Source organism: Malania oleifera, chromosome 6 (genome assembly GCF_029873635.1).
Source record: "Malania oleifera isolate guangnan ecotype guangnan chromosome 6, ASM2987363v1, whole genome shotgun sequence".
Lineage (NCBI taxonomy): Eukaryota > Viridiplantae > Streptophyta > Magnoliopsida > Santalales > Ximeniaceae > Malania > Malania oleifera.
In genome coordinates, this window is record NC_080422.1 from 40,803,578 (window position 1) to 40,947,756 (window position 144,179).

At 36.0% G+C, this 144,179-nt stretch overlaps 1 protein-coding gene across 5 annotated transcripts; it reads right to left on the reverse strand.

The window, feature by feature from the left end:
• Positions 1 to 11,306: 11,306 nt before the first annotated feature.
• Positions 11,307 to 109,787, reverse strand: LOC131157640 (calcium-transporting ATPase 9, plasma membrane-type). Of its 5 annotated transcripts, none has more exons than XM_058111945.1 (34): positions 109,628 to 109,787; positions 109,024 to 109,203; positions 103,367 to 103,483; positions 103,224 to 103,263; positions 90,617 to 90,726; positions 90,238 to 90,369; positions 90,071 to 90,160; positions 77,363 to 77,432; positions 63,767 to 63,837; positions 63,589 to 63,672; positions 63,299 to 63,376; positions 63,147 to 63,218; positions 53,663 to 53,746; positions 53,495 to 53,577; positions 53,300 to 53,408; positions 53,142 to 53,197; positions 52,980 to 53,022; positions 52,769 to 52,852; positions 52,440 to 52,577; positions 34,183 to 34,248; positions 34,000 to 34,098; positions 29,527 to 29,637; positions 29,211 to 29,378; positions 28,118 to 28,177; positions 26,723 to 26,887; positions 26,442 to 26,558; positions 25,089 to 25,187; positions 17,928 to 18,065; positions 15,039 to 15,139; positions 12,671 to 12,716; positions 12,398 to 12,532; positions 12,139 to 12,246; positions 11,933 to 12,024; positions 11,307 to 11,668 (listed from the first exon to the last, which is right to left on the reverse strand). In XM_058111945.1, the coding sequence occupies exons 2-34, from the start codon at positions 109,192 to 109,194 to the stop codon at positions 11,545 to 11,547; spliced, it is 3,261 nt and encodes a 1,086-aa protein (XP_057967928.1). In that variant the 5' UTR covers positions 109,195 to 109,203; positions 109,628 to 109,787; the 3' UTR covers positions 11,307 to 11,544. The 5 variants fall into 5 exon arrangements, with proteins under 5 accessions (XP_057967928.1, XP_057967926.1, XP_057967929.1 ...); XM_058111943.1 differs by having other exon boundaries at positions 90,617 to 90,732; XM_058111946.1 differs by having other exon boundaries at positions 90,617 to 90,732; positions 109,024 to 109,183; positions 109,628 to 109,786.
• Positions 109,788 to 144,179: the final 34,392 nt, after the last annotated feature.

A 144,179-nucleotide genomic window follows, 5' to 3' on the forward strand; every position in this document is an offset into this window, starting at 1 on the left:
GCTGCAACTAATACTTATCAGGGTACTTGCCTTTCTCAGCAAGCCCTCAGGGGGAGAGTTTACTTCGCCATAAACATTTATGCATTTATATCACTTGAAAATACTCACACCTTTACAGTTAAAACATATACATTTGCTTCCTCAGCATAAACCAGTTCAATATATATTAACACCATTTACATAAATTAATAGATATGCATAAAAGACACTCCTTGGGACTAAACGCCATTTACTTCCCCCATGGCACGGGTTGTGCAGCCCGAAGGTTGGACTTATGCCCTGGGGGATCAACCCAGACACAGTCAAAGTAATCATCCTCAAGTACGTCTACAGGCATCCACAACTAAGTTGCAAGTCCGCTAGCCATACCACTTCCTGGTCCAGATTCCAGGGAAGGTACTCCACCCTACGCAGGCTAAATGGCAGAGACCACCCTACACTTCTCAGTACAGTGTGGGCGCACTCGATCTCAAAATAATTCCCCAACAACGGTATCGTGCTTACAATACAACTAGTCATCGGGGTTCTTAAATCATATCATGCAATTTAAGTAATAAAAATCGTATTATAAATCTCATTTCATATAGAACCTGCCATTTAGTAAAGCCCAGCCCCCAACCGTAAAGTAAAACTCGGCTCACAGCCGTTAAATAAAACCCAGCCCCCGGCTATTATATCGACTTCTAGTATTTTGCAAAGGCAGTTCTAGTATTTTCACAAATAATTTAGTATTTCACAACCATACCCAAAATTCTGTTACACAACAACTATACTGATTATTCACATGCCACACAATTTCAGTATTTAAACATAATCCATAAATAACCAACCAGTACCTCATAGTATATTTAGTTTATAAGCAAGCTTTCCAACGTACATTTTATTCAAAATATCGTATCATATATCCTATATTTGAAAAATTCATCTTTGAACGGTCAATTTTCGAAACAACCTTTAAAACCATAGTATACTTATATATAAAGCAATTTAATCAGTTCAAACTTATTTAAAACCTGACTTAACTTAATCCCCTTACCTGTTCCTAGAAAAGAAACCAATTCCGTTCGAAAACGGAAAACCCTAGCTTTTCGATCCCACCGCCGAAAATGAACCAGTAAGCCGAGACTAGAGAGGAGAGTGATCGGAGACCGAGCATGGGCTCTGAGTGAGCTTATGGGAGAGAGAGAGAGAGTCAGAGAGAGAGAGAGAGAGAGAGAGAGAAAGAGAGAGAGAGAGAGAGAGAGAGAGAGAGAGAGAATTTTATATTATATTTCAATATTCTTTGCTTAGCCCTTAAGTAACCAGGCTTACAGGAAAATCATCGAAGGTTTTCATTGCCCTCAGAAAACTAACGATGGTTTGGCAATTGACTCACCTAGTTAACTGAAAACCGGCAACAGTTTTTCTGAACTCACTGAAACTTTTGATGGTTTGGGTTCTGCCAAACCATTTCCCTTCTTTTTCCTTTGTTTCTCTTTGTTTCTCTCTTTTATACTTATTTCTTTTATTTTCTGTGTTTGGGTTTCTACAAACAAACTATCTATTTATACAGTATAATGAAAACCGAATTGTAGAAAAATCTACAACATGTTGAGCATAACAACTAAGTGTCTAAAAATTTGCATGAAGAAATGGTTATAATCCTAAAGAATAGCAACAGATAAAACTTATTCAGCTCCTAAAGAATAACAAAAAATAAAACTTATTCAGCTCCTAAAAAGTAGTAACAAATAAAACTAATTCATCTTCCTAAGTCATGCCAATAAACAAAAAGCTACTTTGCTTCAAAGCATAAGGTGTAAGATCTGATCAGTACCAAAATTCTTCATTTTAGGATGGAAGGTGACACTGTAATACCAATAGTGAACAACAATCCTCTTCCTTACCAAGGTAGGTCAAAATGTTTATTCGTCTTCCTAGTTTTTGACACAAAAAGGGGAATTTTCTACGCCCTTTACTTGTGCTTGCTTGTGTTGAAATACTTGGTCCATTTTGTCAACCTATTCTTAGTTCTTAGTTTTTATTTTTTCTTAGTTTCGATTTAAGGTGGTAATAGGGGTGCAAATTGAACTTCTTTTGTTTGTGTCATATTTTACTTTCTTTTTTGTAATAAATAGTTAAGCACCATCCTTCTCGTAGGCTTTACCTATGACAACAAGTATCTATGTAGACAAGAACATTTTCTTGAACATAATATGAGCTCATTATTTATGCTTAACTCCTCCATCAACATATTGAAACGTTGTTTCATCTCTCTTCTCATTCATTTTAAATATTTATTTGATTTTTTGATAAATTAACTTTAATTGCATATAAAAAACCCTAGATAGAGGAATTGAAGACAATTAGTGGATTAGGTGGTGATTAACTCAAATCAATATAGGAAAAGAAATTCCCAATAGAGTCTCTCCCAAGGAATGTTAGCTGCAAAGATGCAAGAATTTCCATAGCAAACAAGAACCTAGCTCTGTAGAGCCATGCACATATTGGTCAGTCTGCAATAACGCATTACAAAATCCTCATGACATGACATGATTCATTCCTTAGGAAAAGATAGAAATCAAAATGAAAAGAGGTCAAAGTCTACACCCCTTATCTATCAACTATTTTAAAGAACCTAGGCAAAAGATCACCTCTTATAATGGGGCAAATTGTGATGTATTTCTAATTGGACCAATTATGTTTTAAAAAAGAAAAGAAAGAGGGACAAGGAAAAGAAAACTAAAGCATAAAAGGAAAAGGAAAAAAGAAAAACAAAAGGAGACACAATAAGAACAAAAAAACCAAAAAGAAAAGCATAAAATAAAATAAAATAAAATAAACAATGAAGCTTGGAAGACAATCTTAAAACGAATGAGCAAAAAAAATAAATATAATGAAAGGTGATCCCTGAGGCATTTTTTACCCTAAATGTAACACTTTGAGCCTAAAACTCCCTTCTTTTCTTAACCCAAAATCTTGGCTTACATTACGGGTCCAAATAAATCTTAGATTAAGACATCCTTCTAATGTTTAGCTAGTTTCATTGGTTACTTTAACTATGCAAGGACTTAATCCCTCATTAGCTTGTCGAAAGGAAGGAAGTTCTATTCAACTTTACACCAACTTCAAGTGTTATTTTTCATCCACTTAGGGATTTGGAAACAATTTTAAGTCTTGTTTCTTTCATTTTTTACACCCATGACCTAACGTACTTTTTTCATCCTGCATCAATAAGTTTAAGTCCGCCTTTATATCATAGGCTTAGAGTGGGTGTTTATTGATATAGCTCAACTAAAAAAAGGCCAAACTAGGTCAATCTAATAAGTTTCAATAGGCCTCCAAACTTCAACAAAAAAAAAAATCAGAATCATTTGTATCTTCCAATTGTAACACTCTTAGGATTATCTAAAGTATCATACATCTACATGTATGACAAAAACTTGCAAAGGAGGTATACATGCAGAGCCAACCTTTGGTAAAAATCGAAAGAGGTGCCGAGTGGAGCATATGGGCACAAAAGAAAAGGAAAAAAATAAAATAAAACAAAGGAGAAGAAGAGAAAACAACCTAAAGTAGAGAAGAGAATGAAAAGAAGAAGAAGATGGAGAAGTGTAAGTATGACCTTCTTCAAGAATCATGCACCAGAATTGCATTAATTAAGGAGATGCCACAGTCCAAATTGGGGCAATTTCTTTTAAAAGGATTTAAAGGAATATCAAACTGTATTCCATCCACCAACTGTGATAACATGCCAAATTTTATTCAAGACATATATGCAAACTTCAACCCCCATATTAGGGCAAATTCCATCTGAGAAGGATTTACTATGTAATAACAAATCGAACCACTTAGGGAAGGTAGTTCATACTTACATGTTTAATATCTTCAATATCTAAGACTATGATCTTAAATTTAAAGCATTCCAATATCACAGTCACTATTATTTTGCAAATAATAAGTATCTACTTAAATCGTGGTTGAAATTGCTTTATAAGAATAAAGAGGAAATAAAAAATATTTTAAATAGTCAATAGAATTATTTTTCTTCTTAATTTTGAAATAGTGCTACACTTAATGAAAGGGGAATAAACACACACGCGGAAATTCCCAGAACACAAAACTTATGAGAAACAAGATAGAGATAAGCACACGCCAAAGAAAATAATCACACACACGCACAAGATAATATTTACTTGGTTCAGCAATTTTGCCTACGTCCACGGAGTTGTAGGGATTTTACTATTATCAGGGAAGTATATAGAGTGCAGCAGTTACAGAGTTTCTCTCACACTCAGAGTTTCTCTCACTCTCAACAAAGAAGAAACAACGTGCACACACCCTAAACACCAAAGCGAACACCTTTGGATTGTGCACACAAGAGCTCACGACACTCTCCACGCTGCTGCACACTTCTATGCTGCTATCTACACATATACTAACATTAGAAATATATATCTTAGTGTTTACAAGATCATAACTTTCAAAATAAAAAAGTTCTGCCTAAATCTCGCATAGAAGATTGTCACTGTAAGAACCCGACCCGAGAAATGTGGATTAAACAAATAAGAAAAGGGGAAGGAATTTAAAAAGGTGAAAATAGTAGGGCTGGTCGACGAGGCTCCTTCTCTCGTCGATGAAGTCTCTTCAGTGGCTCGTCGAAAAGATTCAAAGGATCGTCAACGAAAGGATACCAAGAGATTTCTGGAATTTTGAAATCTCAGGCTCGTCGACGAAGCCAACTCCTCCGTCGACGAACGCCCTTCTTCTACTCGTCGGCAAGCGCTCCACTTCATCGATGAGTCTGGCTGGGTCAACTAAGTTATAAATATCTTATTCATTGCTTCATGGTTAAGAAACTCAAAATCCTCACTCACTCTCTCTCTCTCTCTCTCTCTCTCTCTCTCTCTCTCTCTCTCTCTCTCTCTCTCTCTCTCTCTCTCTCTATCTCTAGAACTTGAAGGAGACTCTCTCTCTAGGATCTCGGGTCGTCTGTTACCCAAATCAACGAGCCGATGTTACTACGTGGATCAGGGGGGAAAACCTCTACGATTGTAGCAGATTGGATCTTCATTTTAAGGATTTACAACTTTTATCCCGAAATCGAGGTAAGGGTCTAAGTTCGTTTTTGGTTTAGTAGATCTGTAATAAATAGGATTGTGTTGAAGTATTGTTCTTTGGTTGTTAGGTTTTGGGAACTCGATTCGCTGTTTTGGAGCCGTATAGTTCGTGTTTCAGTGTTCGAGGAAAGGTAAAGGGATTTGTTTACATCAGTTATTTTAGAAAACTAAACTGTTAGAACTGTAGCTTATGTTTGTTTGCACGTTATGATTGCTTGTTTGCAAAGTTTCACTAGGTAAAAATGTTGGTTTTACGATTTTACGGTTTTGGTAAAAATTGAGATTTTGGCGTATGAACTCTAAATTTCTCAAAACTCCTTTATTTGCATTAAACTTAAAGTAGGAGATGCTTGAAATCCTTGGTTGTAGTCTAAATGATATTTTTGAACTATGTACTATGTATAGTATGTTTTTATCCAAATGAGTGTGGCATATGATATGAAATGGGATATACTGAAATGATAAATATGTATATGGAATATGGGAACCATATTTCTAAATTGTCATAAAAAAATACAGAAAAATAGGTGTCGGTTAGATACCGAGCTCTACATGTGAAAAGAGTTAAACCAAAAGTGTGTGTGTGCCGGTTTATACCACAGTATGAATGAATGAGTTTGTGACAATACTAGAACTGTACATATGATTTATGAATTAGAAATAGGTTAATATGTTTTATTGTAAATTGTATATATGATATTGGGACCGCAGCTTGTTACCAAGGGAAGCCTTAAAAAGCTTAAAGCACGATATCATTGCTATATTCAGGTACAATGCAACCACACACATGTGTTTTCAGTGTGGGTATCGAGATAGTTGACTAGCATGCAGGGCCACTAGTGAATTAATGGACCAGGTGGAGGAGGATCAGTCGGACTATAATATGTATAATGTCTGACAGTGCCTACATAAGGTAGGGCTCGATCAGTGCTTTATCTTCGCACAACCCTTGCCATGGGGTAATTTCTAGCATATTGATGATTGTTTCTAAGATGGATGGTGTTCTAAATACGCATATACATGATTTAAAAACTAAAATAGGAAAAGTCACAAGTTTGAGTACCGAGCAGAGGGATTGTACAGTATATGAGTCTGTACCCTACCCTAACCTCGGGAACTCTCGCTTGTTATGATGCTAAACTATCTATTGCCGAAATTATATCTATATATCTCCTATATTACGGGATTGAGAATGCTTTAAGTATATAACTGCTTTCTACTGGTTTAAACACACGTTGTCACACACTGATGTAATATCTTCCACCTTACTAAGAAGTGTCTCAGCCCAACATACAACCTTTATTTCAGGTCCTGTAGGGCATAAGTCTTAGTTGCTAGTGGGACTTGGAGCATAGTTTGTCAGTAGTTTACATAAGTTTTGTATATGTTCTTAATTTAGTTCAGAAGGTTTTTTTGGGAATGTAAAAATAGATTATGTTTTAAGTACGAATGAATGTATGTAAGGATACAGTTAGAACTTTGGTATGTCTATTAGATTCTGTATGAATGTTTATGTTTTCCACCGTGCATGAGAATATAGACCAATATGAAACACCCGTATGTCCCTTTCAGGGCGGGTTGTATATGTATGTTTATCATATATAGGTGTAGTAGCACTCTGGGGCCGTATAAATGCTGGGGCATTACAGTCGTCTTCAACCTAGTTGCACCCATGTTCCCCATGGTCGTGACCTGGTTGAGCCTTACAGGAAATCAGGAATCTTGAACTTCAGCATCCTTGACCTAGTTGCACCCATGTTCCCTATGGTCGCAACCAGGTTGAGCCTCACAGGAAATCAGGATCTCATGTAAAGTTCGTCCTACATGGATCTCATGTATAGTCCACCTTGTGTGGATCTCATGTATAGTCCACCTTGCGTGGATCTCATATCATATACTTTCTCTATAATAGTTCACATCACGTGAATCTCATGTCGTATCAACCAATACACATACAACACATTTTTTATCACATTTTAGTATTCCCAACATCTCATAAATGTACATATCATAATTCATCACATAATTTCCATTTTGACTCATACCACACAATTTAGCAATATATTTCAAACATGTTCGATAAAATAAGCCAACCATCATTTATCATTTATATACCAAAAATATACCCTTCATTTCTTATACAATTTCCATGAAGAATCATTTCATCAGTCCATTTTCACATATACATAACTAATAAAACAACCCTAGGCTCAGAAATCATAACTTAAACGGTTGGCATTTTAAACTGATGCGAAAACATATACACATATATAACATAATCCATTTATCCATTCAATTCATAAAACCTGGTCTAATATATATTCCCTCTTACCTGCTTTCTTGAACTACACCAACTGGAACCCCCAAAAGATGCATGTGACTCTCACGTGGACCCTGAATCAAAAACCTTAGTTTAATCAGATAAACCCCAAATAGTCTACTATTTCTACATTTTCTCAACCTATAAATTTTAAATAAACCTTTAGAACCTCAAAATTAAGAATCTTAACTCTTACCTCAACTTAAGAACGTTTCCCAAAAAGGCCAGTTTAGAAAACTGCTCCACTAGATGTGTGGAGAATCTTCCCTAGAACATCGTAGCGGTCTCCGATTGTCGATTCAGGCTGAATTCGGGTCGGAAAGTTAGAGAGAAGGCAGAGAGACATTTTAGAGAGAGAAATTCGAAGGAAAAATGTTTTTCCTTCACCAAGAAGCTTCCCCAAACCCTTTTATACACACTGCTACCATGTGGCCTTGTCAACAAGTAGATAGGATTCGTCGACAAGTCATGGAAGGAACTTCGTCGACAAGGAGATTCATTCGTCAACGAGTCTTAAAATATGAAATTTACTCATTTGGGATCTTCTTGTCGATGAGAAACTGAACTTCATCGACGATCTTTAGAGAACACTCATCAACAAGGACATAAAACTCGTCGACAAGGTCTCATGTTCCCTTCTTTCAAAAATTTTCCCTTTTCCTTTATTCCTTATTTATCTATTCCATTTATCATTTTCCTAACTATTTAACCATTAAAATTTTCCGGATCATTACATGTGTGTTTAAGTGTGCGTTTGAATGTGTGTTTAAACTGTGTGTGCAATGTGTGTTTGTGTGTTACTGTGTGTTAAAGCGTGTGTGTGTAGTGCATGTTTTTGTGTGTGTGCAGCGTGTGTTTTAACCATGGCCGTGTGTGAGAGAGTGGGAGGTGACGTCGGGTGGTGGCCGGAGATGGATGCTGCTGAGGAGCGTGGCCGTGAGTTGTTGTGTGAGAAAGTGGAAGCCGTGAAGGTGTGTTGTGAAGGTGCTGCGTCGTCTAGAGAAGGAAGGAGGTGGTGCGGCTGGGTTGCAGGGAAGAGGAGTATGAGGGAGTGGGGATGCAGATGGCTGGAGCTGGCGGTGCGTGTGTGAAGGGCTGCAAGAGTTGCACGACTGTGGTGGTGTCTGTGCGTCGTGAAGTTGAGGGTGGCCGGAGATGGTGAGGGTGTTCGGAGATGGTGGGCGAGGGTGATGGTTGTGTGCTGGCAGCCGTGTGTGCGGATGGGGAAGTTACTGTGGTGGCCGGAGATGGCTGCTGGTGAGGAGGGGAGTTACGGCTGTGAGTGAACGAGGGTGTGGGTGCGGGTACGGAGGCAGTGGCTGCGCTGGCATGACTTGGTGACCAGAGCTGCTGTGAATGGAGAGGGAAGAAGGTGAGGGAGTGGTGAGGTTGTGCGTGGAGCCGCCCAACTGCCAATTTTTTTTATTTTTTTTTTGTTCCTCGTGCAGGCATGCAAGTTTCCATTTTGTTGTATTTTTCAATTTTTTTTTCTATGATGCTGTATTTCCTTTTTTTATTTTTCTGCTATTAACAATAACAAAAATATATATTTTTTTGTTTAATTGGACCCTCGGACAAAATGGGGTGTCTACGTTGTATGTTTAGGGTTTGCATATAATCAATGATTTGTAACCTCAATGTAAGCTTTGACATTGTTCATTACTGCTCCGTGGACGTAGACAAATTGCTAAACCACATTAATCTTGTGTCTTTTGGTTGTATTCTTATTATTCTCATTAATGAGCGTTTGCTTCTTGAGTATATTTCATTATCGAGTGATTGCATTGATGTTTGTTGATTCATTCGTGTGTGATTGGGTGTGCTTCCGCTGCATATCTGAAACGAAAAACATCATCTTTTTGTCAACTTAAGAGAAGGCTCATGCCATTTTTTTTAAATCTCAAAAGAGATTTCTGTGTCTTCAAAAAATTTCGAGAGAAGTTATATCTCTCGCCCTAAAAGAAATTGGTCAATCTTTAATTAATAAGCATAAACTTATCGATATATAAAAATTATGAATGTGACATAGCACGAGCATAATTCTCATTTTTTAAAATTGTTTATCTTTTATATTAAAATTTTACAAAATGCAATAAAATATTTATTAAAATTTGATTTTAGACATTTCAGGATTAACTAATTTAAATTTCATTTCAAACTAATATGATAATTTTATTTTTATTTCATTAAAAAATATATTATACAATAATTTACACAACAAAAGTGAATTATAAATGTTGAGTTATTATGAAAAAATTGGTAGAACACCAAATAATCAGTTTCACTTGCTGTCACAACTATTAAAACAAACAAAATTGAAACCCACCATGAACTAATGATGCCTTATCACATGTTCTTTCACTACAATATAATCAAAATTAAAATGTAACAAATAGATCCAAACTTTTCATGATTTTGAAAACAAATATTAGGGCATGGTTTTCACTTGAAAAAAAAATATATTCATATTTTTCACTTTAAATCTTTGAATAGATACAAAATATTACCAATTTTTTTTTTCAAAAAAATGCGCAAAAAACACTTGAAAACAAGATAACTGTCTTCCAAATTTTTCATTCATGTTAAAAAAATTTACAACTAGGAAGAAAAGAAAAACTTTTTGATATCATTTAGTGTGAAAATAGTTTTTATTTTTTATTTTTAGTTTTCCAATAAACTACAAAATGGCATTTTTAAAAAATTCTTAAAATTTGTACTAACAACTAGAAAACAATTTTTTAAAAATGTTTCACTATTCACTTGTGGAAAATAGTTTTTCATTTCTTAACTAATTTTAAAAATGTCACTTTATTTCCCAAATTTCTAAATTTGAAAGCATCTTTTTACTCATGTCTAGCTTGTTTTCTTAAATAATTTTCGGAAAAAATAGAAAAAAAAAAAAAAGGTGTAATTTTGTATTTACTTGAAAATCTAAAAATGAAGAGTAAAAATTGTTTTCAATAACTAAATAGATCCGTTATTATCTACACTTTTAATATAAATCTTTAATATTTTAAAAAAAAGATCACATTTTTATTATTGTTTGAAAAATAAAAATAAAAATAAACAAATGTTCTCTCCAGTTAACTGGGTCATACTGTTTTTTTTTTCTTTCTAAATCGCAACATGCAAAAGGATCAATGCCTCTCAAATCGAAGGGTTAGTGCGAGCTTAGTCGGGCAAAAATATAGGACTCCTCGCGTAAAAATATTGGAAAAAATATTTTAAAACTTGGTCATTATTTATTTGAGGAAAAATAGATTTATTTTCTCTGAAATTTTCAACTAATTACAAAATGCTACTTTGTTTTTCAATTTTCTGTGATATTGGAAAACATCTTTTTATTGGTTTCTAGAATTTAGATTTTTTATATAATTTTTAGAAAATTAAAAAACAAGGCGTGTTTTGTATGTATTTGGAAATTTAGAAATGGAAAATAAAACCCATTTTTTGCAACTAAGCAATCCTTTTTAATATAAATTTAAAAAAACTAAAAAACAGAATTAAGCACACATTTTTTATAATTCTTCGAAGAATTATAAATAAATTACGACAAATACTTTATTTAACACATTTTCAAAAACTGAAAAATAAGCTCACATTTTTATAATTATATAAAAAACTTGAACTGAAATTTTAAAATATTTTGACAACTAAATGGAATTGACTGAGTTTAACGATGGGGTTATGCCCTCTTTGACAAGGAATTCTCCTAAACCAGGCTGCCTGGTCCCCAAGCATCCTTTCCCTGAGCATTGGCAGGCTCTTTTCTTCATCCTCATCATATATATATTTCAGTTCCATGGCTCATGTTCCTACTCTTCCAATTTATTGCCAGTTAAGAAAGAAAAATAACATAGGGGATTGGGATGCAATTAGAGCAGCCGTTGAGCAATCATATTTATTGTATACAATCCCATTTGCACTTTTAAGAATATTAATAGTAGACAGCATCAATGGCCAGGTATATTGGTTAGCTATGTATATATTTCTGCAGAATATAAGAACACAATTATAAGAGGCATACTGAAGGGTTAGTTGGAAGGCCTTCCATGTGCCAGCTGAATAAATTCTCAGCTTAAGCTTTCAATGACCAGCCTTCATTAGTTCAGGTATTTACCAGGCTCAGCTACAGGATGGCAGTAACAAATTGCGGAGAGCGCTGCAGCGCTGAAACGACTTGGTGAAAACCCCAGATAAGGGAGTCTCCGGAACTGGAATGAGTTTCCCAATAACAGCGAGGGGCCAGCTGAAAGAAGACAATGGCAGCCCACGACAACATTACTACATAAACTTGTGTAAGCTTTAAATTTTTAAGAACTTGCATACAAAAGCCTCCAGAATGAGATTCGTGTTCTCAAACTGTAGGCTCCCACACATTTTCAGATAACGGGATATAATCTAATACAGTGCATGTTGAAATGGCTTCAAGCACAAGTTCTCAAGAAAATCAACATGAAATACTCGAGAGACACCACACTCGAAGGATATCACCAATATGGTGACTACCAACCTGAAAAGACCAATAGCAAGTGAAGCTAGCCAGAGCTTCCAGCTCAATTTAACAGTTGATGTGAATTTCCCCAGGAACTCGATAATGATTATCTATTAACATAAGCAGACACCCTGGTTAATACCAAATAAATGAAACTAAAAATAGATAAATAAAGAAAAAAAATAAAATAAAAATTAAAAGTTTAGGCATGATAATTCTTTTACCTGAAGAACAAATGTCACTCCGACTATTCCCACAAACAGGTGGTTTCTAGTCACTCCGCTAAATATGTTGACTTCATCCGGCTTTCGACAGTTGAATTCATTGAATATCTATATATTTAAATAGTTAAATATTTTGCAACTGGCAGTTTGATAATAATATTAGAAAGAGTTTAAAAAAAAATCATTTAATCAAATCAATAGCACCATATGCTACACGATATCCAAGTTTTGCATATTCAAAATTGCAGTACACACTTACCTGGCAGAAGACAAAGGCATTGAATATCAAGGTATTCTTCACTTCACTAGCATGCCCTCTGCCATCACGCTTTAAATTAAGAATACTAGAGCCCCAGAAGTTAAGAACAAGGAGAACACAAACTTGATACAAAGCCTACAAACCAAAGGATAAGAAAAACATGAGTCGAGCATAAAATGTTGCCGATATATTTTCTTGAATAAGTTATATTACTCTGAATTTATATTAGCAAACATAAGTCTACCAACAAGAAAAGGTAATGAGAGAAAACACCTGTATGATCAAGTTCCTCCACATGATGTTTGTCACCAAAGGTTCCCTGAAGAATGAAAAGTTGAAAAGATTATAAACCCACCTTGTACATGCATACAAAAATGAAATTCTTATTTCACTATTTTTTTAAGAGAAGTTCAGCCATAGAAAAGAACCAAAGGATCCTTCTTATTATTGAATTCCCAATTGCAAACTTGAGGAGAACCATTTTTAATAATAATTTTATAAAAAAATTAAGTTAAAAGAGAATGACAAAGAAGAAGGCCAAAAAGGAATGAAAGAGGCCTGCAGCTCTAAGATCCCCCAATTTTTTCCTCAACCAGTTCATCCCTCTACCCAAAACACTTCATTTTTTTCCAAGGGTAAAAGGGAACAAAAAGTTTCAAGGAACTCAATTCAAATCACATAAATTCTTGCCCCAACTATTTGGATCAGTCTGCACTAGCAGGGCTGAATTTTCTGTCATGTTTTCTTTCCCACTACACCAAACCTGGTTTTCTAAGTGTTCCTCTTGCTCTTTGGAAGTTTGAACTTTATTCAGGTAAGGCCTCCAATCTAGTACATTCTTGGTCTTCATTCTATGTACAAAATCTAAAAATTTGCCATGGTCTTCTTATCTAGTAGGGAGACAGCTACTTCTTTCTTCTAGAATACCATAATTTTTTTATTTTTTAACAACCATTCATTTGTCTGGAATTTTCTTACAAGCTGCACAATATTTTTCAACCCTTGAAAACACAGCAATAACAAGGAGAAAAAGAGGAAAAATCTCTCAGCACTTGGTTTTAAGATACTAGTTGTGTTTCTTGTCTGGCATTACTGCTCAAATATAAAGCTTGTCCGTAAGTCAAAATCAATGTTTAAAAAAGCAAAGGCTGATGGCAAAGCATTTTAGCCCTTAAGAGATGAGACATAACCCTTAAGGCGATGAGATGCAAGCCTTTTGAGAATTTTATTTTTAGATAAAAATATGTAAATAAATTAAACAAATTTTTAAAAATTATAAATTAATTAATAAAGTACAGAATAAATGTTTAAAAATACAAATATTATTTTTAAACTATTTGTTGGCCTATCCAAAATAGTAACGTGAATCCATTAATGGCCCATTTGGTTTTCGGAATAACTATTCCGTGGGATAAGATGGAATAAAGTGAAAATTTTGGAAATTACCTTATTACTTTATTCAACATGTAATAAGAAAGGAATAGATATTCTCATAGTGAAATTTATGAATAGTTATTCATTATCTATTCCTTGTTATGGACTTGTAAAAAGTTTCACATTGTTATTTGATTTAAGGTATCAACATAATTTTTTGTATAATTAATTGTAACTAACTTATTATAACTAATTTATTCCTAAGAATAGACATTCCACAAACTGAACATAGAATAAGTAGATCATGCCAACAAATAGCTACAACAAAACAAAATTCAACCTATTTTCAAGATCTAAGATGCAACTCTCAATTATTTTGGAAAGGCAGAGGTTCAAGAGTTTTAGAAAAACAAAATGCATATTGCAACATTCCTTTCGCATATACATGTACTTAAAATTTTCTAGCCAAATCTAAAATCCAACTTGGGATTCACACACCCAAAATGCATAAGCTTCAACTAGAAAAAGCACAAAAGGCATGGCCCTTTTACGAATGCATAAGCCTCAGAATATAACACATTTGCCTTTTTGGGATTTGGAAATTTTAGACTGAGCCTTGCATTTTAGGCCTGCCTCGTCTCACCTCGATTGAGCCTCTTTTAAAATACGGCCAAAATCTACAGGATTGAATCTGGGAGAGCTGAGGTCTGCCTTTCCCTACTATATGGTACATTTTTTCCAGATAGAATTGACTCCAAATTTTAAAGAGAATTACTAGAAAGCAGCACTAAATGAAAATAGGGTTTGGGCAGGTCAATACTTCTAGGTGCCCTTACGGGAAAAGTTGTTTCCTTTGTACAAATTCCAAAAGCAAACGCTACAGCAGAAAATGGATTTACAATTTTGCAATTGCCAGCATCAAAAAACAAAAATTAGTTTTGTCCAATGTCTCAATTTCTCAATTCAAAATTAACTTAGATCCAAAAATAAAAATAAAAGATTCAGTTCCTTCCAAGAAATTTTGAAATCTAAATCGAAGAACAAAGAACATTACATAACAAGGATTAAAATTTACCAAAGTTTCAAGATGCTGAGATTATTTTCAAAGCCATTGTCAGCTTGTTAACTAAAATATGAATAACCCAGATGGTCAATAATTTATATTTTTCTGTACATCAACATTAGATATTAGATAAAAACTAGTCATGGTTAAATTATATGATTTATAAGCATACTATGACATATGACTCAGTCTAGATTTTCTAACCTTCTCCCAACTGGAGATCTTTGCATGAGATGGTCTGTTGGTGGTTCAGTTGCCAGTGCAAGTGCGCCAAGGGTATCCATGATAAGATTAACCCAGAGAAGCTGCAGCAAAAGCATGTTGTAAACAAACAAGAAGCAATTCAATCTTGACCTATTTTTAAGTGGTAGAATGCAGATCCTTATGATAGTTATTCAATCTGTTAAGGCTTGATATACAATGTTGGCCCACAACCTCTCATGACTTTGTATTGGAGTCATAGCTGCCATAAAATCCAGTTTTCAATTTTTGTTGCCACATTTGTCATTTGCTTCTTAAAAAATATATTTTTTCCCATTATGGCTCTTGTTCATTCTTTGTATAATTCTCCATGTTTGGGAGTAATACGGCTTGACGTCAACTGTTGAACCACAATATCAAAATCTTTTAGGTTAGATGGGGATTTAACAAAGTCACAAAAAAATAATAATTCAGGGAGCCAAGATAATAATATATCCCCCCCAAAAAAATTCTTGAATCATCTTTTCCTCTCGTTCTAATCATGTTGTGTCCATGGTTGCCCTTGGACTGCAAAATAAGGCATTAATGTCAAATTCTTGAAACCATAGACATCCATTGGCTGTATTTGGAATAATTTCAGCATCTGAAGTGGGATGTCCAATTTCGAAACAAGGATGCTCCTTTTGAGAATCATAATGATCCTGTAACCAAAAATGAAGAAAGAAAACTTCACACGCCAACATGGTGAAACGTGCACACACAGATTTTTGGACTTTTTCATATAGAGTTTGGATATTCCTCCAGCACACTTAATGTGAGAGAAATATCCCCCAAAAACGTTGACTGGTGACGCATACAAATCATGCCCACAACTTCAATTAGCATTATCAACAATCCAAAACACCAAAATGCCAATATATCTTCAGAGAAATGCAACGTGCAAACAACCAGTTAATGAAGGGTCCCATACTAATCCAATCATTTTAATTGGATAATCACAACTGCGCTGCATCAGACTTATACCACCACTGTAAGCAGCTGAAAGCCCAGAGGGAGAGGAAAATGAATCCCAGACGATGGCAGGAACTCAAGATGATTGAAATTTAAATATGCAGTTTTTTATTAAAAAGAGTAACCTTGCCAAAACTGGGTCAATTTACTGGAGGCAAACAGTCCTCTAAAAATTTGAGCCCTCCAAATATGACATTAAGTACTATGGGTTTTTAGAAGAGGCAAACATCATTGTGTTAATAACTTGTATCATTGTTTTAATAACTTAGTCTGAATATAAAATTATACAGAAGATTCAATTTCCTCCCTTTTCTGTTGAACAAAAAGACAAAATATACTGATATATCACGAAATTGAGTTCTAATTGAAGAATCCTGATTTTTTTTTGTATTAAAAGATAAAGGGAATCATGATGTCCCTAAAATTTTTTTCATCAACTTTACCAAATGATCCTTACATATGGGTCACAAGAAGAACCAACCCCCACCCCTACCCCTACCCCACTTTCATTAAAAAAAAAATGAAAACAAAAATTGAACAGAACCCACATAAAAATAATAAAAAATAAATAAAATTTTCTGAATGTGACACTCATACAAGTGTTCAAAAATTTCACAGTAGGTAAGTTTATTATTAAATACATATTTTTACACAGACATAAATATTTTACCAAATTCTATCTGAAGCTCAAATAAGAAATATCAGAGACTTACGGATGTCATATTTCTCCATTATGCACTGTATTGATTTCTTTAAGGGTGAAAGAAACTAGCATCCCCAGATTAACTAGAAAGATTGGGGCCTCCCCAAGGTTTGAAAAATTCTAAAAACCTCCCCTCGAGGTTTGGCAAAAAGATACGGACCTCCCTTGAGGTAAACAAAATCCATGGAGCATTCCCCCCCCCCCAAAAACTCTAATGTTTGACAAAAAGCCACAGATCTCAGCTGATATTTGGAAAAAAGACAAGTCAGGGCAGGGGGTATTTCCCAAAAATCAAATGTAAAGAGACATCATAGGAATTTTGAAACCTCAAGGGAGCTCCATGTATTTTTTTTTCAAAAGAGACGTCCATGAAATTTTTGAAATCTCAAGGGAGGTCTGCATTTTTTTGCCAAACCTCAAGGGAAGTCGTGTCTTTTGCCTTTTCTTTAATTATTTAGAAATTACCAATTAAAATAATTTTCATAAAAAAAAATATGCAAATCTTTTTTCTTTTCTAACTACACATTAGAAAACATTAATCTGTGATCAGACAGTTTGGAAGCACAAATTCAAGAATAGGAATTGGAAATTTATGGCCTGCAAAAAATGTGATATTAAATTGTATTTAATTTCTTCAATATCTACCTATATCTAAGTTCAAGGATTCAAATCCATGCTAAAAAATGCACTTGGTTAAAATTTCGAAACATCTAAATATAAGTATGAGATATGTTATCCCAAGACAAAAAGAATATAAGAATATTAGACGCATCGTGCATGCGTAAGTATATGTCATTGGCGTATCTGACATGTATCCGTGGGAGTAGCTTGCAAGCATTGGTATCACACATTGACTAACATATGCTGTCACCCTCTTGAAATATTTTTGTGCTTCATAAATTATTAGAAGTTTAAAAATTATCAGGTGGGTGAGTGGGGGCCGAAGGGAATCCATCAACATTGAGACTTCTTTTTCTTCTTGGCTTCTTTTGGTGTGGTGGTGGGAGAGAGATCAACCCCCCCCCCCCCTCCCCCCAAAAAAAAAAATATATATATAGTCCAGAACACTCAGATTCCAGTCCAAAATAAATATTCCAAACATATAACAGTGGAAGCAATTTTAAACCACTGAAAAATTTGAAAAGCAGAAACTCAAACTTAAAGAGAGAAGAATCAACCTGAACTGCGTTAAGAGGAACATCACCAGACGAAACTGCCGCCACAACATTAATCACAAGAGCTGCAACATTAACTGTAAGCTGGAACTGGATAAATTTCTGAATGTTTGCATATACAGAACGCCCCCAACGGACAACCTAAAGAGTCAAATAGAGTTTCATGACACTAAATCTGAACATAATCAGAAGAATTGCATCAAATAAGCAGCACTCCCAAATCTAAGAAGGTAGCATATTCCAGATTTAGCTACCACCCATTTTTTGAAATCACATTAATGGCCTCATATCATATCTACTCAGGGCCAGGCAGATGCATATGTAAAAAGCCATGCAACATGTCTGAGCACCAGAGTGCTATTCTTCACATTAAGGAAATAAACATTCATAACTAGAATTTCTCAAATAAAACAAACAAAAGTGAGAATTTCTATTTCTACAAGTATGGTATAGGGGTTCCTGTGTTGACACTAAAACCCCAACAAGCACACAATGCCCATGCATTGGTCACGGTTGTATAGAAAAGCTTAGACCTATGGCAATGCTTGATCATAGAGGAGTCCCAAGAAACTAATTCATTTTTTCTAAGCCACAATGGGCTTTCACTCCTTTCACTAAAAGACTTTAAGACTGAAATGCCAATTTTGCATATCATTATCACACTATCACTGCACTAAAATCCATAATCCATACACCTACTTCCACTCTTTCGTAAAACAAGAGGCACAAGTAGAATGCACAGAAGGTGATCTATGAGCCATTGGTGCAAAGCTGAGTGATGAAAATTTATTCAGGGGTTAAATGAAACAAGAAGATAAAATAGAAGTACAATTTTGTAATAGGGTCCAAATGAAAACAAAAAAAATTTAAAATGAAAAAATTAAATGCATTACACTTCAAAGTTCAAGAAATAATTCAAATTCAAATTATTTTCTTCAAATGCAATTCAATGGAGATTAGATTACAGAGAATTATTGCAGAAAAATCCAGAAACAATCTTTGCTGCAGGCTAACTGCATCAAATTACTCTAGATATTACCTAGGCAAATTTTATGTTACATAGAGCAGTAAAATGAAAGAGTTTCCAAACTACCTCCATTTTCCGAGTATTAATGGATAAACGGCATCAGAAAGGGCTAATGTTTAACCAAGTTCTTCCTAATGTAAGTCCTATTGTTGTTATTTTTATAACTATGACTACTTTTTGAGGGACTTAGGTCACTAAGGTGGCTTTTTGTTCACGGCATTTTTCAAGATTTTTGGGAATGTGATGCCTTCGGAATCTTATTCCACATTTGTTTGAGCATGGAAATTTGACGTGATAGGCATGCTAACATTCCAAGAAATGAAAGAATTCCCATGAAACATGGGTATCCTATTCCCACATCTCCACATGGGTAAGTTTCATGGGAGTCTCATTCCCATGGGAATTTTGCTTTTTGGACCAAATTGCCCTCATTTTGCCTTCTAGACAATATTGCCATATAATATAATATAGTCACACTATGACTCCATTATTACATTTAAAATAATAAATTAGTATAAATAAAAGTAAAAATTTTAAATTAGCATAAATATTAATTATTTTAATTAGAAAATATATAATAAAATGTAAATTAAGATATTAGTTATTGAGTTCTAATTAAAATGAAATTTTTAATTATAAAATATTTAAAATGTTAATTACAAATATTAATCAGAAAATTTTAATATTTTTTAATTAGAAAATAATTAAAATGTCTCCTAAAAGTGTTAATATTTACGTTAATTAACATTTTAATTGACTTTATAATTTAATAAACAAAAGTAATATTATTATTTTGGGCGAAAGACACCAAACTCCCCTGAGGTTTCAAAAAACCTAAGGACCTCCCCTGAGATCTCAAGAATTCCATGAACTTTCCCTGAGGTTTGTCAGAACGTCACTACCTTCCCCTTATATTTTGTAAAAAGACAACAGGTTTGAAAGGTTTAAGTGTCCCAAAAATTAAATGCTAGAGGAGGTCTATGGGAGTTTTGAAACCTCAAGGGACATCCTTGAGATTTTCGAAACCTCAAAGGACGTTGTGTTTTGCCCAATTATTCTTTTTATAAAAATTTAATATAATACTTAATATTTTATATTGCCCTCAATTATTTCAATTAATTGATTATTAAGTGTCAAATGTTTTAAATGCATAATTGTTGAAAATTTTAGGATATAGATATAATTACGTACGAATTCTAAGTAGGATTTTATGTTGAAAAATGTAATTGTTCTTTTATATATTTGTTACGTGCATGTCAAGGTATGATGGTCATCCTTTTAAAATACTTATTAGGATTCCTACGTTGAATCAATCATTGACATGGGAATCTTGTGTACATTCCTCACAATCTTATAATGTGAACCAAACAAAAATATTCCCCTGAGGCAAGCGTCATATTCCAAAAATATGAGATTTTTGGGAATGTCATTCCATGAGAATATAAGGATCTGCTTTGAGTCCTTATCTTTTTGCTTTAGTGATGGACCAATTGACTAAAAGTATTCAAAAGGAGGTTCCATGGTGTATGTTGTTTGCAGATGATATTGTATTAATTGACGAAACTAGGGACGGAGTAGAGGCTGAGTTAAAATTATGGAGAGAAGCTTTGGAATCTAGAGACCTTAGGATAAGTAGAAATAAAACAGAATATATGAAATGTAATTTTAGTAATGATAGGAGGAATATTGGAGACAAAGTTAAACTTGATGATGAAGAAATAAATAGCACTTGTAGATTCGATACCTTGGATCTATTATGCAAGCTGAAGGAGAAATTGAAGATGATGTAATGCATAGAGTTAAAGCAGGTTGGGTGAAATGGATAAGTATTTCAAGTGAGCTATGTGATCGTAGAATACCTTTAAAATTGAAAGAGAAGTTTTATAGGACAGCTATAAGACCAGCTATGCTATATGAATCGGAATGTTGGGCAACGAAGAAACATAATATCCAAAAAGCAAAAGTTACCGAGATGAGAATGCTTAAATGGATGAGTGGTATAACATTAAAAGATAAATTAAGGAATGAACATATTCGTGGTAAGTTAGGTGTAGCTCCTATAGAAGATAAGATAAGGAAGGGATGACTCAGATGGTATGGACACTTGCAACGTAGGCCTTATAGTACACTTATGAGAAAGAGTAACTTAGTTACTGTGGGGGGCAGTAGAAGGAGTAGGGGTAGCCCTAAAATAACTTGAGAGGAGATATTGAGTAAGAATTTAATATCCTTGAATATATCAAAAGAAATGGTCCATGATCGCATAAATTGGCGGAAAATGATTCATATAGCCGACCCCACTTAGTGGGACTAAGGCTTAGTTTTTTTTTTATTGTTGTTGTTGTAGAATCAAAACACTCCCTAAGGGCTTTTGCCCATTCCATTAGGTGAACAAACGAAAAATACCTCAAATGCCGCATCATAAAAATAAATAATAAATGATAAATAAAAGCTAAAAAATTGCCCACATTCTCATTTTTCTCCATCTTTTCCATTCCATTAGGTCTTTCACCTCTACCTTTTCTTGCTAAAATATTCTTGCAAAATTCAAACCATTGCCTTCTCTTTCTGATGGTGGCTGTAGATGGCGGGCAGCAGCAGTGATGCATGGCCAAGGAATTGTAGCAGTGATGCATCGCTATGGAGCTCTAAGTCTTTATTCTCTCAATGGAATGTAGCAGTGATGCATCGCACTATGGAGCTGTAATTCTTTATTCTTAATAAATTCATATATGTTGTAGCAGTGATGCATCACTATGGAGCTCTAATTCTGTTTTCTCTTGATGGAATCGTAGCAGTGATCATGGTCTTAAATTTCAACGAAATTGTCGAAATTTTGTCGAAATTTCCAATTTCCGTCACCCTTGAAATCGAAATGGCAGTCGATTTCCGTCTTGCATAATTTCAGTTGAAATCTCAACGAATCATCCGAAATTTATCGAAATCTCGGAAATTTAGCGAAACTTATCGAAATTTTAACTATACAATGAAATTTTTTCGGAATTCAAATGAGAGATTTAGGAATTAAGTGAAATTTATCTTTTTATTTATTTTATCAAAACAAAAGATTATTACAAGTGCTTTTGAAATTATATGAAAAAAAAAAAACTTACAGTAACATTTTATCTAACCTTTCATGTCTAAATTAATATTGTATAATAAATAATATTTAAATGATTTATGAATTTCATTTCTATTAATTGAATATCTTTAATGTACATTATCTCACAAATATGTTTGATACACATGCTACTTTACAACTTTTCCATCTCATACAAAATATAGATCTATTTAATTTGTTATATATCAGTCCTAAAACTTATATTATTATGTTTGTTAACCATTTCTAAAGTCTCACAAAGAATTTCATGTTTTACTACTAATTTCCATTATTTTTTCAAATCGAAATCGAAATTTTTGTCAAAATTTCCGTACTTTTGGAGCTTCAAAATTTCAGTCAAAATCAAAATTTAGGACCTTGGCAGTGATGCATTGCTATGGAGCTGTAAGTTTTTACTCTTAAAAAATCCATATTTTGTTAAGGAAGAAGAAGAAGCAGCAGCAGCAGCAGCAGCAGCAAAGGGAGTGGACACTGAGCTGTTTGTGAGGCCACCAAAAGGGGTGTGGATATTGTGGCAGCATGGTTTGTGACTTTGAGAAGAAGAGTGGATGAAAGGGAAAATAGCCCACTCCTTGTGCTGGTATCTGTGGGAAGACTGTCTAGTGCATGGGTTCAGTGTGCATGTAGTGTCGCAGCCATGGAGAATAAGAAGAGGAAGACGAGGGGGATGGGGGGTTTGATTGGTTCTGGAGTCCCCTGTGGGTATGGAAACAGGTGTGTGCAGGTGCAATTGCAATGCCAAGAAAAAAAGAAAGAAAGAAAATGAAACAAAGGGAGGAAGAAAAAAAAATGAAAATCTTTTAATGATGTGGAATTTTAAATGACCTGAAAAAATAGGCAAATATTGCAATCGTTCACATGGTGAGGCTAGAGAGAAATGCATTGATTGTAATAGTAATAAACTTTAGCTCATCAAATAGGGAAATAAAAAATTTAGTCACAAAAGTAGAAAATGGAAACCTTAGTGCCTCCTGGTGTACTTTACTCAATACATAAATGACTTTTCACTTGGTATTTTTTTTGGAAAAACCACCATTTGCTTGGTTAATGCATATGGAATGTATTCAGAGGCACGCCACACAAGGGGCTCACAAGTCATAGTATAAGGCATAGACCTCCAGGCACTTTCCTTAGCCTAGCCCAAAAGCTACCCAAGAAGACCTTTCCTTAGCCTAGCCCAAAAGCTACCCAAGAAGACCTTGTATAATCTTATATTTCCCTTCTATTTGGCCTCAAAGAAAAACTGCACATTGTTAGCCTTAGTGACTACATAATTATATTTAATGTGTTTTGATGATATTAACCTATTTGTAGTTTCAAGTGTAATCTATCTTTGCAGATCAAGTTAGTACAGGAACAAGTGACAAATACATGAAAATACTGGATCAAATGCAAAGATCGGACCGAGTGGACGCTCGAGCGGGAAAAATCAAAATGGACACTCACTCGGAAGAACTCAAGCACATCAAAAAAAGTCATAGTGTAACAAAGTCACAGTGTAATAGGGAGTGTTTGAGGTAGGAACTTTTGTAACTCTTGCAGTATTGTTTCATACATGTTTATTGAGCAAAAGTTGAGCAAATTGCATATGCATAATAGGATAGAAGAGTATAAAGGATATCACCAAATCATAAGTTCAGTACTTATGAGTTTTCAAAGTCAAAACAAGAGTTTTATAAAAATATCCTTTACTCAAATGTATTCTTATATGGGACAAGTTTTAAAATCATATTAGTGTTATAATCTTTTAAAAAACTTGGTCCTAGTTGGGTTTAAAACCTCAGTTATGCACCTCTCAAATTTCTTGAACACCCTTCAGTATTTGGAGCATAACTTTTGCAAGAAGACTCCAAAAAGGGCGATCTTGATATCTACAAAAAGCTGAAAAAAAATCTCACCACTTACGTGTTGAATATTTTCGCTGATTTGGGTAATCAGTCGACAGTTTGGGGCAAATAGTCGACGGTTTTGGGCAGAATGTGGCCCAGTTGAAACAGTTGACTGATTAGGGTAATTAGTCGACTAATTGGAGTAAACAGTCGACTAATTGGGTTAAACAATCCACGGTTTGTGTCGGGATTCAAGCCCCAATGGCTAGTTTTCAAAGTATAATATTATTTTACAAGTCCAACGACCATAAAACACCTAGTAACCCATTTTGCCTCTAAATACAAGTCCAAAGACTTGTTTAAACATTGATTTTAGTCATTAAACATTATTCCCAAGCACACTTCGTTTTAGTTCATTATCTTTGTGCTCAATATCTCTCTTGCTCTTTATTCTAGCTGTGAATCATTACTTGGAGAGATTTGTGTGAGGTTTGATTGTATTTATTATCAGCTCATTCAAGGAGCATTGTTGTTGTAAATCATTTTCATCCTTAAGTTGTAAACGGGTTCTTGGTGAACCAAAGTGTGAGGGTTCTTGGTGAACCGAATTGCAAGGATTCTTGGTGAAACTTGCGGCTCTTGGTGAGTGAAAGAGATTGGTTCCTGTGTGAAGGCTCTTGGTGAACTTTGCGACTCTTGGTGAGTGATAGGGATTTGTTCTCTTGTTGTGTAAAGGCTTCTCCGCCGGTGAAGGAGGTTGATAGTGGATTGGGAATCCTTGAGTGTGTCTCAAGGCGTAGACGTAGGCAAGGGGCTGAACCACGTTAATATCGTTTGTCAAGCTTCTCTTCCCTATACTCTTTAATTTACGTCTTGCGCATGATTTATGTTCTTTATATTGTGATATAATTGCTTGTATCTTGTCAAGAATTATTATTTTGTTGAGGAAAGCCTAAATGCGCAAAAGAGCCTATTCACCTCCCCCCACCTCTAGACTCGACTCTAGGGCCAACAATGCACATGATAGAAACAAGAAGACTACTTCGACAAGTGATGGAAGCCTAAAAAATAATCGTCTAAAAGTTGCAAGAGACAACAGTTTCCTCATCCTTAAAATAATAGAGTAGGACGTGACAAAATTAAAGGTTCACAATCTTCATATACTAAAAATATATGCTTACACTAACCTTTACAACTGACGCAAAATTATCATCCAAGATGATGATATCTGAGCTCTCTTTCGCAACTTCGGTTCCTTGAATGCCCATTGAAAGACCTATATCTGCCTAAAAGACAATAAGTAAAAATTAGATCAAATAGGCCAAGAGAACATGAGTGCTCTGCAGTTGATTAGTGTATTTGAGCTTGCAGAAGGTAGATAAAAAGGTCCAGGACGAATCAGCAATATAACAATCAAGTTTACAAAACACAAGATCCAGCCAAGTGTTTGGTCCTATTCAATGCAGAAGCCACTTTGCTAAACAGGCAGGATAATTTTCTGCCATGTTTAGATATGGGAAGCATGCAACAATATATATATTATAAATATTACCAAAGGCCAGGATAGCTACCCTTTGGCATCTAACTGTGTCCAAACATGTTCAGTAACTTCTGCATGCAGACATTTGCATTTGAATTCATGCATGAATAATTCAATCTCATTATGAAACCCATTAAATGATCAAAAGCCTTATCTATTATGCACTCTTATTGTTAGAACGAGTAGATAGAACCCTGATTTTATTATTGCATCAGTATGGATTCATGCAGTCACATCATAAGCATCAACTTCCAGGTGGATAACATCGCATTGCCTGACAAATGACAAGCCAATGAAACACCTAACATACAAGTGTTTCTCGACCAGTCACTTTGGTTACAATCCAAATCCAATTGCCCAAGATAGCAGACAGGGATAAAGAAGTCGCAGAGGCCTGGCCAAGCAGTGCAAGAGCCAAACCAACTATTGTTGGGCAAGCATATCTGTGAATGGCATGCGTCTTACAATACATGCACATAGCACATGTAAATCTAGATGCATCCTCCATGTGTTTGTGATAAAAAAACCATTGACCAAGAGAGAGTGGCAGGAGCAGAGCTTTTAAACAGCCATTTTCATTGAAACTTAAAAAAAAGTTCTTTCTACACTTTTCCCTAGTAAAGTTTTTGCATGTAAACCTGTGCATTGATTGCTTCACTGCATGATGTATCCCATTCACAAATAGAGGCCTCCACACAATTATTTAAGTATTTATAGCATACTGACTCCAAATGACAAATTTTTTATTGGTTTATTGCTTATAATGAAGCAAACACCTTTACGACTTTCAGTCGCGCATTTTTACACAGAAACACATGCACACGGCACTGTAACCATGTCTGGAGGTAAATTGTGGAGCCCAGGAACCCATATCCATGCAAACAAATAATAGATTGCAGGGAAGTGCTTTCCCAAACACTCAGATATCTATACCACATATAACATCCACGCATTCCTGTTTGATAATGCCAAAGTAGAAGAGGTAGATTTATTGTCAAACCTCATGCAAAGCAGGAGCATCATTAGTGCCATCTCCCGTTACAGCAACAACATCCCCTCCTTTGCGTAGTGTTTGCACTAGTAAAAGCTTGTCACTAGGAGAAGACCTACCCATCACCTATAAGTCATGATGCATTTAGTAACTATTATACCACTCCAACACATGCAGTATATTAACAATATAACATGAAACCATTATTAAGATCAAACAGACATGATCTTCATTGTAATCTGCAGTTTTCACATATCATTAGTACAAATTGCATGCTGTTCAAAACATACCAAAAGATTTTTGGCAACCCGCTCTCTTTCCGTCTCAGATAATGCACGAAACTCCCTTCCTTCAAGGATAATAGATTCAGTACCGTTTGCATCTGAATCAAGTATTCCACATTCCAAAGCAATTGCTTTCGCTGTTTGAAGATTGTCTCCAGTGACCATGCGTACCTACAGTTTCCACAATTTTATGGCACCCATTGGTCATTATTATCAAATAATTTGAATCGAGACTAAAAAACATACCCCAAAAAAATTAAACTATAAAATAAAAAATCAGAGAAGAATACATTATCACATTGACCATGCAACATGATCATTTGTATTCTTAGAATGGAAAACATAAAATAAAATACTTAAAAAGCCATCTCTATGGAGTCAATTGGTCGTCATAGATGTATATTATCTTAAAGTCAGCTCATTTCACAAAAAAAATATTCCCACTGTAAAACTGTGAGCAAAAGGAGCTGTCCAATAGACAAGCAAATTGATGACAGGCTCAATTTAGAACGTTTCTACAGAGCAACAAATCAGAATCAGCTTAATAACAAGTTACACAACTTAGAGATCAAACTAGAGGTAAAATCCCATCCTTTCTGAGGCTATGAGTCAGGAGTATAAAACCCAAAGCACGCATAAGCTACAGAAAAATTCGTTTGGTCAGACATCAGACATAGGCAGGAAAATGGGGACCTCCAACCCAATCAATGCATAAGCCACAAATACTATCAACTCTGTAATGCCCAAAAAAGGGAACCTTAAGCACTCAAATAAGACAAATTCTGTGACCAAGAAATATCCTCAGCTCCTCACTCAGAAAATCTTTTCCATTCTTGGGTTATGTATTAAAAGATAGAAACAAAATGCTGTTTTAAATTTTGTTATGTTATGTTATTTCCCAAAATATAAGTTCTGTTTTAGTCATCTCTGTTGGCAACCCTCTATTCAGAGTGAAAGTTGTGAAAAAAAAACAAGACCATAAACTTCACTGTGCATGTGGGAACAATATTGCATGTGTCATAAAGGAAGGAATGTAAACACCAAAAGCCATGAAATGCATACCAGAGATATTCCACCATTTGTTCTTGACAGAATAGAGGGAGAATGCAAAAAAGCACTACCTCCTGTTCAACATTACTATAAAGGAGTTTCCATGAAGTCCAGGCATATTGAGTCAAATCAGAAAGTTCCATTTGATGATTCAGGAAGATGACATCCAAAATTTTATTAAATTCAAAAAACAGTTAAGGCAAGAAAGAGTCTAATAATTGCTCCTGGAGGACTCTAAAACATCACTACTTTCTGAAGCTAATGTTTCACCTGACCTGTCCAGCAAGAAGTAAAGACAATATATACAGATAACAGGCATGAATAGCTGTTTGCCCAAAAAAAGAGGACTACCTTAACACCAGCTTCCTTGCAAAGTTCCACTGCGTCTTTGACACCATCACGGCAAGGATCCTGCACGTGAAAACAAGGACTAAAATAAGGTTGTTGTAACAAGATATAAATAAAATTGCCACACAGCATGTGGCTGACAATATAAAAGATTAGCTTAAGAGCATACTAGTCCTTCACAGCTTGGGAAAAAAATAGCACAAAAAAGGAGTAGCTAAAAGGCTAAACCTACATACTATATCATTGTTGATACAAGATCATGGCAGAGCTATCAAAACACAGAAATACAGGAGTAAGAATAATAATATCAGAAACACAGACAGACCAAACTGTCTAGCTACGCGAAGCTTCCCAAATGATGCAATAAAATAAAATGCACACAGCAACTTGGCAACTTATAATTTCAAAATAATAATAATTACAATGAGTACAGTACGCGAAATAAAGTTCCATTTAGTCAATTATCATAATTTCATAAAAATTAAAATCCATACAAAAATAAAAGCTGACAGCATTTTTTCTAGTAAGTATTACAGCAATGCTTGTTGCACCAAGTGTATTACATTACTCCCAGTATTGGAAAGGATAGTATGCCTATCATATAAAACTTTCTTAACGCCACTTAATAAGTACATCTTCAACACAGGAAAAAAATAAAATTAAATAAAATAGAACAATCACTAATGGTGGAGCAGCAGAAGGGAAATGGAAGGGATCAGGGTGTTTAGTTAAGGAGTAATTGCCCCTCACACTCTAGCCAGTCTTCCCCCAACATCTCTGCCCCCTAAGCTCCTTCTGGAATTCAAGAGAAACCTAGCTAGCCTAGGCTGCCTAGCATACACGTGCCAGAGCATTATGCTTATAGACAAAGAATGAAATCATGAAACGTTGAGCTGTATGTGGAACAAGTATGTGGACAAACTCTGATCTTAATTGTGCTTCTGATGTTTTCGAAATTAATTAATCCAGTACAATGTAGCTCAACTAAGCCCTAGCCCTGAGTTTAGATGCTAAAAATTGCAACTCATTCTCATTCTCAAGAAAGTAAGGGATTAAAAAGGTTCAAAACTAGTAACTCTTGGTTTATGATATCTACCTTTATACCAACAATTGCGAGCAAAACAAGGTCATCCTCAGGTAAAACCCACTGCGCTAGCTGCTCTTCATCAGTGGGAATTTTATCAATGTCACATTTCCGGTATGCAAAGGCTACACACCGCAAACTTCTTGCAGCCATATCATCAATGGCATCTTTAAAAAATACCTGCCAGAATAGTTCTAAAATATTATAATGAAAAGTAATTATAAGCTCAACTCTAGCAGTAAAACATGCCTTCCAAAATAGTTCTAAAATATTATAATCAAGAGTAATTATAAGCTCAGATCTAACTCTAAAATCTCATGATGTTGACCTTATCATCATCAAAGGCTTGCTGGCAACCATTTAAGTCAAGATATCCCGTACACGAGGCAAGAACCATTTCAGCTGCCCCTTTCAAATGGATATGAACTTGAGCATCACTCTGTTATAAACATACAATCAGAAGCACTTATAAGAATACCTTAAGAAAAGAAAAAAAAAACTATCAGATTTTTGGTGCCTCTGCCAATATAAAAAGCAGATAACAGAGACAAGTCCAGGAAAAATGGAAAAGCAGGAGAGAGCATGCTGCAGTTCAGAGTACCAAGTACAACAGTCCATCCCATCGTAAACATAAACTCAATCAAGAAGCTTCACAGACATTCAATGTTAGTGGCCTAGACTATGAACTCAACTTCAAGCTTCTACAGGCTTGCATAATAACGCCACTTCTAAGGTTAAAAATGTTTAAGGAGAAAATAAAGTTATGATGACACATCTATCACTAATAAATTAATAATTCATATATAAAATACTTCATCTTCACAACTCAACAGCATCTAATCTAAAATAAAAATGTGACGGATGATTTCAAATTAGAATACAACTTTTTCATTCCTTAAGAGAATATAAAAAATTCAAAAGCAAAATGCAAGAGAAAATAGAAGAAAAAACAATTGCATACCTACATCTAAAAGTCTGTATAAGTCCACTTAAACTCTATTGGACAATTGAAAAGAGCCCATTGTACTTCCATATTATTAAGATGCTAACAGGAAAAATTATTTTTATCTTGTCAATGAATATCACCATTTTAAGATCTCTTTGCATTTCATAACACTAGTTAATATAAGAATATTTTAAACTACACTCAGTCAACAAATTCCTATTCCATTTTCTGATTATTGTCATAGCTCTATGCCATGTATTACAATCATGACTCAGGTATTAAAAATTCAACAGGAATTCAAGTGAACCCGTGACACCCAAACTAAAATATGCTAAAAATCAACATGAAGCAATTTGCTACCATAATCTTATCCAGGCCAAAACATAGGAGTGCAGTACATCATCATATCCCACTTTGTAGCGAGTCCAGTAATAAACTCATCATACCATGGGATGGGACAGTTAGATTTGTGGCAGCTATCATGTGTGTGGTAAAAGAACACTATTTTCAGGTGAGTTTGGGATGGACAGTGAGTTCGTGGTGGACCATTCGAAGTTAATTAAGTGCACATATTTATGTGTCCTCATTGGTTGGGTTTCCTAATATGGAGTGGTCCAATTCTCATAAACCAGCCTCTATCTCTCCTCTCTTCATCTGACCATGCAAGTGCTCAAACTTCAAATAACAGCCATAAAAATGAATGGTTACAATTACTTGGATGGAGCAAAGGCCTTCAAATTGCTAATGGAGCAGGGAATAAATTGAAGCTTGCTGCTCTGGGGGTTCCCTAAAGTGAAAGTGCCTTGGATCCTTCTTTTAGCAAGTTACTGACTGTCGGTTGGGTATATGCGATTAAGTGCATTCCTGATGGTAGCGTCAAGAGGTTTAAGGCTCGAATGGCTACTAAGGCTGAGTTTGCATATGTTGATGAGAGATTTTCTCTATATAGAGGTGGGGGAGGAAGAAGGATCATTTAAAAAACTGGAACATGGTGAAGAAACCTAAATCTTAAGGAGATCTGGGGGTAGGCCATATGGAATCTAGTGTTTTATGAACATCTCTTTTGTGGGGAAGTGGTTGAGGTGCTTTCCTTTTAGGGTTTGAATCTCTTAAAGAGTAAATATGTGATCCATGGGCAAGGGCAAGATTTTAAAGTGTGTGCATATTGGGGGTTGGGGCACAGGGAGGAGGGGGGAGTATTGCTCATTCTCGTCCTTGGAAATGTTAAGTCAAATTTACCATACTCTCCTTTCTTTGATTCGGTACAGGGTGGGAGATGGTTCTAGTGTTCAAGTTGGGGAGGATGTAAGTCTAGAGGAAGGTCCTTTTGTGATGTTTTTCCTCATTTACACAATCTTTCCTATATTCATGGTGCTCCTGTTTTACATTTAGTCAAAATGCAATTAATCGCTAGTGAAAACTTTGCTTCTTTTTTTTTTCACTAAAGGGATGATAGGGAAGTGGATGACTCCAGTTCCTTCAGTTGAATTCTTGATTCTTATCAATTTCATATTTCTTGGGATAAGAGAATTTGGTGTTTTGATAGTTCTGACATTTTCTCTTGTAAATCCTTTTATTCTTACCTTGTTCATTCCCCAACTAATCATTTTTTCCTCTTGAATAATTTTATTTGGAAGGCCAAGCTCCCTTTTAAGGTTAATACTTGTTTTAGTGCATGATATTGAATAAGATAGATACTAATAACTATTTGCACAGGATGCCTAAGCCTAATAATGCTTTATCACCTGATCTTCGTGTGTTGTGCAAGCAGAATTATGAGAAATCTGCACATCTTTTCAGCATTGTTCTTTTACTTTGAGATTGTGGAATTATTTTTTTCATGTTGAGGAAGAATGTTGGATCAGTCCAAGCACTTCAGAACTGCTGTTTCTTATTATATTTAAAGCTTTTGGCAGATGGAAAGATGCTAGAATGTTATGGAGCTGAGCTTATCAGCCATGGTGTGGTGCATTTGGGTAGAGAGAAATTCCAGAATTTTTCGAGGTAAAACCTCTCAGGGTGTTTTCTTTGGGAGAGGGTGGTCTTTTATGCCTCTCTATGGGTGTCGGTACTTGGTAGCGACTGGCAATCTTTGTTACACCAATCATGTTATGAATTTTGATGTGGCCATTTGTACTTTCATTTTTTTCTTTGACGCATGGAATTCTGGTTCTCTGCTTTGTATATTATTTCTTCCAATAATAGAATGAACTTATCAACAAAAAAAAATCTGCAAGAACATATTCTGACTAGTTTAGTATTGTGCTATTTCAAACTAGGCGAACAATTGTTGATCACTCAATTTTTGCTTGTCATAGGGAAAGCAGTGTTCTGATCCTTTTTGTACATGTTGTCAACATTGTTATTACAATTTACAGGCAGTGACCATGATGGTATTTCAGAACTGGAGTTATTTGAGCCAATGTTTGCATGACAAGGATATTGGAATACCTCAGCAGTTTGGGTACTGAAATGGTCAGATCAAAGAGATGTCAACAACTAGCATGAAGAAACTGGATTTGTAGATTCTAAGCATGTAGACATTCCCATGACTTGTTTTGGAAAAGATGATGATCATTTGTTTTACAAGCCTAGGAAACAAATAAGGTTGACTGGAGAGCCCATTTATTTGACCGTAAACCAACTAAATGTTATGTTTGCAGCAGTAATCGTCAACCAATCCTTCCAAAATCCAAGACAAGAACATTTGGAAGCAGTGTTGCACATTTTAAACAACTCCAGGAAGCTCCTGATAAAGGATTGTTGTTTAAAATATTTTCCATGGATAGGTAGGATTGTCTGATGTAGACTGAGCCAATCATCCTGTGGACTGAATCAATGTCTGGAGATTCCACAACTGTTTGAAACAGTGTAGTCACTTGGAAGAGTAAGAAGCAAAATGTGGTGGCAAGATAAAGTGCTGAGGGCTGGGCCAGTGTACCATACAGTGCTATTGGTTCATATAGCATGAAAATTGTGTGGATAAGTCCCTTCTAGAATGATTGGAATTCTCCGGTGAAAAACCCATATGGATGTTCAAACATCAAGCAGCCACGCCTCTTGCATTAAATCCTGTTCTTCGTAAGCATATGCAGATGAAACACAGTACTCCGTTGCTTTGTTAGAAATTTACTGACAAGAAAATGGTTTTTAGTTATTACAGTGTATTTTAAGTTGAGAGATCAGAACATATCTTCATAGAAGCATTAGGAAAGGGACCTTCCTGTGATCTTTGTAACAAAATCTCAGTATTGTGATTACTGATATACAAGGGCAGAAGTACACCTAATTAAGGCAACTCCAATGATTCATTCCACTCATCTATCTTTCCCTCTCTTTCCATACAAACTCTTGCAAAAACCACACTACATTCTTTTTAATTAAGAAAATAACAATTCCATTACTGAGATCATGTGGACAAAGAAAGGCATGGAACATAATGAAGGAACAACTTAAAGCCTTTGATCCAAAGAATAAGGTTGCAAGAACAAAAAGTAAACCTACGGGACAAAATAAATGATGCAAAATCACGAAGATAAATCCAAATTAGGAGAATGACAATGCCCAGTCTACAACATAGCTATTGTGAAACCAACTGAATGTCTGAATCTTCAATGTCAAAAACGATAAAGTTCGAGGGTCAACAATTGCATCATCTAAGTTACCAAGAAATTATTCAAGACAAGCTAATTTATCACAAGTTGCAAATAATTCTTAAGAAAACCACGTGCATGAAAGGCAATGTGATCATAGAGAACTAGAGTAAAAGATTCCTCACTAGATTAAACATCCACTAAACAGTGTTTCTAGATTAGCAAATTCCATGAATTTATAAATTTGAATGGAATCAATTACCCCTTTCAATGCAACACCTCCTCGCTTCTTCTCAGAGTTGAAAGGAACCACATGAAAGACTTTAGTTCCTGATCGGACAAGATCAAATTTCAGCCCCAGCTGCCATAACATTAGAAAATTCAAATTAGTAGCAGATTAAAGATATTTATGTAACAAAATTAAGCACCAGAATGTGAATCATACACTGAGCCCCCATGAAAGGATGGCCTTTTCTGTGGGAGAACCGGAAACCTCTGGTTCCCCACCATCCTGCCAAAATACAAGAACCCAGCTGAGTCATCAACAAACAAAAAATCTGCTGTTGATTGAGAACAATGATAAAAAGCCCAAGGATTATATAAAAAGAACTAATGGAAAGTGGTTATGGCAGTTCCCTTGGAAAATTAATTCCCTTTGGCACAAAATGATTAAAAGATTTGGTTTGCGAAAGAATAGTCGGGATGCTAATATTGGTACCAGAGAGATAGCCAGTAAAGTCCTAGGAAATTCATTTTCACAGATTTCAACCTTGTTCTTCACTTCTATTAAGCATAAAGTGGGAGATGGCTCGCAAATTCAATTCCTGGATGTTGTCTGGGAAGGAGATGCTTCTTTTTTAATCACTTTCCCTTGTATTTATTGTCTCTCTTTTTTGCATAATGCACTCATTCCTTCTTTCAAGATTTCAAAGGGTTCCACGAATATTTATTTTCACTAGAATCTTATCGATTGTGAGGTTGTCGAGTTCTCTTTGTTGCTCAATTTGTTGGATGCTTTTTGACCTTCATCTAGGAGGTATACTTGGGTCTGAATCTCAATAATTCTTAAGTCTTTTCATGCAAATTTTTTCTCTCATTTGATTCGCTCTTCTATTACTTTTCCATTTGTTAATCATATTTGGATAGCTAAGTATCCTTCCAAGTTCAAGGTTTTATTTGGTTGGCACTCCTTAATAGAGTTAACACCAACAATATGCTGCATATATACAGGCTTGGTAAGGCTTTATTCCCAAACGTATGGGTTATGTGTTTTGATAGTGGCAAGACACATCCGCATATTGTCTTGCACCGCTCTGCAGCTTAGGGTTTGTGGGACAGGAGGTAAAAATTGGGTATCACTGAGTTCATTGGAGAATTTCCTGCTCATTTCTTTTAGAGGTTTCAGGATGGGCAAAAATGCTAGCATAGTGCGGTATTGTGCTCTTTATATTGTGCTTCCAGAAATATGGCTGGAAGGAATGCCTGCATTTTTAAATGCAATCTCTTCCTACACAACTGCTTTGGGATAGAATTGGATTTCCCATGTTATTATCGGCTTTCTCCTCTGACTTCTTCAAAAGGCTGTTCCTTTCAGATTTTAAGCTAGACTGGTTGGCCCAACTGACTTGACTTCGAATTTTTCGGTTTCATTTTTTATTTTTTATAGTTTTTATCCTTTAAAATACCTATTCTGTTTTTGTTTTTTTCCTATTCTCCTATATAAATTCCCTTTTTCCATTAGAGAGAGATTACACAGAAATGCACAGCCAGGTTGCTTTCTTAGAACTAATCATAGTGGATTAGTGCAATAATTATGCAACAAATAGAACAGCTGCACAGTACACACCATCCTGTCCATGAAATTTGACCAACAAAGAAGGTTATCAAAAGATTAATTCCAAGGGCAGTCAAAATATGCAAAATATGATGCCCATAATTATGTTTCATGAACCCCAGTAAAAGTCATGTGTTGCCTAGGGTTGCAACTGCAAACTGGCCAACACAAGCAGAGTACTGTGTGTCAAAGTTTGCCTTCATCAAATTCTTAACCATGCTTCAAACCTACACCGAGCTTAAAACAAGCTTGAATAAACTTGTTCAAGCTTGCTTATTCAGAATTAACGAAGTAAACCCAAGCTTGAGCTCGTTATTGAACTATTTATTTCATTTTACAAACAAGCATATATAAACAATTTTTAAAAAATAAAAAAAATAAATTATCAAATACCAAAAAAAAAAGTGAAAGATTTGAATTATCATATATATATATATATATATATATATATATTACGAGAAAAAAGGTATCGAACAAGATTATTTTAAGGATATTAGAATTTTTGCATTATTTCTAATTTTTTAAAACTTAATTTAATATGCTATATGCTATCACAATAGGTCCAGTCAACTGTATTGAAATAAATTTGCATCCCTAACTAAACCAAACAGATATCTCTATAAACAAGTCTAAACAAACATTCAAGCAAGCTAGAAATCATCTTATGCATGAGCTCATTCACGAGCTCAACCAAACCAAGCTTTCCTGTTTATTATATTTTGGTGGTATGGATGTGCTGCCATCCTTAGTTGAGTTTAACATAACATTAAGAGTTGTTCTGGTAATTTCACAGATTTGGGTCATGCAATGTAGAGGTTGATAGTTGCCTGCTCATCAGTGATATCAATAACTTTATTCTTCGTTTTGTATACTTTCAATCTCATTTGTTGATTAGAAAGATTTGGGTGTCGTTGAGTCCAAGTTAATAGGTGCTTGCTTATGAGTGTTACTAATAACATTATTCTTGATTTTGTTTACTTTCAGTCTCAGATGTTTATTAGTTTTTTTTTTTTTTTCTTTTACCCTTTTGAAGTTCAAATGCACTTTGTTGAGCAAGATTTCTATAGTTGAGTTGGAATATAATTTGGAATATAATTCAAAGTTCAAACACCAGCACTTACCATTATCTATACAAGACTACAAGTAATGTTGCAAACGTTATTACTCCCAGTAGATTAATAAAAATTGTATACAAACTTTTGCATTCTATATCATCACTTTTTAAAAAAAAAAAATTATTCCAATACTATTTTGCATGCTCTAAAGTGGAGCTTAGGCGCAACGGTAAGGTATCGGTATGTGACCTAGAGGTCACGGGCTCGAGGCGTGGAAACAATCTCTTGCAAAAATGCAAGGTAAGGCTGCGTACTATAGACCCATTGTGGTCCGCCCCTTCCCCGGACCCCGTATACGCAGGAGCTTTGTGCACCAGGCTACCCTTTTACTATTTTGCATGATCTCTAAGTTCTCGGCCCTTCAATAAATTTATTCCATTTCCCAATACTCTAATATTAGTACATAATCCCTGATCCTACTTTACCTAATCACTCTAGATTTAGAACCTCACCTTTTCTAGGTTCTCCTTAAAATTTCCCCTATGTTATGGCACATAAATCCACTTAAAACTAGCACGAGTAATTCCCATAATTTCCCCAATAACTACCAAAAACCCTTTCCTTTGATAAACTCTACCATAATGCTTGGATCAAGGATTTTGTTATAAAAAAGAAAAGAAACTAAATTAAGGAAATTAGTTTTCCATAACATTTTCTTTCTATCTCAAATATTATTATGAACTAATTTGTTCAAATGCAATTAAAAAAGTTACGAAAACCTAAATGTAAATAACATACAAGATAAATATTTCATTCAATGATTTACTATGTATTTTATTTTTCTTTCATATTCCCTCGGATAATCCACCAAGAAAAGTGGATTCATTTATACTCTTCTTTACCTTCCCTTGTATTTTCCAGGTTCCAAATAAAGCACGTGAATCGCGTTCTTATTGTTCCTGGTAGTGGACCTAAATGTGCTAGAGGGAGGAAGCTAATGGGGAAGAAGGTATTACTGTTTGTCCTTTAGGGAAAGAGAGACAATTGAGATCCCCAAGCCCTCTTGGAGGAGATGAGTATTAAATTGGTAAGCCCTTTAGGATAGATGGTTAGAGTGCCTATGTCACCAAATGGAGAAAATAAAATTTGGAAAGAGTCGAAAAATCTTCAATTAAATTTTTTTTTTTTTCGGGTGTCCAGGAAGGTGCTAAGATTGTTACAATATGTGGTTAATGAGTTGAAAGTTACAGGATTAGGAAATTTTAAGAAGAGGATTTAGTTTGGGAAATGGTGTCTAGATTCTCTCTCCTCATATTTTGTTCTTCCAAGAAACTAAGCTAGAATGTGTTGATGGAAGAATTGTTCGGGAGATTTGGCCATGCAGAGGAAAAGACTGAGCTACTCTTTCATCACAAGGAGCATCCAGGGGAATTTCAATGGTGTGGGACACACTCGAGGGGTAACAAGTCACACTATTGTAGATTGTATTGGAGGTTTCTTTTCTTTATCACTACTGCTTGAGGTTGGGGAGAGGACAGTGGTGTTTTTCTTCTGTTTATGGTCCTTCTAAACCATCAGTTCCAGTTTTGGGAGGAGTTGGGTGCAGTGTATAGATTGTGTTATCTTTGGTGGGTGTGGGGGAGACTTCAATATAGTTAGTTAGGTTTCTGGCAGGCAGAAAAGAAGGGATGGAAGATTTTCTTTGAGCATGCATTGTTTTAGCAAAATCTTTAGGAGTGTTGGATACAAGATATTCCTCTGCAGAATGCTACATTTACTTGGTCAGTTGCAGGGGGAAAGGGGGGGAGGGGGGGGGGGGTAGTAGCTAGTCAATAAGATAGATTCCTATTTAGCAAGCAGTGGGAGTACGAGCGACCTGATCTCATTCCAGAAATTCTAGCCAGAGCAGTTTCAGATCATTTCTCTATTTGGTTGGGAGTCTGGAAATCTTAATTTGGACCCTACTCCTTTTGGGTTTGAGAACATGTGGATGAAGCTCCATGACTTTCGCCCTATAGTTAAGGAAACTTGGAGTGGTTGTGCTGTAGTTGGTTGGGAGGGTTTTAGGTTTATTAAAAAGCTTAACCGGATTGAAGAGGAGTTAAAGAAGTGGTATTTAGAGCTGTTTGGGGATATAAGAGTTAAAAAGATAAGTATTTTTGAGTGAGTTGAGCATTTCAGACAAAAATGAGGCATAAGGGGGGCCTTAACTAGAGGTGTGAGTGAGTTCATCCACAATATGAGTTAAGAGTGCAGTACTGAAGGAGGTTGGGAATTGGAGGAAAAAAAATTAAGTTTAAGCGGGCAAGGGAGGGGGGATTGTAATTCAAAAGTCTTTTCATCTGGTGGCTAATGGGCAAATGAGATGTAATTATTTAAGAGAAATGGAGTTGACAAATGAGGAGGTAGTGAATGACATTCGGAAGATAGAAGAAGAGGCTACTGATTTTTTTTACAAATTCATATATGGAGAAGATTTAGATAGGCCAATGATTTGAGGGGTTGGATTGGAATCCTATTTCTAGGTCATATATATCTTGGTTAGAGAGGCCCGTTCAAAAGATAGCAGAAGAGGTTACTGATTTTTTTACAAATTCATATACAGAGGAGATTTAGATAGGCCAATGATTGAGAGGTTGGATTGGAATCCTATTTCTAGGTCATATATATCTTGGTTGGAGAGGCCCGTTCGGACGATAACAGAAAGTTACTGATTTTTTCACAAATTCATATATGGAGGAGATTTAGATAGGCCAATGATTGAGGGATTGGATTGGAATCCTATTTCTATGTCATATACATCTTGGTTGGAGAAGCCTTTCGAAGTGGAGATTTTGAGAAATGTTCAGCTTGTAAAAGCAAGGCCATCAATGAAAATACCAAAATACTCCCAACCCATAATGAGTAAACTTCTCCATACCGAGCAAGTCCACACTTCTCCCCACAACATGGCGGTGAACATTAACAATTAAACAACACATTTCCTTTAGTGCGGTGGTGTTTTGTTTGAAGAGGCACAAGGCTCCAAGGTAGATGGATTTAGCATTGCAATTTTTTCCAGGAGTATTTGGTTGTGGTGAGAGAGGATTTGACGAGGGTGTTTCATGAGTTTCATGGAGATTGAAAAGTGGGGATGAGTGATAATTCTACCTTTATCACCTTACTGCTTAAGAAAATTAGTTCAACTAAGGTTTCAGAGTTTCGGCCTATTAGTTTAGCATTTTGCATGTATAACGACATTGCTCGGGTTCCTGATAATAGGTTTACCTCAGTTCTTAGTGATACTATTTATCTTGCTTATATAAAATTTGTTGGCGTGAGGCAGATCATGGATGCTATTTCAATTGCAAATGAGGAAGTGAAGATGTTCATCATAGAAAGAAAGGAAGTGTGTTACTTTGAGAAGGCCTATGATAGGGCTAGTATGAAGTTTTTGGACAAGTTGCTTAGGAGGATGGGAGTAGTGAGGGTTATTACGTATGTGGGTCCAAGTAGCGGTGAGGCTGGTCCAGAAGTTCACCATGGGAGTTCTGAGGACAAGGGCTTAGGACAAGTTGCCTTGGAGCTCTCTTTGCCTCTCACACAAAAGCTCACCCTAGCTGCAGTAGGAGATAAGAAGAGGCGTGCAAATGTTCAGTCCAGATGGGAAGAAAGACCTTCAATCTAAGGTTGGATAAAATGGGTGAAGGCGTCTTTTTTTTGGTTCTTGAACACAATCCAACTAGCAATAGAAGGGTGATGTTGTCTTCAGTTGCTGCGGTGGTTTTCAAATTGGGGACTGTAGAGTTTTGAAGATTGGGGAGGCCATTTGAAGTATTCGTATTGGAAATGTGAGGTACTGAATGGTGATTCAAATTTCAAACAACAAAGCTGGGGAATTTTTTGAAGTTGGGGCATGGTTAGAAAGGAAAGGTGAATATGGTGATTGTTCCGGTTGGGTCTAAGGAGATGGGTGGGGACCTTTTGCAAGAGAATTTTGTGCATTGGCTAGGATTTGCTTCCTGGTGCTGATGACGCAGGCAAACAAAGTCAGCAAGGTAATAATAATTCATGGAGCCAGTTTCTGTAGGCAGAGAAGAATCAGTTTCATGCACATTGTGGTGGTGGGATGCAAGTGAGGAAACTTGGGATCCATCGACAGAAGCCAATAATCTTCTCGGAGCCTACTATTCCCACAGCCAAGGTGGCTTATGGTTTCAGTCGGGGCTGTGATGGTGACAGAGCTACAGTTTCACTCGGAGATGAGAGTGCAATGAAGGTTGGGTGCAGTGGACCTGGTTGATCAATGATTGTTCTGGACCTGGGCCAATTATGGAAAGGAAAGAAGGTTCATTTATATCTCAGATGGGCCAGTTAAACGAACAGGCCCAAACCCAGAACGATGCTGGCTCAGACCCTGCCACAACCTCAAGAAAGGAAGGGAGGCCCATTTATTTACCAGTTGGACCACTTCCATGAAAAGGCCTAAAGTCATAATGATGCTGTTAGAATCCAGGAGGCTTTTTGCAATACCCCATGGTTCTGACCAGTCTTTAAGTAAGGACCAGGGGGCTTTACATAAGGGGGTTCAAGCACTGTTGACACACAAGGTTTCAAATTGCAATGTTTCTGGTTAGAGAAACTGGTGCAAGAAGCAGTGCAGTTGACACAATGTTTCTAATGGTGGAAAGGCATCCTTTACAGGCAAAAGAGGAGGAAGGTCTCAGGCTGTGCAGGGGGAAAAGAGGGTATTACTGCCGATGGGACTACTGGGAGTTTTTCCCCGTTTTATTATTAAAAATAAATAAAATATTAAATAATATTCTTATTGGGAAAAAATTTCCCAAACTAATGCTCACGTAATCTCGCAGCTTGATGCTGCGAGATTTAAACTGATGGGCCACTGGGAAGGTGACGCGTGGCACGGATGAGAACAAATCTCGTAGCTTGGTGCTGCGAGATTTAAAGTGACCAACGAGTGGGAAGGTGAGCGTGGTAGGGGCTCAGCAAATCTCGCAACACCAAGCTGCGAGATTTAAAATTCCAACAGTTGGGAAGGCGACGCGTGGCAGAAATCTCGCAGCACCAAGCTGCGAGATTTGTCTATGAAATGGCGCAGCGTTGTGACACGTGGAGAATCTCGTAGGTCTATCCTGCAAGATTTGCTTCGTCTGCCCATTTCCCTCCCGAGCGCTCAAAACCGTTTGCAAAAAAGGGAGATTGCAGAGAGTCCAGAGAGGACGGGAGATTGCAGGTGACCGTTTGGCTGAGCTTGCAGGTGACCGTTCGGGGAGCAGGTGACCGTTCGAAGGCGAGGCTATTTAAGGGAGAAAATGGGGTAGGTATTTTTTATTTAGAAAAAACGTGAATCATTGAGCTTCATTGTTTTACTCACTGATTTGAATTTGTTGCATTGAGTTGGATTTGTTTCATAAGTTGGGTTTGGATTTTTTCGGATCATAGCTGCATCTGGACGAAGGTTAGTTTTTATTTAATTGCTTTTTTATATTTTTTATTTCATGTTCTACCTGTTAAATTAAGTTTCTAATTTGTTTTAATTTTGCAATATTAACTAAATAAGTTGCTGGGAGAGGCAGACTCAATTAATAAAATTACTGCAAGTGAATTTTAATGGCTTCATTATTGGTTGCAAAAGAAATTTTAAAAATTTCAACTTATTTTTTTAGTTGTATTAAAAAGGTGAAAAACTAAAGAGTTTTGTTTAGTTAAAATATTATTTCATTTTTTATTTTTTATTTTAAAATAATTTTAAAAAAACTTTTTAAAAATTTGTATAAGATAATATTTGGGATCATAAATCTAGACATGTGTGGACTGGAAAGAAATTTAATACAATTTTTATTATTTTATCAAAATTAATACAGACAAGTAACATTTGAATTAAAATTGTTTTCCATGTAAATTAGAAAAATGAAAAAAGTTATATTTTTCTGATTATTTCAAAAATTGAAAATAGAAAATAAAATTGTTTCTGCAGTCATATAGTTTTAAATCATTTTATTGTTTTAAGTTTTCTGCATACAAATGTTTTAAACTGAAAAATTAGTCGTCTTTTTTTTTGTAATTTTTTAACAAATACCTAAAATAAAAATAAAAATTATTTTTCACAACTAAGCAATTATTCAAAGTTTATTATGATTATCTAATTTTGATTGCTTTGATTGCTCCTTGATGGAATCGATCCAGAATTTAATCCACACCATTTAATTGAAGGCTCACTTTGTTTTTTTAGTTGTATCTAGGGGACATGTGAAATTACATAAACCTCACAAACTTAGATAGAACAATCGAGAACAACCTCCTTCCTAGTGACACAAAAAATTGTTGAAGCTTAATAAGGATACTGAATGAAGAGGTGGGTCTTTATTTATTTATTTATTTTTTATATTTAATAAAATTGATCTTTTTATATAGACATGGAGAGGGAACAAAATAAGGTTATGAAGTAAGACTCATTATGCTTCTAAACGCCATCTGTCATCCTTGTATTATCTAGATTATGTGTTAAACCTTCCCAAAAGTTATCATTAGCTTCATGATCACAATTCTCTATTTCCTCATTAGCTTCCTTGATTCAAATTTTTAAACTTTAAATTTAAATTTAAAAGAATTTAAATAAGTCATCATAAAAATATTCAATAGAGTATATTGTAAATAACTTGATTTATTCGCAAATATGATCAAATAAAATTTTCATCAAATAGTAGTATATATTTTATATACTAAGGTGATATTTAATTTGCACAATCATTCTAAATTTAACATGCACAATCAAATATGGTCCATCTCATTTAAAAAATTAAAGTCCAACTAATATATTCATTTAATTTACTTTGAAAAATAAATAAATGAGCCGCAGCATTTATTAGAAAATTTTGAGATTTTATAGTAGTAGGGTGAGAAAACAATTTAAGAAATAACCAAACCAAATTGCTTGGATATTCTATCTTATGACACACAATATTAAGTTACGTATGAAGATTGTTGGTACTTAGGTGATAAAGTGAAGGGGTGAAAATTAGTTATTTGGTTTACAATAACCAAAATAATTGTATGTTATGTGTCCAATAACGAAAATAATTGTATGTTATGTGTCCAAATAATTGTAAATCGAGTGACATATTGATCTAAATGCCTCCTGCATGGCTGATGCAGTGATGTGAATTGCATGCTGGTAGATATTATAGGTTCTCGCATACTCAAACTAGGTTATTACATTACTTACAAACGTTTCAAGGTCTTTGTAAAAAATGGGTAAATATTCAAATTACAGACGGCATGCTGCCGAAATTTCGGTAGGACTTTTCCCAGAAAAGTCATAAATGCATGCAAAAATAATTTTGAAGTGACGAGTGAAACATTTAGGGAAGATTGCATGCGCGTGAACATAGTGAAAATAATTCTTGATTACTATTGACTTAGCATATCACTTATACATACAATTGTTGTTTGGCGTAGGTCTTTTATCTTTCCCGATCAACGATCTAAATGGCAGGAAGTTCAAGCAGGTCTCCGGTGACGGTATTGTTGTACATAGGGGGTCACATTATAACCGGACAAACCGGTGTTAGTTATAGTATTCCGCCAGTTCGACCTATTTGAATTGGCCACATGTGCAAATTAACTAAATTGTATACAAAGATATACAAGTATTTGCATATTGATCCAAATCAATATGCATTACGGGTAACCGCAAGATACCCGATTCAAGGGCATCATGATATAGTCCTCTATGAGGCTGTTCCTGTAACTGATGATTACGGTCTGCGCATTGTGTTGGATGCATACTGCGTAGGGACGACATATTTGACTGTGCAATTATATGTCGAACACATTCCTTACATGGGTGTCACCGCGGATGGGCAGCCCGAAACGTCTATTGAGCATGTGATTGAAGCGGAGGAAAAAGATGCAGAGCCATACACGAGTACAGAGGTTGGTGGGATGCCTGTTGTGGATATGAACGAATGTCCGGGATTGTCGTTCGAGCCACACACGTACGCAGGACCTATTATTGACACAGATGATCATGGTGTTTGCGAAAAAGTTCCAAAAGAACAACCAGGATCGTTGTTCGCCATTGCGAACAACGCGTTAGATGAGGGGATGAACATCACGAATGATGTTCATTTACTAGATGACACATACAAGCAGGAAATTGGTGAAGGGACAAACGAGTTCCCCGATGATGTCGACCCACCCCCCCGTGAAACGAATGATGCCACGTATAACGCCGAGTTCATGGACGAACCTCCTATGTATGGTGTAATTGACGTAGACGCTACAAATTTGTCACGTGGTGAGGAGCTTCCTATACGGGTAACTCGTTGGAATGAATCGTCAGAACTGAGTAAAGGGATGCTATTCGGATCGAAAGATCAGTTGATAGCTGCTATGCGAATATACCATGCTAGAACGCACCATGACTTTCACGTCGTGCAATCGACCCCACTATTATGGGTTGCTAGGTGTAAGAACTCTGATTGTAGTTGGAGAGTGCGTGCGATGTATCATCAGTATTTTGGGCATTCGCAGCATCTATTCAGGATTTTCCCCACTGTCCTCCTGTTATATGTGTAGATGGGACACACTTGTACGATAAGTACAAGGAAAAAGTCCTTATTGCGACGTGCCCGGATGCAAATAGGCAAATATTTCCCCTTGCATTCGCTATTGTGCAAGAGGAAAGTTTGTACACATGGATTTGGTTTCTGTGTTGTCTTCGTTCCATTACCGACAGGGAGGACATTTGCCTTATATCAGATAGGCATCCACGGATCCTCGCTGCAGTGCATTGCAATCCCGATTGGCAACCACCACGTGCCCACCACCGATTCTACCTTCGACACATGGTCAGCATCTTTAGCACGAAAGTGCACAGTGTCAATCTTAAGCGAATGGCTGAGCGAGCGGGAAGGGAGCATCAGGTAAGAAAGTTTAACATATGGATGGAGAGGATATTCGATGAGGGTGGGGAACCCGCGAAGATGTTTTTTGATCAGATCCCTCCTCATATGTGGACTCAGTGCCACGACGGTGGCAGAAGGTATGGGAACATGACGACTAACCTTGTCGAATGTTTCAACGCCGTCCTAAAGGGCGCTCGTAGCCTCCCAATCACTGCCCTTATGCAACTGACATTTTATCGCGTTGCACATTACTTCAGCAACCGACGGGAGGCTGCTCGTAACACAATATCAGAAGGAAATGCATTTACTCCTCATATATTGCTAGCGATGGAAAGAAGGAAGTTGAAGGCGACCGGACATCGCGTGACGACGTTCAACCGATCTAGGGGTACTTTTAGCATCACGACTACGCAGTTGAGACCTCATAAAGGAAACAATGTGCAAACCCTGCGCATTCAGGATACGCACGAATGCTCGTGTGGGAAGTGGCAAGCGTTACACTTTTCATGCTCCCACCTTCTCGCTGCATGTGCGGAGACACGACTGAATACTATGCAGTACGTTGAGTCATGTTGGAGCACTGCCGAACACTATGCAACATATGCGGCGGCTTTTCATCCGATTATGCACGAGGCGTACTGGCCAACATCCTCGTTGCTGACTATACAGGCAAATCCAGCGCATGCTCGATATAAAGGTCGTCCTAGGAGCTCCCGTATACACAATGAGATGGACGCAAGGGAAGGTAGGAAGTGGAGCACGTGCAGTATATGTCATCAAGAAGGACATAATCGCATAAGGTGTCTAAGAAGGACGCAACCCAGGGATGCAGCTAGACCGTCGCGTTGATTTGGTAGGCAATTTGGGACACATTCAGACCCTTCTTCTTTTGTATATACTTATTCTAATGCGATGATGCATTTTACAGGATTGATCCAGGGCCGTCTGATCCGAGCATATTGACGATGGGCGATGATCATAGGGCCAGCCGAGCATGGGCTGATGGGCACGCCGACCCCTTGTTCTACCGAGGGGGCACGCAGTTTGCAGAGCATTGGTTGGAGGCAGACCCCCACATCGTCCGCCTGATATGCGATACGGGATTTTATGGCATTTATCGGATTGCTCCGCATGGATGATGATTAAGCAGTACCTCTTGACGGAGAAGACCCACATCCAGGACGACAGGACAAGACACCTGATGCTGCTAACCAGCAGGGAGAGGACAGACGCAAACTGCAACCACCACGACCCCAGAGACGACCTCGCTGCGGCACGGAGTAGTTTAGCATTATTTTCATTGCATTTGATTTGTATGTATATCATTGATTGTTTTGATTTCATTTGTATACTATTGATTTTTTTTTTTCTTTTGTATATATCATTGATTATTTTCATTTCACTTGTATAATATTTGATTATTTTAATTTCATTTGTATAGTCATGTGTCTTGTGCACACTTCATACTCTTGAAGTTTATTTATATCATTTTTCAAATTAAATTGAGATGAATAAAATAACTTTGTTCCAAAGAATTAAATACTGCCAAATATAAAAAATGACACATAACAGTTATATATATGTTGCAACATGCAAAGTGCGGAAGCCTTCACCCAAAATGACAATGGATAACAAATTTTTGTTATTTTAAGTTTGAATGGTATCGCAACATCTACAAGTGTCTGAGATTGCTAGAGGTCATAATAATCACTTTAATTTCATAGAATCAGTACCACCCTATTATTTTGCTAAGTGTATTTAAATCACTTAATTACTACTTGTTGATTGGTTTGTACACTAATTATAAATTCAATTTTAATTTATCTTGACAATATAAAACAAATAATAATGTGATCTTTTTATGAGTTTATGACAAATAATATATAAAAAATTATTTTCAAAATAATAGGGTGTGAGTTATGAAATTACTAACGATTATTTTTTTTGAAAATTTTTATAATGAACTCAACATTTCTAAATTTGATTAACTAATTTATTCTGGCATGAATTTTAACCTAGAAATTTTAATTTGAATACTGAACAAAAAATTGAATATTGAAGATATGATTGCCTAGTTAAATTCATTCCTGAAATTGAATAATCTTTTAGTGCAAAATTCATATCACTAAAATTTGTATGGTATTTGGTTAATGGATTTTACTCTTGGCGATATATTTATTATCGTGGGCAGTCAAAGCAAGATTACTTGTGTATTCAAAAAAAAATTAGAAAGATGCAATGAGAGTGAGATTATAGGTTGAATTTTTGAGCTACTAGAAGTTTTATGGGTTTATGAACAAAAGATTGGGAATGACAATAGTTTCTGAGCTTGTACATCAGCGAGAGGGAAAGAGTAAAATGCGAAGAAACTGCAACATGTCTGTTCTATCATGTACACAAAAATTATATTTGTTGTATTAAAAAAAAATTTTCAAAAAAAATAATCGTAAGTTCATTATAATGTGTTTAATTGTTAATTTTAAATATTACATCCAATAAACATTTTACAGCACTGTAATTACTAGGCATTTTTATAATTTATTGAGAAATTTTATTTTTCCAATTATATTTTTAAAAAATTTTGATATAATACAAATTATTTTGTCATACTTATATAATTAGTTGACCCAAAGCATCAAAGCAGTCAATTTGAAATTTTTGTTCGGTCCCTAATCCACTTATTTGACTTTAATAATTATATTAATCATATTTTTTTTTTACTAAATTAATGTCATTTTAAAATATTTAAATTTAAATTTGTAAATAAACAGAGCCTAAATCTCGCAGGATAGACCTACGAGATTCTCCACGTGGGGTGCATTTCAGAGACAAATCTTGCAGCTTGGTGCTGCGAGATTTCGCCACGCGTCACCTTCCTGCTGGCTGGTCGTTTTAAATCTCGTAGCACTAAGCTGAGAGATTTGCTCACCTCCGTGCCACGCGTCACCTTCCCAATAGCCCATCAGTTTAAATCTCGCAGCATCAAGCTATGAGATTACGTGAGCATTAGTTTGGGAAATTTTTTCCCAATCAAAGTATTATTTAATATTTTATTTCTTTTTAATAATAAAAGGGGAAAAAACTCGGACTACTGGGTCATCTAGATGTGATAAATCTTCTCCTGATGGAATGTCATGAGATCTCTCTGTAGAGGATGCGAATTGGTGAATAACCCAGGTGAAACAGGAGTTGCAGCCTGTTGCAGTCAGGATAAGGAGAAAATTGGCCATGGTTCGCTGGATCAATTTAGTTTGATTCGACGGGACCATTTTGGCTCATCTTGATGGGGCCAAGTCCTTTATACTTCCTGGGAATATCTCAAACCTTCCTTATTCAAATGGAAGTAGAATCCAGTGAAGCAGCATGGGTTCCAAGCTCTTAGTGGCAAGAGGGGCTCCCATGACAATGACATGGTCAAACAACAACAGTGGAGCCCCAGTAAAGATCTGTTAATGGCGATTGAGGCACGGATGATGATGAACAAAGATCGAAACTGTTTCCGTTGGCAAGAAAGGGGATCGTTGACTGGCATGGTTTACTTCCAGCAGGGGAGAAGCTTCAGTGAAGTTTCCAAACAAAGACACAGAAACTCATGTGCTTGATTTGATGCTGGCAGCAATAATTGACCTTTGTCAGTGAATGAAAAAGATAATTCAGCAAGGTTGTATGTGTTCCAGCAAGGGTTTGATTCAGCAAAAGGATCTCGAGCGAATCAGGTACTGGACTGCACAATTCAGACCTTCAAGAAATCAGATCAGATTTGTACTGTAGAAAAAAAACCAAAAATTTTGGGCGATTCCTGCTGTTGTCAAAGATGGACCGAATGGAGATGGCGGAGGCAGAGATGGAGGCAGAAGCGCAAGGTGATTTAAGTTAAAATCATGAATCCTACGAGTTTAAATGAAAACTTGCAGAAAACCTTGCCAAACATTGACAGCCATGGGGATTTGTGTTTAAATGGTGAACCCCATCAAAAACACTAACAACCATGTCAGATCAGAGCTTGATCTAATACCACTTGATGCAGGACCCCACAATAACTTAATTCTCAATTCCAATCTAAATAAAAACTAATCTATAGGAGCCTTTCACAGCCTTACAATGTTTGGAAGATAAGGAAACTAAACAAGAAACCTAATCAAGCCAAAATACTATCTTCCTAAACCTAATGTATAGGCTTAAAATGCTTGGAATAAGGGCACTAATTAAGAAACCTAATTAAGCCAAAGTAGCTTCCTAAATGATAATGCCCTAGAATCTTGATTCCTAATAATAATATCGTATCTTGAAAATATGACCCAAAAGAAATACCCAAATAAAAGAAACAAAAACACAACAAAAATTAGGAAGGTGGTTATATCTTCGGTAGTTGTGATGGTAGACATTGGTGTTTGAATTCCTCAAGGGATTATTCATGTTAATCTTCTTTTGTTCTCATCTCGTTAACTCTTATGTGTATTTTGCTCTATATTGGTGCATATGGGAGGCTAAAGTCCCTCCTAAGATAAGGGCATTTATTTGGCTGGTAGGCCATAATAGAGTAAAAACCGACAATATGCTGTAAAATAGGAGGCCTTCTAAAGCTTTGTCTCTAGATATATGTCGGATGTTCCTCGTTTGTTTCTACACAGTTCATTTTCTTGGGACTAGCGGAATGCATTATATGGAGTTCATGGTAAAGTGTGGGTAAGTCCGAAATCGATGGAGGGGCTAATCATTTTCAATTACAATTATCATCAAGTGGTGAAACTTCATTAACTAATAATATATGAGTTGTAATAAAATCATTGGAAAGTTCAAAAAGAATAATGACATCAAACAAGCACAAATTTAGAAGTACGTTAGCCAAAACTTCAGCCATTGTCACTTGATTCTGTCAAGCCGTAGGCCATAATAGAGTTAAAACCAACAATATGCTGTAAAATAGGAGGCCTTCTAAAGCTTTGTCTCTAGATATGTGTCTCATGTGCATGAGTAGCTCAAGAGGATGTTCCTTGTTTGTTTCTACACGGTTCATTTTCTTGGGACTAGTGGAATGCATTATTTGGAGTTCTTGGTGAAGTGTGGGTAAGTCCGTAGTCAATGGAGGAGCTAATCATTTTCAATTAAACTATCATCAAGTGGTGAAACTACATTAACTAATATAATATGAGTTGTAATAAAATCATTGGAAAGTTAAAAAAGAATAATGAGATCAAACAAGCACAAATTTAGAAGTACGTTAGCCAAAACTTCAGCCATTGTCACTTGATTCTGTCAAGCCATATTCGATTCAGTATCATATTTTTTAGATAATAAAAGAAATTTAAGATAGAAATAAAAGGATACAAAGTAAAAGAGGACAAGATATCCTCAGTACTAAAGAAAAAATTTACTAATAAAAAGTACAGAAAATAAAAAGCCAAGAAATTAAGACATATGTGGAACTAATTGATGGAACACTTTTAAGTTTTCCCATTCTCCCTCAACTATCTTTTTCTTACTCTTGCCATGATCTAATATGATTTCATGGCCTCCAAAAGCAGTCAAACTCAAACCCATCTTATCCAGAGTATCTACAGCTTCACTATCCAACAATAATATCATAAAACACCTTTTTTTTATAATAAAAGAAAGTATAACAGATAGGGAAAAAAGAAGGTACAATAAACTGGGACAAGGAGTCCACCAAAAAAAAAATCAAAAAATTAAAAATAAAAACAACAAAAAAAAAAAACGAAGATCACACCATGAAACTATACAAGAAAACCCATTTTCAAACCCTTTCCATCATAATTTACCAAACTCCTAAAACTTGCTAATTCTCTTTGATCCTTGAATTTACAACTTTTGCCACCATCCAAGCGAGCCTCATTTCCTCTAATATCACTCAACTTTAAATCCAGCTTATCCAAAAGATCTTGGGCTTCTAAATCCTCCTCGGGAATTTTTTCCACACGAGTAGGCAATATTCCATCCCTACGCTGTGAATTGTTGGCTAAACCATCATTTTCAAAAATAGACACTCCCCTGGTGATCTGATTCTAAACAGAAGGGGAGAAATCTTCAGTTGTAATGTGAATGGGTAAAAGACCACCTATGCCTCAGCTATGAAACCATAATTCCTTCACTATCATACTTGGCTCCGCCAGTGTCTACCCATATAGAAAGTTGTGCATTGCTCCATCCTTAGTTGTTAAGGACGCAATCTATAGCAACTTCGGAACAAATCATAGATTGTTGAGATTCAATATTATGTCCTGTTAGTGCCTTTAGGAGAAGGGTCTAGTTCTCACAGAAGGCAAGCCTTAATGTGAGTGCAAAAGCATTTCAATATTCTAAACTTTCAAAGCAACAATATGGATTTGAAGTCACATTGAAAAAACAACCTTAAACCAAATGACAAGGGTTTTTTTCCTTCTATCATTTTTTGAAAAGGAACATAACAAGATTTCCTTATTTGGGTTTTTATTTAATGGAAATGATGAACAATAATTGGACCATCAGATCTCATTTAAGCTGGGGGCACTTGAGTTAGTGTTCTTAAAATGTTACTCAGATCAGCCAACCACTATAAAAAGCAACACCTAAAAGATACATATCATAGAGAGATCGCAGTCAATCTTTAGGGTCCCATTTGTAGCACAATAAGGAAAAGACTAGAGATGTTTTATCATGTTTGAGTAGATATATGAATTTACATGCATACTGCCAATTCATCATCCTAAGATGCTGCTATACAAATGTCAAAGCGATTCCTAATAATGGTTTATAAATGGAATTTTGTATGTGCGTGTTGGAGGGGTGGGTGTGGGAACAAATTATTTCCTTCCCTTGCAGTTAAAAGGCCTAAGAAAGGGGCCTTGCCCCCATCACCCTAAGTCTTCCACTCAAGGAACATTGATATTGCGATACAGAAATTTACCTTAGGGGAAAAAACACTGCCTGCGGTGTTCTGTGCAATGCCCTCAAATAGCAGAGCAGAAACCAATGGGTGCGACTCTGTAGAAACATCTGATGGATCTACCTTTTTCCTACCAATATAAGCATCAACCACAGTCATCTGTAATAGGGAAAAGCTTCAAATCATTCAAAACCTAATATTTCAATTTAACCAACTGGTGCACAGAGCATAAACAACCCAAATTTGATAAATTCCCAAAAAAAATTGAAAAAATAATTATTTTTAATGCTAGGAAAATTTTAAACTTTAAAAAACAAGTAACATGCCAAAACAGAACCCAAACAGCCTACTTTATTCAAGGTCAATGTTCCAGTTTTATCACTGCAAATTGTTGTTGCAGAGCCCATTGTTTCACAGGCTGAGAGCCTCCGGACCTGAAAATCAAATGCTGTTAAACAACTTCAAATATTAACCTAGAAGTCTTGCAGAAAAATTTTAAATTAGGAGATGCACCAGAAATAAACCAACATATATCAAGGAGAAGGCAAAGAGGATACTTGCCAAGGCCTTATCGGTCATCATTTTTTTCATTGAGTATGCTAGGCTGTCCAAGATGTGCAAAAGAGTTTGAAGAAAACAGGAAAGAAACGAATAGCAATGTCAATGGGTTCCCCACAAGAAAGGAGTGAAAAAAGGAAAGAAATTCCAGTGCAACATTCTTACGTTAAGGTAACAGCCAATGGAAGCCCTTCGGGTACAGCAACAACCACAATGGTGACCTAGAAAATTTAGTCAAATATAAAAAATATAACATAATCACAAATTAGTCAAATACAAAAAATATAACATGATCACAAAAATCTCCAGAGCATTGAACTTACTGCAATAGTAACAATTTTAATGACCCCATCTACTGCATCACTAACAGTGGTCTGGCCCCGAATAAATTGGGGATTACCCTCTGGATTGTTTGTATTTCCAGTGAAATACCTGAGGAAGTACCAATTATATTTTAGCATCTGAGACTGTGTACATATTACATAAGAGAAATAATGCTTTAGGAATTTTTATTTTACCTGCCCAAAAGAACAGCCAGTACAGAAAGGGCTACTGCAAGCCCAACAATGCCAATAAAGGTTGCAACCCCATTCAAACGAACCTATCATAGCCCATTAGAAACCTTATGTCAAATTCCATAATTATTACTGATTGCTAATGAGTCAAGTGAGTCTTAGAAAACAGACCTGCAAAGGAGTTTCTTCACCAGTATCTTCTGAGATACTTGCCATCAGCAATCCCCATTCAGTATTGATCCCAACACTGGTTACCTAAATTTTTTTAAAAGAAAAGCATAAAAATAAGATATTGTATCATAGTAAAACCATAAGGGTTTGGCAGTATATTCATTGAAAAACAATACGAAGAATTGGATCATGAGATATAAATGGATAGAGAAGGCATATGAGGATAGCAAACATTTAAAAGAAAAATAAACAGGCTACAATTGCAGTTGAGAAATACGAAAGAGTATGAGAACGAAGCATATTATCATATAAAATAAAATAAAATAAATCACTCATCCAATAAAAAAACGATAAAAGAATTCATGAAATGGAAAATCAACATAGTAACAGCACACAATCCAATCTCAAAAATTATCTTTCCACAAACAAAGAGTTATGTAACGCCTTTCTTGCTATTGTGAAGTCCCCATGCCAAGTTTTGTAAAAGAAGAGACTGAAGCAAAACTAGAGTCAGAAAATTCCAATGGTTGGTCTACAGCCCCTATATGGTGACTACAGTCGCATCTAACGTGGTTATCAGTTTCTTGAATAGATACAACTCATACAAGTTAACGCAACTTATGAACTAGATTGTTCCTTCTTTTTGACAGGAAAAGAAAATTTCATTAATAAGAGAAGAATTTACAAGAGGGAGAATGATATATCTCTTGAAGAAAATATGGAATAAACCAGAAGAATCAACTAAAAACTACAAAAAGGGAAAAAATAAACAAGCCAGCACATTTCTCCAATCGCTTTTAAACTCGTGGAAACTATTCTCTCCGAAAAAACCAACAAACGATAGTGGTGCCAAATACTGAATTTTATGCCAGACCAGCTCCCAATTTAATTCTTCCCCAGAGAAAATCTGAGCATTACGCACCATCCATATGCCCCATAAAACTGCAAAAATACCCACCACCATAAGGCTGCCCAATCCTTTGTTCTACCAAAACCTGCGAAATAAATAGCTAATAAATCTTCCACCAATGCAGGACAAACTCAACTATCTCCCACAATACCAAAAATCTTATTCCTAATCATCCAATCAAAATCGTAGTGCAAAAGAAGATGAGAAGCTATCTCAGAGTTCTTGAAACAGAGCACACAAACGTCAGGAGAGAGAGCCTTCAAAGTCTGCTGATTTGCACCAAGTCATCAGTACTTATTTTATGAAACAGATTGCTGTTTCGGAATTCCCAAAGTCTTCACAAAATTTTAAACCTAGAATCAACTCTACACTTGTACATGGGTTACAAAACCTTCTACAATACTGTTAACTGTGGAACTACAGTAACTCACTACACCGCATGACAAGAGGGGGCAGCTGTACATTAAGGATGCTTACCGTAACTGCCCCTGCTGCACCCCCCTAAAAAAGAAAGAAAAGAAAACGAAAAAAAAAAACAGAAAACCCAGACAGATGCCCAGATTCAAGTCACCTGTGTGGGTTTTGCCTCCACTTCTCTTCCCCAGCAATAAACTACATCACCACACCCCCAGCCCCCCCACCCCCCCCCCCCCCCCCGAAAAAAAAGAAAAAAGGAAGAAGTCACACTGCCGCATTTATTCCCAAAATACTACTAGCAGGAAATATACTAGCTTTACTATAGAAACAAGTCAATATAGAGTTTCCCTCTCTGCTCTCTATTTTTCTCTGTACATCAATTTACTACAAGCACAAGTTTCAATGCACCATTCTTGGGAATCATTATAGTCTCCATCAATTGTTGAAGGTCTACTGTTCATTAGGTACGGTTCACAAGTACTGTTTGCAGGTGTTATCCACTGGATACCATTCACAGAGCTGTTCATGATATTGTTCAATGTTTCTATTCATGCTTACGCTTCACAGGAATTTCTGACCAAAATCCCTTAAAGGAGAAGAAAATATATGCTTCCATAATTCCTTATTGACTATGGAGTTGGGGCTTTCCCATGGGCAAATACATAGTTGTCCAGTTAAGATTCAAATCGTGAATCCGAATTCCACTTTTGAGAATCAAGAATTGAGAATCAAATTGAACCAAACAGTAAGATTTGATAGAAATATCCAAAATCAATTCTAAATGACGTGCATATATTGATATACAAACAACAAGCAAGATAGTAAAATGCATAATCATATTTCATGTGTATGCTTTCCCTAAACAAATGAAAAATACGACAATGAGTCAGGAAATACTTATAAAAAAATTGAACTTTATGTTGTTTAAGGGAAGGAATCAGGAGAAAAATAATAAAAAGTTGAACTTTTGGTGTTCATCAACAATTAAAAACATAAGAATATTTCATGCATATTCTTTCTCGGTTAAAAAGAAAAAAAAAAAAAAAACACTTAACCTAAAAAATGATAATATTGAACAAACTGCTAAAAAAAATCAACTTTTGAAACTTAACAACACAAAGGAACAAGAGTACTGCCATAGCCGGTTAGTGTTTTGCCACTTCTTCTCAATAGCAGAACACTATACTCCTTGAGTGAAGAATGATTTTGTGAAGACAACATAAGGCCTAAAATTATATTTTCTCCTTTTTTTTTTAGTACAAAAATGACATAGACAAGGAATGAAAGGTAATTGTGTAAAAATAAAAGCAATAAAAAAAGAAAGTAATGTTGTTTTAGGGGTTTCAAACTAGTTGGGCTTGTCAGGGTATGATAAGTGCAGAATCGTGTGAATCAATAGATTTGGATCAAATCATTAGATTCACAAGATTAATCGATAGATTTGGCACTGATTTAGTTGTTTTTAGATTCGATGGTAAGATTCAAATCGATTTGGTGTAGAAGTGATTTGAATCGTATGAATTGAATCGTGAATCGTAAGATTCTAACTATGGGAAAATACCTAATTATCATGCATTTCTTTTCCAAACCACAATTTTTCAAAGACATTTAAGATATGTGAGTAGAATTTTAACATTGCATTAGCCACAGGTAATCCATCAATTTGGTCCCTGACTCTGCTAACTTGCAACCTGCGCCTCAATCCTGCCCTTCAATTTTCCATGTATCTTCAATATTATCCTGACAGTCAAACAGAGAGATATTTAGTCCTAGCAAGATAGATAGCTATCTGGGGTATACCTGGAGTAACATTCTTCGCATAAAAATCAAATGTTTTGCTTGGTTACCCATGGATCAAACATTTGCAAGTTCCGTATCATAAGAAAGAAAATAATTATAAATTATGGAACAATTTCCATAACATTAGACTACTATCAGCTATGCAGCAGAAATACTAGAGGCTCATCTCCAGCACCACTGACTTTGCGAAGAAGCTGATGGAAGTTGAGGAAATTAAGGAGAAAGATGCTCATGATTACAGAATGAATAAATCTACAAAGAATGGTTAAGGATGACACATATCTCCATGACCTTCCAGTACATAAGCAGAGTATTCCTCACGAGTTCCTCACCCCATTGAAAGAAGACAACCTGAAGACTTTCTTATACTTTTTCATAAAGATCTTGGTGAGGCTGGCCAACATTAGCCGAAAATCATGCCTTCTCATCTGGGAACACTTTTAAACACAAGGATAAGTCTTTTCCACCAGGGGAGAATGATGAAAACATGAGAAGGCCCCACATAGGCAAGCCCAAGGAGTTTGGGATTATTGGCCCAATTTCAGATATTTGGACAGTTTTTATTCTGTCCGAATTTTTCTTACATAGTATTTTAATAGGCCAAAATTAGCAGATTATGTAGTTTAATTTTATTCAGGAAGCAGTTCCCCCCTCCTCCTCCCCCCCCCCCCCCCCCACCCAAAAAAAAAAATGATTTGTCCAAACATCTTTTGGGACCAATGATTCTTGATGTTGATATGCTTTCTCATGTTTGGTGTGCCTCTAAAAACTATTAGTTGAACCAGGAGAATTTTGGGCTTTTGTGGAGCCTAGTTGCGTTAAATTTGGATGATGACTCGACCTTTCTTTAATGAGAGATTTCTATCATAAGTCTTAGTCCATGGAGCAAAGGCTTGGACCCGCTTTGTAGCCCATTCGGAACCCTATACGCAGCATATAAAATGATTGTTTTTGGGGTGATTAGGGTATGCGGTCACACTTCGCGAGAGAGCAAGAGGGAGAGCATTGAACCACCGCACTCTCTGTATTTTCTTCCTGATAATAGTGAAATCCCTGCAACTCCGTGGACCTAGGCAAAATTGCCGAACCACATAAATACTTTCTTGTGCATGTGATTGATTTTTTCTTTGGCGTGTATTCTTTCTCTATTTTGTTTCTCACAGGTTTCAGGAATTTGTTCTTAATTCCCAACAGAGAATATAATTTGTTGTAACATTATCTTCCAACTTTCTTATGATCACAGCCTGTCCTGAAGTGTAGGCAGCGGAGGCGCTTGCTCCAATTAGAGACTTCAAAAATTTTACGATTATTGAAAAAAAAAAAAAAAATTAGCAGAAATTGTTGGGGAAAAAAAATCATCGGTGAACATATGCCTAATCACCAAAAAAAAAAAAAAAGGCAAGGACATATCTTGACATTAGCATCGATATCGCCTATTAGTATATGTTTTGGTGAAATTTGCTGCAATTTTACCTAGTGCCACTGCCACTACATCCACTAAAACATTGCTTTCTGTAATGAAGACTCTGAAGAACCACATATCTGCACAAGTAACCAGATGATAAAATCTACTAGTGGAATCTGCTACTATCGTGTCTTTTTGCTTCAATTCAATTAGTAGATGGCCACACTTGCTGCATAGCTCGCTTCATATAAGTCCGGATCTTCTATAACTTATACTCTAAAGATCTCCCACTGTTTAATCCACCAAATTCTAGTTTGTTTCATTCAATTTCAATTCAGCAAGATACATACTTCGTTCATGTCAAACCATAAAAAATAATTCTCCAAACAATGCGCCCAATCATATAATTCATCAGGAGGGCTGTATCCATTAACATCTGAAATTTCCAATTTAAGTCCGTCATTCGAATGCTCATTTCAGTTTTCACGCAATTAAGAAAATGTGAGGAACTCCAGTGGTTGTAGCACTTTCTCATTTTGTAAAACAGTCACTAGGTCTCCTGCCAAGGCTGCAACTTTACTTGCTAGTCTATACAAACTTCTAAAATTTTTGTAATGGTTTCAAATGCATTCTTAGTGTTCTGAACCCAACCAGATACTAATTCCACTTTTGCACACAGCTCAACATTAGTCGACAATCAATGTTGCTAGATCTTTTCTCCTGCAGCCCTTTTTTTCTTTTTCTTTTAGGAATATGAAGGGGTGCTAAAGGAAATGGGCTAGGCTAAGTGAGGCTTTGGATTGAGAAGGCTGGAGTTTTTTTTAGATGCTGGGCTTAGAATGTATATAAAGATAAAGCAGGATCCAGTGGTCTCCAGGGATGAGGGTGTTGAAACAAGTGGAGTTTTCTAGGAAGTGAGGAAAAACAAGAAAAAAAAAAAAAGGAAAGATTTTTTATTTTTTTTCAATAAAAATCAGCAAACATTTGAAGAGAAAAAATAGTGACAGGTTGAATCACACTCGAACCTGTAATGAGAAGAAAGGGATCAGAGTTGGTTGGACCGTGATGGAACTCCGGTAAAGAGTCTAAAGACTGCTACTGTAGTGAGGATTACATTCCAGCAGAACATCTGATTGAAAGTAAAGAAGACAACCGGAAAACCAGCAATAATGATGATCACAAGCAGGTCCTCAGCACATGTGACACATGCAGCATTTTCCAGCAACCTCCTACGACAATCTTAGGTGAGATCATAGATCAGAGGATTGAGAACTCAATGGCTATGAAAGTATCACGCAACAGCTCCAGGAAGATAAGATCAAAAACTGGAAGCAGAGGGAAGTGGCACATGGTGGTATGCCAGCAAAGCCAATGGCAATGCTGTTTAAGTTCTGGCTAGTCAATGATCTCATCATGATGGTGCTGGAAATTTTGTGTGATGGTGGCTTAAGATGATGAACGAAAAATGGCGTGCCTGCAACCATAGTTTCAGATAACTTTTGTTTTTGTACTTAACAAAATGATAAGGGCGGTGTGTGATGAAAATGGGTAGTGTTCGTCATAGATGAAGCTGAGGAAATGGAGCTATGTTGTGACGTGTGAATCTGGGCAATTTCCCAATGGAAGTCTTGTTTGAGGATCTCCAAGGGGGCAGATAGCACTGAAGCAATAGCGAGGGTGAGTTAAAAAAATGAATGGTCAAAGAGGAAGGAAACAAAAAATTCCTGTCACTTCCAATCCAATTTCAAAATAACAAACCCATGACAACATTGCAAATATTTGCAACCCACCAATATATTTATATGGAAACTAAAATTAAGAAAAATACAAATACTTTAGACAGAGACATTTAAAAATAAACACCCATATAAACATAAACCTACTTAAAAAATTAATTAAACCTAATGCACATTTAAATTTAGGACCCAAAATCCCTTAACCATATTCCAGGAATCGAACTCCAAATTGGTCCTATTGATCCATCAAATGACCAGCTTCCCATCTTACATCAGATATTAACTGCAGTTAAACACCATCTTCTTGTAATGGCTAAAAGGCTTTTAAGATAATCTAGCACATAATCATCCTCTGAAGCTTAACTTTGTAAATTTGTCTAGTTTGAAAGCATTAAACACAAAAATAATGGTGCTGATAGTCCCAACATAGTTCTGCCCAATCACCTTACAATTTCCAACAACCAATGATCCATGGCAATACGTTTGATAACCATACCCTTTAAGCCACGTAAAATTTAAATAAGCTTCATAAATTGCAAGGTTATTTGCTTTCTTTTTTGTGTTGAATGAACTTATGCTAAGCATATTGTAAATTCATTAAGTGGACGCGTGCACTCTTTAAGTTAATAGACATATAATTTTATTAAATCTATTAGTCATAGGAAGGTCTAGGATGAAATGGAACTAAGTGAGTGCACGTTAAAATATAAATAAAACATAGCACTTGGGGCAAAAATATAAAAAATTGAGCAGTGGACACTACTGAAGCCAGGAAGAGACACCTGGCAGCACTTAAGAGCCCCAGGGAGCAAGCAGCTGCTGTCTGTTTTGCTGCTTCCAGCTGAAGTAATGCCAGCAACAACATAGTATATTGTTACCATTTGCTGTAAACCCTAGTTCTAAGAGAAGAGAGGAAAGAGAAAATTCTGCAGAAAATCAATAAAAAATTCAGGAAAACTCAGGGAAAATAAGGAAAAATATAGAAACTTCAGAGGAGCATCAAAATAAATTGGAGAAGTTGACAACCAAAATAGATTTCCTTAATCTTTATTAATTCATCTAGGGATTTGGATAAAAATGGAATTTCCGAAGGAAAAAAATGTAGGAACATGGATGTAATCGAATCCTAATAGAGAAGGATTTGTAAGTTGTACATTTTTTAATTAGCATATATAGCAGCATATGTGTTCTCCTTGGTTCTCATAGCTGTAGATTATACTTTAAGTAGAGGGCAAATTTATTCGCTAAGAGTTATGAATATCGGTTGGTACAGAAGATTGTGTTTGTTTGTTATGGCACAATTTGTGCATGCATCTTTTGAATTCCTATTATGTAAAATAGCTCGATGTGCTGTACCACCATGTTGTCTGTTGTTGTTATATCATCAAATTTGAGCAAGCAGGGATTGCGTCTCCCTTGGATAAAAAGGCCCTAAACCTCCGGCATTTATTGGCATTCCCATTTATGCGCAATTGCTGGCCAAGCTGGCAATTGGCATTTGTTGAGATGGTACAGCTATGTTGAAATGATGCTGAAGTGAGTGCTATCTGGATAGCTTGTGAGGTAACTCTAGATAAATAGACTACTTAGAATAAGGAAAATGTTCATATCAATGGTGAATATGCGTGCATATTAAAATCACATCTTAAAATGATGAAGCCAAAAGATAGATTAAGGGTATCTAGAGCTTGTGGCTGTTAGGTAGCTGACAGCCAGCATAAAACTTTGTCAGATCTTATTATCATGAGCACCTGTGAGGAGGAGTGAGTTAGTTATTGTCTCTGCCATGAAAAGGGATAGGTGTAAGCCTAAAATAACTTGGAATGAGGTAGTGAGGTAGTGAGGAAGGATTTAATAGTTCTTAATCTAATAGAGGAAAACATTCTAGATCGGATGAATTGGCGAGAAAGGATTCATGTATCCGACCCCACCTAATGGGACATAAGGCTTGTTGTTGTTGTTGTTTATTGAGCTTGTGACTGCACACACTATTTCCCTAACAATTTCAGGATTAATTGAACTGAAGGACAGCACTTGCTTAGTTTTCCAAAAGACTGCTATCTCTAACACATGTACTACAGGCATTAAGAGACAAAGTATGTGTTTTGCAGGAGAACACTTTTGGCCCAAGTATGGGATCACTAGTTTGACTTTTGGAAGTATATAAAGTGATTAAACCCCGATGTAAAAGTAAATCATCTTTCGGTTGTATTATAAAATACATATATGTATGATGTATCTTGTGTTCTTAACAAATGCTCATTCTTTTCTGGATTATTAGTTGTACTTAAAATGATGATTTTTGCATAACTATTCAACTCTAGGCCTTGTGCCTCCCATCAGATTTCGGATGGAATCACGGCCCGTCATGTACCATAAATAGGAACGTGACAATCCACAATCGGCTTAAGCTGGCTGCAGCACTGAGACTCCTACGGACAAATAAACCACAGTAGCCAATCATACCACTGTAAATGACCTGAAAGCTTAGCGAAACCCTGATAAAGAAGAAAATTAAAAAAAAAAAAAACCCATTATAATAGCCTCAAATAGAGTCTTTCCACAAAAATCCTCATGTTTCTTCTTCCTCAAAACAAAACGTATGGTGCCAACTGCCATCACACTTAGATAAAGATCTTGGCATCAAGTCCTTTAAACCCAATAAAGTATATGATGAGGAGGGATGGATAGCCCCAGGATCATCCAACCAACCATAACTAAGCAAAAATGGAGACCACATTGTAGACATAAAAGGGATAAAGTAATACAACAAAGTGAGAAGTCTACAAGTTGACATCATCTATATGAATCCTTCAAAACCATTCTACTCCATCTAGGGCAACACATGAATACAGGGAAAGAGAAGAAAAATGTTTGTTCATATGAGGAGAGATTCTCCATAATAATCTATTCTCCTTCGCCAAACATGGAATACCTACAATGAGGATGTTTTTTCCAAGCTTGCCAGGTCATAAATGCTGCATTATGGAATAACCAGCATTCCAATTTTGACAATTAAATACATATAAGAAAAAAGCAAGGAAAACAATCACAAATTATATTCCATATTTCACAATTACATTTTAAGAAACAAATCAAATACAAAAATAAGAACATGTAATGCCATAAGCAATATATATAACATAATCAACCTTGATAATATAATGTGGGTGTTTGGGTGTGCGTGCAGGATGAGGGTGCTATGAAATATTTTACCAGCATAGTACCAACACCATCAGCAACTTTGCAGCCAGACATCAAAAAGGGTGCTTTCTGATCCTTGTGAACCTAAAGAAAGACACCATAAATTAAGGAAAAACATAGATAATCAAAAATAAAGAAAAACATAATAACCATCAGCAACTTACGTTCTTGCTTTCTCCAGTCATACTAGATTCATCAATGGCAAGAGAATGACCAGCAATTAATATTCCATCAGCAGGAACCTGTGTGAAAACATCAGAAATAGCAAGTCAACAGCAAATTAACTGCCCACTAAAGAAACTCAGTAGCTTGGTCCCTCTCTCTTGGGTTTTGACTCCAATTTTAAAGTGTACCCCAGTGGTCTTTTTTTGGATTCCACAAAATACAGGGATTATAAAATAGATATGCACATAAAAAAATGAAATCAAAACAAAGAATCAGCAACTATACTCACCTGATCGCCAATTTTGAGAGGTACAACATCACCGACAACGATATCATATATTGAAACCTTCTCTCTTCTACCACCTCTAATGACCTTCACAAATGATCAGAAATGCACATAAATTTGTCATCTTTAAAATCAAAGATAAATCGCAAAAGAAGTGTCCCCATGCTGCAAAACTGCACACCTCCAGATGTATGTTACGTTTTTCCTCGTTTAAATTTTGAAACTGGAGGGATTGCCGATAGTCACTAGTGGCTAGTTGTAAAAAGAAAAGAAACAAAAACAGAAATAAAAACAACAATTAGTGCAGTAAGAGTATTATTTCTTTATGAGATAAAACTAAAAACTAAAAACTAAAATGCATTGACCCAATCATCTAGCAAAGGCACAAGCAAGAGAATGCATCTGCTTTTGCAGAGATTGAAAGCAAAGAGTACATGTAGATTTGGAGAACAGGAAGCGCTTAGAACCAAAGGTAGAAGCATGCTATAAGCATCCAAAAATGTGTCAGTGCAAGTTGTAGCATTGACCCAGGCTAGAAAATTTTCTACCTCTGGTAACAATCCCATTAAAACCACTAAGGTGACATCTAGTTCACAGAACATTTATTCCTAGAAATAGGATAGAATAAGATGGAAATGCAGTAGAAATTGTATAAAGATATAATAATTTAGACAAAAGTCACTCATAGAAAAGTTTACAACATTGAATTTGATATGAATAGACATTACCACAGTGAAATTCGAGCAGAGCCATTCCTTTTTATTCCATGCTATCAATTAATAAATTTTTTTGCAGTGTCATTTGCTTTATGATCACAACATATTTTCTTTTGTAAGCTATCAAATCCTCATATGATGCCCATTCTAGTCCTAGGAATAGATATTCAGTTAATCAAATGTTATCCAATGGCCAATAAATATATGTATAGAACACAAATATAAAATTCCATTAGACAGGAATAATCATGATCTGGGAACTTTTAAAGACCCAATTAGAAGTTATATTCTATCCTTAAAAGCAATTTAGCAGCTAGAAGCCTAGAATGCCTTCTCAAGAGACTAAGTTCAAAGGCAGTGCAAATTTCATCACATAAAAGTCATGATTCTACCAAGAGAACCATGCAAGTTTAAATCTCTATGATAGAAAACATGGAGCAAGGAAGTGCACACTTTTTTCTTCCATTTTTTTTTTTGGAGTTATTTCATAAAAGAATTAAGAGGAAATAAAATACAACCATCAGAAGCAAAGATGTAAACAATCCACATACATATACCTGAAACCCAACCCATGAACAAAAGAAACAAGCACAATAGAAAACACCAAGCAGCCCAAGGCAATCGTAGGCCAAAAGCAAAAAATAAAAATGAAAGAAGGAAAACAGACAAACAAACAAACAAACTAGAAACAAGAAACAAAGTCAATGGTGCACCTATAGGACCGAAAGGCCCGGCTGAAGCAAAGAACTCTTGTCCCAGCATCATCAACCGCTTCTCTGGTGGAAACCAATCGCTTCCCAACCTCATGAACAATGGCATCATACATTCATAGTCTCTACCTATAAATGATCAATAGTCGCACCAAAATCTGCTTTGCAGAGAGTAACTTTGAGAGACCTCCATTTCAAGTTCCAAAATCTTTTACCAAACAAACAATAAAAACAGACTCTATCTTCACTTTTCTAATTTTGTTCACCAGACCAAACAGCATCAACTTTTTTCCGTAATCTGCTTTTAATGATCAAACAGGAAATAGAAGTAGCTCTGGACAACTTTAGAAAACCAGATCAAGTTGCTTTTGTTCACCTCAGAAAGTCTGCCTCCGATAGTCTCCCTGATGACGCACCACTGTTTTGCATCACTAGCAGCAGTTGAAACAGTCCGATCTTCAGCATCTTTATTTATTTATTTATTTATTTTTGGATTACAAAAGAATATGATTTCATCAAAGAAAGAACGTAGAAATAGAAGAACAGAAATCCTCCCAATCAAAATAGAAAGTAGAAAAAGCAAAGAACATCAACCAAACCAACAAAGATGGCCAATCCCAATGGATGCCAGAGAATAACACTCCTTTAAAGCAACCAGCACCAACACATCAAAGCAAAGCTAAGTAATGAATCTTATACCATAACAAAGGAATGTTCAACTTCTTCCCAGTAAATTACACACATTACGTTCGAAACATAAACCCCATAGCACTGCAAAAAATGCACATCTCCATAATGCTACAGCATACTTGCTTCTATCAAAGCCAGAAAAAGAGATGACCAACAAATTATCCACTGCATCATGCAAACCTAACTTCCTACTGATAGAAAAAAAAAAAGCCTATACCACGTCTTCCAAGAAAACTTAGTGCAAAAACAAATAAGAAACTGTTCCTGAACTGTCAGCATAAAAAGCAGACACCTGGAGAAAGTGTTTGCCAAGGTGTCCTACTCTGCAACATATTGTAGGTGTAACTATATCAAGCACAACCAACCAGATAAAAGCCTTAACTTTTGGGGAAACTTTGGCCTTCAAATTATTTTATGGAGAGGAAAGGAGAAAGCAGCACTGGTCAAAAGATTAAAAAGAGATTTGCAAGAATAACCCCCCGAAGAATCCAAAGACCAAGAACGACTATCTGCTCCAAAGGAGAGAACAATTATCCAACATCATCAAAAGAGAAGAAAGCTCCACCGCATCCCCATCGTTAAGAAATCTACGAAAGCGGAAATTTCAATAAGACAATAGGGCCATCTGAAACCAAAAAAGAAAAAATAACAGCATAATGCACTGAAATCAAGGAACAGAAATGTACAAGGCAGCATTACCATCTCTGATATCTTCCTAAAACGAATTCAATAACCCTCACCCAGGACATGAGGACTGAAAAGGGGGTGAATCTGAGAGATAGACATCCATGGACTTTTCAAAGATCATTTAGATCACAAAACAGTGTCCCAACCATTCACATGCAATCTGAACTTTCTTTGAATGAGTATGCCAAAAAAAAAAGGAATCCTCTAAGGCAAACTGCCATAGCAATTTAGCAGAGAGGGCAGTGTTTCTGGAACCAATTTTCTGAGACCCAAACAATCCCCCCCCCCCCCCTTTTTTTTCTTTTTCCCCATTTTAAACCTACACACCACTTCCCAATCAAATGATCTCTCTTCTCCTCAATCCCAAATCTCTCACATTTTTCTGCAGCTTACTAACTATACCCATTGGAATACTAAAGATAGACGAGCAATAAAAGGGATACCCCAAACGAATACAACATGACTTTCCACCTCTAAACTAATACACTTCTCCACCACTAGGTCCCAAAAGCCCACCGACCTATGATTGCAAACAAAGGGACCCCCTAAATAAGACAAAGGCCAACCCAAAATACTACAAACCACTAACTATGCCAACTCCCTCGATCTATTGGACTCAAATTAATAGTAGAAATACCACTCTTACCCATGTTAATTTTAAGCCAAGAGACTCGCTCAGAAATATGAAGGCTCAAAATATTCAAAAAAAAATAACAGGACATACCACTTCCCAATCAAATGATCTCTCTTCTTCCCAACCCCAAACCTCTCACAATTTTCTGCAGTTTATTAACTATACCCACTGGAATCCTAAAGATAGACAAGTAATACAATGCGGTACCCCCTAATTAAAGCACTACGCCTTTCCACCCATCTAAACTCTTAGATACCCTCTCCACCACATGATCCCAAAATCCCACCAACCTAGGATTGCACCCAAAGGGACCCTAGATAAGACAAGGGCCACATAAAATGCCACAACCACTAACAATACCAACTCCCTAAATCTACTAGTACTCAAATTAATAGTAGAAATACCACTCTTACCCAAGTTAATTTTAACCAAGAGGCTCAAAATATTAAAAAAAAAAAAAAGAGGGATTCTGATCAACTAAGAAGAACATAATATCGCCGGCACACTGAAGATACGAAACCACCCTTTTCTCCCTTCTACCAAACCTTTCATCAATCTCTTAACCACCACCCTATTGACCATTCTACTCAAAACATCAACCACTAACACAAACAAAAATGGGGAAAGCAGATCCCCTTGTCTTACATCCCTCACGCCAAACCAAGATTTAGGTTCACCATTAACTATAACAAAAATGAAAACATTGGGCATACAACCACTCATCCAAGAACGCCACTTCTCCCCAAACTCCTTTCTAACAAAAATCTTATCCAAGAAATTCCAACTAACCATATCATAAGATTTTTCAAAGTCCAATTTGAAAATAATCCCGTTCTCCCTTCTCCTCCAAACATTCTCCACTGCCTCATTAGCAACCAAAATAGTATCCATAATCTAGATACACTCCACAATCACACTTTGAGCCTTAGAAATAGCAATATCAAGAACAGCACTCAACTTATTAGCTAGCACTTTAACAATAATCTTATTTGCACTAGATACTAATAGGTCTATAATCAACAAACTAAATAGATCTACTCTTCTTAGGCGCCAAAGTGATGAAGGTAAAATTAATGTTGTTACTCAGAATCCCATTCCAATGAAATTCAATAAAAACCTGCTTAATCACATCCCAATAATATTGAAAAAAAAAAAAAAAAGAGATGGTAAACCCATCCTAACCCGAAGCATTATCCCTTTCCATCCCAAACATAGCAACCCTCACTTTCACCCCCTCAAAAGGTCTTTTCAACCAAGACATCTAATCCCCATAAATGGGGTTCCAATCTAACCCCTCATCATAGGCCTGCAAGTGTCCACCCGTTATAGACATTAGAGAAAAAATCAGTGATCAATAAAAGGAGGATCTGAAATAACCTCACCCCTACCCAAACCGAATTCCCTAATTAGGTTCTTCCTCATCTTTCATTAACCTGTGGAAAAATTTTGAATTACAATCACTCTCTTTAACCAATTTAAATTTAGTCTTCTGCCTCAAACTTCTAACTTCCTTTAACATCAAATCCCCCAGCTCATTCTTGAACAGAACCCAACTAACCTCGTCACTCTCTGAAAGATTATCATCTTCTTCTTTTCCATCTAGATAATCAAACAAACCAAAATGCTTGCCTTGCTAATCCTAATATCACCAAACACCTCCTATTTCACCTTTTCAAGGTCTTAAGACACCTGAGTTTCCTCATAAATTTGTGCATTTACCAACCCCTCTCAAAATCCTCACTCCAAGAATTCCAAATTAAAAACTGAAAAAAAATCATGATCAAGACATAATCACAAAAAGAAAAGGACTAGGAACCCAAGCAACCTTGCTAGACTCCGACAAGAAAATGATCAGAGGTCTAGGTAAAATAGTTTGACAGAGATTCGAAAACTCATCCTCTCACTTGATGTAAAACAAAAACCTACCTAACAGACTAGAAACAGCCCTTGCACCATTCACAACCCAAGAGAAAAGTGTGTTACCCAGAAGGTCCCCCAAGCCGCAATCTCTAATGAACGTTTCGAAATTCTGCATGCTCAAAGAAACCGATCAACCCCTTTTTCCACCCAAAAAACCTAACTACGTTGAAATCACCACCTACGATCCACCTAAGGGAACAAAAACAAAAAAACAGCATATAACTCATCCCAAGAAGAAGTCCAAGGAATGGGTCTAGAAGGCCAATACATATAATAGAGCCACCAATGACCCCTACCTTTCACATCTATCAATACCAAAAGGGAGAAAAATCCAACAAGATTGTCAACTCTAGAATGAAGCAAGTATCCCACACGATAAGAATGGCTCCATCAAACCCAAAGAGGAACAAACTCCCAATCCTTACACTGACCTTCCCAAATGCTCCTCCCACCCCCCATCAACACCCTCAAGCTCTGTTTCTTGAAGAAACAGTCTCAAGATATTGTCGAACCAATATTTCCCTAGTAAGACCCCTCTTCCTAAAATCCCCTAAACCCCTAACAGTTCAACTAATGATCTTCATATTTTAACTCTTTTAACCCCCAACCCAATAATTAATAGAAGAAGCTAAACTTTTTAGCTCTTTCTAGACCTTCTCCCCCCCCCCCCCCCCCTTCATAGGCTCTAGAACTCACCTACACATTCACCTCTTGCCCTAAAGGACTAACTTTAAATCTAGGTCCTAAAGGAGTTTTTGCAGATATCTAGTCTTCCCCAACCGACACCCCCCCCCCCCCAAGGGCCCCAGCTGCCTAAGACTAACCATAAAGCATCTCCCTCATTAGAATCCTCCCTTTCGCATGAAGTGTTAACTGTCGAATCAGATCAGATAGGAATGGGAAGAATACCTTGTTTGGGCTATGAAATTTCTGAATTCTCCCATGGAATTCCTATCACATTATCATTCATCCCCCCCCCCCCCACCCCCCAAAAAAGAAAAAATTAATAAATAATTAAAAAGCACAAATCGGATCACCCAAGGTCTCAATGGATTTTGCTTTAGGACGGGGAAAGTGGCCAAAAATCCTTTTACAGTCAAGTCTTTTACCTGGACATCCGTGCTCTTTGAATGGTCAAAACTAACCTAAGCATCCTCAGAGATCTTCTTAGACTGCATCCTTTAGCTTGCAGGCCAAAAGACATCTTCCACGATTGCATAGTCTTCAGAATCAATTTCAAAACCACAACTTGGATGATTAGAAGATTATCCTCCCCTTTGAAATCATGCTCTGCCATCAGAATCACACATACTACCCATATCATCTTCGGAACCAAAAGATGAGCTTCCTTCTGATCCAGAATCAGAGGAGAAAGCAATCTATGCTGGCTGGTTACCAGAAATGATGGTGCTGTAACCTATTTACCTTACTTTGCACAAAGAAAAAAGATTTATAGTCGCATGTTGACCATAACATAAGCAATCTCATGAGCAACAGCAAATTCATGGGATTCAGTGGCTAGAAAGATCATGAATTCTATGAAACAACACTGCTAACTTTGGCATTGTAACTTAAGCCAGAACCATAAATCACTGCTCCCTAGATATCTTCGATATGGTAAATAAGGTGCCAATAATTATGGGACAAGTCCATAACATTATCACTGCCAGTGATATGTTCACAAAAGGTGGCTGTCTGAATGCAAATCTTAAGAATCTTCCTCCAAGACCAGATACAGTTTCTGACTTCAAGAATGACAGATTTATTCCAACAAAAAAAATCAGATTTCATCCATCACATTCCTTTACTCTTCAGATCCTTTGTAGTTGAGTATTGGGTAATAATGAAAACTAAAATAACATTAATAATGAAGCGTGAACCAATGTACATCACAAAAGCAAGCCAATATAAAACATATGGGTTGAAGATCAGAAAAAAATTTGGGAAAAAATTTATCAAGTGAGAACAAGACTAACACTGAGACCCAGCAAATACCACTGGTGACCGGCGCTTTAGATGCTAAACTGTTCAAAAACATCTTTCAACATCAACACTGAGTATCTTCCACAATTTCAAGCACTCTACTTCCTTCGTCCCTCAAACATTTTCCAGAAGATTAACAACAAAATAACCACCTAAATTCATAACTACTACAGCAAAAAATGAAAATAAAATGAAATAATGAACTGGAGACAGATAAAGTCATGAATAACCAAGGGGCTGCTTGGTATCGTTGCTGTTTCTATTTTCTTCACAGTATAGTGAAGAAAAACACTACGACATCACATTTGTTTACATTCCAAATTTTTGCTCCTGACCTCAATCATCATTACTTCTCACAAAAACTAAAACCCATATTTCATGGCTTTTCGTTGTTTCGGAAACCTCTGCACAGCAGTTTAATATCTAGAATTCATTTTTGAGGAGCAATCGTTACATAAATTTACATTTATTAGATATTTATCAGATAAATACAACCATTCATTTTATACAAAATTTTTAAATTAAGATTAAAATAAAACGACAAATGAGAATTTAAATACTATTAAAATAAAAATACCCATTAAAATTCTAAAATTTTGAAAAAAATAATGAAAAAATCATTCAAAAATATTTTTATTATTTCTCAATTGTCATTTACAATAAGATTATTCTTGGGGAACTAAAAAGTGAGTTTTGAAATGTAATAATTAAATAAAATAACTATAATTAAATTTTATTTGTTATTATAACATTTAGACTTGTATTCTTTTGTTATTTTCATTTTTAAATCATATTTTTTAAATTGTTATTTGATTCAAGGGAAAAAAAATAAGCATTTTCTCAATTAGGTTTTCAATATGTTTTAATTTTTGGAACTATTAACAAAGAGGTTACTAGTTTTCAATTTCTAGTTTATGTTTCTTTCATTTTTGGCTTCATTTCCATAACTTTTTACAGTGATGACCTAACAAATCCCTAAAGCTTAAAGGAATAAAACTAGATTTTACTTATATCCTACCTCCTCATCATTTGAAGGTCAAGGCTCCTATGAATGTCGAATGGTCATGAATAAAAAAATAAATTAAAAGAAAGATCCCTATATAAGCATATGTACAAATAGGGGATATCACTTAAGTTAAAAACAACCTCCTTCCTAGGAAAAGGCCATAATCTAGGTTTAAAAACATGAAATTTATGTAATTTAACTCCAATGGTTAACAAGTGCCATTGTACAATTTTCCATAACTTCATTTCAATATAATTAAGCAGCATTCTAGGTTACATAAATTGAAATTTATGAAATTCAAGCCCAAAACTTAACAAGTACCTTTGTAAAACTTTCTATAATTTAATCTTGTGATAATATAGCAGCCACTCCAATTTTTTATAATAAAATAAATTACAATAAAAAACAAAGCATAATAAAAAGAATCGGCTACTTTTATTGAGTCTCATTCCATGAAAAAAGAACTCAAAAATGTGCAGCTTTTACTCATAAAAAGTTGAATCAACTAACAGTAGTCTTTACCAAATGAACTTGTAATTTTCTTTTTCATTCAAGTATATGGTGGCAGATGCAGCATGCATACCCCCAAAATGAAGGTGAGAATTTCGTGAAAATAAACATATGGGCCAGGACTCAGGAGAAATTTAAACAAAATAAATTCAGGTATAACTGAACATGCCTTCAGACTCTCTTTACCCCACTTTTATATCCTCACATTTATATTCTCCTTACATTTTATGGTACTTTCTTTCTTCTTTGAATCCAATAAGCAATAAAAACTCCCAAATCATGCTCACACCATCTACATTCAACGACCAATAATCAAACATAGAAGACTTAAATTGTAATTGAGAACAATAATCATGTTCATGCAACTTGATCCTCACCTGGTGCCTAACTCAACATTGCATGAATTTAAAAGCTAAATTTAACCGGCCAGCTTAGGCAAATTTGTGAGCTGCTGACAATTTTTTCCATGAAAGCCAAATAAAATATACAGCCCCTATCCAAATAAAAGAATTTGTATAAAAATATTGATGTAGAACAGTAACAGCAACAGAAACAGAGAGGGAGAATAAGGAGAGAAAGCAAAAGAAGGAGAAGAGAATGAAAAGAAAGAAAAAGAAGGGAAGGAAAGAAGAACAAGAAAAAGAAACAGCGGCAAGTGTGATGCAGAAATAGCAGCAATGGGTACTACCCAGAGAGAGATAAGCAGAGCAATGGAAGAAAAGGTGAAGAAGAAATGAGGAAGGAGAAGAGAGAGAGAGAGAGAGAGAGAGAGAGAGAGAGAGAGAGAAAGAGGGAGAAGTCCAAAATCTTAAATCAAATATGATAACTGTAACACAATACGCTCCAGAGTACTTATATACACCAAACATACAATTAAAGCAAATAATAACAAAATAATCCCAAAAGACTTAAAATACACAAAATAACTCTAAATTAATTGAACATATAAAATAACTAAATTTTCCAAACTAAAATAAAAAACCCAATTTCTAAAGCTAGCTGAAATATAAGCATCTAAAGTTCTCCATTGGTGGTCCTCCACAAAACACCCCTTGTTAGAGAAAAGTAAAACTCAACCTTGAGTTCAACAATGGTGCAGCAAGAGCGGGGAATATATATCCATTAGAAATTCAACTTGTAATTTCATATTGTGCATTTTTAACTGACATGCAGTGATGAAAATATCACCAATAAATTACAGATATTCGAGATTCCAAACCCCAATAAAGTCACAAGTGGAAAATTGACACACTTTGAGCGATGATTAAAGGCTTGAGGGCTACGCATCACAAACATATCACAAGATTCTAACAATTTCATTCTCTAAAATGCTCCTGCTTTGGGTTGAAGTCACAGTTTCAACATTGATTTTTGCTGGCTGCTCCTTGGCTCTTCTAAACCTTGAACACTTTGTTCCACTGCATTTATTTGCTCTTCTATGATGGCATCATGTGGCCTACCATCCACACAATCAATCTAGCTTTCATTTCAACATTGATAATCCATGACAACCATAAATTCAGGTTTACTTGAAACTTCCCCTTGTATGTAATCACATGTGTAGTCAATAACAACAATAATTTCTATTTCATCTTTAAAAGGCTGTTTTGAGATTGGAAACTCATGTTGTCCCAAATAAGAACTCTTTCATCGCCTGAGATGGAAGAAAATCCCATCATATAGTCAGGGAGAAATTTTAATGTTAACAAAATTTCCATTTTAAAACTAAAAAAAAAGTTTGAATTTTACCTAGTTGTCTTCAGTAGTATTGCATTCCATCGCACAACCACATAACCCACAAGTTTATAAGACGCAATTCTTGTCCTTATTTATGGTATCCGATTGCATTCAAAATAAAGATCAAGATAAAACAGACAAACGGTGAATTCTATCATGGAAAATTACCATTGAAACAAAGAATATCCTGAAGACAAGGCATGGAAACCCACTTGCCTAGTTCAAAATACTGGCTTCCCACTTCAAATTTCTTCAATTACTAAGCAGTATTTCTGAATGTCTCGCTGATACTCCAAAAAATTTCAGAATTAAACCTCACTTTAGGAGCTGACGGTGCTGAATTTTATTCCAAAAATATATATCAAATGCTGGCAGTTAACTTTCTTCTTAAGATCATTATCAAAATCTTGTGAAGAAAAACCAATATATTGCAGTAAATCTCAAATTATCACAAGCTCAGTCTCAATTTGAATGCTGGCAGACTTCATTCATCCTCCAAAACACCAAAATTTGCATTGAACGTCAAGATCATACAGTATAGGTCAAAATATCACAAAGACAAGTCAAAATATTGTGAAAAAAAATCATGAATCTATTTCTCACAGTTCTGAAAGTAACAAAAGGAACTGGAAGTTTTTCAGACACACATCACAAGTGCCGCCAGTGGTGTTCTGGCGATGATTTTCTGGTGGTAGATCAAGGGGTAGTGTGTGAAGACAAAATATCAGGAAGTTTTGAATTTTGAATAGATGTCAGCCAGGAAATTTCCAGCTTACGTGCGAAGCCACACACCTTGTTCGATGGAGGTGAAATTTGAGAAGGACCTTTTCAAATGCTTCTGTTTTTAACGGCGGTCAGATCACAGTGTTTGCAGCATGGGCAGCAACTGCAATTTCGCCGATGTAGATGAAAAGTGATTTGATTTTGTAATTTTTCTTGGTTGTTTTGTGTAACTTGTTGAAATTTTCTGGTTTGCAACAATTTTAGCAGCAATGGAAGTGACTTGAAGTGGTTCTGATCTTCAGGAATGATTGTAGGGGTTAGAAGTTAGAGCAGTAACGGTCGAATCAGTTGCAGAGAAGGTCTTAAATTTCGATTTCAATTAAAATTTCAAAACTTTGAAAGTACGGAAATTTTAATTTTGATGTCACTTTCAATTTCAATTTGAGAGAACGATGGAAATTAGGAGTAAAGCATGAAATTCTTTTACAAAACTTTAGAAATAGTTAATAGACACAAGGTCTTAAATTTCGATTTCGACTAAAATATCGAAGCTCCAAAAGTACGGAAATTTTGACAGAAATTTTGATTTCGATGTCAATTTCGATTTCGATTTGAAAAAATAACGAAAATCAATAGTAAAGCATGGAATTCTTTGTGAAACTTTAGAAATGGTTAACAAACATAATAATGTAAGTTTTAGGACAAATATATTACAAGTTAAATACATCTATGCTGTGTATGAGGTGGAAAAGTTGTAATATAGTATGTGTATCAAACATATTCGTATGTACTGTAAACATATTTAGCTCATACAAATAAAATTTATAAATCATTTAAATATTATTTATTATACAAATAATGATGATTTAGACATAAATGGCTAGATAAAATGCTGCTGTAAGTTTATTTTTTCATATAACTTCAAAAGCATTTGCAATAATATTTTGTTTCGACAAAAATAAATAAAATTAAATTAAAAGAGAAATTTCACTTCACTCCTAAATCTCTTATTTGAATTCCAAGGAAATTTCATTGCATAATTAAAATTTCGACAAGATTGGCTGAAATTTTGAGATTTTGATAAATTTCGGGATGATTCGTTGAGATTTCGATGGAAATTATGCAAGACAGAAATCGACTACCATTTCAATTTCGAGGGTGACAGAAACTAGAAATTTCAACAATTTCGTGGAAATTTAAGACCATGAAGAGACATGATAATGTAAGTTTTTGAAATAATATATTACAAATTAAATACATCTATGTTTTGTATGAAGCACTATAGTTGTAATATAATGTGTATATATATTCGTACTATAATATGCATTAAACATAGACGTATAATAATATGTGGACTAAACATATTAGGTTAATATAAATGAAATTCATAAATCAATTAGATATTATTTATTATATAAATCCAGATAATTTAGACATGAATAGTTAAATAAAATGTTGTTGTAAGTTTAGTTTCTCATGTAATTTCAGAACCCCTTGAAATAATTTTTGTTCCAATAAAAAAAAATAAGATAAGAGAGAAATTTCACTTTGCGTCTAAATATCACATTTGAATTCTAAGGAAATTTTATTCTAAAGTTAAATTTTTGACAAGTTTCACAAAAATTTCGATCTTGATACATTTTAGATGATTTGTTGAAATTTTGATGGAAGTTACACAAGACAGAAATCCACTACCATTTCAATTTCAAGGGTGGCAGAAAGTGGAAATTTCGATAATTTTGTGGAAATTTAAGACCATGGTTGCAGATGATAATGGGAGAGAATTGTAGGGGATCAAGGTTTGAACAGATACCAAAATGATGTAGGACACTAGCAGCAACAGAACACACAGGGATTATTGAGAGAGAGAGAGAGAGAGAGAGAGAGAGAATAGGAAGAAAGAAGCAAGGAGGAAGGAGGAGGGAAAATGGGTGAGCACTATGTGAGAGAGAGAGAGAGAGAGAGAGAGAGAGACAAGTCTGGCATCTGACACAATGTACTTGTACATCCAAAATAACAACTAAAACAAATAATTACAAAATCACCCCCAAAAATTTAAATACACTAAATAAACCTAAATTAACTGAACTTCCCAAATGAGAATTTTTTTCCAAACTAAAACAAAATTATAAAGGCTAAAGCTAACAGCTATAACTTAAAAGTCCAAAGTTCTTCATTGGTGGCCCTCCAACACATATCCCCCAACACACAAGGCCCTCACATTGCATCAAGGGATCTTGGAAGGCACAATCTACGTAGCCTAACTCCTATAATATACTAAATTTTCTCCTTGAAAAAACAAACCTCATAATAAAATCACTGATTCTGGATCCAAGATGATGGAAGATATCAAATTTGTAATCCCAAATAAACCATTAGAAGGACAAATCGGTCTAAAAAGATGCAATCTTCAACACAATCACCTTAAATAGGGAAGCAAAGATGAAAAAAAATTCAATACCTGTAACAAAAATAACAAGAATAACAGCAAAAGCGATGCTGCCCCCATCATACCATCCTTCACTTAAACCCTGCGGCAGAAGTTTGAAAGAAAGAACAGCTTAAATTCAAAGTCAAATGAAAAGAGAGAACAGCCAGATCTACAATACACCAACAATTGAAAGGCAAGTAACATGAAGATAGAAGATAAACTTATGAGAAGATAACAAAATACAGAAAGGATGACAAAATTGATCTTTCCCACACAAGCATGGCTAAAGTATTGCCAGTTGGTATTGCTGAAGGCGGATGAGTTATTTACATATTGTTATAACACTTGATATTATATAAAATGATTAAATTGCTACCTGCACATAAGCATAGGATTTTGGAACTGGTAAAAACTTTTCATGGAATTACAGCTAAATAAACTTTTAAACTCATGATTTTAGACAATAATGTTAAAGTCTAGATATATATGGTTGGCCCACAACCTAACAGCTTAAGCTTTCAGGTAGAGTGGTTGGTTAACATGGTATCACAGCCAAGATTGTCAGACAGCTCTGGGTCCTAGTCTTGTCTCCCACATTTATTGTACGGTTATTAAACATTAGATTATTCCCCGTAATAGGTTTTATTTGTCATTTTTTTATCTCTCCATGTGAAATCAGGCTGCACGTGCAGAGGGGAGTGTTAAGGCTTGACATAAAGTGTTGGCCTACAACTTCAACAGCTTAAATTTTTAGGAAGTGGCCACTTAGAAAAAACAAAGAATTACATCTACATGATTGACCAACCAAACAAGGAGCCGAATATGCCACGTGCACGGCCCATGAAATAGGAGGCATACAGCAAGAGCAGCATTAGCAGACATAAATGATTAAATTAATCGAAATTTTTTAGATTTTGTCATAATTTGTCAGGGAATTTGCAAAAGTTTATGAATAATAGGGGAAATTTTCCAAAAAAAAAAAAAAGGAACAATAATGACACATTTGACTTCTAAATTGATTATATGTATCAGCCATACATCATATCTTAAAGCCAAAGAGCCATAAATATCAGTTAAAATCTTTTTTAATGATTATTTCCCACAAAAATCGAGGTTGTGGAAAACCAAATAATTTATCACTTCAACTCATTTTCTTGGCTTTGGTTTTCAAAAAATTTATGTTTGGATTACGTTTTTTATTTCGCTTTGGCAATGAAACCAAACTGAAAGCACTATAAAGACACACATACATATATATTATACTGTATAATGGCACATATAGTTCAGTTTACATATTCTGTGCTGGATACATTTAATCTTGGGGACTGAAGTGGGAGGGGGAATGTTTAAAAGGAGGATGAGCTCCCCATCCCACCCTACCCCACCAAACACCAAACTACATTTTTTTTATATGGGATCCGACCCCCCACCCCAAAATTCACCTCTCCAAGCACAATTTAAAACATTTAGCTGGGCTTCTTTCCAGCTATTGCTGCACTCATCCTTCAGCCCATAGTTAGCCCTTTCCCTTTGGCTGAGATTTATTTGAAAAAATAATATTAATGTTACAATTTTGGTTGAAATCTCTTTTTACTAAGCATTTGGCCCATCAGCACAGATCCAAAGTTAAATGGCTGAGATCAAATAGTTAAATCATTTATTTAAAAAATCACATATATTATAAATCAGAAAAAAGCACAACCCAACCAACAAACCAAACATTAGTTTTTTTTATTTTTTCTCTACTTGGGAACTAAAACTGACGTATATTTAACAATTCCTAATTGCTGTTAAAAAAAAATTTTAAAAATAAACATATTCTGAAGCCCATATAGATTTGAGAGTTCAGTGAGTTTCACAATGTTTTGAAGTTTATTTCCACACACCTTTTATTTTAAAAGAAAAATCTTAGCATAAACTTCCTTGACACTTTTTGACAAACATTGCTCAATTATCTTCTTGTATAAGTTGTTAGGTTCACCAACAAGTTAGTGTATCTAAGTCATATGGCTATTTTGACAAAATGATTTTTTTAAACTAATGTTACACATAAATTTTTTATAATAAAAAAACTAAAATAAAGAAGTTGATATGCTAAATATGACACATGTCACTACACCAACTTCATTTTTCTCAAATACTCTAATTAACATACAACAATCTACTTCACCTTGGCTCTATTTTTCTTTCCAATTTCACAAATCTACAATGATGCCAACATAAATTGGCTAGTCATCTTTACATTACTAATGGCATTGTGGACACTTTAAAATGAAATCACATAATTGAAAACAAAAACCAATGTAACCATTGGCAATCTAAAGTTGGTTGATTTATAATACCTTTTAAACCATGCCATGACTGCTGACCATAAGTTTTGGAACATTTAAACATAAATATTAACCTATTTTCATTCATTTTATTACATCGATGTTCATTTTAAATTGTTCTTAATTTTTTGCATCGTTTATAGTTCCTATATCAGCTTTCACCCAATGCCAAGTCCATATGTAAATTTGTATCAGAACCCAGCACGAAAATCATCAACCAACATAAGGTTTGGCCAGAAAAACCTTTTTTTCTTCATTGATAGTTTTTGCGTCATTCCTATTTCAATAAATCACTAATGTTTTAAAAAATAGATGAATTAATCGGTGTCAACTGTCAAATCATAATGTCACTGGCCCCAATGTAGATCATATCAACATTACTTTTTGTATCTAAATATTTGTGTCAATAGAATAGGATTGGAAGTTTCCACCTCACATGTTATATACTAAATAGCATACCGACACAGTTAGCATGGATAATGCTCCTTTTAAAAATGTAAACTGTGATATCCATACCATTTATGTCATAGTAAATTTAATTTAATTCCATTTTATAAACTCATAGTTGTTTACATTTTCTTTTGTGATGAATGAATTTATGTTAAGCATATTGTGCATTATTACATAAAGGGGATGTTCAAATTTGTAATAACTATGAAATAAACTTAGTCATACAATGAAACTGTGGGAAAGGGTAGTTAAACAAAACGGTTAGAAACAAGGGTATCAAAAAATCAATTTGGTTTTATGCTTGCAAATCTACCACAAAAGCTATCTATCTTTTAAGAAAATTAACGAAAAAATTTAGGGAAAAGAAGAGGTACTTAGAGCAAATGTATGATAGGATAGCTAGGGAAGTTCTATGGCAGATTTCAGGAAAAAAAAAAAATGGTGTCTGCAATAGGCATATTGATATCATTAAGGATATGCACAATAGAGTAATGACTAGCGTTTGTAGTGGAGAGGTTAGGGAATTTCCAATCACAATAAATGTACATCAAGGATTTGCTTTGAGCATTTGAGCCCTTATCTTTCTGCTCTAGTGATGGATGAACTTATTAGAAGTATCCAAAATGAGGTCCCATGGTGTATGTTGTTTGCAATGATATTATCTTGATTGATGAAACTAGGGGTGGAGTAGAATCAAAGTTAGAATTATGGAAAGAAGCATTAGAATCTAGAGGTTTTAGGATAAGTAAAAATAAGACTAAATACATGAAATGTTATTCATAACAATATATGAAATGTAATTTCAATCATAGTAAGAGGAATATTGGAAAAAATATTAAACTTGATGGTAGCACTAGTAGGTTTTGATACTTTTGAGTCAATTATGCAAGATGAAGGAGAAATTAAAGATATAATACATAGATTTAGAGCAAGCTAGATAAAATGAAGAAGTACTTCAGGAGTGCTGTGCGATCATGGAATACCCTTTAAATTAAAGGGGAGTTCTGTAGGACATTTGTAAGACCAACTATGTTATATGGATAAAAATGTTGGGCAACTAAGAAACAACATATCGAAAAAGTAAAAATTGTCGAGAAAGCAGAGAGCGATGAGTGGTATAACATTAAAAGATAAATTAATGGATAAACATATTCATTGTAAGTTAGAAATAGCTTCTATAGAAGATAAAATAAAGAAGAGGCGGCATAGACAGTTCGGACATGTGCAATGTAAGCCAAATAGTGCAGTGGTGAGGAGTGAGCTAGTTATTGTGAGGGACAATAGAAGGGGTAGGGGTACACCTAAATTAACTTGGAATGAAATAGGGAGTAAGGATGTAATAGCCCTAAATTTTTTGTTGTTGTTGTTGTTATATTGTGCATTATTTAAGTGGAAATTAGTGTATACTCTTTCAAGTTAATAGATAATTTTCGTAAAATTTAATTGTTGCAGGATAGGCACGGATGAGATGAAACTAAGTGAGTACATGTTAAGTTCAAATAATACATAATTTGAGGCAAAACTATTAAAGGAAAACACAAGCACACACACACACACACACACACACACACACACACGTAAACAAGAGTTGGACACTTCTAAAGCCAAGAATGGACACTTGGTGGCGCACTTCAAAGCCACTAAGGGGGTGTTTGGCACATGGCATCTTTAAAGGCTTTTGGGAATGTTGGCATCTCATTACCACATTTGTTTGAGCGTACGAATCTACGTGATAGGAATATTCACATTCCTAAGAAAGAAAGGATTCCCATGAAATATAGGCATCCTATACCATCCTCTCCCATGGGTATGTTTAGTGGGATCCCATTCCCGTTAATATCCTACATTTTCGACCAAATTGCCTCACTACTTTGACGAACTAGACAATTATGCCCCTACTAAATAGTATTATCACACTCTATTATTACATTTAAAATAAAAAATCATTAACAAAATAAATATGAGATTATTATTTTATTACAATTATTTAATATAATAATTAATAATTAGCCACTATATTGTCCTCAATTATTCGACTAATTGATTATTTCAGAGTTAAATTTTTAAATTTATGATCGTTAAAATTTTTAGGACATGGATTTAATTGAGTACATATTTTGAGCAGGTTTATGTTTTGAAAATATAATTTTCTTTATAGATTGGTTACACAGATGTCAAGGGTATAATGGTCATTTTCTTAAAATGCATGCCAAGATTTCCATGTTGAACCAAACACTGACATGGGAATCCTGTGTACATTCCTAGGAATCTCACAAAACAAACTAAACAAAAATATTCTCATGAGGTGGGCAACTCGTTCCAGTAAAAGTACTAAAGGAAAAAAGTAGAAACTAATATGAAACTAAATCCTAATAGAGAATTACTTGCAAGTTTATTTACGTCTCAATATATTATACAGATATTATACATATATATACATATAAAAGCACATGTGTTCTCCTAGGTTTCCATAGCTGCACATTTTTTTAAGTAGTTGAGTCTATTTGTTAACGTTAGGGGTCTCATGAGGAAGATTGGTAGTTTGTTTGCTATGGCAACCTGTCAGGCATCTATTGAATTCTTATTATGCGAAATATTTGGATGTGTTGTAACAGTTCGTACTGCTTGTACTTCTAATATCGTGAAATTTGACCAAGTAGTTATTGTGACCTCCTTGGGTGAAAGACCCTAAACCTCTAGAGGGATTTTTGCTTCACGATAATTGCCCAACCTAGAAATTCTACTTTACACAGTGATTGGCCAAGCTAGAAATTAGCACTTGTTTGAGATGGACTGCTAGGGCATTTGGATGGCTCGTGATGGCAACTCTAGATAAAGGGATTACTTTAATAGGAAATATGTTCATGACAGCAGTTGCAAGCATATAAAAATCACATCTTAAAGTGATGAAGTCCTTACGAATGAGGGTAGATTAAGGATGGATTGCTCAAACTATTTCCTTAACAATAGGATTGATGGAAATCCAGATTTGATGAGCTTTCCAAAAGAACTGCTACCTTTATTGACATGTAACACACATTGGCATGAAAACACAAAGCATGTGTTTTTTTTTTGGGGGTCAAAAAAGTATGTAATAGGACTTGTTTGGCCAGTGGCAATGATGTTGCAAACAAAGTGAGTAAAGCCCTGTGCGTGCGTATCTTGTGTTTGTAACTGATGACTTTCTCTTTGGCTTATTAATTGTACTTAAAAGGATGACGTTTGCAAAACTATTTCTTTCCTACAGCCTAGTGCCTTCGTCAAATTCTGGATAGAGTCAAGGTCAATAGCGTACAATAAATAGGAATGCAACATGAACTCTACTATATAGGAAAAGAATTAAAACATAAATGCATGACGCTCCTTCAAAAAGTATATGCAGAGAGAACAATGCATCTAAACAAGCACAAGAAGCTAAACAAGGCAAAGGATAACCCACCCCCACGCCCACCTTTAATTCTTTTTCTGACTAGATCTACCTCAAAAGTGTACCATGCTTGCTAGGTAGGAATGCAATATGAACTCCACTATATGGGAAAAGAATTAAAACATAAATGCATGAAGCTCCTTCAAAAATATATGCGTAGAGAAAAAAGCATCTAGACAGGCACAACAAACTAAAGTAACAAGGCAAAGGATAACAACACCCCCCCCCCCCTCCTTTTAGTTCTTTTTCTAACTAGATCTACCTCCAAAGTTTACCATACTTGCTGGGTAGGAATGCAATTTGAACTCTACTATATGGGAAAAGAATTAAAAATCAATATATGAACTCCTTCAAAAAATACATGCATAGAGAAAAAGGAATCTAAACAAGCACAACAAACTAAGGGTCTCTTTGGTATCGTTGTTGTTATCCGTTTTTAGTTTCGGTTTCTCTACAGTGAAAAAACAAATTATAAAAACGCGTTTCTTTATTTGTCAGTTTTTTGTTTCTGTTGCCAGTTTTATGTTGTTTGCTATAAAACTGAAAACCAGATTTTATGGTTTTCAGTTGTTTTGGAAACCTATTACCAGAAATTTTAATATCCAAAAGTAGTTTTTTTTGGATTAAATTATTCATTTTATACACTTTTAAATTAAAATCAAAATTAAATGATCATAACAATTTAAATATAATTAAAAAAAAAATTTACATAAATTTCAAAAAATAATAATAAAGCCAATTACAAAATACTTTTACTATTTTTCAATTGTCATGTCCGACAAATTTTTTATTGAAAAGTAAAATTTGAAAGTAGAACAATTAAGTATAATAATTATAATAAATTTTATTTTTATTATGGAAAATTTTTTTAATGTGTATTATTTGTAATTTTAATTTAATCATATTTTTAAAATAGTATTTTATTTAAAGATGAACATGAGAATTTTTAACTAAGTTTAACTTGTATTAGTTTTATGAACGTTAACCAAATAGGTTGTTGGTTTCTAGTTTTAGTTTCTGTTTCTACTTTTTGAATTTCATTTCTGGTTTTCGCATCTCTTATTTTTTATAGTGATATCAAACGGCCCCTCAAGTAACAAGGCAAAGGACAACCCTTCCCCCCCCCCCCTTTTTTGAGCTCTTTTTCCGACTAAATCTACCTCCAAAGTTTACCACACTTCTGACCCGGCAAGCAGTGCAATCCAAATCTCTATATAGATCAGAATTTTCCATTAAATGATGGAAATACTTCAATGGCTTGCGCCCCCAACCCCCCACCCCCAAAAAAACGCAGTTAGCCAGTCATGCCTCAAATTCTGCACTATGTCCAACAAAATAATCACCAACCATAAACCTGCCTCAAGTTTGATCTCTCCCTAATCATCACAAAACCATAGACTACAGGTGTTAGGGAAATAGAAAAAGATTGAGCAATCATTTTAACCCTTGGAAACCCACCAATTACCAAGGTTTCAAGACCTCAAAAGAAGTCCATCATTGACAAAACCAGGACAAGAGCGGGGACGGCCTCCTCCTAATAATGACCCTCCTTGGAGTAATATACACCACTACAAGACTACAACCCAATTCTTAACCATGCCAAAGACATGACTGAATTCCTTTCATTACAGCCAGATCATACAGAAGTTGTTGGCCTGATATACATAGTCCCTAATTGGTTAAGCTTTTAGGATCAAGCAGTGAGTTGATATGGTATCAAAGCTTTGCTATTGTAGAGGCCCTTGTCCAGTGTCCTTGTCCCCATCAGCCTTCCGCTATCTGTTTCTATTTGTTTTTCAGCATCTATAAATTTTGTAATTAACTATTCTTTGTGTGTCCATATCCCCAGACTCCAACTGCAGTTGACTGCACGTAAGAGGGTGTTGGCTTGACATACATTACTAGCCTACCTCCTAATAGCTTTAGGCTCAAGGGGCAACTTAATAAAAACCATATTGTGCAATGCAATAAAATCAAGCTCTTAATCATAAGATGCTTCAATTAAAAAATTCATTTGTTCACTTAATTACAACAAGGTACTGCAAACAGCTCCATATGCAAGCATAAATAGTAATGAACCATTTCACACATAAAGTAGGAACACTTTTTTTTCTAGAAGGGCTAGATGTACACAATCTAACCTCCATGTTTGGAGACTAGGAAACACCAACACCTCCAGAAGCCTGAAGTGTCCGTATCCAACACAAGTCCAAGAACAACACCTGCTCAACACTCCCCGACACGTGCTGGAAATTAACATATTAGTTTTTATTTTTTGGACACACCTAGACACTTCACAACACTTCTTTACACAGCAAGGATACCTTTGGGACATTTCCTGCACCAAAGTAAGCATTCTGTTGTGCCCCCTTTAATTCGGTTAATAAAATCCAAAAAGAAAAAAAAAGTAAAAAAAAAATGAACATGGGTCAAGAGACTGAAATTCAAGAGGTTCTTTGATGTGGGAGTGGTTAGACTTTGAAGCTCTAGCGCCAATGCACCAGCCTTGTAGAGCACTGCCAAACCTCCCAGCTGAGCCATGCCTATTGCCTACCATCAGCCATGCCCTCGAGTTGTTTTTTTATTGTTGGATCAATACTCTATAATATGAATGTAGTTGATGATTCTACAAATGTAATTTGTAGAATGTTTAATTGATGATTTAGTGTAATGGTGCAATATTTCATTTTTTATCAAAATTATGCCTAAATATATATTTTTAACATCAATTAACAAGTCCCTCCCATGTTGTATCCTCATTTTTTCGGAATTTCCATATCCTCATATTAGTATCATGTTGTTTTTGTGTCTCATGCTGGCATCAATGTGCTTCCTAGTTGGAGAGACTATTTCCGTTATTTGAACCTTCAGCACTAGGCATTACATTTTTTTTTTTTTTAATATTTTAAGTAGCAGCCCATTTTCTCAATACTTAGGTGTGTGTTTGGTATTGATTCATTCACTAAAAGAAATATTTATTAAGAGAGAAGAAAAATACAATAAGGAGGCAAGAAATTTTCCAAAAGGGAAAATAAAAAATTAACATTTATATTTTTGTCATTATTTTGAAATGTTACGTAAATAATTGTGCAGGCAATACCTCTAAAAAAGAGTGTCTATTAAGAGGACAAAGTAGCAAACCACTAACACAAAACAAAACTTTTAAATTCAAGGGTGCAAGATCTAAAAGCTTTTTTATAGTTTCGAAACGTTAATGTAAAATTTTGGTGCATGACAACACCCTGCCAACAAAGTTTCTATTAAGAGAGAGAACAAGGAACATATAAGAATAGGCAGGAATAGTGTTAATTATTTGTTGGATAAAAATACCCCAATCTTTTAAAGACAAGATAAAATATTCTTTAAAAAATAAATAAAGTTAACCTAATTTTTTAATAAAAAATTGCATTTAAAGAGCTTATTTAAAGTGGGTTAAGGCTTAATCTATAAAAGAAAGATTGTTCAGTTCAAAAAGATAAAATAAGAGTAACAATATCACAAATGTCAAATAAATAAGATATATCCTGGGCAAAGAAAGAATAGGTAAGGACCGGTTTAATGGTGGAAATAATTTTATTTTCTTTTTTAATTTTTCATATATTATAGAAATGCCACTATTGACTCTATGAATCCAATCATGTTTTGATAATGACAAATCACTTGGTATTTGATCTGTGCATTGAGATTGTGAACAGGAACAATATTTAGCATGCACGGAAGGATAACAAGTCATGGAAGTCATGAAGATTAAAACATACACAACTTGGCAAAATTCATAGAACTAAAAGAGTTGAAGAATGAAGATGCAAGCAGCAAGTTCAAGATCGTCATGGGAATGGGTATTTAGAACTAATGTATTCACATATTTCATATGATTTAATTTGAGGCTCAAAATATACCCTAGACTGACCTTAGGACTCATGCATCTCATGAACATATATTTATGGACTTAGAGATATTTTAAAACCCCGGAAAATATTTTATAAAAGAGCAAAGAAAGAGAGCAAAGCAGATTTTTGAAACTAAAAAGGAAAAATCCAAAAAATGAACAGTTCAGAAGACCAAACTCCAAGTTCAGTCGTCTGAAGATTTAACATCAGAAGACCGAAGTTAAGCTCAGTCGTCTGAAGAATTTCTTCAGAAGACCGAAGATTAAATTCAATCGTCTAAAAAATTAGTGGTGAAACTCAGAACCTGGCAGAAGCACATCAGAAGACTGAACTCAGACTTCAGTCGTCTGAACCCGACACTTCAGAAGACTGAACCCTAACTTCAGTCGTCTAGCCCTGGGTCCAGGTTAACTTTTCAAAGCTCTAAGGAATTTCAGTCATCTGAGCCTTAACCCTCAGTCGTCTGAACTTACGAGAAGATTAAAAATTTTGATTTTTAATGAGAGAACATGCGAGGTATTTTTGATCCAACGGTTAAGATTCATTCTAAGGGCAAGGTTACCTATATAATCAACCTCTAAACCCTAGCGAGAAAGAGAAGAGAACGAACCTTCGGCATATGATTGAGCATATTGTATGTTTAGCACAACTTGGGAGAACACACTGCTGAAACTTTTGATTGGGATTTCAAAGCTTACACTTCAAATCTGAGCTAAGGCTACATTGATCTTCAAAATACTTTCTTGTGATTGTTGTGCAATCAATTTGGTACTGAGGTTTGGTAAATCGATCTAATTGTTAATAGTTATTCTCATAGAGTTTTTCATCTAAACTGATTTACTTGTTAATATTTATTCTCAAAGAACTTTTCATCTCAAAATCCATTATTGAATATAAGTTAAGTGATTGATCTTGAGTGTGCTTACATATAGATTGTTTTGACAAGATCACTACTTGAGAAAAGTTTTTGCCATTGGTTAAACAGTTTTGATTCAAGTGAGGTTTCATTTAAAGACTTGATATTTTCGATAGTACAAAACTACTTGATTGAATATTCTTAGTGTTCATAACTATATATATTATTGAGGGATATTTTCTAAATAATATTACATTAGGTTTTTGATCTTTGGAAATCATATCATATACATATATATATTTGCATATTACAAAGATCATATTGTTGTTGAATATTGGAACAAAGCTTATTGTTTTTATCGTTATAATATTCGAGACAAATCCTTTGATAAGTTCACATTTGATATTTATGCATTCAACAAGTTGAACTATAACCCTAACTTCTCCAAAACTTTTACTTATATCATTACTTGGGAGATTTGATAAAAAGGGAAATTGTGTGTTGAAGCATATCATTCATCTAACGATTTTATTGTTACATACATACTGAGCTTCAAGTTTCATCATATGGATATGTGTTAGGTTTCAAATTATACTCACTAGCTTTGTTAGAAGCGAATATTGAGTTGTTTTGCAGATTTGACATTATATATTGTAATCGCGGTTCGGGTTGTGGGCCGGGTGAGGAGGAAGTTGTGCCTCTTGTAAGCAGCGGATGTAAAGGAAGCTCTGTCCCGGTTAAAGGAGCAGGGATATAGTGGAATCCTTGAGTGGGTTGCTCAAGGCGAGGACGTAGGCCGGGTTGGCTGAACCTCGTAAAAATTGTGTTTGCCTTCTCTCTTCCTTTATTCCTTTTATTTTCCGCAACGCACTTAAATATCTATCTTGCATGTGTATGTTGAATAATCCCACACGCACTTAACAATTAATTGGGTGAAAAAGATTCATTGATATAATAATTTAAATCAATTTTAAATCCCTGCAATTGATTTGTTAAATATAGAAATAGGGATTAAGTGGTTAGTAATTCTAAAGGTTTTTAAAAATACCCAATTCAACCCCCCCCCCTCTCTTGGGATTACACCTGAATTAACAGCCACCTTATCTTTTAGTTTTCCAACATTTGCATAAAAAATTGGGAAAAAAAAACATTTTTCTATTGTTTTCTAAGTTCTTCATATGAATGTTGAAAAACGAAAAATCAATGGAACATTTTTAATTTCTTTGAAAATCTGGAAATGGAAAATGAAAGCTGTTGTCCATAACTAAACAGGCACTACATACAGAAATCATATTCAATATTTAATCTGAAGCTTCACTAATCACTACATATACAAGAGGACTGCACGTATCTGGCAGGTAAGCAGCATATGAAACTAAGCATTATTTCTAAGAAGTAAAAAAAAATAAAACAGATCTACAGACTACAAAGTCAAATTTGAAAGGGACTAACAACCACCCCTTTTAGAATAGCTATGCAATTTGCAACAGAAAAAATTACTAAAAATGTTAGCTACTTTTGCTACTTGCTAGATAAAAACTCATCGCATCAGTGTTTTCTTTTACAACCACACGTGAGCAGATTGCAATCTACATAACACAAGGCACAACACATGCCCATATAACACGAATAGTTCACAGTATGATCACACAACAAACAGAATTGCAACACATCAATCAAAATGCAATTTTACATGAACCCATGTCAATTTGCCACAACAGAATAAACTTATACATAAGCATCAATTGTACATAGTTGCAACACATGCCAATACAACCACCTCACCTCTGTCTTTATTCCCAATACCAATGACACTACAGCAGCTACCATTAAAATGATAAGAGTTAAATCTTGCCAAGCTTCCCAAAGGAACATCTGCAGGACAAAGCACACAAATAAATTGCTGAGATAGCAAAGATTCCTAAATGAAACCAGTACTGCAAAGGAATTACCAAGAAGCTTCGCCCTTTCTTCCTTGGATATGTATTTGATCCAAATGCATTTCTTCGTTTCAGCATATCCTTATCATCCCCATCAATTCCCGATTCAAGATTTGTCTTCAGCAAATTTGACAACCCAAAAGCCTGATAAAGGAAAGGATAACTACAATATGTAAATTCAGTATAGCAGTAATATTCTTTGCCAAATGTGTGCATACCCTAAAACCAAATGTGTGCACACACGTATGCACAACCACAAAAACCTGCCCTAAGTGGTGTTGAACCCTTTGGGCCAAGAGACAAGCCACCAGCAGGCCGGGCTACAAGCCCATGCTCAGTGACTGTATTCAGCACATTATAGAATAAGGAAACAAGGACATTATTGACTTGCCCCTCCATATTGCAGTAGAGCTGAAGTCTTATGATCCCTGGTCATTGAAGAAAGTTGTTCTAGTCCAATTCCATAATCACCGCCTGGAGTTGGAGGTACATCTGTGGCACCTATCACTAGATGAGTCAAACATAAGTCAACAATAAGAAGCAAACCAATAAGAACAAGTTGAACATTGTTCAGGAAAAGGTTCATATGACAAATTAGCAAGAAAATCTTGTGTTGCGTGCCCAACGCTTTGATGCATAGCATACAAAACAACTGCATAAATTAATTTGGTGCGACTCAAAAGAAAAATCTCAAATGTTGTTATAAAACATAGAGCTTAAGAAGAAAAACTAAAATACTAATGCCAATCTTCCTTGTTCACTTATAACAATAATTTTCAGTAAAACAAATGCTAGTCAATTATAAGCCTCTCAAAAAAATGGAGCATGTCAAAACTTGTATGACAACAATGTTAGCAAAGACTTCAACCAACTTAAAACTCTTATGCCTCTTTTAGAGTTGAACTTGAATTACAATAATGCTAGCAATGACATTAATCAATTTTAAAACTTAAATGTCAAAATTCGTATTTTGTTGAAAAGGAAAGAATTTTCCAAGAATACATGAGTTATCATGAGGAATAGAAAACCAAATGATGAAAGACAACCCTTCAACGACTTATATATTGAAATTGTTTAACAATCTAATTATATGGATAGAATAAATAATTGGGTGGGATAGTGGTCACATTCAAGGGATTAAAAATCAATTTCAATTGAACATGGTCAATCTCAAAACACAGTAAGTCTAAAAGATTAAATTTGCATTCCAATTTCAATCACAAAAACAACAGAGATTAAAAAAAAAACATGAAAAAAACTCTGGAAAAGCTAATGAAGATAATTTTTTTCTTTTTTGGGATAAAAGAAGACAATGTTATTAAAACCGAGAAACACACTCCATGATCTAGAAGACAAGGAGTCTTCCCCAGAAATTTAGAAATACAGAAAGCCTATAATATGCCAAAGAAAAACAGAAAAAACAACATGAGCGTCAATTGCAAAAGCGCTGCCCTCCAATCTCTTATGAGGTCAGACGGCAATAATCCCCAAAAAAATCCAAAAGAGTGCACCCAAAAGGAAGAGAAGAAAGTCACTCTATCCCATAATAGCCGTGAGTAGGTTGAGCAACCTTTAAAACTCCTAGCATTCCTCTCAATCCACAAGGTCCAAAGGATGGCAAAAGCAACCACACTCCAATGAGCTCTACCATTTCTACTCTTTACAAAAATCCCAAAGTCAATCAATGGCAACTCTCCCACCTTTCCCAGAGCCACCCACTCTTCCCCCACAAATTATAAAAGGGTGTTTTAAAGCTGCGATGCTACACTGCAATGCGCAAAAAGATGGGCATTCATTCATTGCTTTCACAGCACATGATGCACATGTCAAGACTAAGAGCCTTATATAGGGCCTTCCCCTGTAAAGTAAATTATGCATGCTAATCTTTTCAAAAATCACAGTCCAAACAAAAGCCCTAATCCTCCCATGCACTTTAGCCCTCCAAAAGAATGTGATTCCAAGGAAAAAAGGTTAGGGAAGGGGGATTTCAAATGGTGAGAGAGAAAGGATTTAGAAGTGAACATACCAAAAGAATCTTCCTCCCACGCTCTCTCATGGTCAAACAAAGAAAGAAGGATAGTGAGCCCATCAAACCTATCTTTCATTTTGATTCCTAAAGAAATGGAAATCCCAAGAAGAACGCCCCTCAGAAGAAATTAGAGAGCTAATGGGGGCGTTATGTAGCAATGAAAGGTTAAATAAACGAGGAACCTTCAACTCCAACGATGACTACCCCCACCTACACCTTCTCCCAGAAATGAACTTTTTTGCCGCTACCCACTGTGAACCAAATAAGAGGAAAGAGCTACCTAGCTACTGAAACAGAAATTTCTAGGACACGCATGAGAGATGATGCCACTGCCTCTAATCTTTTGATCCCACACTTGCTCTTAATCACCTCATCCGATAAGGAATCAACTTCCAAAGAGAACCTCCAAAGCCACGTGCCTATAAGGGAGATGCTTTTGGATACCACATTCGGGACTCCCAACCAAGCCCCCCTCTGACCTAGGTCTACTAACTACTTCCCAGCTAACTAGATGGTCTCTCCTTACCTCCAAGGACCCAACCAAAATAAATCTCGCATCAGCCTCTCCAGCAATTTGGCTACAATTGCAAATTACAAAAAAAAAAATAATAAATAAATAAATAATTCAACAAGAAGTGTGTTGAGTGTATAGTGCACAAAAACTGCACACTGATAGAACTATGGAAAGGGTTCATTAAGAGTGCAATTCCCTTTTTTTGTTGAATATTACAAACCAAATGTCCAAGTGACAACTATGAGATGAGTAGGGTGAAATATATACATGCTACCAATCATGAAACCATGAACAAATCTGAATACAAAGTTCATCATTAGTAAATATGTTAGTCATATATTACCATGAAATTGTTGAAAATTCTGCTTTCCATCTCCCAGAAATTGAAACAATGTCAATTTTCTTACAAACTTTCAGGTTGGATACCACAAAGCATCCAAAATTTATCAAAAGATCAACAACGTTTGTCAAAGAAATTCGACTATTGAACAAAATTTTCTTGAAATATAAATTGAGATTCAAAAGTCAAATTTCAATTTCTCTCTTAAAAAACCTTCTTCTTTTTGTTGAAAATAAAAATTATTACAAGAAGGATATGAATGACGATTTGAAGGTTTTTATGCAAAATTGACCTCAGATATTAGCTACAATATTTTATTTGACCTTTGATGTCTAAATTAGCTATATCTACACCTGACTTTTTAACTGATCCATGAACTTTATTTATATTAACTGAATATTTTTAATATGATTATTGTGTTAAAGTAATTGCATCTTATTTGCACAAACCTATTGTTGATGTATTTAATTTACAATATTTGATTTCTAAATCTTGCATTGTTATGTCTAATAGAAGTATCTTAAGTTTCTTAAAAATCCATGTTTTACTACAAATTCCCATCATTTTTCAAGATCAATATCAAAATTTCCATCAAAGTTTCTGTACCTTCTAAGCCTCAAAATTTTAGTTGGAATCGAAATTCAAAAATTCAGACTGGAGATGTTACTCACTTAAAAGATTGGATCAAGATCCCTCACAATAATACAGTACAACTGCATAAGCATTATGGCTTGAGGATTACAACCCACCTAACAGCAAATCAAATGCCTTAATGTTTTAACCTTTTCACATAATTTTTATATTAATCTTGCCTACATATATACATTAGTAACATACATACATAAGAAAGAAAAATAAAGCACAAAAAGGCCACAGTGCAGATGTACTACTGACCATATGCCCCTTTATTTAAAAAAAAGGTATAATGAATAGACAATACAAAAAGAGGTTGGAACATTGATTTGTGGGGCTTTTCCTTTGTCTCCATCTAAGAAAAATTGAACTTCAAAAGAAATAAGTATATTTCCATCTCCCAGCATCCTCAACTGCACCAATAGATATTTGCCAAAGGCAATAAAATTTTGGTGCCAAAGAAGACGGAAAAGATTAAAGGCCACCAAAGAAACATTAAAGATTAACTCGAAGGCTAGATGATTCAATCTTAAAGATAATAATCTTGATGGCTTGATCAACAGGGAGCTGAGAACAAGTGCAAGGATAAATGGAGAACAAGTGCAAGGCTAAATGGAGATCTCAGAAAGCAAACACAACTCCAGCATACCAAAAGGCGACAGAAAGATCTAAAATTAATTTATACTTGAGAACAAAAGCTGCTGGACCTTGAGGGGGTGGAGACCTCCGCAAACAGGATGAGGTCTATAATGTTGGGGAGGAATCTCTTTTTTAGGTTTAATGATGTGTACCCAAAATCCCAAATCATCTAGATTCACTTATAGATTTTTTCAAAAAAAAAATTTGGGAGCATGGAGCAGGGACAATTTTTGTTAACTGTTGGATCCACCAAGAGGAATTTTTTATGCCACCGCATGATCCTCAAATACACTGGACATATATGGGTGATGTCCTCCGGCCTTTTTTAAATTTAGTCAATTAGTCAGTCACCCATCCAAAAAGCAAGCTTATCATTAGTCTATAATGTTTCTGAGGAGTAGGGTTCTACAGCAAGCTATAATGATAAGTCAAAAATTCAAGTTCATCGTGCAAGAATCAATCATGGACTATTCTAGACAACGCAGGAGGTCCTCGGTTATAGTGTCATTGAGAACTTTTTTATAGAAAAAGAACAAGTTCATTAATAGATTACGAATATACGGCAAGGGGAACAAGATATATCCTTACCAAAAAAACTGGGACAAACCAGATTGAAAACACAAAAAATAGAACAAGAAAGAAAAAGAAAACAGACAGAAAACTCCCAGCACACAATGTCAAACCAACACAAATTGCCAATCGTGCTGAATTTCCAAAAAGCTTTCTCCCTTAAAATTCTCATAACCGACACACGAAAGTGATTTCATGCAATGATTCTTCTCCCAAAACAGCAAAAAATATAACTTCTTCCTCAAAAAAATACTAGCATTTTGTTCCAACCACAGCCCCCACATTGCTGCAAATAAAGCACATTGCCAGAGTGCTGTCCTGTCCTTTCTCCTTCCAAAACCAACAAAAGGAACTTCCAAAACACCCTCGGCCGTCTAGGACAAACCCAACGCTCACCCTATAAACCAAATAAAGAAAACAAACATCTGGCGAGAGTGCCTTCATCAGTCTCCTAATCTGCAACAAGTTATTGGTATTGATTCTATTAAGCACAACCCACCAAATAACAGCCTCAGTTTTTTGGGGGACTTTGCCCTTCCAAATAGAATTATAGAGATAAAGAGAAGAGTCGGCATGGGTCAAGGATTTTCACTTAAGGATTTGAAGAAATTCAGAGTCTAGAATTTGGAGAGGAAGAATAGAATTGAGAGAAAGATTTTCTATATTTTTCAGTGCGTATTTACATTGTACAGTGCTCCTATTTATACAATTTCTTCAATAGACAATTAAAGTAAATCATGTTGATTACACCAATTAAGTATCCGTGTCTAGTGGTTTGACCTATCTCAAGAGATAATTTCAGTCTTTATTGCCACACAGTGAATCTTGGGTTGCCTTGTGTGTATGATCTTCGTATGGAAATCTTGTTATTTCCTTAACACTACCCCTCAAGTTGGAGTAGATATTGATCATACTCAACTTGCTTAGTAAATGATTGAATTGTGTGGGTCCGAATGCTTTTGTGAATAAATCTACAGGCTACTGACTTGTGGGTATGTGAATAGTTTGAAGAACTTGATTTTGGATCTTATCCCGTACAACATGGCAATTGATCTCTATATGCTTTGTTCACTCGTGGAAAATTGGATTAGATGCAATGTGAATAGATGCTTTATTATCACAATACAGCTTGATTGGTTGTGGGTGAGCTATCTGGAGATCTGTCAAAAGTTGCTTTAACCAAGTAATTTCACAACAGGTTGATGCTATAGAGCGATATTCTGCTTCAGCTGAGGATCGTGAAATTGTTGCTTGCTTCTCGGTTTTCCAAGAGATTGGTGATTTTCCAAGTAAAATGCAGTACCCAATAACAGATCGCCGAGTGTCTCTGCATCGAGCCCAAACGGCATCACAGAATGCATGTAACTGAATACCACTGGAAGCTGACAAAAGAATTCCTTGCCCAGTTGACTGTTTGAGATAGCGCAAAACCCGATGTGCTGCATCCAAGTGGGAAGTTCGAGGCTTATCCATGAATTGGCTCAATGTGTGCACTGCATATGCCAAATCTGGTCTAGTGATAGTCAAATATATCAGTTTCCCAACCAGTCTTCGATATGAAGAAGGATTCGAGATAAGTTCTCCATCCGTCTCACTAAGTGCCAGGTTTGGTTCCATTGGTAGATTACACCGTTTTGCCCCAAGGAAACCAGTCTCCTCAAGTATCTCCAAGGAATATTTCCTCTGTGACGGGAAAATTCCAGTTTTGGAGTGAGCCACCTCTATCCCTAGAAAGTATTTCAAGAGACCAAGATCCTTCAATTTGAAGCATTCTCCCAAGTATTTCTTAAGCTCATCGATCTGTTCCAAGTTGTTTCCTGCCAAAATAATATCGTCTACATAGACCAAGATGATGGTGAAACTTGTTTCGTGGGATCAGACGAACATAGAGTAATCTACTTTAGATTGCTTATAACCGGCATTGATAAATGTGAAAGATAATTTAGCATACCACTGCCTGGATGCTTGTTTGAGGCCGTATAGAGACTTGTTAAGCTTGCAGATCCTGGTCTCCCCCTTTCGTCCGAAACCAGGAGGAAGATGCATGTAGACATCTTCATCGAGATCACCATGTAGAAAGGCATTATTAACATCAAGTTAAGAAAGGTGCCAATTGTGGATAGCAGCAAGAGCGAGGACAGTGCGAACGGTGACCATCTTGGCAACAAGGGCACAAGTTTCAGTGTAATCAATCCCTTCCTTTTGGTTGTAGCCTTTGGCAACAAGGTAAGCCTTGTAACGTTCTACAGATCCATCAGGATTGTGCTTGATTTTGTACACCCATTTGCAGCCAATGGGTCGCTTGTGGGGTGGAAGAGGAGTCAAAGTCCAAGTATTATTGGCTTCCAAGGCATCAATCTCAGCACGCACGCCACTTGGGATCCTGCATGGCTTGCAAAAAAGACTGGGGTTCTTATGCAATAGAGATAGCAATGATGAAAGCACAGTGTGTAGAAGAAAGGGAATCATAAGAAAGAATAGCAGAAGGAGGATAAGGAGTACCTGAAGAACGGACCGCTGCCGAGTCAGATGATGGGATAGGACGAGAAGGGAGTGCTTGTTCAACATGGAAATCCCGTAGGTAGGCAGGTGGTTGAATTGCAAGTGTGGATCGCCAGACAGAGACCATTGGAGCAGGAGAAGGGGAATGAATATGAGGTGAGCCAGGAGGTGTCTGGGTAGGGTTGGCGGAGAGAAGATCTGGAGAGTCAAAAGGATGCGGTAAGATACAAGAGGATTGTTCAAAAGGGGCGTGGCTAAAAGGAAATTGATCCTCATGATAGACCACATCACGGGAAACAAATATTTTATGAGTGGCAAGATCATATAACGCATAACCCTTTTGTCCGTAGGGATATCCAATGAAGGCACAACGAATGGCACGAGGGTCAAATTTAGAAGGGTGGCGGAAGTGAGTGAAGGAATAACAGAGACACCCAAATACTCTCGAAGGTGGTGATCTTTAGGCAAGGTGTTGTAGAGTTTTTCATAGGGAGATTTCCCGCCCAAAAGAGGAGTAGGGATTCTATTGATCAAATAAGTGGCAGTAAGAAAAGCCTGACCCCAAAATTCTTTGGGCATGTTGGCCTAAAATAGAAGAGCTCGAGCAACATTTAAAAGATGACGATGTTTACGTTCCGCAACCCCATTTTGTTGAGGGGTGGAAACACAACTAGTTTGATGCACAATGCCCTTTTCAAAGTGTAATGAGGGAATATTGAATTCAAAACCATTATCACTGCGCACAATTTTGATTGTATGGGTAAATTAATTTTGGACAAGTTGAATAAATGTTTGGAGAAGAGAACGAGTCTCCAACTTATGACGCATTAAATAGACCCAAGTACAGCGAGTGTAATCATCAACAATGGTCAAGAAAAATTGTGCCCCGGTGAGTGATGGAACACTGTAACCCCCCCAAATGTCAACATGTATTAATTGAAAAGGTATAGTAGAAGAAATAGAACTTGAAGGAAATTCAAGACGTGTTTGTTTAGCCAATGGGCAAATGGAACATGGATCCAAATTAGAACAAATGCCAGAAATATGTTGTGAAAGTAAAGACAAGACTTTATTGGATAAATGACCAAGTTGGCAATGCCATAGTTGGGAATTCGATGTAGCCACCTAACAGCGTGCAGGAGATCTCTTGTGGAAGTGTACAACCCATCCTTCTCAGTGCCCTGTCCAATCATCCTCATCGAGTGTATGTCCTGAATAAAACACAGGTGTGCTAAAAAAATGATTAAGCAATTGAGATTTTGACATAACAGGCAAACAGAAATAAGGTTAAAATGAAAGGAAGGAACACAAAGAACATTTTTTAAAATAAGAGAAGAAGAGAAAACGATGGATCCAATATGTGTTACCACAGCATGAGAACCATCAAGTAGTCGTACTGTGTGACCAAAAACAAGAATAGAATAGGTTGAGTCAGTGGGAGAGCGCACCCTGTGATTGGTGGCTCCACTGTCAAGAATCCAAAAAGATGGGAGAATATACCTGACAAAGACTCAATAGTACCTATATGGTTTGCCATAGGCGATGACTGGGAGTGGAGCAAGGCTAAAAGCTGTTGGCATTGATCCGGAGTAAAAGGAAGACTGCTAGTGGATGGATTGTTGTCAGCGGAAGAGTCCTAGTGTGCACTTGGTTTGGAACCCGAGCTAGTTTTACGGGATCCAGATGGGAACCCATGGATAAAGTAGCAACGATCCACAATATGACCTTCTTTGTGACAGTGAGTACACTTTGGTCTGGGCTTGCGGAACAGCTTGCCATCTCTTGGGGTGGGGAGAATACCTTATGCAACTAATGCAACCCCATCAACAAGTGAGAGAGTTTGGATGTTCCGTTGACAATCTTCTTGAAGAACTTAACTGTAGATGCAGTTGATCGTGGGCAAAGGATCCATCAAGAGAATCTGGCCGCGAATCGACCCATAGGAGTCATTAAGTCCCATAAGGAACTTCATGGTGCGCTGGTACTGTTGGTATGGGGCAACATCTCCCTTAAAGAGATTAGATTGAAGAGACGACAACTCATCCCATAGCAATTTCAGCCTTGTAAAATAGGTGGCCACAGATGTATTACCTTGAACAAGATTCCGGATTTCTTGTTCAAAATGATACATCCTAGGACCATTAACTTAAGAAAAACACTCCTTCAAATCTATCCAGATATCTCGAGCAAGATCATAAAAGAGAACACTAGCAGAAATTTCTTTTGAACGAGAGTTGAGAAGCCATGCTTTTACCATGTTATTGCAACGATTCCATTGTAGATACTCAGCAGAAGAGGTCTTGGAGGGCTGGGATATGGTACCATCAATGAAGCCGAACTTGTTCTTGATGCTAAGGGCAATGACCATGGATTGGCTCCATGTGTTGTAGTTGGTTTCAGTCAAGAGATTGGAAACCAAGACGATGCCAGGATTGTCGGAATTACTGAGATAAAAAACATGACTTGGATCATCAAAATTGTCGGTGTCTGCAGTATTGGTAGCCATGGAGAGAAATAGAAGTGGTTTTTTTTTTTGCTTTAAAATATATATATATATATATATATATATATAGGTATATGGCTATCTGGGCTTCAGTGCTATGTGGAAATTGGTGCACCCACGAGTGACCTTAGTATTTGTACAATTAAAAATTAAGAATATGGGGGCAGCATATAAGGAAATTTGAGAAAGGTAAGGTGTAGATCTGAGATTGATCAGCAGGGATATTGTCGGTGGTGGCAAGAATGGATGACGACGGAGAGCCGAGGGTGGTAGTAACCGTCGGGAGTCAGAAAAATTGCAAAAGAAGATATGCACGTAGTCCAGCAACGATGATCCAATCTGCGTTGCGTCGAAGGAGGTAGAGAGTCATTGATCGGAGCCTGAAGAAGTCGGTGCCAGAGAGATCGGCAATGAAGCGTGGAACGGAAGCAACGACAGCGACTGGCAATGAAACAAAAGTAACGGCAACAAGCAAAAAGGAACCGGCGATGGTGGAGAGAGAGAGAGAGAGGCGCAGGCGGCTTTGCGATCGGCAATCAGCGATCCGTGATTAACGTCGAAATCCTAACCTGGCTCTGATACCATGAAGAAATTCAGAGTCTAGAATTTGGAGAGGAAGAATAGAATTGAGAGAAAGATTTTCTATATTTTTCAGTGTGTATTTACATTGTACAGTGCTCCTATTTCAAGAGAGAATTTCGGTCTTTATTGCCACATAGTGAATCTTGGGTTGCCTCTTGTGTATGATCTTCATATGGAAATCTTGTAATTTCCTTAACAGGATTTGCTAGAATACACCCCTGTAGGATCCAAGGACCAGGTATGACTATCCACTTCCAAAGAAACGTGAACAAAACGAACAAAGAAAATAACTCTTCCGTGTCCCTATCATTAACTTGCCTTTGAAAAAGAAAATCCCACGAAGGCAAGGGACCACCCTGAGTTAACAACAAAAGAAGAAATGGTGCTATTTCTTGCCCTGAGCTCAAGCGAAAAAGATTAGGAAAAGAGGTGGATAGAACATATTCTCTGACCAGAGGTCTTTCCAAAAACGAATATTATAACCCCTATGTGACACAAACTTAGTATGGGGAATAAAGAGGGAAAAATCTGAGAGATAGATTTTCACGAGCTTTCCAAAGAAAATATAGATCCCAAATTGGCATCCCATCCATTCTCATTGAACCCAAACTTGCTTTTAATAACTCTATACCAAAGGGAAGAATCCTATTAGGGAAACTTCCAAAGCCATTTAGATAGGGGAGTAGCATTTTAAGACACCAAATTTCCAAGACCCAATACACCCTCCAGCTTAGACCTATACACAACCTCCCAGCACACCAAATGATCCTTATAACCTCCAACCCCAGACCACAGGAAGTCTCACATAACATTCTCAATCTTACTAGCAACCCCCACTTGAATCTTAAAAATAGATAATACAACAGGATACTAGAAAGACAAGCCTGAATAAGAGTAATTCTACCTCCAAAATAAAAAATAAAATAAAACCTCTCTCCACCCATCTAATGCTTAGCAACCCTCTCCACGATCGAATCCCAAAAGCTAACGAATCTAGAATTACCCCCCATAGGGACTTCTAAATAGGACAAGGGCCATTCCAACAAACCGCATCCCACCTCCAAACACAGCTCCCTAACATACTCGTCAGAATTGCAGCAAGCCCACTCTTCCCCATGTTAATCTTCAGGCCAGAAATGCTCTCAAAAACACAAGAAAGACCTAAAATATTCAACAGAAAAGGCCTATGATCATCTAAAAAGAAGATAGTGTCGTCAGCAAACTAGAGGTGAGAAACCATCACCTCCTCCCTCCCCACCAAACCTCTATCCGCCAACATATCAACCAGCCTACTCAATACATCAGCCACTAAAACAAACAAAAAAGGGGAGAGAACCACCTTGTCTAATACCCCTCGAGGCCCTAACCCACAATACAGGCTTACCATTCACTAAAACTGAATAGCTCACATTACACATACATCCCCCTCAACCAACACCATAATACTATTATTGCCCGTTTTCACTGTTTGGCTATTAAAAAAATTATGTTATTCCCCATAATGGGTGGGTGTGACTTATCATTTGTTTATCACTCCGCATGCAATCGCACTGTGCATGCAAAAGAGTGTTAAGCCTTGGTACACATTGTTGGCTCACAACTTCACAGCTTATGCTTTTAGGCAAAGTGGTAATTTAACACAATAATAAAACTTGAATACAGCTAGCGCAATTAAAAATAGCGGCATATACTTCAATTTATTTGAAGGTTCAATAATGCAAAATAAAGCTTCCCATTGTTAATAATGGTACCACATGTACCAATCATAAGTAAATTTTGTTTCAGGCCTATAAATATCTCGATGAATTTAAAATACATGAAATTTAATGCATATGAATGATTTGCCCTATAAATAGTTATAGCTAAATGCTTTGGCTTACATCCCAAAATGTTTAGCCTATTAACGCTTTAAAACGTGTTCAATCAGATATTTGCAATATATTTTCTATATTTGTAGCAAGTTCATGCATAAAATATAATATTAGAAAATACAATATGATAAGGACTCATATTTTAACTTGTATCTGCATCAAAACCTCTTTGCAAAATCAAGTGTGCCATGCATTTTAAAAAAAGTCATCTGTAACATTTAGAAAATTATAAACATACCAATATTGAACAACCACTTAGGCTTACACAATCAATAACGAAGAATAAGTTATACAGCAATCAAAGTCATTATCTAGGCAATATTCCACTTTCAACACTCCGTAGGAAGCTATGGGAAATGACAAGGAGAATGGATTATGTAGAAAAAGCTTGAGTCCCAAGCCGACAATCAGACACAAATAAATAAGAACTCCATTCTAGTTATTGGCATATAAAATGATAAAGCTCCACATTCCTATTGGCTATTCTGCCAACAATAAGTAACAAAAATATGCAGCAATGGCTGAAGCATCAATAGAAAGTAAAACGTTTTTCTCCCAAATTACATTGATCTCATGTTTGCATTTCTCTTATTGGAGAAATTGCACAAGACATAATATCCCATCTCCTCATTCTAACAAATTCAAAGTTGATTTGCTCTGAACCCAAGTAGTACTGCTAATGTACAAAGAAATCACTAATCAAGATCAACTCCAAGAAAGTGTTATTTTGCTCAACTCTTAAACATATAAAGGAATTTAAAAAAATTAAAATAAAAAATAAAAAAGTGAAAAAGATAATAAGGAAAGTGCAGTACCGATCACCCGTTCTCCAGCCAATTTGAAAAGCAGTGCTGCCTAATACAAGAAGTCAATAATTAGAAATAATAAAGCCATCTAAGAGATTTCATAAATATTTGTTTACAAAAAATAATAATAAGAAAATAAAAAGTAAGCATACTCTGATGACTTGTGCATGGGCTCTAATCATCCTTCTTCGCTGTTCTTTGTCTTCTTCCTTTTTTAAGTCCAAAGTGTACCGGAATCGACGAGAAGCATTTAGCACTAGTGCTGCTTGCTGTAGGGAACAGAAATTTCATTACCAAAAACTGAGACATTGACAACTTAATTTTTAACCTACAAATTACATTTGAATACACAATAACATCTAATATAACAGCCATAAATCTGAAGTATGTTATTGCATAAAATACAAGCGATAACAGAAAAACAAGAGATCCTGTACACATAACAGAATGAAAAAAATTCATTCAACTCCAATCTTTGGCGCTTGTAAATAGAGCATTACATGTAAGATGAACTACAAACTCCCAGGAATAAAATTTCAAAACAATGAAATACTTTGAGCAATCCCCAAAGGATTATTTAAAACACAGAAGTTCAAAGCAGCATCATATTATTTCTGTAAACATCTTCAATGCACATAACTCAGGCTGCAGTTGACTTCATAAATGAGGGTAAGTACACTGTACTATAGGCTTACCAGTTCCATTGTGTGTGTTGGGCGGGGGGGAAGGGCGTTCCCGTAACTTTTTAAAACCTGTCAGCATGTCCTCGATCGCATCAATGATTATATTTTGCCGTTTTATTTTCTGGAGTTTACTTTCATGAAGATCAAATAGAGCTCTACCTTCCCATGAGTTGCCAAACATCAAGTGATTTAACAGCAAAAAATCCAAGCAGCAGACCAGACTAACTTGAGAACACATTGAGCTCATATATTGATCTCGTGTATCAGTCTAGTCTTCCTTTATTCTAACTTTTTTTTAGCTAAGGTTATCTTAGCACTTTTTTGTTAAACAATTAATCAGTTAATTTACACCATCATCATAGTACAAGCTCATAACTCATTTAAAACAACACCATCTGACTCGTGGCACATTTCCCCGTCTTCCATTAAAAAAAAAAAAATTCTCTAACAACAAAGACCCTAACTCTACCAGATTCCTGTTCTCCTCATAAATTCTATAGCGCATAATAAGTTAAATATCTTCCAACATCCAAAAAAAAAAATTTCATTTGTACTCAGAACAAGATTATTAACAAATTAAGGGAAGTTATGATCCACACGAATACAACTATAGCAAAAAGCATGCCATTAAAGGTTCGCGATCTAAGGTTCAAACTTTAGGATGTCTACTTGGGGAAAGGGAGGATGTTTACCCCCAATGTGCAGCCCAGGCTCACCCAACAATGGACAAAAAAACAGCATATGCATTTCTTAAAGGGGTATAACATATATGGTACAAATTCCATAACTATTCTATGATACCATTATTGCATTAATTTTACAGGGATAATACTATTTAGAGATCCCCAATGCCATTAAAATTTTCATTATTTGATTAGCTAGGATTCTTGGAGGAAAATAATGGAAAATTTTGCGCCAATACTCAAAAGTAAAACAATTCAAAACCAACATAATAGAGTCAATAATTTGTCACATCTTGCATTTATGCTTGCTCGATGCACAAACACCCAGAGCAACTATGCAGACATAGGACGATAAATGCTCAACCCTATAGAAGAAAACTTCCCTTGTAATCAAGGTCTTAAATTTCAATTTCAACTCAAATATCGAAGCTCCAAAAGTACGGAAATTTTGAAAAAAATTTCCATTTCAATTTCGATTTGAAAAAATAACGAAAATCAGTAGTAAAGCATGGAATTCTTTGTGAAACTTTAGAAATGGTTAACAAACATAATAATGTAAGTTTTAGGACTAATATATTACAAGTTAAATACATCTATGTTGTGTATGAGATGGAAAAGTTGTAATATAGTATGTGTATCAAACATATTTGTAAGATAATGTACAGTAAACATATTTAGCTCATACAAATAAAATTTATAAATCATAATATTATTTATTATACAAATAATGATAATTTAGACATAAATGGTTACATAAAATGCTCCTGTAAGTTTACTTTTTCATATAATTTCAAAAGCATTTGTAATAATATTTTGTTTCAACAAAAATAAATAAAATTAAATTAAAAGAGAAATTTCACTTCACTCCTAAATCTCTTATTTGAATTCCAAGGAAATTTCATTGCATAATTAAAATTTCGACAAGTTTCGATGAAATTTCGAGATTTTCAATAAATTTTGGGATGATTCGTTGAGATTTCGATGGAATGCAAGACGAAAATCAACTACCATTTAGATTTCAAGGGTGACAGAAACCGGAAATTTCGAAAATTTCGTGAAAATTTAAGACCATGCTTGTAATTTCATCATCCATACAAAAGGGGAATAAAAAGATGTATTCTCAAGGAGTGACTTTGGAATATCAGAGGTGGTTTTCCTTGATTCCCATGTAGATTTAGCAATTTTCTAATACCAAAATAACTCATATAATTATTCCATTGTCACACAATATAAGTTCCATGGCTATCCCAGGATTCCTTCTTCTTCAAGGTTGTGCTCTGTAATATGTCCATAAATCATTTACGAAAATTTGATCTCTCTTTATGCATAATGTTACTCAGCCTGACTTAGTTGCGATCCCAAATTCTCTTCGCTAACTCATAACATTCAAGTCAGTCTAACACAAAAATTTCTGATGGTAAACTGAGATACTCTCTTCCCATTGAAAAATGAGGCAGATCCAAGTCCTCATTGTTACTCAGTTGCATTCTTCAAGAAAGCTTGATAAGTCAAGAAGGCAGATGTAGTTGAAGTAATTCAGTTGTTTCTTGCTCGCTGTAAACTCTAGGAGGAGGTCAATAGTGAAATCATTGCCTTGGTCCAAATTGTGACAACCCTTTCTCAACAAATGACTTTGGACAGGTATCCTATCGCAACACCATTTATAAATGTACAGCAGAAATCACTGCCAATGGACAGAGAATGCTTGCCTAACTTTGTCGGCACATCTCAATCTGTTTCTATGAAGCTACATGAAAGTTGTTGACAGCATTATGCTCTGCCACGAAACTGACAGAAATTATTGCAGAAATCAGAAACCAGGGAGATGCACCATCAAGGTTGTTGGCCAGGGGAAAAGTTTTCATCGTGTAAACTTGCTAAATTTTCTGGTGCTTGATTTTGTAGCTCTGTTTCTTGCTTTGCTGTTGGTCGGGCAAAGGTTGTTATTTTCTTCTGTTGTTCTCCCTGTGAAAGATTGCTTCCCCTGTGACTTGTGCCTTGTTTCTATCCTTGCTTCTTTTCTCAGTGGCATGAGCTGTCTTGCCCATCAAGAAAAAAGCAGAACCAACAAGAATGAAGTATAATTCAAAACAAAATAAAATGAGCGAGGGAAGAGAAAGAAGAGGAAAAATAATATCCATAAATTAAACTATAGTACAAGGCCAACTCAACATTTCAACTGATCACCAGCCTCCTTTCTGATTGTGGAGTGCAAATATACAGTAAGAAGTTTAACAACACATACCCAACAATTACACGATGCATCTTAATCTCCCTAAAGAAGCTGAAAACAAACATTTCTTCACAATTCAAACACCAAATGAACATGTTTCCGAATACAATATAAACCTGAAAACATACCCTCTACAAAATTCCAAGTGGGTTCTACCCCTTCGAAAAAAGTTTGCTCCCTTCTTTCCAATGAAAACTAATTAATAACTGGGTGGGGGCACATATCCTCCAACAAAAGAAAAACAAATTATCCCACTAGATGTACCACCTGATGAAGTATGAAAATATGCAAAGACAATCGTTTTGTGTTATTCTAGCATGTAATGAAGGAATCTAGGAAGTACCTTCTGATAAATAAGATGATTAACCAAGAGGATTTTTAAGACAGTACTAAAAAGTTGAAATGGAAAAAGTGCCTTCAAAAGAATCAAATGACTTCACTTAAGCTTTAGCAGATCATTTGATCGACAGCCATGAACCAACCAAAATACTGCCATCTACTGACACATCATATTGAACAGTTGCACTACACCAAATCAGCATCCCTCTGCAACAAGAACCCTAGATACTTGCTTTAATGTAGCATATATCAAAATGTTACAGACCTTCTCCTACACTAGTACATCTCCAAGGTTGAGAACTCACTTAAGCGTTTATCCCAATCTTATGTGCCTAAATGATTCAGTAGAAAACGCCAATGTCTGAAGATACCCAAACGAAACTGGTGCATTTAGATCCAAGTGCATAACAACTCCACCACAGCTTGTGCCCTGATCCTATAGGGCTGACTCAGTAAATTGACTACCTTGAATAGAGCCTATCAAGGCCAATGCGTAACCACCTCTCAAGAACAGTCATGCCTGCCACTTCATCCTGCGTAAGAGTGGAGATATTTGAGCAATACTGCTGAGTGCTGATACCCCACCCCTCAGCTCACAACAGTCCTCAGCATTTTGTCAAAATATCCTCCCCAGCCCTGTTTTTCCATGCAGGACGAAACAGCCAAAAGAACTTGTGCGACAATTTGCAAACATGATGCCTGTTAGCCATGTCCAGGCCCATTTTGAACCAAATTTTCAAACAAGATAGGTTATGAAAACCATTTTTTGGTGTCAAAGCAAAACCAAGAAAACAAGCAAGATTGAATGCTGCCAGCCAACATTAGCAACTCTGAAGAGAACATAGACTCAATTTCAGAGTTCAGCCATGAGTTCTAATGCAGTAATATCATTTGCAATCTTCAGAGTGAGTCATAAGAGTGAAAAGAGATATTTCGAAATATTCATTCCACGGGCAGCAATAGAGCATTTGAAGCAACATGTTAGTGCACTCTTCACTTGGCTTTTAAATTCCCAAAAGTAGAGAATCCAGACAAATTCTTTACAGATTTGAACTTTCTCAGCCTGCCGTGAATGCTTTTGCAGTGCTATTCACTCAGGCAGCCACATACAGAGACAAAAGTACAATTTAAGAGAACAGCATGTGCTATCATCATCTGTATTCACTATTCATTAATCACAAATACATACATACATATATATATATATATATATATATATATATATAGGGAAAAAAGAAAAAGAAAGAAAGGCTAGCAGAGATGTTAACAATTTAACTCTATATGTGGTGGGGTAAAAAGGAAGAAAAAGGAGTAGAAGGTCAGCAGGAAATCTTTTCTCCTCCCATCATTTAGCAGGGTGGAAAGCTGAGAAAGGAAAATAGATGGAAATGAGCATTTCCACTCCTTCCCAAATCAATTCCTCCAGAAGTGGGAATGAGTGGAAGGAGATTTGCCCAATAATCATTTTCTTCCCCCACAATTTCTTCCACTTAACCAAATGAGAAGAGAAAACCATTCATTTTCTCTGTTCTCCTTCCTACCCCATTTTCTTTCATGCACAGCATAATGCATTATTTGGGTCGCATTTAGAAGTACATTTCCCGCTTCAAAAAGTCTAAAACAATCCAATGCATTTCGAATTTCTCAAAAGCAAGAAAAGTACAATCAAAATCTTAACCAAATGCACTACGATGAGCATAGAAATAATTAAAACACAGCACTTCCATTGACATGATTACTTCTCCAAATTTATAAAATCCAAACATCACTTGCATTGAAACCACACCCACATTGAACAATTACATCCAGCAACAATGATTGTTAATAAAGAAGAATATGAAAATAAAGAGGCGCATTCGATGAATTCGTACCCTCCACCGCTTCAGGGACTCGAACGAAGCGTTCTTGGTGGTTGCAATGTCAAAAGGATCTGAAGGAATACAGCCGCCCTCTTCCTCCTCCTCCGCCACCTCCTTAGCGGGGTGGCGGCCGGCCTCCACATCAGGTGGCAGCGGCGGCCCGTTCGGCATTCTGAAAGTCATATTCAGTGTCTGTCGCAAGAGAGATGGCACAGCCCGGCTTCAACGGGCCGCCCCGCCAAAACTCTCAAAATCAGAACAACCAAGAGACAAGAACACCAGAAATACAAAAAACATACAAAAAAAATAAAAAATCTTTAAAAAAATAAAAATAAAAAAGGAGAAAACAGAGGAACGGTCAGAGTGTGTATTTCTATTTATTGGTATTCAACAAATTGTGGACGTGCGCTGGCGTTGAATGGAGCAAGCGGGAAAGCCAGAAAAAGCCGCGGAATCATTGGTTTGTCGGAATTGAAAAACCACAACACCTCATAACGCGTTTTGCAGAACAGATTTACTGGCGGAGATTGCGGGTGTAACCAAAAATAAGAAGAAAAAAAATTGAAAAGAAGGCTGCCGCCGATAAGAATTTACAGATGATTGTAAATTCACTCACATTGAAAGGGACGATTATCCCGAGGCAGGCCGAAAGTGGTTGCGGATAACATCAGGCGATCGGAGAGACGGCGGAGGGATCGCAGAAGGAGAAAAAAAAAATCGTTGATAAAAGGGAAAGCCATAGTGACGAGGACGAAGGAAACTTCGGAGAAGTTTCCCGCTTCCAACCCAACAAACAAAATGGTAGAATGCGGTACCGATCAAAAAAAAAAAATGGTAGAATACGGGAGAGTCCATGTGCTTACCGTGTGCTTCACGTGAATACGGAAACACCAAACAAGTGTGCTTTGCACGGCATACCCGCGCCCCTTGAAGCCGAACCCACAACTCCAGGGAGGTAAACTTGTATTATCACGACCACCTCGAGCTCTTTTCTTACTTTTCAATGCGCACGTACTCGTGAGATTATACGTCAATCTCCGGCCAACGCCGGCGGCGCCCACTTGCGGTTGCTACCATGACCGCCTCTGGAAGCCATCGTGCAGTCAATTTCCCCCTGCACTGACCCTCAAACGCAGCACCATCCGATCTGAACTCCTTTCCCCTTGAAAAATGAGAAGATTATTCATTCTTATTTGTCGCCGTTTGCATTGAAAAAGTATGATTGTGGAAAAAGTATGATTAGACATAAAGCGAGTACAAGTAGACCGCATAAAGCGTGGACTTTTGCTAAGAAAACCTGTATATCCACGAACACATGTCCATAGACTGCAGTTTTTCCAATTTTATTTTTTTTATTAAAATATTAAATAATTGTTTGATCGGAAAACATTTCTCTTTTTGATGTTACCTAATCTCGCGGTCCAGCGAGATTTAGACAAATCTCAACGCGTGGCGCTGGACGGGCCAGCGAGATTTGCATGGCACGTATTTTCCGCCTCCCACGCTGCACACCATTGGCAAAGTCCTCCCCTTCCCTTCTTTCCTCGACCGCTCCTTAACCGAAGAATCCAAAAAGCTCCGCAGCATTCTCCCTGAATTCATGAAGCCGGAATCCCTCCGCTGTTACGTGGGAATCATGGATTCCACGGCGAAGCAGCGCTTGCAGACGGACTCAAATCCTTCACCCTCGTTCTTCCCCCTATGCCTCCATCAGCGCCATTATTTTTAAAAATAAAAATCTGTATCTGATTTGGTAGGCATGGAGACTGAGTTCTAAACTCTGCAACTAAAAACCTTTTTCCAGGGAATTAAACCCACCGGCAAGCATAAATTCTTTTCCCATTGAGGCACGCAGCGCTGGCAGTGCCGGAAAACTTGGGGAACTTGCCGGTGTCCGTCATCGTTCTTGCGAATAACAAGTTCCGAGGTTGCGTGCCGGAGAGCTTGGGCAACATGTCTCCGACCTTGAACGAGCTGATTCGGACCTTGAAGTGTTTCTTGAGCACCGAGATTTTTTGTTTAACACCCTCATTAGTTGCAATGAGAAGCACATGCATATGCATATTGCATATACATCCGCATTTGAGAATCCACTCTTTCCGTTTCTGTTTTATAGGCAGACTTGCCTCCTGATTTAGCTGAGACTATTACTTTTATTCCCAGAATATTATACATGTATAGGTCATACATTTGTATAATTATAAGTCTGATTGAAGCAGGGAATTTCAAATGTATTGAAATATGTCTTGACAGACATAGCATGCGTGCATGACATATGGTTGTTGTTGGAGCCGGCCAGCTGAATATGCTTCCCAGGACGATTCCGGCGAGCATCTGTGCACTTCCGAATTTGCAGAACTAACCACAAGGTCATGGGAAAAATGACATCTAGAGGTTGCAAGTCTTTAAAAATGGATCCAGCATTCTCCGACTCACACTGCATCTATAAGAAAAGTGTAGAAAGAACCTAATTCAGGATTTATGTCGTTGGAACCTCAATGTTAGTTGCTGGAACTGAAATTGGAGCAACAAACTCTTCTTCCTTAGGAAGATGAACAGTCACCAAATCAGGCAATGGTTTAACAAGACCCAAAGATCTGAATCCTGTTTTTTAACTTTTTTTTTTTAAAAAAAATTTCTCATGATGATCGATTGGTTTGTTTTACAGAAACAACAGAAAACCTATTCTCCCTCTCCTCCCTCTCTCTCTCTCTCTCTCTCTCTCTCTCATGGTCGTGGGATGTCGTGTAGAATCCAGTGAGCATGCAGGGGTGCATGCCATTGCCCCAAGTTCAATGCATGGTTGAGTCATCTTCAGCTACCTATCAAATCAGATAAAATGCGTAATATTTACGAAAAGTCGGTTTGAGTTTTGACACCAAAAAACAGTCGCAACTTTTCAATTGAAAAAAAAATAAAATAAAGGGGCCAGGAAAGGCGTCAGGGAGAGATGGAGGAGGCCGGGCCTGGGGAAGGGAGATTGAGGGTAGAGGAGATTTAAGTTAGATTGTCAGACAAAAAAAAAAAAAAGGGGGTGAGGGACTTACATGCATGCGTGGAGGGGCAGGGAGAGAGAGTGGGGCGAATTTTTTTTTTGAAAAAAAAAGGGACCAAGCTTATTAGCAAAATAAATGTGAAGTCTTAAATTTATATATGTATAGATTTGTATGTTATTTAATATAAGTATATATTTCAAAATACATAAATTTAAATTAAAGATTTCAATTTCAATTTGCTTGAACAGTAACTCTATATTTGGGAGTATAAATTTAAAACCTAATATGAATTCAAGTACAAATTTAGATAAAATATAATATAAATTTATATTATTTTTTAAAAAACTCAAGAAAATATAATATAAAATTATATTAAATAAGACCTAAGTGATTGGGATAGTTTATTTAGGTAAAAAGTCAAGAGCAATTCGGGGGCAAAATCGTCAGTGTTCACGTCAGTGTTTCAATTTGGACTAGAAGAAATCACAATTGTAGCAGGGGATGCACATTACTATGTGAAGCATAGGGAGAGAGGAAGATTAAAGTAAGAATGATACATGCAAATTTACTCATTTTTTGTAATAGTCACAAGATATGTACTAATTACAAATTTGAAATTAACAAGTTTTTGTTAAGTAAATTTTGTTTTATTTTGGTAATTTTAGCAATTTGGTATATCGATTCTATATTCAACTTTAACATTCTCTTCTTATCATTCATATTTCTTGCCTTGTTCTAATTGTTAATAATTTATTTTTTAAAGATGAGTTTTGTGATTATAAAGCTATGAGGGGACGTCTGCATGAATGCACGAGAGGGGCATGGAGAGAGGTGGGGCGGGGCCAAATTTTTTTTTAAAAAAAAAAAAAGGGGAAGCATAATAAAAAAAGAAAAAAAAAAAGGTGAGGGATAGGTCTCGGGAGGGAGAGAGAGAAGAAGGGGGGCTCGCCTAATAGTTGCATGCGTACGTACATGAATAGTGTCCAAACCAACTTTTGGAAAGTCGGTTTGGTATTAAAAAATTAATTCATGTGCTCCTATATGCATGAATAGTGTCCAAACCGACTTTCCAAAAGTCGGTTTGGTATTAAAAAATGAATTTCGTCCTGTCAAGTAAGCATGAATAGTGTCCAAACTAACTTTTGAAAAGTTGATTTGGTATTAAAAAAAAAAGTAATTATGTCGTGCATGCATGCGTGTGTACGTAAAAAAATCAAATTTGACTTTCCAAAAGTTAATTTTGTTATGCTAATCCCCTATATATTTGTTCATCATCCCTCAGCCATTACTCAAGCTTTCTCTTGTTTCATTTATTTATTGATCCTCCAACCTTCTTATCACCTTGCAGATAAACTCTACTTTTGATAAGTCATAATGACGTCAAATTCGTCAGCTAACAAAATTATGGTCTTATTATACATTGACAGCGAGATTATTCATGGATCAACCGATATTGAGTACAGCACTGGGCCAACGAAAGTCATTCAAGTTCGAAGAAGGATGAAGTTAGAAAGTTTGAAACGCAAAATATATAAAGGATTAGATATTGATTTAAAGGAGTACATGTTAGAATTGACATCGAGATATCCGCAACGAGGGGGTGGTGGATATTTGTTCTACATTGACGTCCCAATAAAAAATTATGCAGACATCCTAATTGCGTTGGACCCACAGAGTTCTTGTCCAAACATAAATGTAGTTGAGATTTTTGTTTATTGCAGTCCTCGAAGTAGTAGTATGGGCGGAGCCCCAACTTTGTAGGGGGAAGCATTCATCCATTCTCAACCATATACCTAATATGATACCGGTGAGACAAGCAAACTATTTGATCACCTTTCACAGGTGACTGCGGCTTTAGATTTGAATGACGTCTCCGGTACATCATTTCAGCTAGAATTCTTGACAACAGAGCTTCGATGTGAGGATTCTACCTTGCAAGGATTCAATGTAGGAAGCAATTATTATCACGAAGCAGAACAATCAACAAAGTATAGGCATGACCGAAGTTCAACTGGAGTTGTGTCCATACCAGACTTCCAAATAGTTCCATCTATTGTCATGAATGAGAGGGGGGTATACACGGTCCGGCCAATGCAACCTGATATGGACTGCGACTGTGAATTTGAGGAAGAAGAGGATATAGAAGAGGATTTTGAAGAGGCAGACACGGGGGTAGATGAAGCTGGTGGACAAAATGATTATGGGGTTCACCATGAAGAATTTGTGATGCCTTCTCAAAACACACATGTCGGTCACAGGAGGGTACACGACGTGCAGCCATTAGCATACATGGTTGATGTTGAATCCGGTCATATCATAACTGAAGTTGAAAGTTCACTCGAGGGCACCCAATGGGATGGTGTCTCGGAATTTGGGAAAGGTATGATTTTCAACACGAAGGATGACCTCATTCACTCCATGCGCGTCCACCATGCGCAAACACACCACAACTTTAAGGTGGTGCAATCCACCCCAACAAAGTGGATGGTTAGGTGCAATGCAGATGAGAGCTGTGTTTGGCAGTTGTGTGCAACTCAACGTAAAAAGCATGGGCTGTTTGAAATTACACGATACAAAGGGCCACATACATGCATAAACGAGACTCTCTCGCAGGACCACCCACAACTGAAGTCTGGCTTAGTTGTAAATGAAATCGTAGAAATTATTAAAAGTGACGCCGGTGCTTCTATTATGGCTTTGCTAGCACACTCGAGGTCAAAGTACCGGTACCATGTATTGTATAGAAAGGTATGGCTCAGGAAGCAAATGGTAGTTGTAAGGGTGTTTGGAGATTGGGATATTTCATATCAACTGCTTCCAAAGTGGATGCATGCTATGTGTGAAATAAGTCATGGTACAAAGGTGAAGTGGGCGTGGACATAAATCCCTGATGCTAACAACACTGCTATTTTGATATGTGTGTTCTGGTCATTTGCAGCATCAATAGAGGGATTTCGTCATTGTCCTCCAGTTTTCTGTGTGGACAGAACGCATTTGTACGGCAAATATAAAGGTAAATTATTAATTGCAACGGCCCCTAATGCAAATCAACAAATATTTCCAATAGTGTTTGCCATTGTTGAGGAGGAAAATCTGCGCACATGGTCCTAGTTCCTTAAGTGCATTCTGGATGAAGTGACTAATCGCGATAATTTGTGTCTTATATCAGATAGACATGCGGGTATTCTTGCAGCCGTTCGTCAAAACGATGACTGGCAACCACCGCATGCGCACCATTGGTTTTGCTTGTGTCACATTGTTAGCAACTTCAACTAGAGGGTGCACAATACGATGCTCAAGAGGATGGTTGAAATAGCTAGTAGAGAGCACCAAGTTAGGAAATTCAATAGTATGATGGAAAGAATCCTAACAGAGGGTGGGCCAATTGCAAAGTCCTTTTTTGAAGAGATACCTCTTCACATGTGGACACAATGTCACAATGGTGGTCGAAGGTATGGAAACATGACCACGAATCTTGTTTAATGTTTTATGCCATCTTGAAAGAAACTCGTAGTCTACCAATAAAGGCCATTGTCCAAATGACATTTTATCACGTTGCGCAATACTTTAATGCCCGGCGAGAGGCATCTTGCCAAGCAATGGAGTCGAGGACTGGTTACATGCCACATATGTTGTTGCAAATGCAGAGGAGGGAGATGGCGTATGCTGGACATGAGGTTAGCAACTTCAACATTGAAAGGGGGTTGTTCAGCATTCAAACTGCACCGCAGCCACTAAATAAGGGTCGAAATATTCAAATAGTTGACATAAAGGGACGTTAGTGTACAAGTGAGAAGTTGTAGAATCTACACTACCCTTGTTCTCACTTGCTAGCTGTCTGTGGTGCAAGGAGATTGAGGTACAGAAGCTATATTGACCCTTGTTTCACGGTACATGAGCATTTTGCGACACATGCGATGGACTTCATTCCCGTCCTCCATGAACAATATTGGACGGATCCAGTAGCGCCAATATTATACGGTAATCGACATTTGCTTAGGCAGAAAGAACGCCCTAAAAGTTCGAGACTGCGTAACGAAATGGATGTACGAGATGGCAGTCGGAGGATGCGGTGCGGGTTTTGCCACGAAGAGTCACAACCGCAATCGATGTCCAAGGAGGACTGGAGGTCATGACAATGTTGGACCATCATAATACATTCAAAATATGTACTTAATGTGTATTGTACTTGAAATTTGTGAGTTGCCATTAAGCTTTTTAGCTTTTGAAATTAGTGAGTTGTACTTGAGTTCTATTTCATTGTTCTATTTCATTATTAATTTATTTCATGGTCAATTTATAATTATAAATTTCAAAAAAATTTCGTACAAAAAATTTATATACAATTTTTTTATTAAATATGATTATTATTATTCATTGCTCGAAAGAAAAATATTAAAGTATACATGCATAATAATCTACTCTTGTGTCACTAAGTCCCACATGGTTGCAGTCTCCTTTGTCTCAGTGGTTGTTGGCGTCGTTCTTGCGGAGGTTGACGTTGCCTTCTACGATGTTCAGCTGCCCCTTCCGCACCATCGTTACCTTCAGCTGTTGAAGGGATATGTTCCTCCAATCTAGCGTCAACCGACCCCCCATCAACGAAAAGATCGAATGGGATCGGCGATGAGCTCGAAAATTGGTGGTATTGTTGTTGTTCCCGATACATTGGAGGTGGGTCGTTTTGTGTGGACTGCAGAGCCTCTGGATGGTATGGTGTACTGATGGATGCCCCATACTAATGTTGATAGCCCCCATATGGCATATGGGAAGAAGAAGCCTCTGCGTGCCAGATGGAGGTCTGTGCCGGTGTGAACTGCGGTGTTGATGCTCCATAATCACCTTCTGTCCACTGGGATGGTTGGATAGAAGCCCCCCCTCAACTCGAACACCCCCCCCCCCACAGCTCCGGCGAGGTCCACCACGACCTCTTCTATGCGACGCCTGCTCAGTAGTTGTGACATCATCATCCGATTCGGGACCCTCTGCGTTGGTGCGGCGAGACCTACGAATTGATCGATGAGCTTCCTCAACCACTGCATACATGCCTCTGCAATTGGTCTAGAGGGACATGTCGGAACACAGTCTGATAAGTGGATGGTCCCCATCATATGCTCCTACAACAAAATATGTTGGAAACAGTATGAATAAGTTAATGATATAAAATTAGTCTGTCTTTTACATGTGTTCAGTTATTTTTTCACTCACCACTGTCATGTGTAAATTGGCGGTTCTACTCATGCAGCGAATCGTGATGGATCGGTACCAGTCATTATATCCATCTTCCGCCAATGGAGGTGTATGCCTAGGGAGTGGAAGCTCCCCAAGTATGTAAATGGCATTGTCCAATCTGTGTTGCCACATGTGGAGGGTACGCTCGTACTTAGTGTGAAAGTTGATTTGATGGCTGTCACGCTGGTCACAGTCGTGTAGATCCAAATGATGGTTGTCGGGGTCGTAACTTGTCTGAGCTGGACGAGGGATCTGCTGCCTCAACCTAAACTGCCGCATTACACGATCCAGCAAGTGTCACTCCATGATCTGAAAGCAAATCATAGAAGTGCGAACAAGCCAAACTTGTACACCTATGAGGCATATAGGGGGTAGATTCGCGTAGACATCTGTAGTGTACGACATCCATATAAACTGCTAACAATGAATTTATGTCAAAAAATTACCACGAATAGTAAACGTTACGAACCCATATTGAACAATTCAAATGAAATAAATACGATATTACCTAGTCCTCACGCATTATATCAATGTCATATCGATAGAACTGCAGAGTATGTTAAGGGACGTTTGCGGCATGAAATGAAACTCGCCATCTGACCGCAAGTGAGAACTGGCCATCGTTGACATTAGAAGGCAGATATGGCATGTCAACTCTAATTGGAGCAAGAAAGGGCTTGCGCTCCCATGCCCAAACCTGTAAGAGGAATAGCGCACCTCCAATTGATTGCGTCTACACACGACCAACTTAGCACATCTCTCTGTACAGCCATGCAAGTGCAGCGCTACCCTAACTATACGTCGACGCCCTCTCCAAGTCACTCAATAAAGGGAGGAACATCAGCGATGCATAGTGTTGCGACTTGTTCACGAATAACAAACCGCACATTAGACGTGGTATGTACCCTCGAGCGTACTGCAATACGATCTCCTCAAATGCTTCATCAAGAAGATCAGGTAAGTTCCCGTCCATCCATGTCATAGACAAAGACAGGTCGTTTCGTCTACTCCGGCCAGTGGGGGGGTTGCATCCGAGTAGGCTTTGACACAACATCTCCTAGTCTTGCTGCATCGTGCCCGTAATAGCGTCGCTATCAATAGGTAATCCTGTGATGATTGCGACATCCTGCAATGTTATTGTCGCCTCGCTGCAAGGAAAATGAAATGTGTGTTTCTCAGGCCTCCAACACTCCAACAATGTACTAATTAAATGATTGTCCAAGCGAATATACCGAATTTGGTACAGTAGATAGAACCCTGCTCGTCGAATCCACGGAATGCTTCTAGGATGGGCATGCCACATGGTTTCTAATGTGCCCACACACTGACACCCTTTAAAAGCGTCAGAATGATCCTCCTCCCATGCCCTATGGGAAGGATGTACAATCCCCAATGTTAATATAGATGAATCAAGTGGATCAAACTTTATCTTTAAGTGTTAAATATAATGGGAGTGTGCAAACAAAATAAATATTTTTGACAAAAAAACTACTACAAATAATGCAACTGTAGAAGTGATAGAAGACGAAAGCAGTTGGAAGATAATATGAATATATATAAAGAAAAAATTCACCAAACCGAATATAATATATATATATATATATATATATGAATATATATGAAAAGTCGGTTTAGTCACTTTAAAAAAAATTGAAATTAAAAAATTTGAACACCAAACCGACTTTTGAAAGTCAGTTTGGTCCTTAAAAAAAAAAAAAATTCGGCTCAAACCCCCCCCCCCCCCTCTCCCTGCCCCTGTCATGCATGCATGCAAAATTTTAACACTAAACCAATTTTTCAAAAGTCGATTTAGTTCCTTTAAAAAAAAAAATAATAATTCGCCCCCCCTTCTCTCCTTGCCCCTCCACGCATGCATGTAAGTCCCCTCACCCTTTTTTTTTTTTTTTTGGTCTAACAATCTAATTAAATCTCTTCTCCCCTCAATCCCTCTTCCCCCTAGGCCCCCCCTCCATCTCTCCCTGACACCTTTCCCTAGCCCCCTTTATTTTATTTTATTTTTTCAATTGAAAAGTTGCGGCTGCTTTTTGGTGTTAAAACCCAAACCGACTTTTGGAAAGTCGGTTGGGTATATTTTCATAAATATTACACATTTAATCCATTTTTGTGTTTTTTTTTTATTTTTTTGTTAATATTTAGGTAAAAAACTCTAATGCTGCGTATAAAATTCATTCCCCCTGCCCACATTTTTTTTTTATTTTTTTAATTCCCAAAAATACCACTAAAATTTAAAATCATACCTTTTTTTAAAAGTTATACTTGAATAAAAAAAACAACATAAAAAATAGTCTGTAATAAAATAATTTTCTTGAATAAATTTAATTATTTGTTTTATAATTTTAACTCATTATTTCAATTTGAATTTTAGTTTTGGGATGAGAGTTAGTTGATTAAGCAAGTGATCAAGGGTCATGATTGGTACTAGTCACACTTGAATTAATAAACAGAGATTTGTGATCTTCACCCACTGCCCTATCCTCTCTACAGTCTTCATTCTTCAATCAAACAAAAAGGAAACCCTTTGCATCTGTTTTCTTTTTTTTACTTTCTCGACAAAAAACATTTTTCGGCCTACTCTAGTAAGAAAACTTTTATATAGAACAACCAAGATCTTCAATCATTATGAACCTCACATCTATTTTTAACTTTGATGCGGAAATAAATAAATCATAATCATAAACTTTACATACCGTAATCAGTCATATGCACAGATCAATGAACACCTGGAGAGGTCGTAGAAATCGTTTCTCCCGCTTTTCCTCAGTTTCTTTCTTTTCTTCACCAAATCTATGAGATTTCATGATGATCAGAGAGTAGAGTAGAAAAAGGACAATTCCTTTTTTCTTATCTTTTCTTTTCAACTAACATCACATGCAGCTAGAGCTTATGAGAAGTAACCTTTAGAGGTTTTTTTTCTTCTTTCTCTATTAGCTCGATTTTCTTGATTTTGTCTAATGTTAGCATGCCCTTACAGCTAATTACTCCTCATAACAGTAGCCTATTATGTATAGGAAATACCCTTCCAACTTCCAACCATAAAAATCTCATTAATTCATAAGCTAATTACATTTAAATTAATCCATATATATGTCTATTCATTTAACCTATCATATGTCATTGCCCTTATCACTCAAACCCGAGTGGGTTCTTACATATAAATTTTTTAGTGGATGCAAATAAATCTAAATTATTTTTATTACTAGAGTACTAATTAACTTTATTACAAATATATGTCTCAACTATTAAAATGCAAATTTCTAAAATTCTAAAATACACAAACATATTCTAAATTATATTATGCTAAAATTTTATTCTATTATATTCTTTCTATTACTACTCATGCACTTGTTACACCAGATTTCTAGTACATTCTTCAAAATGATCTGAAATGTAAAATAATAATTGGTGTGAGACGACGCTCAATAAGTAAATAAAATTATTATTAGTGTGTGGTCAGAATGAGTTTTCATAATATTTTAATTTCGTAAAATAATATTTAATACTATAACTTCAAAACTGCTTTTAAAATAAATGTAAATTTAAAAATTTCTGTATAAAACTTTTATTATCATCTATAGCAGTAAAATTTTATAATCATATACTATAACTATTAAACCGAACTTTTTAACTTTTAAAACTATAACTATAATACTCAATCATGTATATATACTTTTCCTTATTAAATCAATATATAAGCGCAAAAATGCCCCCGTTCACATAAACATATATTTTTTCTTCAATTCATTATTAGCTCTGTGTACGTAATTGAATATGTATATAAACATACTGTAAAAGCCACTCTTAGGTCTGTTAATCGCAAGTCATGTTTATCCCATGACTGGATTGTGCAGTCTGAAGATTAGACTTAGCTTGCTGGCCGGTCAAACTAAATCAATGTATATTATCATTAAGTGAGATTTTCCCTATTAAACCCTAGTCCGACCCAAGTATGCATTCAGGAAAAATCCACTACCATATAAAAGTATTCTGTAAACAGTATGGGTGCACTTTGATCCATTTAAACTTTAAGCGCGGTACCGAGCATTCGTAATTTTCTGTATCATCTGAGTCATAAAGGGTTTTAAAAACATCTTATTATATAATTTGTACAATTAAAATAATATCATGAAAATCTCATTTTTACTCATATTTTCGTGAAATGCGCAACGTAAAAAAATCAACTTATGTCATCTTTACTCATATTTTCATGAAATATGCAACGTATAAATAAACTCATGTCACACAATTTTCATGTTAAAAATATTTTCTTAAATAGAAATCAATATTGTAAAATACCCGAGGGGTTTAGAACATTTTTTAATTCAAAAATAAACGCAAGTATATTAAAGATAAAACTGGTATAATTAAACCTACGTAAAAATAAACTCGGGAGAATTTTATGAAAATAACTAACATAATCAAAATTTACTTACAAATAAACTCGGGTATAAATTTTAAATAAAAATCTAATATAATCAAATTTACTTACATATAAACTTGGGTATAAATTTTAAACAAACATCTAACATAATCAAATTTACTTACCTCTTACTTAACCTTGTGCTACGAACACAACGAATATCTCTAAAAAATGAGATCGAAAAGAGTGGGTGAGTGAAAATTTAATTATAATTAAAATTCTCCCTCCACCAATAATACTTTCACTTACTAATCTTTCTCTTCCTTTGACATTTTTTTGTAAGAAATGAAAGTTGAGAACTTTCTATTTATAAGAAAATTTTGGGGAAGAAAATGGAATTTGTAAAAGTGTGGGGAGATGGATAAAATTATAATTTTTTAAAATTAAGGAATGGGCATGAGATGGGTTAGGTATGGGAGGGGGATGGAGATCATGCGAGGGAAATGGGAGTGCTTGCCATTTAATTGATTGAGATCATGCCGGCACTCCCATTTAATTAATTTACTTAATTAATTGATTGATTCATTATTATTTTTTTTGAAATCACTATTATTATCATTGTTATTATTTTTAAGTTATGTTTTAGTTTTTTTTTTATAAAAAAAAAATTCAGTTTGAATTTCGAAAACTCATGTGGGCCCCACATAGTCTTGTGGGCCCCACACAATTTCTAGACCCAAGTAGGTCCTATGTAATTCTAATAGTCCTCACAAGGTTTTTTGAGTCCTACACAGTTTCGGAACTCATAAAGACCCCACGCGGCTTCAGGACTCATGTGTATTATTATTATTATTTTATCATATATTTCTACAAATTATGTCAGTCAAAACATTATTTTATGTATATGTACTTATTTACGTGTACAAACAGTATCTATCTTGTTTATCTTATGAAATTCCATTTTGACCAAGCCGACCTCCAAGAAACGACTGAGCCGCAATGGTATCTGAGCACTCACTAAGACAAGGTCTTTCTTAGGCATCAAACATGGAATCAATGATCCTACAGAAAAGCATTTCTCTATTGATATTAACTTAATGACCATTTTTATTATTTTATTATTATTATTATTATTATGCTTTGATTGTATACATATTTTTGAGTCATCACATATACCCTTTATGTGGGACCCATGTCATTCATGTGGAACATATCCTTTGGGATATAAATCCTACATTCTCCCACTTGGCCCATATGGATGACATTTATACGGATTAACAAATAACTAGAATGCGCACAAAACATTAGCTTATTTACACTTTCAATGAGATTACCATAATATCATAATTAAACAACCTATTAACACAAGTCATTGCGGTAAATATCATTAGAGCGACATCTTCCCTTCCATGTACCACAAATACTAATAAACCACTTAACTATGATCCATAATAGGAAGTTATCATACTATCCCTGTAATGTCTTTGTCAAAAACTATTTCTATCTAATAGTAATTCATCTTCATAATCACGTGATTGATGGTAAACAGAAATAATGTTCAGAAACATTTTTATTGATATCATTATATATGTTATAGAAATAAACATAAAAATCCACTATCATACATTAGGGATTTCGACAAAGACTCATATGATCAGAATGTTCTTTAAATGTCTTTGGTGTCAATCCCTTCGTTAAAGGATCTGCTATCATGAGCTTAGTCCTTATATGTTTTATAAGCATTGTCTATTTCCAAACTTCTTCCTTAACGGCTAAATACTTGAACTCCATATGCTTAGCGTCATTAGAGTATTTTTTGTTTTTGAAGGAAAATACTACTGCGGAATTATTACAATAAATTCTCAGCGGCCTAGTTATACTGTCGACAATCCCAAGTCCTAAGATAAAGTTCCGCAACCACAAAGCATGAATTGTGGCCTCAAAACAAGCTACAAATTCAGCTTCAATAGTAGATGCTACTATGATAGTATGTTTGATGCTTTTCCATGATATTGCTTCCCCAGCTAATAGGAACAAATAATCATACGTTGACTTTCGACTATCAACGCATCCAGCAAAATTTGAGTTGGAGTAGCCAATCACCTCCAACTGATCTGTTCTCCTATACATGAGCATATAGTGTTTGGTTCCTTTTAAATATGTCAAGACTTTCCTTGCAGCTTTCCAATGCTCCATTCCAAGATTACTTTGGTATCTCTCGAGCTTCCCAACTACAAAACTTATATTTTGGTCTCGTACAACTTTGCACATACATCAAACTCCCAACAACAGATGCAAAAGGATTATTTTCCATTCTTTTCTTTTCTAATTCATTATGTTGACAATCATTTGCACTGAACTTGTCCCCTTTACAAATAGGAGCAAGAGTTGGCTTACAATCAGTCATATGAAATCTTTCTAGAACTTTATTGATATATTCTTTCTAAGACAACCCTAACAGTCCACGTGTTCTATCCTAGAATATTTCAATTCCAATCACATAAGTTGCCTCACTCATATCTTTCATTTCAAAATTCATAGAAAGAAATCTCTTGGTATCATTTAATAAACTAAGATCACTATTGACAAGTAAAATATCATCAACATATAGAATCAGAAAGATAAGCTTGCTCCCACTAACCTTTAGAAATATACACTAATCAATGGTGTTTTCCTTAAATCCAAAGGTCATGATGGTATCACAAAACTTAAAATATCATTGTCTAGAAGCTTGTTTAAGTCCATGTATTGATTTCTTTAATTTTGAAACCATATGCTCCTTACCTTCAATCATTAAACCTTCAGAAAGATCCATATATACCTCTTCGTTTAATTTCCCATTTAGAAAGGTTGTTTTCACCTCCATTTGGTGCAACTCTAAATCAAAATGAGCCACCAAAGTCATTGTGATTCTAAGAGATTCCTTTCTAGACACAAGAGAGAACATTTCTTTATAATTAACACCTTCCCATTGAGTGAAACCTTTTGCTACAAGTCTAGCTCTATATTGTTCAACATTGCCATTACAGTCGTGTTTGGTCTTAAAGACCCATTTACACCTAACTATTTTAAAACCTTCAGGAAAATCAACGATGTCCCAAACTTTATTCTATTCCATAGATTTCAACTCATCATTTATGACATTGATCCACTTTTCAGAAGTATTACTTTTAATGGCTTGTGAAAACGTAACCAGATCTTTACTAGTTCCTAAATCATAATCAGCCTTTTGTAAATATACCGAATAATCATCAGAAATAGCTGGTTTCCTTACTCTTTGAGATATCCTTAATGCTATTTCTTGTGATTGTTCTACAATTGGCTCAATGGTGACATTTTCATTACGAAGTAATACATCATTAGGTCGTTGTTCAATGTTATCATACCTTTCAATAACTAAGGGAACAATGATCGGTGCAAAACTGTAAGTGCACAGTATTGTAGTTTTATAGTAAAGTGATGAGAAGAGTATCATCCTCAGGGATTGGTAACTTACTTTTGCCAAGTACCGAAATTATACTAATCTTAACTTTATTTAGAAAAGAAATTAAGATTTTTTTGTAAGTGCAAATTGAAATAAAATCACTTTAAAGAAACTATCCAAAGGAAAATAAAATTGTTTGTCAAGTATCAAATTTAATGAGAAAGAAAACTTATAGGAAATCGATTTCACCTAGTCTCCCACTATGCTTTACTCATCTAACTAATAGGAATTAATTTTCTCTATTTGTTATCAAACTCAAATTCATCCAAAAGTTTCTTTCGATAGTTAATTGGAAACTATTCTTGTTCATCATTCAACCCAAAAGTATGCAAATTAATAAAACAATAACGCAATAAGACTCATGATTTTAATATAACATAGGTTCATACATGTCCTTCGATCTCTATATTTACCTATGTCAAAATATCCAAAATCTATCCTATAATTCTCTCTTTCGATAGCAAATCTCAAGATCAAAATCATATAATTAATGACCAATTAATCAGAAGCAATACGCTCAAAATAAATCAAACAAACGTGGAAGAAAATTATTTCAGATTAGTATAGGCAAGCAAGCATAACTTGAAATCAGATTACATCATTTTCCTATAAATAAGAAAACTAGTTATCAAAATCATCTAATTAATGACTAGTTAATCAGAAGCAATAAGCTCAAAATAAATCAGACAAACATGGAAGAAAATTACTTCAGATTAGCATAGGCAAGCAAGCATAATTTGAAATCAGATTACATCGTTTTCCTATAAATAAGAAAATTAGTTCATGCTAAAATTAAATTCCATATAAACGAGTTTACAATTTTTCTTTTCTCCAGAGAATGAAAGAAAAATCACACACAATGCAGCCGTCGTGTGCAGCCTTCATGTTCCCCCAAGGATTTTTTTTTTCTTCTGTGCAGCTAGCCACTCCCCCACGCTGCTATGTTCATGTTCGTCTCTCCAAAAGAAGACCTCCCCGGCGGCGCTTGTCTTCCTACTACGGTTGCTCTCCTCTGCCAGCCCTCCTTGCTACCTTCTAATTTTTTTTCCTCAGAAAACCCTATTTTTTCTTTTAACCGTCCTGCCAGCCTTTACTCCAACTTAGCGCACCCTCCTTCCCTTGCACGACCAGGTCACATCAAGATCCGACCTCCTTTTTTTTTTTTTTTTTTCAATTTGGCTCTAGCTCTTGCACACAAGCCCATCTACTCGAGGCCCCTCTCTCCAAGTCCAGCGCCTCTCTTGCTTTTTGTTTTGGCATTCAATTTCCAACTCACAGGTTGAAGCCCACTCACGTCTCACCTCTTATTTTAAGGCCCAACTCCAACTTCATTCTCCCTTTAATTCCAAAACCCAACTCATGGGCTTTAACTTTTCTTCACGTGCATGACTTGTACACGGCTTCTCCTCATGAGCGTGCATGGCACTTGATTCGGACTCCAGCTCACGTACACAGCACCTCTTCAAGCTCACGAGCCACGTAGTTCATGCAACGTCTCCTTGTGTAGTGTACGACTACTCCAACATTTTTAATTCCGGATTTAATTTTCAAAAAATTTCTTTCTTTTCTTCAAATTTGCAATAAAATTAAATGACCACAGTAAGACCTAAAATCGGTAAAAATTAAATAAAATTAGGCCAAAGTTTAAGGTTAAGAAGTAATAATTTATTTTAATTTATGTCACTCATCAAACAACAATGTCTGTTAAAGGTCTAGATATCGGGATAGGAACCTGAATTTCTTTAATAACCACATTTCGCAATATATCACTCCCACTAATTTCACCATACTCAAGGAATTTTGCATTACCCTTTAGACTTTTCTAGGTATCCAATAAAGTACCCACTCACAGTCCTCGAATCCAATTTCCTTTCATTTGGATTATAGATTATAATCTCTGTTGGACAACCCCAAACATGAAAGTGCCTTAAACTCGATTTCCTTCCTGTCCACAATTCAAAAGGAGTTTTCTAAACTGCCTTACTAGGAAATCGATTGAGCACATACATAATTGTTTTAAGGGCTTCCACCCATAATGAAATGGGTACTAAGGAATTACTTAGCATACTCCTAACTCTTTCCATAAGAGTACGATTCTGCTTTTCAACCACACTATTCTGCTAAGGCGTACCCGACATTGTGTATTGAGCACAAGTACCATGCTATTATAGGAATTTAGTGAATGGTCCTAGACATTGTTTAATCCCATCATACCTACCATAATACTTACTACCTCTGTCAGATATGATGATCTTCACTTTACTATCTAATTGTCTCTCCACTTCAGCAATATATGCCTTTAAAGCATCTATTGCCTGAGACTTTTCATTCAACAAATAGATATAACCATATTGTGAAAAATCATCATAAAGGTGATAAAATAATTTTCTCCACCTAACAATGGTGAGTCAAAAGTTCTACATATATCAATATGAACAATTTCCAGTAGATTTTCACTTCTTATGGCTCATTTCTTTGTATGTTTAGTTTGCTTTCCTTTAATGCAATCAACACATACATCGAAATCAGTAAAATCAAGATTTGATAAAACCTCATCCTTTACTAATATTTCCATCCTTTCCCTGGATATGTGACCCAGCCTTTTATGCCACAATAAAGAAGAATTTTCATTAATTCTACTTCGTTTAGTTCAAACATTACAATGTAGGGTGAGGAGTGTTTCAGCAAGCTTTTCATTACAATTAAATTTATACACTTCTTCATACAAAATACCAGAACCAACACATAAGTCACCTTTCATTAGATGAAAAACTTTTATGTTCAAAGTACATACCATAACTGTCACGACGTTCCGGCGCTCGTGTGCCCCGGGCGGCGAAATCAAAATTAATTTTTAATTTTCAAGGAAAAATATGGAATGTTGGAGTCGCCACTAACCTTTAGTGTGGTTAGAACACATGGTTACTACCCCATTAAGGGTAGAATGGGTCTACATTACCAGAGCTAGGGTTGGGAGTTTGGTTACGCGAGGGGAAGGTACGGGCACCCCCTACGCGCCCGTTCTTACGAACGGTATCCAACTAATTCGGAATTATCCCTAAGTCAATATAATAAGTCTCTCAAATTACCCATCTATTAGTGAATTTACGAATATACACGTGGTATAAATAAATAAATAAATAAATAATACATATATATTCCCTCAGAGCTTAAGGTACGTGAAGCTCGAAAGCTCATACCCTAGCATTAAAATCATAGGGATAATAATTAAGAAAATACTTAAGAAAATACACTCTCAAATTTTGAAATTGTATATAAAATTTTTATAGGAAAATAATAGTATGGGAGGTTTTAATATATATTAATAAGATAATAAACTAAGAAATTAAATTACCATAATACATGTAATAATGATAGGGTTACATATATGCTAAAATATTACAAATATCAAAGTAAGTAATGAAATACCATGATACTATATATATTAAGACACTAAAGATACTATAAAAAAAATAATTAATACTAAATATAGTGAGATACTAAAAGTAATTAATACTAAATATATTAAGATACCAAAAATAATTAACACAAATATATTAAGATACTAAAAAATAATTAATACTAAATATATTAAGATGCTGAAAATAATTAATACTAAACACATTAAGATACCAAAAATAATTAATATTAAATGTATTAAGATATTAAAAATAATTAATACCAAATATTTTAAGATAAAAAAAAAATATCACAATACATAACTATAATACCATAATAACTACATGTAATAAAGGAAACCCTAAAAATACCTAAAACAATATAAATTGATCAAAACCCTAAAATATTTATACATGGAAACACGTATAGCCCTAAAATTAATATGTAAATATACAATATTACATATGGAAACAAACCAATCCTAAAATTAATATGCAAAACCACTAATGAAATTGGGAAACACTCCAATCCTACAACTAATGTGTAAGCTATACAATATGGAGACAAATCAATTCTAAAATTAGTACACAAGCCATATGGAAACAATTAAGCCCTAAACAATGAAAGACATGAACATGAACACTAATTACAAGGACAAATATAATAATATATGTATAAAAAAACAATAAATAAAAAAAAATTTAAACATGAAGGAATATTATGAGAACAAAAATCCTGCCACAAGAAAAAAAATAAACTAGTTAATATTTACCATTGTAAAAATTTAAAGAAGGATGTTAAGCACTAAAGATAATATTATTATATTACAAATCCTATGACAATAGTTTTAAGGAATATGTACAATAGCTTAAACATGAATATTACATAAAACACATTAAAACTCCTCTCTAATTGTCCAGCAAGTATACTAATAACAAGTAAAATAAAATAAAATAAATGAATAGATAAATAAAAACTTAACAAAATAATAATAAACAAGCATAACATACATATGCGGAAATAAAATAAAATAAAATAAAAACCTAAACCTTACATATTGAAATCAAAACAACACCAGTATATATATTTGTGCGTGCGTGTATATATAGACAGCATGCAGAGATGCTCGCCAGGAGGCCTCTCGTGGGTCATGTGTGCATGTGAGCCCAGGGAACTCAGTAAAGGGGGGTACCGCCGAAGTTACAGGAGTCCATGGTGGCCGGGACTGGTTCTGTGAGGATGGTGGCCGGAATGTTGGCCTACTGGAGTGCTGCTGCAAGATTGGTGACAAACGGAGAAGCAGCAGCGACGGCGAATGGTGAGAGGCGAAGACAACGGGGTCTGAGGAGCGACGACCTTAAGGGATGACGACGGTGGTGGTGGCATCGTGGAAGAAGGTGGTCGGAGGATGGTGACTGTGAGGCGTAGCGGGTTGGCAGCAGGTTGCTGCTGGGGGTTGTTGCGGAGCTTCTGGTATGAGATGTGGCCTCCCGGAATGAAGCGGCAATAGCAACGGCATGCTCCTATGGTGGCAAGGACGTAGCGTGGCCGTGGGGGGCTGGTCGGAGAAGCTGATTTGTGAGAGGATAGAGGTTGCAGAGGGAGGCTTGGGTGCTTGCTGTGGTGATAGGAGGACCGTGAGGGTGAAGGGAGTATGGGAGAATAGAGGGAGTCCGAAGAGCTACGGTGATGGATGAGAGAGAGGACCAGAAGAAGAAGAAGAAGAAGAAGCAGAAGAAGAAGACGCAGCAGCCGTTTTCCTTTTTTTTTTTTATCTTTCTTGGCTTTGGCTTTGTGCTACGTTGTGCACCACCCCCTTTTGTGACCGTGTGAAAGAGCCTATATATAGGCTTCTAATAAAAACCCTACACCAAGCCGCAATAATAATAATAATAATAATAATAATAATAAAATAATATTAATAATGATGAATATAGAAATAATGATAATAGTAAATAATAATAATAAGGGTAATAAAAATAAAATTATTAATAATAATAACCAAATAATAATTATAATAATAATAATAATAATAATAATGAGAATAATTGTGGTAAAAATATAGTGGTAACAATAATAATGATAATAATAAAAAAAATAAAAATAATAATGATATTACTAATAATGATGTAGGAAAAATAATTAGTAATAATAATAGTAGTGAAAATTATTAATAATAATAATAACAAAAATAAATAATAATAATAATAATAATATTAGGCTTGGGTAAAAATGGGGTGTCTACAGCTGTCCCTCTTTGTAGGTTTCGTTGCTTCAAAGTAAAAGTAGGAACTCTCCTATGTTATTTGTGACAACAAACCTGTAAAGATAAAAGGCGCTGTCTTTGGACCGGGCCCAATGCATCAAAAGAGACCAAAGTGTGACTTTCCAAAAATTACCAGCAAAGGATCAACATAAGTGAGACCGCAAAGGGTTAATAGGAGTGGATCGCGAAAGGTCAACAAGAGAGGACCGCGAAGGGTCAACAAGAGTGGACTGCAAAGGGTCAATAAGAATGGATCGTGATGGGTCAATAAGAGTGAGACCGCGAATGGTCAATAAGAGTTGGACCGCTAAGGGTTAATAAGGTTGGACCGTGATGAGTCAATAAGGTGGGACCGCAATGGGTCAATAAGGTGAGATCGCGATGGGTCAACAAGAGTGGGACCATGAAAGGTCAATAAGGTGGGACCGTGAAGGGTAAAAAATATTGGGACCGCGATGGGTCAATAAGAGTAGGACAGCGATGGGTCAACAAGAGTGGGACCGCTAAGGGTCAATAAGATCGGACCGCGATGGGTCAATAAGGTGAGACCGCGATGGATCAGTAAGAGTGGGACCATGAAAGGTCAATAACGTGGGACCGCGAAGGGTCAAAAACAGTGGGACCACGATGGGTCAATAAGGTGGGACCGCGAAGGGTTAATAAGAGTAGAACTGTGATGGGTCAATAAGAGTGGGACCATGAAAGGTCAATAAGGTGGGACCATGAAGGGTCAATAAGAGTGAGACCGCGATGGGTCAATGAGGTGAGACCGCGAAGGGTCAATAAGGTGGAACTGCGAAGGGTCAATAAGGTGGGACCGCGATGGGTCAATAAGAGTAGAACCACGAAGGGTCAATAGGGTGGGACCGCGATGGGTCAATAAGAGTAGAACCACGAAGGGTCAATAGGGTGAGACCGCGAAGGGTCAATAAGGTGGGACGGCGAAGGGTTAATAAGAGTAGAACTGCGAAGGGTCAATAAAGTGGAATCACGAAGGGTTAATAAGGTGGGACCGCAAAGGGTCAATAAGAGTGAGATGGCGAAGGGTCAATAAGAGTGAATAAGATGACCAAAACAATTTGGATGAAACTACTTGCATGAATGAGATAATCAAGAAAGCTTTGAGGTGATCCAACACCTCGGTTTTGACGTGAACAACACAATTTTTGGATATGAGGGCCGATGCCTTAATTTCAAGGTAGATGACTTAATTTGGACCAGGGAAAGGGTTACTCTATATGGGGGATGATGAATCGAGTATGAAATCTTGAGATCTTTTGGAAAGTGTCCTCAAGTATAAGGTTCCAAGTCCTGAAGAATTGCTCCACTGAGGATGATTAATCGGGTGCTAGATCCCGAGACTCTTTGATGAATAAGCTCTTGTGTAGGGTTCTAAGTCTTGAAAAATTGCTTCACTAGGGATGATCAATCGGGTGCCAGGTCCTGAGATCTTTTGGAAGGTCAATATTTTGGAAAATGGTTACCATGCTGAGGGTGATCAATCGGGTGCAAAACCACGAGATTCTTCTAAAAAATGTCCTCATGTGTAGGGTTCATAATTATTCTACCAGGGATTATCGATCGGGAACGAAATCCCACGTTTCTTTGGCTGTCTTTAGATTACCCTCTTTGAGACTCAACAACCAATGCATCAATTTCTTCCTTGGGTCAACTGCCACAGTTTCAAAGTATGTCAATCTGTGCATGGGGGTCAGCTGCCCCAATTTCAAAATATGCCTAGACAAGAAGACAATGCCTCCCCCCCTATAATCTCTCACAACTCACTCGCTCACCTCCGTCTCTCTCTCCCACTTCCTTCAATTTTGTGATTGATATTCGCCCAATCGAAAATCCAGAAGTACAGTTGGACTCCATTCTCCGCCACCGACATTTCTTCTGAAGCAAATTTGTCATAGCAGCGGCGTAGGCATATCTCGTGGGGTAAGCCCAATTCTCACTTTTACCTTAATTTCTCGTAAATCTTAAACTCAATTGGCAATCGGACACCACTGCTAGAATCTAGGGATAATTCTCTACAAGTTTAGCAGAGTAGATTTCTCGTGGGGTCGTCGCAGACATAACCCCAAAATTAGGCTAATGGGGTTATTAAGCGGCTAATTATTTAATTAATGTAGATTTAGAAATGTTAAATATTGGGCATTATGAGATTGGATTAGGGTTGTGGAATTCAGGGATCGGGTAAGCGCCGCGGTTGTAATTTTGGGACCCTGTGGGCATAGTTCTGGAAAACCAAGGTAATTTGATTATTTTGGAGTTTAACAATTTATTTAGGCTATTCGGAGTCTAAGAAATGTTTCATGGAAATTATGTTGGAATTCTGTTGAATGTTCTAGTGAAGTAGAAATTGTAGATTTTGAACTGAAAAATGCCATGGGCTTAGGATTGAACTGTGTGGGCATCTCAGTAAGCCATGTAAGGAGATAAACTAATTCAGTATTTTTTTTTTCATAAAATTAATCATTATTTATAGCATTTAATTTTAGGCAAATATGTTTACTGTATAATTATTTTTGGAAAGTACCACAGTTGAACAGAGATGTGATTTTAATGGGTTACTAGAGAATATGATTTTAGAATAGGTTTTATGTTCTGGATATTACCCATTTCTGTATGGCATGAGTATTATTTATCATGAAAATTATGTTAATGGACTATCACGTTTTCCTATAATTATCATGTATTTTCAGTTTTTAGGAAAATTATTAAATAGTACTGGAACCATGAATTTATGAATATTACATAAAATAGTGCAAGAAATTCATGTTCAGTATGTTACGATATGCTAGCGCAGATGCCGAGATTACATGCTATGTTACACCGGTGCAGATTTCGTGATTCATGTTGGTGGAGATGTCATATTCATGTATGATATTACAGAATTCATAAAATATTATCATGTCAGATATTATTATGAAACATGAAACAGTTATGTTTAGTATATGAAACATATTATATGCTATCAGAACCCGAATGGTATGATATAGTTTAGTTTTCAAGAGCACGGTATCGTAGCTATATGTTAAGTATTATGATAGTGTAACCACATGACCAGAGCGTGGGAAGTGGCACTAGATGTGGCTTTAGTGTAGAGTTGTGATGTCTCTCTAGAAGTCCGGGACCAGGTGGGGCAGGCTGAATCGTACTTGGTGGGACAGGCTGAATCGTACTTACATACTCATGTATTGATCTAGCGTGGTTGGCCAGTCATTACTAGGTCCCTCCTTCGGGCCGCACAACCCAGTCATGTGGGGGTAAGACATAACATTAGCTAGCTATTCATCCTAAGTGTTATTTCAGTATAGTGCAGTTATATAAGATGTTTTCCATGTATAGTATACAGTATGTTATGTTATGAATTGACAAATCATGTTTTACTCAGTTTAGTATAGTCAGACTTTTCCAATTATGTTTTATGTATTATTTATATGTACAACATGAAAATACTCATGTTGCCACACATTGATACTAGTTTATTTCCTTTACTGAGAGGTGTCTCACCTCAGTATTAAAACATTTGAGGAAATCCGCGTAAAGGAGTAAATAGAGCTCCGCGACAGTAGAGTTGGACTGTGCTACCCTGTTAGAAGGGTGAGTTGTTGTGCTAGGGTCAGATTTATTTTGGGAATTAGCCCTAGGATACTTTTAGTCTTTTGGTGGATGATTGTATATATATAATTAAAGAATTTAATAGAACTCCGGTATTGAGATTTATTGGATGGATGTATGTAAATTACGTTTCCTGCTGCTTAGGTGTCAAAGTGTTTTGGCAGGTATCTCCCCGTTACCCACGGGTCTGGGTGGACCATGTTTATATTAGTATAATGGGTAAACAAGGTAATTAAGAATGATGTTATGTTTTTATGTGAAAAAAAAATGATAAAATAGGCAAGTCGTTACATGCATGATATGCAAATTATTACAAACCTTTCTTATTTAACTATTACAGACCCGAAATGAACAATAATATAGATAAAAAAAAAAATCTTCTAGGTCTTTAGACTTGGAGTCTTCATATGCCATCAAGTGATTTGCTTGTATGGACCTACACACAAACTTGATAGGCATTAAATACCTGAGTATTTGTCATAATCAAAATAGGGTATGACCCGTAAGGTCAACAATCTCCCCCTTTTTGATGATGACAAACACTTGCCTGCTTCTCCTTCTTTTGGCAACAACAAAAAGGGCATGTAAAATATAACTAGTTTTTTTGAAAAATATTTGTTATAATTGGTGTATTCCCAAGAAGGGGGGTGAATTGGAAATTAAAACTTTTTCTCCTAGGTTAATTTATCCAACAACAGTATATACTCAACCTAGGGTCAGTCTATGCAATTTCCAAATGCGTAGACAAATATAATGTGGAAATTAAGTCATACGCATCATTCACCCATAACATACATGTGCAGTAAATATAAAGTGCAAAAATGTAAACGAACACACGATATGTTATCGGGGTTCGGCCAACTGTGCCTACGTCCCCGCCTCAAGCTCGCAAGCTTGAGGATTCCACTAATAGCTCACTTAAGGGTGGGGCGGCACCGTTTACAACTAGGTCAAATTAACACAGGGCTGACCTCAACCTTAATCAGGTCAATTAGCGGGGCTGACCTAAACCTACATGTCTTAACAGGACGACGCACCTAGCTTTCCTAACCGGGTCTAAGCCAATCCGAGACTATTCCAGGGCTAGTCTCCCTCTTCAGGCTCGTGCCTGGAAATACAACAGTATTTGAAATACAATGAAATGGTACAATGAAAATGCTTTCAAGTAAAGCAGATGTGTACCCAGATACGCGCAATCACATACACCACAATATGAAATAATATGTAAGCTCAATGTGGTCTAGATGGTTCAACTCTCAAAGTATTTTCTATCAGTGTAATGCGTACGTGAGAGTGTCAAACAAACAATCTTTGTATCACAAGAAATGTTCAATAAATAAGTTCACACAAAGATGTCTAGTCTCAAGTATTTCAATCAGCAGGATATTTTAAGGATGTGAGTATCAAATGAAATATGAGCTCGGTTTGCAAAAGATGCGTAATCTTTGTATTCAGCAAATAATATGTGAGTGAGTGAATATTGCAACAATGATCACAATCAAAAACACAAATATCTTTTCACAAATATATCAATATAAATCACATAAGATATTTGAGTATGTTTTGAAGATGATTTTGCAACCCGAAGACAAATACAAGCTTCTTAAGAAATTGCAACACAAGTGTAATACTCAAGAGCTTTACCAAGTCTTCTTAGGATAGACTTATTGGTAAAAGCCCCCTAAGAACACTTAGGTTTAGCTCTCGTAAAAACCGAATCAATCAATTAAGAGTGGGAGAGCAAACCTATTTAGACTAGCACTCGATCAACTTACGGGTTTAATTTGTATGAGAAGGTAAGTATGAGTGTAGGAGGCATAACAATGAGTAGTATGGGCTTTTGGATTTTCAGAGAGTTTTCACTTAATCAAGGTGGCTAATCCATGTTAATTTTCTCAAATGAACTCATATATATATGCAAGGGAGAAAATATGACCGTTGGGGGCCTATTGGGTATTATTAGAAAAGTTTAATGATGTTTAAAGCATTTTAACCCTGTTTAAAAAATATTAACTGCGGTAAAAAATCAGGGCAACCCGAGAGGTCCGGTCGAACAGAAATGGTTCGGTCGACCAGACCGCTGTGAATTCTCCCGAGGACCCTCCGGTCGACCAGTTAGTTGGAGTACAAAAGTGGTCGGTCGACCGGGAGGTCAAAAGGTTGACTTTCATGTGGTTCGGTCGACCGACAAGAAATGAACTATGAAGTTCGATCGACCGGGCCTGTTCAAACTATTGACCCAGGGCCGGTTCGGTCGACCAGGCCAAAGTGAACTATGTTTTCCAGTCGACCGAAAGTGCACCAAGTGTGCATTTCAGTCCCGTATTGAACCAAACAAGTCCTATTCAAGTGCCTAACAAACATATGTGAAAGAGTGAGTGTCCTAGAGGCACTTGGGTCCAAAATAGAAACACCGAAAGAGTCCGGGGTCGGTCGACCGAAGGGTACACCCTAGGGTCTTTCTAAGGTCCTTTCTCATTCATGGTTCGGTTTGACTTACAAAATAAATCATGCATGTGATGTGTGTGAGCTTATTATAAAACAAATAACTACTTACTATTACAGACCAATATAAATATATTACAATGCTAAATTATAAATTGGTCTTCAGGCTTTTTTTGCTTTGTGCACATCTTGATCTTATTACCCTTAGTTCCTACACAAAACCTCAAACGCTCATTAGATACAATGAGTATTTGTCACAATCAAAATCGGGCGTGACCAATAAGGTCAGTAATATTGCAATTAAGCACACAAACAATATAACTGGTCATTCAAATTTAAAATGATATAACAAGCATGATTAGACCAGAATTATCCACAAACCATAGCAATTCAAATCATATCATAAGACCCGTAAAATATTTGATTTTAAAACATATGACATATGATACCAAATAGAAGGTTTGAGCATAAAACAGTCTAACTAGTTCGTATGCATTTTCATGTGTAGTTATCGAACCAGTTATGCAATTTTTAAGAAATATATATGTATAATAATAATATATATGCCATTTATGATGCTTGCAAAAAGGTACTCGGGGTGCTTGCTGAAAAAGAAACTTTAAAGATCATCCAAGCAATATTTTTCTGGTTTAGCAATTAAGCACATACTAAAGTATAACTAGAAAACCATGACCATAATGATTTTAAAAATTTAACAATCATATGCAAGATCATATGGCATGTCAAATGACTGTGGCAAATCAACATGTTTCAGATTATGATTTTTAATATAATCATTTTATTTTAGCACAAGCCACGCTGAATCCATTCAAGATCTAAGCTAAACATATTTGAGAACATAACATATTGGGATTTAATTTTGGATGCTCCCCCTATCAATTTTAATTCATGCTTAGATACAATAAGCTACTTATACTAGATAGATAATTATTTCATTATGCCTAGTAGTATAAGTCATCAATCGAAATCTTTAAAATCAATTATACTGAGTATTTGTCAATTACATTTGTCACTTGATTAATATAGTTGTCCCTATAGGTCATAAATGCATCAAAGATTATATATTAAGGCATGTAATAATGTTCATAAACCAAAAGTAGTCCATATCAAATCATGAAGCTTTTAAGTGCTAGATATAATGTTCAAGGTTTTTGAGAAGAACCTCAATATTTCAAAAAGTAAAGCATGATGCATATGAAGCCATTAAGCTATTTTCTCTAGGGATGAAGCTTAGTTCCCCTAATCATTTTTTATGATTATGCAAGGATGAAGTTAAATATATTTTTAGCTTTCACTCATCTTTTCAAAAATATTTTAACATTTACTTCATTACAATCATCTCTGTACAAGGTTTTATGTTGGGAAAAGTCTATCAAAATTTCGACAGCATGCTTTCTGTAAATCAGACATTTTTCCTATAAAACATGTACCTGATAGGTTCAAATAAGCAATTTATAGTTCAGTTCAAGGCACACAAGAACCTATATCCACTACCAGGATGCAATTCACATCCACTGCATCTGCCATACATGAGGCATTCAACACAAACATGCAATCCAGTAGTATAATCAACTCAAGATTTTCAATATAGCTCAATAGCAGTTCATGCTAGGAAAATACATAAACTATCCTTCAAAGAAATTTTAACCATTTATTAAATCATGGATAGTGCTGCAATGATATACACACATAGGCATAAAGACATAAACGATATAAAAATATGAGAGCATTTTAATTTATATAGATATGAAGGATGAATGCTCCCACTGAGTTATGTACTTATTCATTCTATACCTTTTTCATTTCTAAATATTTTAGCCAAGGATCTTAAAATTTTTAATGGTTTAAACTTTGCGATGGATGCATTAGGCTTATCGGACCAAAAAGTCACAATGAGTTTTCATTTAGGTAATAAGCTTATGTCTGCCTCTTTTCTTATGAATTTAATACATGTGTGAGACACAAGATGGAATGACTTTCAATTTAACCTGTATGTGCATAGATCTACTGGAATTTTATGCCCTCATCTGGATTGAAACCTGTTGCAACCAACTTAGCCATTCAACTCATTATGAAGGATATGAAGCTTTAAAAGATTTGATTTAAAAGTTAAGAGCTATGTGAGAGAATTATAAATCAAATACTCTTAAAGATTAAATTTCTATTATGTTCAGAAGAGTATTTGACGAAGCAGGATGTTATTTATGATACAAAAGTAAAATATTATTGATATGAACCCACAAGCTTCGATTGCACACGATGATCTGCACATGCCAAGCGGACCCATCACAAGAGCTAGAGCCAAGAAGGTCAAGGAGGCTATGCAAGGACTAATCGAGAAGTTGCTTGAGCAAGAGTCAATGAGGGTCACGAACACTAAAGAAAAGGACTTTCTTGAAGTGCCTAAGATGGTAAATTGTCTAAAGACGTGTGAAACTGGAACCTTAAGCCAATAAAGGCTGTTTGGGGAATTTTTATGGACTAAATAGTGGGCCAATTGTGTCAATTAAGCATGACATGTGACTTACACATGTTTCATTAAATTACATGACACATGGCATGTGACTTGCACATGTTTCATTAAATGACATGGCATGCTTAAGGTTATGTGGGCCTATTTTATTGGCCAGATTAATGTCATAGCCTATTTTTATTGGCCGAACTGATGTCGTGGGTTTCTTTTATTTTCTATAAGTAGCAAACTCTCTATTGTATTAAAGGATGTTTATTTTTGACTAAATACAATTACAAGTGAGGTTTATTTCTCTTCAAGTTCTTCACTGAACTTTCACCAAACTTATCAAAGGTGCTACCTTTGTGGCGTTCATCCATTAATTTGATATTATTGGTTTGTGCTTCACGTCAAGCAATAGGTCAAGGATCCACTACCATGTTGAATCTTATTTTGAGTTTGGGGTTTTGATAAATCTGATTTGGGGTCTTCGTACGTTCATTCTTGGGGTTCCGTATCATTTGGTATCAGAGCTTTGGTTCAAATCAGGTTCTATCTATCTTATTTTTCTTGTTTGCTTTCGAAAATTATTATATCTTATAATCATTTATCCTTATTTCATATTCTTCTATCATCCGATCTACCTATCTTGTTTTCTTGTTTTCGAAATTTTCCATCTTTTCTTTAATATCGTCCATCATCAAGATTGAATCTTTTGTGGCTGGAAATTGCAAGAAATACAGCAAAACCGATTAGAGCACATTAAAAAAGAAAAACCATTTTGTGCATTCAAAAAAAAAAAGAAAAGAAAGAGAAAAGTCAGTATTTTGCATTCAAAAAAAGAAAAAAAAAAAAGAGAGGAGGCAACAGCTTATTATTCTAATTTGTGTTTGAATATATCCTTGGTCAAGTTGGTTATTTTGTTCCATTGACTTTCTTTTTATTTCGTTGCGTCATTATTGTTTTCTTGACTTCTTTTTGTTTTTCCTTAGTTGTTTCATGTCTTTATTTAGTTGTTTTCATTGATTTAGTTGCGTTTGATTTGTTTGGGATTAGTTCATTAAAGAACTAAAAGAGAAATCTTGAGTGGTAAGAGGCACAAGTGTGGGAGCGTATCAAAGGGAAAAAGCCAAAAAAAAAAATTGTGTCAAAAACATGAGCATTTAGTGTCATTGTTTGGAGGGTAAACACATAAGGGAGTGAGTTAGGATTTTTTTTTTTCTCGCTAATATCCTTTTTGCAAGTTTGAAATTATGAGTAGAAAGGTGGTTGGCGCTGAAACTTCCAGCAAAGGTAGCGAGAATGAGAACCTCCACAGGACTCATTCTTCACCTTGCAAGCCATTCAACAATAGTTTGAAAGACTCAATACGGTTTTTGGGGAGTTCAGAGATAGATTAGATAGACAAGACGCTGCAATTGATGGACTGAGAAGAGAGCAATCCAATGAAAGGCGGCGAAAGCCACATAGTCCTTCGATTGCTGAATTTGAACATGACATAGGTAGTAATGAAGCAAGTGATGATGAACATGACGGTATGGGCAGATTTTCTTATCGAGGTGCTAGGCAAGAGCGACAACCTCGATGGGTGCCAAGAGGTCAAGATAACATTGATAGAAACATCGGAAGCATCAAAATGAAGATTCCTTATTTTCAAGGGAAAAATAACCCGGATGTATACCTTGAATGGGAGAGGAAGGTTGTGCTCATTTTTTAGTGTTATAACTACTCTGAAGAAAAGAAGGTGAAATTGGCAGCTGTGGAGTTCACTGACTACGCACTGGTATGGTGGGATCAAATTCTTCTTAGTAGGCGTAGAAACATGGAAAGACCTATTAAGACGTGAGCTGAAATGAAGGCAGTGATGAAGAAGCGATTTGTACCGAATCACTGCTACCGAGACTTACACCAATGTCTTCAAAGCCTTACCCAAGGTACCAAAAGTGTGGAGGACTACCACAAGGAGATGGAGATGGCTATGATTCGGGCAAATATTGAGGAAGATAAAGAAGCTACAATGGCATGATTCTTATGTGGGTTGAACCGAGAAATTGCTAACATAGTGGTGCTGCAGCACTATATGGAGTTAGAGGACATGGTGCATATGGCAATGAAAGTAGAGAGGCAAGTCAAACACAAGGATGGAAACAAGCATGCTACAACAACTTCGGTTTCCCATTCCACATAGAAACCGAATTGAGGGAAATCAAAAGAAGAAATGGTTGTTTCCAAATCCAAGGAAGAGAAGGAGAAAGGCAAAGACAAAGTGGGCAGCCATGAAAAAGGTATAACTTCTTCTCAACCTAGTAGGTACAGAATTACCAAGTGTTTTAGGTGTTTGGGAATTGGCTATATTGCATCACAATGCCTAAATAAAAGAGCAATGATTATAAGAGATGATGGTACTATTGAGACTGATGATGAAGAGAGTGATTATGAGTCCATGCGTTCATTATAAGATTCTAGTGATGTCAAGTATGTTGTCCATGGCGAGGCATTAGTAACTAGGAGAGCTTTAAACATGCATGTGGTGAAAGATGAAAATGAGGAGCAGTGTGAGAATATATTTCATGTAACGACCCGAAGAATAATGCTATTTAAATAATAAAAGAAAGGGAAATGGAAACCAAAAATAGAAGAAGGCAGTCGACGACATTGCACTTTGAAAGGAATAACCGAGGGGAAATCATCAAGGATTCATCGACGAATACAGGGGATTCGTCGACAAAGGTTTAAGAGAATTCATTAACGAAGACTGAATTTCGTCGATGAAGAAATACTGAGAGAGGTTTGAGCCGACTGAATTTCGTCGACGAAATTAATGAAGGATTCGTCAACGAATGACGTGGCTCGTCGACGAATCCAGTTCTACAAATCTGAATTTTTACTTTCCAATTAAGAAATCTCTCCCCTCTCTCTCTCCCCTTTGGCTCTCTCTCTCTTTCTCTTTCGTCGATTTTGAGCTACATTCACGCCAGATCGACAATCCGAAGCCACTACGACGCTCTTAGGGAAGTTCTTTCCAAATCTACTGGAACGAATCATTGGTGAAAACGGGGTGGAAACCATCCCAAATTCAGGGTAAGGTTTTCTACTCAATATTTAGATTATTGACAATTGAAGAAAGTGTTATACATGTAGAAATACTAAACTTTAGTTATGGGAAATTTCATTTTCAGGGTGTTGAGTTGAGAACCTTGTGGGTGCGGGGCAAATTTTCTTAGGGGCTTTTTAGGAATCAAATAAGGGGATAAATTAAGCTAGTCCTTTTTGAGAAAATGCATGTATATATATGTAGCATTTGATTTCAGGAAAATAAATATATTTATATATGATTTATATTTGGGAAAATACTATTGAAAATGATCGTATGTTGAATATGCGAAAAATCTGTTAGTGTGGCATGAGTATAAAATGTTATGAGATACTGTTTTCTGAAAATGTGATTATGATACGGATTTTTAAAATGGAAAACCGGCGTATGGGCCAAGATTTTTATATATATTTGCTGGAGAACGGGCTGTGCTATGGATGTGATTTGTCAGCGTACGAGCTGTGCTATGATATGATTTGCCGACGTATGGGCCAAGCTATGGATGTGATTTGCCAACGTACGGGTTGTGCTATGATATATTTTCCGGCGTACGGGCCGTGCTATGGATGTGATTTGCCAGCGTACGGGCTGTGCTATGATTTGACGGCGCAGGGGCCAGGCTATGGTAAAATGTGTAATACCGGTGTACGGGCCGATGATTTTCATGATATACGTATATATGTAAAGTGACATGATTGATCTGATAATTAATGATATGAGATGTCCATGTATCACAATTTTAGTATATGTTATATGATATCAGAACCTGATTAGCTTGGTCAAGGCTAACACTTGCACGGTACCGTTGCTATGTGCCCATGGTCTTCGTGATCATGATATCTATGTTAACGCCGCTATACGGAGTGGTGTCAGATTGGATGGTCGATGTGATTTTTAAGAAGTGTGTGATTGCCCTTGGTGTACGGACCAGGTCAGGCAGACCCATTAGACTTACAAACTCTACTTTTGACTTGGTAGTGGTCGGCCAACCATTGTCAGGTCCCACCTTCGGGCCACACAACCCAGTCATGTGGGGGTAATACATGACAATAGCCAGCTAACTTACTAAGAATGTTTTTGTATTATTATTATTATTATTATTATATGAGATGAGATATGTTATGAAAATGCAGTATGTTCTACCATGTTTTGATATATATATGTTTTCCCAGATTTGACAAAACAGTTTTAAATATGTTGTGTATAATATGTGTATAACATGGAATACTCATGTTGCCACACACTGGTATTAGTTTTTTTCCCTTACTGAGAGGTGTCTCACCCCTAAATTGTATAAACTTTTCAGGAGCCCCTGATAGGAGAGCGGGTAAAGCCCCGATGATCTAGTACGGTAGATCTGCCCTTCCAGAAGGGTGAGTATTTTGATAGGGTCAGGTATATTTTGTGGAAATGGCCCTAAGACATATTTTTTTGGGGTTGAGTATTGTGTATGTATGGATATAGTCATTGTAGTAACTCTGGTATATTGTGATGTATGGTATAATGAGGTGGATATGATTGTTTATTTCCTGCTACTTAGGCTTCTGCTATATGTTCTGTTATATCCCTGGCACCCACGTGTCCAGGTGGACTATGATCTTCTGAGAATGGTAATACTGATTTTATTATATTATAAAAATATATATGTGCGTAAATTAAGCAGGTCGTCACATTTCATACTTGATGTTACATCCGTGATAAGGTGTGTAGCATGATCATCGATGGAGGGAGCTGCACTAACGTAGCTAGTACCACATTAGTAGAGAAGTTGGGG

Excerpts from the sequence above, each read along its gene's own strand:
- LOC131157640 (XM_058111943.1), bottom strand. The coding sequence starts at position 109,194 with ATGACTTTCAGAATGCCGAACGGGCCGCCGCTGCCACCTGATGTGGAG. Across the intron at positions 63,377-63,588 it reads CTCTCAAAATTGGCGATCAG|GTTCCTGCTGATGGAATATT; the intron begins GTGAGTATAGTT and ends GTTTTCACACAG. Across the intron at positions 18,066-25,088 it reads ATTTTGCGTCAGTTGTAAAG|GTTGTCCGTTGGGGGCGTTC; the intron begins GTTAGTGTAAGC and ends TTGACTCTTTAG.